General features: G+C 53.4%; 4 protein-coding genes across 6 annotated transcripts; all 4 read right to left on the bottom strand.

Annotated features, from left to right (window-relative positions):
* Positions 1-5,176: 5,176 nt before the first annotated feature.
* Positions 5,177-23,723, bottom strand: LOC142907177 (E3 ubiquitin-protein ligase UBR4-like). Its single transcript, XM_076056430.1, has 6 exons — positions 23,521-23,723; positions 13,210-13,307; positions 12,331-12,434; positions 7,273-7,401; positions 6,452-6,594; positions 5,177-5,431 (listed from the first exon to the last, which is right to left on the bottom strand). Exons 1-4 carry the CDS (start codon positions 23,661-23,663, stop codon positions 7,318-7,320), a joined length of 429 nt encoding a protein of 142 aa, XP_075912545.1. The 5' UTR covers positions 23,664-23,723; the 3' UTR covers positions 5,177-5,431; positions 6,452-6,594; positions 7,273-7,317.
* A 3,912-nt stretch (positions 23,724-27,635) lies between these two features.
* On the bottom strand, positions 27,636-49,982 carry LOC116958319 (uncharacterized). Of its 3 annotated transcripts, XM_076056427.1 has the most exons (8): positions 49,855-49,982; positions 48,025-48,127; positions 47,134-47,291; positions 34,211-34,349; positions 30,450-30,622; positions 29,711-29,771; positions 28,960-29,077; positions 27,636-28,613 (listed from the first exon to the last, which is right to left on the bottom strand). In XM_076056427.1, the coding sequence occupies exons 1-8, from the start codon at positions 49,858-49,860 to the stop codon at positions 27,698-27,700; spliced, it is 1,674 nt and encodes a 557-aa protein (XP_075912542.1). In that variant the 5' UTR covers positions 49,861-49,982; the 3' UTR covers positions 27,636-27,697. The 3 variants fall into 3 exon arrangements, with proteins under 3 accessions (XP_075912542.1, XP_075912543.1, XP_075912544.1); XM_076056428.1 differs by lacking the exons at positions 47,134-47,291; positions 48,025-48,127; positions 49,855-49,982 and adding exons at positions 31,735-31,810; positions 40,110-40,219; XM_076056429.1 differs by lacking the exons at positions 48,025-48,127; positions 49,855-49,982 and having other exon boundaries at positions 47,134-47,296.
* Positions 49,983-89,876: 39,894 nt separating this feature from the next.
* On the bottom strand, positions 89,877-106,270 carry LOC142907206 (dual specificity tyrosine-phosphorylation-regulated kinase 4-like). The gene is made up of 8 exons (XM_076056471.1): positions 106,128-106,270; positions 101,774-101,912; positions 98,998-99,073; positions 97,787-97,959; positions 96,774-96,834; positions 95,772-95,889; positions 94,776-95,383; positions 89,877-90,001 (listed from the first exon to the last, which is right to left on the bottom strand). The coding sequence occupies exons 1-8, from the start codon at positions 106,235-106,237 to the stop codon at positions 89,877-89,879; spliced, it is 1,410 nt and encodes a 469-aa protein (XP_075912586.1). The 5' UTR covers positions 106,238-106,270.
* A 992-nt stretch (positions 106,271-107,262) lies between these two features.
* On the bottom strand, positions 107,263-119,350 carry LOC142907173 (dual specificity tyrosine-phosphorylation-regulated kinase 2-like). Its single transcript, XM_076056424.1, has 5 exons — positions 119,221-119,350; positions 116,238-116,292; positions 113,933-114,035; positions 113,042-113,199; positions 107,263-107,621 (listed from the first exon to the last, which is right to left on the bottom strand). Exons 2-5 carry the CDS (start codon positions 116,241-116,243, stop codon positions 107,481-107,483), a joined length of 408 nt encoding a protein of 135 aa, XP_075912539.1. The 5' UTR covers positions 116,244-116,292; positions 119,221-119,350; the 3' UTR covers positions 107,263-107,480.
* Positions 119,351-123,948: the final 4,598 nt, after the last annotated feature.

The raw sequence follows: 123,948 nt of genomic DNA, 5'->3' as shown, positions 1-123,948 counted from the left end.
TGGTCCACACCAAGGGACGGCTTTCTTTTGAGCCTCGACCCAATTGGTGCTCGACCCAGATGACGCCAAAAGGCATTACACACAGCTCAAAAACAACGCCACTATCAAAGTGATGAGCGCAGCAGCTTCTCTGCACCTCCCGCGCTCACAAAGTACCGCCACCATCCCACACACCACACACACACACCCGTGTAGCCTTAACAGACTGTAAGGGGGCGAGAGACTGCTAATGGTAGTGTTTTTCACCATTTTATTTTTTTGCCTGGCAACAAAACTGAAACCCTTTTACAAGGATTCATGGTTACTGCATTCACCACAATACCTGCAGTCAAAATGCAATGAAAAAACACACTGATAATGTATGATGCATTGTCCTTGACACCAATTGGTCACACACCAAGGGACGGCTTCTTTTGAGCCTCGACCCAATTGGTGCTCGACCAGATGACGCCAAAAGGCGTTACCACACAGCTCAAAGACAACGCCACTATCAAAGTGATGAGGGCTCGGGGTGAGCATCTACATCATTAGACTCCTTTGCCAGTATCAAAGTATAATAATAGGGTTCATTCTCTTTGGTTTTATTCGGTAAAATCACGTAGGAAAAAAGGAATTAAAATAAAATAAAAATTTACAATTAAAACACGACGTTTCGGAGGCAACGCAAGCTTCCGTCTTTACCGAATAAAACCAAAAGAGTATGAATCCTTGCAGTCACGAAAGCTTCAAATCTAGAATATAATAATGGGTTTTTTTCCCCTTTTATAATTGTGGTTAATGCAGTTACATGATTCCTTGTTGGAACAATAAAATAATAAAAAAAACAATAAAATAATTGTAAAACAATAAAATTATTATTCTTGGTTCCTTCGGTAAAGTCACCACCACGTAGATAGGGAAACAATAAAATAATAAAAAAATATATAAACCAATAAAATAATGAAAAAATATAAAACGATAAAATTCTCACGACGTTTCGACTGCAACACAAGCAATCATCATCAGGTGTGAAAACCACACTTTGGTACTACTGGACAAAGGAGGTCTAATGAAGGGGGCAAGTGCTGTTTAGCGAGCACCAGCGCCTATGAAGGCCGGGCACGGCACACGAAGGGCGGGTGGCCAGAACCAACGCGCCCGGCCGCCTTTGTCTCTCCCCCAGTGCTGGCGATGTTTTACACATCGCACCGCACCGGGTACTCCTCATTTGAGGCCGGGTCGACCTAGGGGAGGCCCAGGTGCCAGTTCGGAAAATCGTCACCGGCGTTTCCCGTGAGCGGGAACGGACCCGGGTCGCCACACACCACACAAACACCGCACCACACCACCTCAGACTAACCACACAGAGACCCACAGACTCACACAGAGACCAACAGAGACCCACAGACTCACCACACAGACACCCACAGACTCAGCACACAGAGACCCACAGACACGCCACACAGAGACCTACAGACTCACCACACAGAGACCCACAGACTCACCACACAGAGACCCACAGACTCACCACACAGAGACCCACAGACTCAGCATACAGAGACCCACAGACTCACCACACAAAGACACCCACAGACTCACCACACAAAGACACCCACAGACTCACCACACAAAGACACCCACAGACTCACCACACAGAGACCCACAGACTCACCACACAGAGACCCACAGAATCACCACACAGAGACCCACAGACTCACCACACAGAGACCCACAGACTCAGCACACAGAGACCCACAGACTCAGCACACAGAGACCCACAGACTCGGCACACAGAGACCCACAGACTCACCACACAGACACCCACAGACTCAGCACACAGAGACCCACAGACTCACCACACAGACACCCACAGACTCACCACACAGAGACCCACAGACTCACCACACAGAGACCCACAGACTCACCACGCAGAGACCCACAGACTCACCACGCAGAGACCCACAGACTCACCACGCAGAGACCCACAGACTCACCACACAAAGACACTCACAGACTCACCACACAAAGACACCCACAGACTCACCACACAGAGACCCACAGACTCACCACACAGAGACCCACAGACTCACCACACAGAGACCCACAGACTCACCACACAGAGACCCACAGACTCACCACATAGAGACCCACAGACTCACCAGGCAGAGACCCACAGACTCACCACACAGAGACCCACAGACTCACCACGCAGAGACCCATAGACTCACCAAACAGAGACCCATCGACTCACCACATAGAGACCCACAGACTCACCAAACAGAGACCCACAGACTCACCACGCAGAGACCCACAGACTCACCACGCAGAGACCCACAGACTCACCACACAGAGACCCACAGACTCACCACACAGACCCCCACAGACTCACCACAGAGACCCACAGACTCACCACACAGAGACCCACAGACTCAGCACACAGAGACCCACAGACTCAGCACACAGAGACCCACAGACTCAGCACGCAGAGACCCACAGACTCACCACACAAAGACACTCACAGACTCACCACACAAAGACACCCACAGACTCACCACACAGAGACCCACAGACTCACCACACAGAGACCCACAGACTCACCAGGCAGAGACCCACAGACTCACACACAGAGACCCACAGACTCACCACGCAGAGACCCATAGACTCACCAAACAGAGACCCATCGACTCACCACACAGAGACCCACAGACTCACCACACAGAGACCCACAGACTCACCACGCAGAGACCCACAGACTCACCACGCAGAGACCCACAGACTCACCACACAGAGACCCACAGACTCACCACGCAGAGACCCACAGACTCACCACGCAGAGACCCACAGACTCACCACACAGACCCACAGACTCACCACACAGACACCCACAGACTCATCACACAGAGACCCACAGACTCACCACACAGACACCGACAGACTCACCACGCAGAGACCCACAGACTCACCACGCAGAGACCCACAGACTCACCACACAGAGATCCACAGACTCACCACACAGAGGCCCACAGACTCACCACACAGAGACCCACAGACACGCCACACAGAGACCTACAGACTCACCACACAGAGACCCACAGACTCACCACACAGAGACCCACAGACTCACCACACAGAGACCCACAGACTCACCACACAGACACCCACAGACTCACCACACAGAGACCCACAGACTCAGCACACAGAGACCCACAGACTCAGCACACAGAGACCCACAGACTCAGCATACAGAGACCCACAGACTCACCACACAGAGACCCACAGACTCACCACACAAAGACACCCACAGACTCACCACACAAAGACACCCACAGACTCACCACACAGAGACCCACAGACTCACCACACAGAGACCCACAGACTCACCACACAGAGACCCACAGACTCACACACAGAGACCCACAGACTCACCACAAGAGACCCACAGCCTCACCACATAGAGACCTACAGACTCACCAGGCAGAGACCCACAGACTCACCACACAGAGACCCACAGACTCACCACGCAGAGACCCACAGACTCACCACGCAGACCCACAGACTCACCACACAAAGACACCCACAGACTCACCACACAGAGACCCACAGACTCACCACGCAGAGACCCACAGACTCACCACGCAGAGACCCACAGACTCACCACACAGAGACCCACAGACTCACCACACAGAGACCCACAGACTCACCACGCAGAGACCCACAGACTCACCACGCAGAGACCCACAGACTCACCACACAGAGGCCCACAGACTCACCACACAGAGACCCACAGACACGCCACACAGAGACCTACAGACTCACCACACAGAGACCCACAGACTCACCACACAGAGACCCACAGACTCACCACACAGAGACCCACAGACTCACCACACAGACACCCACAGACTCACCACACAGAGACCCACAGACTCACCACACAGAGACCCACAGACTCAGCACACAGAGACCCACAGACTCAGCACACAGAGACCCACAGACTCAGCACACAGAGACCCACAGACTCACCACACAGACACCCACAGACTCACCACACAGAGACCCACAGACTCACCACGCAGAGACCCACAGACTTACCACGCAGAGACCCACAGACTCACCACACAAAGACACCCACAGACTCACCACACAAAGACACCCACAGACTCACCACACAGAGACCCACAGACTCACCACACAGAGACCCACTGACTCACCAGGCAGAGACCCACAGACTCACCACGCAGAGACCCACAGACTCACCACGCAGAGACCCACAGACTCACCAAACAGAGACCCATCGACTCACCACACAGAGACCCACAGACTCACCACGCAGAGACCCACAGACTCACCACGCAGAGACCCACAGACTCACCACGCAGAGACCCACAGACTCACCACGCAGAGACCCACAGACTCACCACACAGATACCCACAGACTCAACACGCAAAGACCCACAGACTCACCACGCAGAGACCCACAGACTCACCACGCAGAGACCCACAGACTCACCACACAGAGATCCACAGACTCACCACACAGAGGCCCACAGACTCACCACACAGAGACCCACAGACACGCCACACAGAGACCTACAGACTCACCACACAGAGACCCACAGACTCACCACACAGAGACCCACAGACTCACCACACAGAGACCCACAGACTCACCACACAGACACCCACAGACTCACCACACAGAGACCCACAGACTCACCACACAGAGACCCACAGACTCAGCACACAGAGACCCACAGACTCAGCATACAGAGACCCACAGACTCACCACACAGACACCCACAGACTCACCACACAGAGACCCACAGACTCACCACGCAGAGACCCACAGACTTACCACGCAGAGACCCACAGACTCACCACACAAAGACACCCACAGACTCACCACACAAAGACACCCACAGACTCACCACACAGAGACCCACAGACTCACCACACAGAGACCCACAGACTCACCACACAGAGACCCACAGACTCACCACACAGAGACCCACAGACTCACCACATAGAGACCCACAGACTCACCAGGCAGAGACCCACAGACTCACCACACAGAGACCCACAGACTCACCACGCAGAGACCCATAGACTCACCAAACAGAGACCCATCGACTCACCACACAGAGACCCACAGACTCACCACACACAGAGACCCACAGACTCACAACACAGAGACCCACAGGACTCACCACATAGGAGACCCACAGACTCACCACACACAGAGACCCACAGACTCACCACACACAGAGACCCACAGACTCACCACACACAGAGACCCACAGACTCACCACACACAGAGACCCACAGACTCACACCCTCTGGCCCCCTCACCTAGCTCCTGTAGGCTCGCCACGTTGAGGGCGGTGAACGCCGCCTTGGCCCGAGCCGCCGCGTAGGGGTCGGATGTCAGGTCGTCGCCCTCTGCCGACCGCTCCTGGGGTAAACCAGAGGTCACGCGCGGGGCAGAGGTCACGTGCCGGGCAGAGGTCACATTAATAATGATGATGGTGGTGGTAATGATGGTGGATGTGGTGATGGTGGTGGTGGTGGTGGTGATGATGTCCCACCTGTGTGCTTATGGAGCTGAGAGCCGGTGAGGCCGAGAGGTCGGGGCTCAGAGTGGAACCCAGCTGATGATGATGATGGTGGTGGTGATAGCGATGATGGTGGTGGTGATGGTGTGGAGGAGGCTCGTGAAGGACGCTACTGGGCATTTGGAGGCAGTCGCCCTCCAGCAACAACGGAGGGCAGAGGAGCGACGCTCACAACAACGAGCGGAGCGCCGGGCGTCTAAAACGCAGTGAGTTGGCCCAATGGGGGGCACAGGTGGTGCATCTGTCAGTCATCTCAGTTCAGCCAACCCATGGCACCTGCTGGGTCTGTCCCGTGACCTCCTCCTCCTGCACCTAGCCTGGCACAGTAGCAGTCAACCCATGGGCACCTGCTGGGTCTGTCCCGTGACCTCCTCCTCCTGCACCTAGCCTGGCACAGCAGTAAACACCCATGGGCACCTGCCGGGTCTGTCACGTGACCTCCTCCTCCTGCACCTAGCCTGGCACAGCAGTCAACCCATGGCACCTGCTGGGTCTGTCCCGTGACCTCCTCCTCCTCCTGCACCTAGCCTGGCACAGTAGCAGTCAACCCATGGGCACCTGCTAGGTCTGTCCCGTGACCTCCTCCTCCTGCACCTAGCCTGGCACAGCAGTCAACCCATGGCACCTGCAGGGTCTGTCACGTGACCTCCTGCACCTAGCCTGGCACAGCAGTACAACCCATGGGCACCTGCAGGGTCTGTCCCGTGAAACTTCTGCCAGCGGGTGTTCGACACTTCACGTGGCCTTAAGTGGCGAATGGCGGTTGTTGTTGTTGTTTGCTGTTGGTGATGATCGTGGTGATGGTGATGATGCTGATGATGATGCTGCTGCTGCTGCTGCTGACGGTAGCGGTGCCTCACCTGCGTGCTTGCGGAGCCGAGGGCGGGCGAGGCCGACACGTCGGGGCTCAGCGGGGAGCCCAGCTGGCGGTAGAAGTTGCTGTGGACCTCTCTCTCGCGAGCCTCCGCGCTCGGGGGAGGGGAGGCCTCCTTCTGCTCCTCCGCTGTGGATGGCGGGGGGGGGAGATTTGGGGGGCGAGGGGGGGGCGATGCAGGGGAAGGTGGGAGAGAGATGCGGGGCGGGGGTAGATTTGTCACGAGGAGAGTGATGCGGGGAGGTGCGTGCAGAGATACGGGGAGAGTGAAGATGCGGGGGAGAGATAAGTCACTGGGAGGGAGTTGAGTGAACTTCTTTCGTACCGTACGTAGCCAAACATGGTCATCGGAGGTGGAGGCTATACGGGGTGGGGGAGGGAGGGGAGGGGGCAGTTACATTGTCTAACCCGTAATAAAAGGTTTTGGGTTAGATCACGCCATTTATAAATGTGTCGTAACCCTCCACCACCCGCAATTCGCATTACCGTCGGGCAATTCGCATCATGTCTCCCGATGGCGAAATCCCCGACGATGCTGGATGTAATTGCCAGCGAAACGTCGTGCTACTCGAACTGTGAATGTTGTGGATTCACTCTTCGACACACCACCGGTTTGTGGGGCTAAAGCAGCGAACTATTTTTGCCTTTCGTCAACGTGACACTTTTTTTTGCCGATTGGCCGTGTCGGGTGGTGGAGGGTCACGACACACATTTATAAATAACGGCGATCTAATCCACAAAAAACCTTGATCGTGAATATTATTGGTCGCGAAAGCCTGCCACGTGTTAAACCGACTCTGGTCTTACCGTCCGAGAGCGTCTTGATGGTGAGCGGGAGGCGAGCAGACTTCATCATCGCGTGAAGGTGATGATCTCGGTGCGGTCCAACTCGCTGCTGCCCGTGCACATCGCCTTGATCAGCAGGATGAGGTGCTTCTGTGGGGGTTGAGGAGGTGTGTGAGGTGGTGGGGGGGGAGACAAGGAGGATCAGGACGATGAGAGAGGAGAGATGGAGGAGGGATGGTGGTGATGGTGAGGGACGAGAGAGGAGAGGAGATGGTGGTGCAGGTGGGAGAGGGAGGGGAGAGGGAAGGGGGAGAGGGAAGGGGGAGAGGGAGGGGAGAGGGAGGGGGGAGAGGGAGGGGAGAGGGAGGGGGAGAGGGAGGGGGAGAGGGAGGGGGAGGGGAGAGGGAAGGAGGGGAGAGGGAAGGGGAGAGGGAAGGGGGAGAGGGAGGGGAGAACAGAGAGGGAAGAGGAAGGAGGGGAGAGGGAGGGGAGAGGGAGGGGGAGAGGGAGGGGAGAGGGAGGAGGGGGAGAGGGAAGGAGGGGAGAGGAGGGGGGAGAGTGAGGGGAGAACAGAGAGAGGGAAGGAGGGGAGAGGATGAGAAAGGAGGGATGGAGGAGGAGATGGTGGTGATGGTAGTGATGGTGATGATGATGGTGGTGATGGTGGTGGTGAGCGGAAATAGAAGAGAGGGAGGAGGGACGGGGTGGAGCGCAGGAGAGGGGGATGAGAAATAGCGAAGGCAGGCGAGGGAAAGAGATGGGGGGGGTCGGGGGGGTCGATGTCATTCTCCGTGTGTGGGGTGAGCGGCAGTGTAGCGGTGAGCGCGCTGCACCACCAACCCGGCGGCCCGAGTTTCCTTCACGGCCGACACCGGCGACCGAGCCGGCCTTACGCCTCCCCTCGGGGTAAGACTCGGCCTCAAGCGAGTGCCTGCTACCAGCGGTGCGTGCGGTAAACGTCGCCACTGGGGAGACAAAGGCAGCCGGGAGCGGCGCTCTTCCATCCGCCAGGCTCACACGTGCCGCAGTGCCGGCCCTTCATTAGGGGCTCGCTCGCTACGGGCAGCAGTGTGTCAAAGCTACGTGGGGGAATCTTCCGTCTTTGTGTAGCGCGTGTGTGTGTGTGGTGTATGTGTGTGTGTCCCAGTGCCTGGTGCGGTGTGTAAACATTGCCACTGGGGAGACAAAGGCGGTCGGGCGTGGGGCTGGCCACCCACCACCTCGTGTACCGTTCCGGCCTTCATAGGTGCTCGCTAACAGCACTTGCCCCTACAGTCTGTTAAGGCTATATGGGTGATCTTTGTTGTGTGTCCCAGTGCCTGGTGCGGTGTGTAAACATTGCCACTGGGGAGACAAAGGCGGTCGGGCGTGGGGCTGGCCACCCACCCCCTCGTGTACCGTTCCGGCCTTCATTAGGTGCTCGCTTGTGGGGAGCGGTAGTGTAGCGGTTAGCGCTACGCTGCGCTATGAACCTGGCGACCCCAAGTTCGATTCCCGCTCACGACCAACACCAGTGACGATTATCTGAACCGGTCCCGGGCCTCCCCTAGGTCGACTCAGCCTCAAACGAGTAACCTGGTACGGTGTGTAAACATCGCCACTGGGTAGACAAAGGCGGTCGGGCGTGGGGCTGGCCACCCACCACCTCGTGTACCGTTCCGGCCTTCATAGGTGCTCGCTAACAGCACTTGCCCCTACAGTCTGTTAAGGCTATACGGGGGGATCTTTGTTTTGTCCCAGTGCCTGTAGGGAGAACAGGTGGTGCATCAGCCAGTCGTCTCAGTCATCTCAGTCAGTCGACCCGTGGCACCTGCCGGGTCTGCCCCCGTGACCTCCTGCCAGCGGGCGTTCGACACTTCACGTGATAGCCTCAGGGTGCACATGGCCTGGCACAGGCGTCGTCGTGACGTCACCGCCACTTAGCGGCGAATGGCGGTTGTTGTTGTTGTTGTGTGCCTGTGCGTGTGTGTGTGTGTCTCTCTCTGTCTGTGCGAGCCTCTCTCGGCTTGCGTGTCCGTGAATGTGTGTCTCCGTGTCTATGTTGAGCAATCTTTGGAAGAACGGATGTTGTGTTGGCCGACCGTCTGTGTTGTGTCACGTTCTATTTCCAAGTCTACTACGTTAGTTTTCATATTCGTTCGTACCTGACGATGCTTGCTTGTGCTGCAATCGAAACGTCGCAGTCCATCACTGTTAACTCAATTTCGTTCTACGCGACTTTACCGAAAGAAACCGAAGAGTAATTCCTGCAGTCACGAAATCTTCGAATCGAGTTTGTGCGCGGTGCCGGTCGTCACAGCCAGCGTTGCTGATACGCGCCAATAACAGCACTTGTCCCCTAATCGGCTGTGCGAGCGACACGGGCTTTTGTCTCCGTGCAGTTATTTTTTTTATTTTCACATTGTAAGCCATCTGGCTACCATGAGAGATTCGTTCATGAGGCTATCCACGTATACGAGCGCAGAGACAATTTCAACCGAGAAGATGGATTCTGGCTTAGCAATCATTGGAAAGATTTGATAAACCATTTCGGGACTTAATTGATTGTTCACGCTTACGGTTACCATGAGAGATTCGTTCATGAGGCTATCCACGTATACAAGCGCAGAGACAATTTCAACCGAGAAGATGATTTCTGGGCTTAGCAATCATTGGAAGGATTTGATAAACCATTTCGGGACTTAATTGATTGTTCACGCTTACGGTTACCATGAGAGATTCGTTCATGAGGCTATCCACGTATACAAGCGCAGAGACAATTTCAACCGAGAAGATGGATTCTGGGCTTAGCAATCATTGGAAGGATTTGATAAACCATTTCGGGACTTAATTGATTGTTCACGCTTACGGTTACCATGAGAGATTCGTTCATGAGGCTATCCACGTATACAAACGCAGAGACAATTTCAACCGAGAAGATGGATTCTGGGCTTAGCAATCATTGGAAAGATTTGATCAACCATTTCGGGACTTAATGATTGTTCACGCTTACGGTTACCATGAGAGATTCGGTCATGAGGCTATCCACATATACAAACGCAGAGACAATTTCAACCGAGAAGATGGATTCTGGGCTTAGCAATCATTGGAAAGATTTGATAAACCATTTCAGGTCTTAATTGATTGTTCACGCTTACGGTGGCTTTCAGACAGCATACATAAATTTTTCGTCTCCCCCCTCCTCTTTTCAGAACATAGATGGACTAGTCCTTCTAAATAAACTGCCAAATCGCTGAGTGTGACGCTGACGTTTTATATATATAAATTAATAAATGCACCGTTTAAAAATACATTTATGCAAACCGACACACCTGATGACGACCGTTTGTGTTATGGTCGAAACGTCGTGATAATTTTTATTGTTTTATAAATATTTTATTATTTTATTGTTTCCCTTCAACGTGACTTTACCGAAAGAGCTAAGAATATGAATTACTGCAGTCACGAAAAGCTTTAAATAAAAAATAAAAAATGTCAAATACAGGGACTCTCTACGTACGAACAAGGTAGGTTCCGGAGGTGTCCGTGTTCCTAAGTCGATTTGTCCGTAGGTCCCAACTTTAGTCCTGTCGATAACAAACGTGTTGTACGGCATGTCCGGGGAATGACTTTAAAAGTTGTATAATTTCCTGTAGATGCCACTGGTTCTTCACGTTCTGCAAATGTAGATGCCACTGGTTCTTCGCGTTCTGCAGATGTAGATGCTACTGGTTCTTCGCGTTCTGCAGATGTAGATGCCACTGGTTCTTCGCGTTCTGCAGATGTAGATGCCACTGGTTCTTCGCGTTCTGCAAATGCAGATGCCACTGGTTCTTCACGTTCTGCAGATGTAGATGCCACTGGTTCTTCGCGTTCTGCAGATGTAGATGCCACTGGTTCTTCACGTTCTGTAGATAAAGAAGCCACTGGTTCTTCACGTTCTGCAGATGTAGATACCACTGGTTCTTCACGTCCTGCAGATGTAGATGCCACTGGTTCTTTACGTTCTGCAGGTGCAGATGCCACTGGTTCTTCACGTTCTGCAGATGTAGATGCCACTGGTTCTTCACGTTCTGTAGATGTAGATGTCACTGGTTCTTCACGTTCTGCAGATGTAGATGCCACTGGTTCTTCACGTTCTGCAGATGTAGATGCCACTGGTTCTTCATGTTCTGCAGATGTAGATGCCACTGGTTCTTCACGTACTGCAGATGTAGATGCCACTGGTTCTTCACGTTCTGCAGATGTAGATGCCACTGGTTCTTCATGTTCTGCAGATGTAGATGCCACTGGTTCTTCACGTTCTGTAGATGTAGATGCCACTGGTTCTTCACGTTCTACAGATGTAGATGCCACTGGTTCTTCACGTTCTGCAGATGTAGATGCCACCTTCGAAGCGTCCGCTTTTAAATTTCAACTTTTAAAATAACTCCGCGCTCTTAAGGAGCAAACGGCGAAGGGCATCTTTTAACAAGATTTTCATTTTTAATTTAACAGACCGTCTGTTCGAAACCACCGCACGAAGCTGCTACGTTGACCGCCCGCAAGAGCCAAGAGCGAGCGGGGGTAGCGAGCCAAGGCGGCGTCGCGGGCGGAGAGACTGCGATTGTTGATCTTAGGGTCGAATTCCGCCGGGGGGGGGGGGGGGGGGGGGGGTGTGATTCCATCTTCCTTTAGTTGAATGGCCGAGCGCTGTTACTTGCCGCTCGCCCCCCCCCCCCCCCCCCCCCCGAGAACAGATTATTGCAAGGGCACTTTGTAAATTATTACAGTTACAAACATTACCTACAAAATGACACCTTGCCAATATTAACTATGTTACCTATTTACATTTTTTTTTTTAGATTGTATCTTATAGCCATTTTATATTCGATATTTATTCAATTTTATATACTTTAGCCCCTTGGTGTTAGTTAGACTTTGAACCCTTATTATAGTAAGACTTGTTTACCACTTATTTAAGATTTTAGATTCCTATATGTTGAATGTATGCACCATCCTGCCAAAGTAAATTCCGTGTCTGTGTGAACTTTCATGGCGAGTAAAATCCTTTCCGATTCTGATTTAACCCCGCGTACTAAGCGACCGTGGGGGTCTTACCTGCGACACGGCACAGGCCTCGTCCGGAGCCTCCAGCCGCAGGAGGCAGAACTCCACCAGGATGCGGCAGGCGGCACCCACGCCGGGCAGGGCGGTGGAGGGCACTGCCACACAAAACACAGCAAAGGTACATATACAGAGGCACAGACGCACAACACACACAGATACACACACAGACAAAGATCCCCCGCGTAGCCTTAACATACTGCAGGGGCAAGTGCTGTTAGCGAGCACCTATGAAGGCCGGAACGGTACACGAGGGGGTGGGTGGCCAGCACCACGCCCGACCGCCTTTGTCTCCCCAGTGGCGATGGTTACACACCGCACCGGGTACTCATTTGAGGCTGAGTTGAACTAGGGGAGGCCCAAGACCGGTTCAGATAATCGTCACCGATGTTGGCCGTGAGCGGGAATCGAATCCGGGTTTGCCGGGTTCATAGCGCAGCGTAGCGCTACCCGCTACACTACAGGCACACACGCACAAACACACAGACAGACACAGCCAGACACAAGACAAAGAAACACACGCACAGAGACACATACACACAGACACACGACGAAGACACACATGACAAAGACACACACACACAGAGAGACACACACCACACAGACACATGACGAAGACACACATGACAAAGACACACACACAGACACATGACGAAGACACACATGACAAAGACACACACACAGAGAGACACACACCACACAGACACATGACGAAGACACACATGACAAAGACACACACACACATACAAGACAAAGGACACGCACAGAGACACACACACACAGACATCAGGCAGGACGCTTCCCACCCACGCCAGGCAGGGTGGTGGAGGGCGCTACCGCACACACAAGGGCTAGGCGACGAGGACTACTCACGCTGCGAGCAGACGCTGGCGATGTAGTGGGCCGAGAGGGCCACAAAGGATGAGTAGAATGGCTCGTAGGCCTTGTCATGGTGCAGGATCTGGGCCTCGCTGTGACGGGGACAGAAAGGGAGGAGGTGGTGGTCGTGGTGGTGGTGGTGATGGAGGGGATGGTGGTAGTGGTGGTGCAGGGGGGGGGGGGGGGGTGGTGGTGGTGATGGTATTGGTGCAGGAGGAGATGGTGGTGGTGGTGGTATTGGTGCAGGAGAAGGGGGAGATGGTGGTGATGGTGGTGATGGTATTGGTGCAGGAGGAGATGGTGGTGATGGTGGTGATGGTATTGGTGCAGGAGGAGGGGGAGATGATGGTGGTGATGGTATTGGTGCAGGAGGAGGGGGAGATGATGGTGGTGATGGTATTGGTGCAGGAGGAGGGGGAGATGATGGTGGTGATGGTATTGGTGCAGGAGAAGGGGGAGATGGTGGTGGTGATGGTATTGGTGCAGGAGGAGGAGATGGTGGTGGTGATGGTATTAGTGCAGGAGGAGATGGTGGTGGTGATGGTATTGGTGCAGGAGGAGATGGTGGTGGTGGTGATGGTATTGGTGCAGGAAGAGATGGTGGTGGTGGTGATGGTATTTGTGCAGGAGGAGATGGTGGTGATGGTATTGGTGCAGGAGGAGGGGGGAGATGATGGTGGTGATGGTATTGGTGCAGGAGAAGGGGGAGATGGTGGTGATGGTATTTGTGCAGGAGGAGATGGTGGTGATGGTATTGGTGCAGGAGGAGGGGGAGATGGTGGTGGTGATGGTATTGATGCAGGAGGAGGGGGAGATGGTGGTGGTGATGGTATTGATGCAGGAGGAGGGGGAGATGGTGGTGGTGGTGATGGTATTGATGCAGGAGGGGGAGATGGTGGTGATGGTATTTGTGCGGGAGGAGATGATGGTGATGGTATTGGTGCAGGAGGAGGGGGAGATGGTGGTGGTGGCATTGGTGCAGGAGGGGGAGATGGTGGTGGTGGCATTTGTGCAGGAGGAGGAGATGGTGGTGGTGATGGTATTGGTGCAGGAGAAGATGGTGGTGATGATGGTATTGGTGTAGGAGGAGGCGATGGCGATGGTATTGGTGCAGGAGGTGGTGGTGATGGTATTGGTGCAGGAGGTGGTGGTGATGGTATTGGTGCAGGAGGTGGTGGTGATGGTATTGGTGCAGGAGGTGGTGGTGATGATATTGGTGCAGGAGGAGATGGTGATGGTATTGGTGCAGGAGGAGGTGGTGATGATATTGGTGCAGGAGGAGATGGTGATGGTATTGGTGCAGGAGGAGATGGTGGTGGTGATGGTATTGGTGTAGGAGGTGGTGGTGATGGTATTGGTGCAGGAGGAGATGGTGGTGGTGATGGTATTGGTGTAGGAGGAGGCGATGGTGATGGTATTGGTGTAGGAGGAGGCGATGGTGATGGTATTGGTGCAGGAGGTGGTGATGATGGTATTGGTGCAGGAGGAGGGGGAGATGGTGGTGGTGATGGTATTGATGCAGGAGGGGGAGATGGTGGTGGTGATGGTAATTGTGCAGGAGGAGATGGTGGTGATGGTATTGGTGCAGGAGGAGGGGGAGATGGTGGTGGTGGCATTGGTGCAGGAGGGGGAGATGGTGGTGGTGGCATTGGTGCAGGAGGAGGAGATGGTGGTGGTGATGGTATTGGTGCAGGAGAAGATGGTGGTGATGATGGTATTGGTGTAGGAGGAGGCGATGGTGATGGTATTGGTGCAGGTGGTGGTGATAGTATTTGTGCAGGAGGTGGTGGTGATGGTATTGGTGCAGGAGGTGGTGGTGATGGTATTGGTGCAGGAGGTGGTGGTGATGGTATTGGTGCAGGAGGTGGTGGTGATGGTATTGGTGCAGGAGGTGGTGGTGATGGTATTGGTGCAGGAGGTGGTGGTGATGGTATTGGTGCAGGAGGTGGTGGTGATGGTATTGGTGCAGGAGGTGATGGTGATGGTATTGGTGCAGGAGGAGGTGGTGATGATATTGGTGCAGGAGGAGATGGTGATAGTATTGGTGCAGGAGGAGATGGTGGTGGTGGTGATCGTATTGGTGTAGGAGGTGGTGGTGATGGTATTGGTGCAGGAGGAGATGGTGGTGGTGATGGTATTGGTGTAGGAGGAGGCAATGGTGATGGTATTGGTGTAGGAGGAGGCGATGGTGATGTTATTGGTGCAGGAGGTGGTGATGATGGTATTGGTGCAGGAGGAGGGGGTGATGGTGGTGGTGATGGTATTGGTGCAGGAGGTGGTGATGATGGTATTGGTGCAGGAGGAGGTGGTGATGGTATTTGTGCAGGAGGTGGTGGTGATGGTATTGGTGCAGGAGGTGGTGGTGATGGTATTTGTGCAGGAGGTGGTGATGGTATTGGTGCAGGAGGTGGTGATGGTATTGGTGCAGGAGGTGGTGATGGTATTGGTGCAGGAGGTGGTGGTGATGGTATTGGTGCAGGAGGAGGTGGTGATGGTATTGGTTCAGGAGGAGGTGGTGATGGTATTGGTGCAGGAGGTGGTGGTGATGGTATTGGTGCAGGAGGAGATGGTGATGGTATTGGTGCAGGAGGTGGTGGTGATGGTATTGGTGCAGGAGGTGGTGGTGATGGTATTGGTGCAGGAGGAGGTGGTTATGGTATTGGTGCAGGAGGAGGTGGTGATGGTATTGGTGCAGGAGGAGGTGGCGATGGTATTGGTACAGGAGGAGGTGGTGATGGGATTGGTGCAGGAGGAGATGGTGGTGGTGATGGTATTGGTGTAGGAGGCAATGGTGATGGTATTGGTGCAGGAGGAGATGGTGATGGTATTGGTGCAGGAGGAGGTGGTGATGGTATTGGTGCAGGAGGAGGTGGTGATGGTATTGGTACAGGAGGAGGTGGTGATGATATTGGTGCAGGAGGTGGTGGTGATGGTATTGGTACAGGAGGAGGTGGTGATGATATTGGTGCAGGAGGAGGTGGTGATGATATTGGTGCGGGAGGAGATGGTGATGGTATTGGTGCAGGAGGAGGTGGTGATGATATTGGTGCAGGAGGAGATGGTGATGGTATCGGTGCAGGAGGAGATGGTGGTGGTGGTGATGGTATTGGTGTAGGAGGTGGTGGTGATGGTATTGGTGCAGGAGGAGATGGTGGTGGTGATGGTATTGGTGTAGGAGGAGGCGATGGTGATGGTATTGGTGTAGGAGGAGGCGATGGTGATGGTATTGGTGTAGGAGGAGGCGATGGTGATGGTATTGGTGCAGGAGGTGGTGGTGATGGTATTGGTGCAGGAGGTGGTGGTGATGGTATTGGTGCAGGAGGTGGTGGTGATGGTATTGGTGCAGGAGGTGGTGGTGATGGTATTGGTGCAGGAGGTGGTGGTGATGGTATTGGTGCAGGAGGTGGTGGTGATGGTATTGGTGCAGGAGGTGGTGGTGATGGTATTGGTGCAGGAGGTTGTGGTGATGGTATTGGTGCAGGAGGAGATGGTGATGGTATTTGTGCAGGAGATGGTGATGGTATTTGTGCAGGAGGAGATGGTGATGGTATTTGTGCAGGAGGAGATGGTGATGGTATTGGTGCAGGAGGAGATGGTGATGGTATTGGTGCAGGAGAAGATGGTGATGGTATTGGTGCAGGAGGAGATGGTGATGGTATTGGTGCAGGAGGAGATGGTGATGGTATTGGTGTAGGAGGAGGCGATGGTGATGGTATTGGTGCAGGAGGTGGCGATGGTGATGGTATTGGTGCAGGAGGAGATGGTGATGGTATTGGTGCAGGAGGAGATGGTGATGGTATTGGTGCAGGAGGAGATGGTGATGGTATTGGTGTAGGAGGAGGCGATGGTGATGGTATTGGTGCAGGAGGTGGCGATGGTGATGGTATTGGTGCAGGAGGAGATGGTGATGGTATTGGTGCAGGAGGAGATGGTGATGGTATTGGTGCAGGAGGAGATGGTGATGGTATTGGTGCAGGAGGAGATGGTGATGGTATTGGTGCAGGAGGAGATGGTGGTGGTGGTGGTGATGGATGGTATTGGTGTAGGAGGAGGCGATGGTGATGGTATTGGTGTAGGAGGGAGGAAACACACGGTCAGTCACCCAGCATTGATCATTAATACATTATCACGTTCATGATCATTTATTAATTAATCATTGATACGATTGATGATGATGCTGTTGTAATTAACACCACTGATATTATCATCACCATCAATGTCGTCATCACTTCCAATACCATCACCACCACGATCATCAGTAAGATGATAATCATCACCACCAATACCATCATCGTCACCGCCACCTTAATCATCACCGCCACCTTAATCATCACCAATACCATCATCATTTTCACCAATACCATCATCACCAATACCATCACCACCATCAACAGCAATATCAACATCATCACCAATAACCATCAGCATCACCATCACCATGAAGACGATCATCATCGTGACTACAAAACGCCATGATGATCATCATCACCATCATATCAAAGGCAAAGATCCCCCGGACAGCCTTTAAAAGACTGTTGGGGCAAGTGCTGTTAGCAAGCACCTATGAAGGTCGGCACGGCACACGAGGGGGCGATGTTTTTACACGCCGCACCAGGTACTCATTTTAGGCCCAGTCGACCTAGGGGAGGCCCAGGACCGGTTAAAATATAGAGCAGACGTCAGGATCGGGATGGAACCCACGACCTCCTGTATACCAGGCGAGGTAGTTAACATCTCCTAGCCACCGTGATGATGAGAGACGCAGACTCCAAAAATACAACAGCAGGCAGTGTGAGGGTGGGGATCGAACCCACGACCTCCTGTGTACCAGGCGAGGTAGTCAACATCTCCTAGCCACCATGATGATGAGAGAGAGCCGCAGACTCCACATATACAGCAGCAGCAGGCATCGCCATAATCAGGATCGAACCCACGCCCTCCTGTGTACCAGGCGAGGTAGTCAATATCTCCTAGCCACCATGATGATGATGAAAGACGCAGACTCCAAAAATACAGCAGGCATCGTCAGGGTCAGGATCGAACCCACGACCTCCTGTACACCAGGCGAGGTAGTCAACAACTCTTAGCCACCATGATGATGATGAGAGAGAGAGAGACGCAGACTCAAAATCGAACCCACGACCTCCTGTGTAGCAGGCGAGGTAGTTAACATCTCAGCCACTGTGATGATGAGAGAGACGCAGACTCCAAAAATACAGCAGGCATCGTCAGGGTCAGGATCGAACCCACAACCTCCTGTACACCAGGCGAGGTAGTCAACATCTCTTAGCCACCATGATGATGAGAGACGCAGACTCCAAATATACAGCAGGCATCGTCAGGGTCAGGATCGAACCCACGACCTGTGTACCAGGCGAGGTAGTCAACATTTCTTAGCCACCATGATGATGATGAGAGAAAGACGCAGACTCCAAAAATACAGCAGGCATCGTCAGGGTCAGGATCGAACCCACGACCTCCTGTGCATCAGGCGAGGTAGTCAACATCTCTTAGCCACCGTGATGATGAGAGACGCAGACTCCAAAAATACAGCAGCAGCAGGCAGTGTGGGGGTCGGGATCGAACCCAGGACCTCCTGTGTACCAGGCGAGGTAGTCAACATCTCTTAGCCACCGTAATGATGATGAGAGAGAGACGCAGACTCCAAAAATACAGCAGGCATCGTCAGGGTCTGGATCGAACCCACGACCTCCTGTGTATCAGGCGAGGTAGTCAACATCTCTTAGCCACCGTGATGATGAGAGACGCAGACTCCAAAAATACAGCAGCAGCAGGCAGTGTGGGGGTCGGGATCGAACCCAGGACCTCCTGTGTACCAGGCGAGGTAGTCAACATCTCCTAGCCACCATGATGATGATGAGAGAGACACAGACTCCAAAAATACAGCAGGCTTCGTCAGGGTCAGGATCGAACCCACGACCTCCTGTACACCAGGCGAGGTAGTCAACATCTCTTCGCCACCATGATGATGAAAGCCGCAGACTCCAAAAATACAGTAGCAGGCATTGTGAGGGTCGGGATCGAACCCACGACCTCCTGTACACCAGGCGAGGTAGTTAACATCTCTTAGCCACCATGATGATGATGATGAGAGAGAGACGCAGACTCCAAAAATACAGCAGGCATCGTCAGGGTCAGGATCGAACCCACGACCTCCTGTGTACCAGGCGAGGTAGTCAACATCTCTTAGCCACCATGATGATGATGAGAGAGACGCACTCCAAAAATACAGCAGGCATCGTCAGGGTCAGGATCGAACCCACGACCTCCTGTACACCAGGCGAGGTAGTCAACAACTCTTAGCCACCATGAAAATGATGAGAGAGACGCAGACTCCAAAAATACAGCAGGCATCGTCAGGGTCAGGATCGAACCCACGACCTCCTGTGTACCAGGCGAGGTAGTCTACATCTCTTAGCTACCATGATGATGATGAGAGAGAGACGCAGACTCCACATATACAGCAGCAGGCATCGTCAGAATCAGGATCGAACCCACGACGTCCTGTGTACCAGGCGAGGTAGTTAACATGTCTTAGCCACCGTGATGATGATGAGAGAAAGACGCAGACTCCACATATACAGCAGCAGCAGCAGGCATCGTCAGGGTCGGGATCGAACCCACGACCTCCTGTGTACCATGCGAGGTAGTCAACATCTACATAGCCACTACAATATCTCTACTATATATACTCTAACCCACTCTTATTTCACGTATTACGTGTAAACTTTGTGCCTTTGCGTTTTGTTTATAACCGTACAAGTTTAACCGTTCAGGAGTTTTTAAAACGCCTTCGTTAAAATATCTCGTGTTTTACTTATTTTTAATATACATAACGCATATTATGAAATAAGTTACTTGGTTAGCCTTTACTTCGTTAAAGTTACACTTTTGTAACCATCATCAATTTCGATCTTTGTTTTAAATTCATTTACGTGACTCAGCAATTAGGCCAGGTTAGGCCCGAGGCTTTTTACGTCTTTCCTAGGCCGTCTGTACCGGGTGCCGCGGGGAGTTGGGGGGTGGGGGGGGGCGGTGGAGCAGGGGGGTGGAGGCGGGGTGTGATGTGCTTGGGCTTAATTTGGATGGAATTGAGTCGGCCACATAACTGTGGAATGGGCTCAACTGTCCGCTCAAAGCAGGCCATTTGCTCAGTCATTCTGTCAGCCACTCGGCCATCCACTCGCTCAAGCGTGAATACTCATGCAGTTATTCAGGCAATGTTCACTCATTCGCTTACCCACTCAGTCATTCGCTCAGTCATTCGCTTAACCATTCAGTCACCCAGTCACTCAGTTTTTCCATCAGTCATTCAGCCAGCCAGTCATTCACTCATTTACTGACCCAGTCACTCAGCCATCCACCAAGTCATTCGCTCGGTCATTCACTTAGTCGCTCAGTCATTCACCCTGTCACTCAGTTATTCCATCAGTCATTCAGCCAGTCATTCACTCATTTACTGACCCAGTCACTCAGCCATCCACCAAGTCATTCCCTCGGTCATTCACTCAATTATTCACCGTCATTCACTCAGTCATTCCCACTCACTTATTCGCTCAGTCACCCAACCGAGTCATTCGCTCAGTCATTCACTTAGTCACTCAGTCATTCACTTAGTCACTCAGTCATTCACCCAGTCACTCAGTTATTCCATCGGTCATTCAGCCAGCCAGTCATTCACTCATTTACTGACCCAGTCACTCAGCCATCCACCAAGTCACTCCCTCGGTCATTCACTCAATTATTCACCGTTATTCACTCAGTCATTCCCACTCACTTATTCGCTCAGTCACCCAACCGAGTCATTCGCTCAGTCGCTCAGTCATTCACTTAGTCACTCAGTCATTCGCTCAGTCATTCAGGCAGTCGCTCATGCACACTCGTTCACCCAGTTACTCGGTTATTCGCTCTGTCACTCATTCAGTTTGTCACTCAAAGCAACCCCCCCAAGTCACTCGGTCATTCCCTTAGTCATTCAGTCACTCAGTTATTCAAGAACTCAGGCAGTCACTCACTACCCAGGGGGCCTGGTACGGAGTTGTCACTCTTGCACATCTGAGGCACCTAGCCAGTCAAGCCAGTCACTCGGTTATGAAACCCACTCCACTCACTACTATCCCAAGCCACTCCATCTTCAGACAGTCGCTCACTCATACGCTCGCTCGCTCATTCATTCACTCTCTCACTCATTCACTCTCTCACTCATTCACTCACTCATTCACTCACTCATTCACTCACTCATTCACTCTCACACACTCTCACACACTCTCACACACTCTCACACTCATTCACTCATACACTCTCTCGCTCATACACTCTCACACACACTCACTCATTCTCTCACACACTCACCACACACTCACTCATTCTCTTACACTCACTCTCATTCATACTCTCACTCACCTCACAAACAAACACTCACCTCACTCACCCACCCACACACTCACCTCACTCACACACTCACCTCACTCACACACTCACCTCACTCACCCACACTCACCTCACTCACCCACACACACACCTAACTCACACACCTCACTCACACACACACACACTCACCTCACTCACCCACACACACACCTCACTCACACACCTCACTCACCCACACACTCACCTCACACACTCACCCACCCACACACCCACTGACACCTTCTCACACTCTCTCTGCTACTGATGATGATGCTGATGATGATGAAGATGCTGCTGATGTTGATGTGACGGCGTGAAATCAAGTTAGTCATGGCGGTACACTGAAGACAGTGATGATGGTGCTGCTGTTTCACGATTATTCCGATGTTGCTGCTGATATTATTAGCCTGTTGCTTCTACTGCTCATGATGCTGATGCTGCTGATGCTGCTGCTGATGCTGCTGCTGATGAAGATGCTACTAACAATGACGCCACTGCTGCTGATGACGCTGCTGCTGCTGATGATGATGAAGAAAGAAGCTGCTGATGACGCTCCTGCCGCTGCTGATGAAGATGCTGCTGATGATGCTTCTGATGAAGATCCCGCTGCTGCTGCTGATTCCGCTGGTGATGCTGCTGCTGCTGATGATGCTGCTGATGACGCTGCTGCTGCTGATGATGAAGAAGCTGCTGATGACGCTCCTGCCGCTGCTGATGAAGATGCTGCTGATGATTCCCCTGCTGATGATGCTGCTGCTCATTATGTTGCTGATGACGCTGACGCTGCTCATGATGCTGCTGCTGATGATGCTGCTGATGATGCTGCTGATGTGAATGGTTAGCGTGTCCAACCGATGCCGACTGACACGAGGGTGATAATGAAGCAGTGCAGGATGCCGATGATGACGATGGTTACAGCGTGCGGTGTCAAATTCGTGACGTTGACGAGACGTGATGCCGCGAATGACGAAGCTGCTGATGATGATGTTGATTGCTTCTGCAGCTCATGTAGATATTGCTGCTGCTGCTGATACCACTGCTGATAACAGCTTGTTGACAGTGCTGCTGATTATGATTTTGCTGCTGGTGATGTTGTGGTGATGATGCCGATGATGTAGCTTGCTTCTACAGCTGATATTCATGAAGCTAGTGCTGATGATGGTGGTGCTGCTGATGATTTAGAGTGGTAAGAGCTTATGATGACCGTGCTGATGGTGGTGCTGATGATGATGGTGCTGATGATGATTATGGTGGTGGTGCTGCTGATGATGATGGTGGTGCTGCTGCTGATTTAGAGTGGTAAGAGCGTATGATGACTGTGCTGATGGTGGTGCTGATGATGATGGTGGTGCTGCTGCTGATGGTGCTGCTGATGGTGCTGATGATGATGATGGTGGTGGTGCTGCTGATGATGCTGATGGTGGTGCTGATGATGGTGGTGGTGCTGCTGATGGTGGTGTTGTAGTATTCAGTGACAAGTTGCGAACGGTGACATGGAGAGACGCGGAGAAGGCGGCGGCGACGACTTTACAATGTCACCTCACCACCCTGTTCCCGCCATCTCCCCTCACCCATCCTCACCCCACCACAATCCCCTCACCCGTCGCCAATCCTCACCCATCACCAATCCTCACCTCACCCATCACCAATCCTCACCTCACCCATCACCAATCCACCCCCTCCCACCCGGACCCCCACCAAAACCGGACCTCGGCCAATGCGGCCTACACGAAGGCTTTAACCGCCTTTTCTAACCCGACACCCGGCACCCCCCCCCCGCACAGGTTGGGTGGGTTCCCCGCACGGTCCCCGCCCGGTCCGCCCTTGCCCGTCTCTCTCTCTCTCTCCCTCCTCCCCTCTCCCCCACCCCCCGACCTTTTGACGATGGACGCCACAAGCTGAGGGATGTCCCTGGCGTCGAACGAGGCGTAGGAAGCTGCGAGAAGAGGGCGAACGCTGGACGACCACTCCACGACGGAGCGGCCCGAAGCCGCAACGTCCTCCTCGGCGGTCGCCATTGCGCGCCTTCTGACTAACGTCAACTCACCCCCCCCTCTCCCCTCTATCCCCGCCCGCACTGCCGCGGCTTATGTGAACTGGGGAATGTGGTGGGCGGGTAACGTGGGAGCCTATGGGGGGAGCTTCTGTGGGAGTGGCCGGCGAGGGTGATTGTAATGCGTAGTGCGGATAAGCGTGGTTGCTTAAGCGAACTGGGGAATGTGGAGGGCGGGTAAAGTGGGAGCCTATGGGGGAGCTTCTGTGGGAGTGGCCGGCGAGGGTGATTGTAATACGTAATGCGGATAGGTAAGGGAGGCTTATGTCGTGTAGGGAATGCGGTGGGCGGATACCGTGGGAGCCTATGGGAGCGGCCGGCGAGGGTGATTGTAATGCGTAGTGCGGATAGGTAGGGAGGCTTATGTCGTGTAGGGAATGTGGTGGGCGGGTAAAGTGGGAGCCTATGGGAGCTCTATGGGAGTGGCCGGCGAGGGTGATTGTAATACGTAATGCGGATAGGTAAGGGAGGCTTATGTCATGTAGGGAATGTGGAGGGCGGATAACGTGGGAGCCTATGGGGGGAGCTTCTATGGGAGTGGCCGGCGAGGGTGATTGTAATGTGTAATGCGGATAGGTAAGGGAGGCTTATGTCATGTAGGGAATGTGGAGGGCGGGTAACGTGGGAGCCTATGGGGAAGCTTCTATGGGAGTGGCTGTCGAGCGTGATTGTAATGTGTAATGCGGATAGGTAAGGGAGGCCTTATGTCATGTGGGGAATGTGGAGATAGTGTAACGTTGGAGCATATGGCAGTAGCCGGTGAAGGTGATTGCAGTTTGTAGTGTGGATAAGTAAGGTGCTTATGTCATGTACGAAATGTGGAGTTGGGGTTTTCATGATAAAGAAACCTCCGGGGTAATTCAAAGGTGATTATAATTTGTAGTGTGGATAAGTACGGAGCTTATATCATGTAGGAAATGTGGCAGGAGGGTTGACGTAAAGCCTATAGAAGCCTATGGGAGTAGGCAGCGAAGGTGATTGTAATTTGTAGTGTGGATAGGTTAGGTAAGCTGTCCGTGCAGAACTCATTCATTGCAACTCAGTCACGTGCCCCCTTGTGACGTCACCACAGCGCTTGTGTTGGCAAGGTGCATGCGCTCTGAGGCCACGTGAAGTGTCAAAGGGTCGCTGCTGGCAAAAAGTCACGTGACAGACCCAGCAGGTGCCATGGGTTGACTGCTGCTGTGCCAGGCTAGGTGCAGGAGGAGGTCACGGGACAGACCCAGCAGGTGCCATGGGTTGACTGCTGTGCCAGGCTAGGTGCAGGAGGAGGTCACGGGACAGACCCAGCGGGTGCCATGGGTTGTACTGCTGTGCCAGGCTAGGTGCATCTGACGACACACATCTGGGCAGTTCACCACCATTGGTTCAAGCAGAGCCTGTCTCTTGCATCTGCTGATGAGACACAGAGCTGGGCAGACTTCGAATACAGCAGCAGCAGCAGGCATCGTCAGGGTCGGGATGGAACCCACGACCTCCTGCGTACCAGGCGAGGTAGTTAACATCTCGTCAGGGTCGAGATCGAACCCACGACCTCCTGCGTACCAGGCGAGGTAGTTAACATCTCGTCAGGGTCGGGATCGAACCCACGACCTCCTGCGTACCAGGCGAGGTAGTCAACATCTCGTCAGGGTCGGGATCGAACCCACGACCTCCTGCGTACCAGGCGAGGTAGTTAACATCTCGTCAGGGTCGGGATTGAACACACGACCTCCTGTGTACCAGGCGAGGTAGTTAACATCTCGTCAGGGTCGGGATCGAACCCACGACCTCCTGCGTACCTGGCGAGGTAGTCAACATCTGAACCCAAGTCACCTTAGACCCAGGCAGCAGCAACTCGCCACAACAAACACAATTGCAACGTTATGTTGAGTCCGCTTATTTATTAACAACAATCGATAATCAAACAATGGTCTAGAACTCTAGATATATATGTACACATTATTACATTCCTAACTCTTTACACGCGCGTGGCTAGGCAGGCTGTAGTCCATTGTGTGGTGAGTCTGGTGAGTGTGGGTGGTGAGTGTGGGTGGTGAGTGTGGGTGGTGAGTGTGGTGAGTGTGGGTGGTGAGTGTGGGTGGTGAGTGTGAGTATTGTGTGGGTGGTGAGTGTGGGTGGTGAGTGTAGTGAGTGTGGGTGGTGAGTGTGGTGAGTGTGAGTGTGGTGAGTGTGGTGAGTGAGTGTGGTGAGTGTGAGTGTGGGTGGTGAGTGTGGGTGGTGAGTGTGGGTGGGTGGTGTGGGTGGTGAGTATGGTGAGTCTGGTGAGTGTGGGTGGTGAGTGTGGTGAGTGTGGGTGGTGCGTGTGGGTGGTGAGTGTGAGTTTTATGAGTGTGGGTGGTGAGTGTGGTGAGTCTGGTGAGTGTGGGTGGTAAGTGTGGTGAGTGTGGGTGGTGAGTGTGGTAAGTGTGGTGAGTGTGGGTTGTGAGTGTGGTAAGTGTGGTGAGTGTGGTGAGTGTGGTAAGTGTGGTGAGTGTGGTAAGTGTGGTGAGTGTGGGTGGTGAGTGTGGTAAGTGTGGTGAGTGTGGGTGGTGCGTGTGGGTGGTGAGTGTGAGTTTTATGAGTGTGGGTGGTGAGTGTGGTGAGTCTGGTGAGTGTGGGTGGTAAGTGTGGTGAGTGTGGGTGGTAAGTGTGGTGAGTGTGGGTGGTGAGTGTGGTGAGTGTGGTAAGTGTGGTGAGTGTGGGTTGTGAGTGTGGTAAGTGTGGTGAGTGTGGTGAGTGTGGTAAGTGTGGTGAGTGTGGTAAGTGTGGTGAGTGTGGGTGGTGAGTGTGGTAAGTGTGGTGAGTGTGGGTGGTGAGTGTGGGTGGTGAGTGTGGTAAGTGTGGTGACGGTGGTGAGTGTGGTGTCCAGTCCAATCTCGGTATCAGTTCTGGCGTCCTCTCATCAGGCTTCTGCCACAGCTGGGCCCACGGTGGTGAGCGGTGATGATGACGATGGCGATGATGATGGTGATGATGATGGTGATGATGACGGCGATGGTGATTGGAGCTTCTCCTCCGGCTCCGCTCTGTGGAGAGAGAGGCAGCAGCACCACAGCAGCGCATCATCATCGTCATCATCATCATCGTCATCATCGTCATCATCATCGTCATCATCATCATCGTCATCATCATCATCGTCATCATCATCATCGTCGTCATCGTCATCATCGTCATCATCATCATCGTCATCGTCACCGTGATGATATCGAGCCCACGACTTCCTGCGTACCAGGCAAGGGAGTTAACATCTCCTAGCCACCGTGATGATGATGAGAGAAAGAGAGAGACGCAGACTGCAAATATACAGCAGCAGCAGCCAGGCATCGTCAGTCGGGATCGACCCCACGACCTCCTGTGTACCAGGCGAGGTAGTTAACATCTCATCAGGGTCGGGATTGAACCCACGACCTCCTGTGTACCAGGCGAGGTAGTTAACATCTCATTAGGGTCGGGATTGAACCCACGACCTCCTGCGTACCAGTCGAGGTGGTTAACATCTCATCAGGGTCGGGATCGAACCCACGACCTCCTGCGTACCAGGCGAGGTAGCTAACATCTCATCAGGGTCGGGATCGAACCCACGACCTCCTGCGTACCAGGTGAGGTAGTTAACATCTCATCAGGGTCAGGGTTGAACCCACGACCTCCTGCGTACCAGGCAAGGTACACAGAGAGAGAGGCTCACCGTGGCTCAGCAGCTGCAGAGCCCTGCACAGGAGTGGTGCCGCCGCTGCTGCTGATGGTGGTGGTGGCCCAGCTGGTGGTGTCGGCCCAGCTGGTGGTGGTGGCCCGGATGGTGGTGGTGGTGGTGGCCCAGCTGCTGGTGGTGGCCCAGTTGATGGTGATGGGCCGGATGTAGATGATGATGGGAGTGGTGGTGGCGGTGGTGGGGGAGGCCCTGCTGGTGGTGGCCTCGCTGGTGGTGGGGGTGGCCTCGCTGGCGGTGGGCGTGGCCTGGCAGGTGGTGGGGGTGGCCTCGCTGGTGGTGGGGGTGGCCTCGCTGGCGGTGGGTGTGACCTAGCTGGCGGTGGGGGTGGCCTCGGTGGTGGTGGGGGTGGCCTCGCTGGTGGTGGGCGTGGCCTCGCTGGTAGTGGGGGTGGTCTCGCTGGTGGTGGGGGTGGCCTCGCTGGTGGTGGAGGTGGCCTCGGTGTGGGTGGGGGTGGCCTCGCTGGTGGTGGGGGTGGCCTCAGTGTGGGTGGGGGTGGCCTCGCTGGTGGTGGGGGTGGCCTCGGTGTGGGTGGCACTGCTGGTGGTGTGGGTGGCCCTGCTGGTGGTGGGGGTGGCCCTGCTGGTGGTGGGGGTGGCCCTGCTGGTGGTGGGGGTGGCCCTGCTAGTGGTGGGGGTGGCCCTGCTAGTGGTGGGGGTGGCCCTGCTGGTGGTGTGGGTGGCCCTGCTGGTGGTGGGGGTGGCCCTGCTGGTGGTGGGGGTGGCCCTGCTGGCGGTGGGGGTGGCCTTCCTGGCGGTGGGAGTGGCCCTGCTGGCGGTGGGAGTGGCCCTGCTGGTGGTGGGAGTGGCCCTGCTGGTGGTGGGCGTGGCCCTGCTGGTGGTGGGAGTGGCCCTGCTGGCGGTGGGAGTGGCCCTGCTGGCGGTGGGAGTGGCCCTGCTGGCAGTGGGCGTGGCCCTGCTGGCGGTGGGAGTGGCCCTGCTGGCGGTGGGAGTGGCCCTGCTGGCGGTGGGAGTGGCCCTGCTGGCGGTGGGAGTGGCCCTGCTGGCGGTGGGCGTGGCCTTGCTGGCGGTGGGCGTGGCCTTGCTGGCTGTGGGAGTGGCCTTGCTGGCGGTGGGAGTGGCCTTGCTGGCGGTGGGCGTGGCCTTGCTGGTGGTGGGCGTGGCCCTGCTGGTGGTGGGGGTGCTGCTCGTGGTGGTGGTGATGATGGTTTGGAGCCAGCTGTGAGCCAGCGCCTTCTTAGGCGTCATCCGGAGTTTCGGATCCCATCTGTTGGGAGGGACACGGGGAGGGAGGGAGGGGGGAGGCGCACACGTGGTGAGAGGGGCATGGTGAGATGATTTGACAGTGCAACCGTTTCAATTCGGGCAGCAACAAAAACAAATTCGTGTACATTTGTGTTTGTGTTTCTCCCTTGCGATGGGACTTTGTAGGATGAACGCTGAGATTTATAAGGGGGCACGGGGGGTGACCGATGAGTTCTGAAATTGGGTCTGCAGCGAGGCAGGGCACCGATAAGCTGTTGACAGGTATGGGGTGGTGAGCGGGGGGGTGAGTGAGGGGTGAGCGAGGGGGTGAGCGAGAGGGTGAGCGAGGGGGTGAGCGTGCTTCGTACTGCAGACAGCGGCTGACGAAGTCCACCAGCTGAGGGTGACGGCCCCGCAGGGCGCGGTCCAGGGGGAGACTTCCCGGTAGCCTCTGCTTGGACAGGTTGTCGGGGAGTCCCTCAGAGTCTGCAGAGAGACAGAGAGACGCGCGCAGAGTCACCAACCACCACGTGGCCAACACACCCCGCTCATCCACTTAACCACCCACCTTCCTATCCACCTACACACCCACTCACCCCACTTACATACCCACTCATCCACTTAACCAGCCACCTTCCTATCCACCTACACACCCACTCACCCCACTTACATACCCACTCATCCACTTAACCACCCACCTTCCTATCCACCTACACACCCACTCACCCCACTTACATTACCACTCATCCACTTAACCACCCACCTTCCTATCCACCTACACACCCACTCACCCCACTTACACACCCACCCATCCACTTAACCACCCACCTTCCTATCCACCTACACACCCACTCACCCCACCTACATACCCACTCATCCACTTAACCACCCACCTTCCTATCCACCTACACACCCACTCACCCCACTTACATACCCGCTCATCCACTTAACCACCCACCTTCCTATCCACCTACACACCCACTCACCCCACCTACATACCCTCTCACCCACCCACCCACCCCTATAAGAGCCTCACTGCCACCACCCCCCCCCACCCCACCTAACAAAACGGAATGGGTTACATCGCTAGCGCCGGCCTGCCCGAGCCCTTCAACTCACCAAAGTAATTTTTCCTGTAAGGGGCTTCGTCCACCATCTTCTTCGGGGGCATGCCCAGCATCTGCGCACGATTTCCGACGAAGACAAAAGGAGGAGGAGGCGGGGGGGACAGTTACAGCCGGTGTAGCCTCAGCGGGCCCATTGGGGCAAGTGCCGTCAGTCAGCGGTGAGTAGTGCCGGAGGCAGCTCGTGTGGAGGCCAGCACTGTGTACAAAGACAACAATCCCCTCCTCCACGTATTAGCCTCATCTCATCGCTGGGGCAAGCGCTGCTAGTAGCGAGCGGCACCTATGAAGGCCGGAACGGCACACGAGGGGGTGGGTGCCCAGGGCCACGCCCGGCCACCTTTGTCTCCCCCAGTATAAAATGTTTACTACACACCGCTACGCCAGGTACTCGTTTGAGGCTGACTCAACCTATGATAGGCCCAGGACCAGTTCGGATATTCCTCGCTGGTGTTTGTGGCTGTGGGAGGGATACAACTCTATGAGTATGGTTCTCTGTGGGTCTTTACGGGGTCTCTATGAGTATGGGTCTCTGTGCAGACCCACAGAGACCCATACCCATAGAGACCTGCTCGCCCGCTCACCCACCATACAGACCCACCGTACCCACCGTACCCACCCGCCATACCCACCGTACCCACCCACCATACCCACCGTACCCACCCACCATACCAACCGTACCCACCCACCGTACCCACCCACCATACCCACCGTACCCACCCACCCGCCCGTACCTCGATGCAGCAGTGCAGGTGGTCTTTGTAGGTATGTGAATTGAAGAGCACCTTGCCGGTGGCCAACTCGGCCACGGTGCAGCCCAGGGCCCACATGTCCACGGCGCAGGTGACACGGTAGCCCAGCAGCAGCTCCGGGGCCATGTAGGGCAACGTCCCGCCCACGGTTTGGGCTGAGCAACAACAACAACAACAACAACGACGACAACAACGACGACAACGACGATGACTACAAAGTGGTCCCTCCGTCAACAGCGACGCGGGTGGAACAGTTTTTTCCTTCGGTCGGTTAAACGCGTGGTCGGCTTCTGCGACCGATACGTCACGGCGGATGGCGAGTGTTTTTTTTCGGGTTGGACCGCGTACTCTGGCTGCCCGCCCGCTGATGATGATGACGACGATGATGATGACGATGATGATGACGATGATGATGATGACGATGATGATGATGACGATGATGATGACGATGATGATGACGATGATGATGACGATGATGATGATGCTCGGCTGCAAGCGCTCGAATTGTAAACGTCGTAGCGGGTTTACAACTCCAGCGCACCGGTTAGCGCTGTGCAAGCGACGAATCGATTGGCCGCGTCCCGCCCGCGTGACGCTGAACCTCACCGGCCGGCTGCACTTTAGGTGTTCTGTCGGCTTAATGGACGCGACCTGGCTTGACTTTCTTAATTCCAATTCAAAACAACGTTTGCATTTCTAGATTTAAAGCTTTCGTGACTTGCAAGGATCCATACTCTTTGGTTCTATTCGGTAAAGTCACGTAGTAGGTAAAAAAATAAAACGACGAAAATCACGACGTTTCGGCCACAACACAAGCGGCCTTCATCAGGTGAAGGGATCAGGCTGTCTCGCGCCAACCGGCATGTGCACCCGCATGCACACCACCTCTATGCTAAGTCGGCCAATCAAATGCTAATTTGTTATGCTAATTCCTTTGTCAAGGCACCTTGTTTCCTCGAACACAGCTTAAAGGTCCGCGGTCTGAGCGTGGCTGTGTTTCACTCCAGCGCCGTTCTCCAGACAGCCTGGTCCCTTCACCTGATGAAGGCCGCTTGTGTTGTGGCCGAAACGTCGTGATTTTTGTTGTTTTAATTTTTTTTTACCTACGTGACTTTACCGAATAGAACCAAAGAGTATGGATCCTTGCAGTCACGAAAGCTTCAAGTCTAGAATTACAAACGCAACGATGACGTCGACGCGAGATAACCCCCGAGCAAAAAATATATATATATAAAACTCCACGCACGCAAAAGCCCCACTCGCTCACTTTTATACTTCAGGTAGAAGCTGCACCCGAAGTCGTTGACCCTCACTTTGCCGTCCGCGGTGAGCAGAATGTTGTCCTGGAACAAAGAGCAGAGACGGGGGAAGGGATTCCACGCTCGGAGGTTACGGCAGGAGCGTCCAGCCAGCAGTGGGTCGATCACGCAAGGTGACGCATTTACACCCACACGGGCAGCCCTCCCCGCCCGCCCCACCCCACCCCGACTTGTGACACGGGCCACGTGCCAGAGACCCGTTCGAAGTCAATGAAGAATTAAAGCTTTCGTGACCGTGTAAATCGCTCGTTGTTTTTTTCCGGTAAAGTCACGTGTGTAGGAATACCGTAAAATTATATTGAAATAAATCAATCGCGACGTTTCGACGCACAGCACAAGCGATCCTCATCAGGTGTAAAGTAAAAAACCAAATCACAACAAGAAGATGAGAGACGAGAATTCAACAAACCTAGGAAAAACATTACGTGAAGCACAAACCAGTCAGGCCAACAACACAGTTAGACACTTACCCGACGGATCACGAATTTCAGAAGAGTGTTAAATTTCGTGGTCCGCCAGGTAAGTGTCTAACTGTGTTGTTGGCCTGACTGGTTGTGCTTCTATTTAAAGCTTTCGTGACTGCAAGGATTCATCTTCTTTGGTTCTTTCGGTAAAGTCACCAGGTAGAATGAGAATAAAATAATAAAATAACGCGATAAAATTCTCACGACGTTTCGGCCACAACGCAAGCGGCCGTCTTCAGGTGAAAGGTACGGACCCGTCGGGACGACAGAGCTTCAATAAACGATGTTAAGATTCGTAGCGACTTCTCCCAACCAGCTTAAAAGTCGCTACGAATCTTAACATCGTTGATTGAAGCTCTGTCGTCCCGACGGGTCCGTACCTTTCACCTGAAGACGGCCGCTTGCGTTGTGGCCGAAACGTCGTGAGAATTTTATTGTGTAATTTTATCATTTTATTCTCATTCTACGTGGGGACTTTACCGAAAGAACCAAAGAAGATGGTTGTGCTTTGCGTGATTGTTTTCTGAGCTGTGTTGAATTCTCGTCTCTCATCTTCTCGTCGTATTTACCTCCGTGATTTGTTACTTTTTACACCTAATCAAGATCGCTTGTGTTGCCGTTCGAAGTCGTTTTAAGAAACCACAAAACCTATTTTTATTTCACTACCAGGGTGTAAGGGCCCGGCAGAGCTGCCGTGAAGCTCTTTCATCAGAAACGACCTGGCCATCACGTAATGAGAGCAGCTCAACCAAGTGGCTGATATCATCATGAGCATCATCATCAGCAGCAGCATCATCATCGCATGGACATTTGTCACAGCACCCAAACACTCTAAACACGTGTTTCAACAGGCCCATAGAGACGCATACAGACCCACAGAGACTCATACTCATAGAGACCTATACAGGCCCACAGAGACCCATACCCATAGAGATCTATACAGACCCACAGAGACCCATACTCATAGTGACCCATAGACCCACAGAGACCCATACTCATAGAGACCCATACACACCCAGAGACCCATACTCATAGAGACCCATACTTATAGAGACTCACACAGACCCACAGAGACCCATACTCATAGAGACCCACAGAGACCCATTCTCATAGAGACTCACACAGACCTACAGAGACCCATACTCATAGAGACCCACACAGAGACCCACAGAGACCCATACTCATAGAGACCCATAGAGACCCATACTCATAGAGATCCATACAGACCCAGAGAGACCCGTACCCACAGAGACCCATACTCATAGAGACCTATACAGACCCACAGAGACCCATACTCAGAGACCCATACAGACCCACAGAGACCCATACTCATTGAGACTCATACAGACCCACAGAGACCCTTACTCATAGAGACTCATACAGACCCACAGAGACCCATACTCATAGAGACTCATACAGACCCACAGAGACCCATACTCATAGAGACCCATACAGACCCACAGAGACCCATACTCATAGAGACTCATACAGACCCACAGAGACCCATACTCATAGAGACACATAGAGACCCATAGAGACCCATACAGACCCACAGAGACCCATACTCATAGAGACCTATACACACCCACAGAGACCCATACTCATAGAGACCTATACACACCCACAGAGACCCATACTCATAGAGACCCACAGAGACCCATACTCATAGAGACCCACACAGAGACCCATACTCATAGAGACCCATAGAGACCCATACTCATAGAGACCCACAGAGACCCATACTCATAGAGACTCACAGACCCACAGAGACCCATATTCATAGAGACCCACAGAGACCCATACTCATAGAGACCCACACACAGAGACCCACAGACGGACGGGGCCCACGGTCGACCCCCCCCGCGGGTCGACCGTGGGCCCCGGGGGTGGCCGCCTCCACGCCAGCCGAGCGAGCGCCCCGGCGGGAGGTGGCCACCACCGCGGCCCGCCCCCCGCTCACCGGCTTGATGTCCGCGTGGACGACGCCCCGCCCCTTGGCGTACAGCAGGAAGTCGAGGATGGCCCCGGTGTACTCCCTCAGACGCCTCGGGTAGATCCGCCCGGCGCTCCCTTTTCTCACGACGTCTTTGAGGCTCCTCCTGACGCGACAACGACGACGACAACAACGACGACGTTAAATAAAAACCCCTTTGCCGTTCCGATGACGTCCGCGGGGCGGCCCCAAACGGACTGTACCACTTGGTTAGTTTTGCGGGGGGGTTGGGGGGGGGGTGGTGTAAAGCCTCGTCGCTCCGCAGGTGTTCATCCGCGGCCTCGCCACGCCCCACTGCTTGCGCTGACGGAGCCAACGCCCACAAAACGACGTTGAGTATTTTACGACGGTGATTTCGTTAAATTTCGATTTCAAGCTTTCGTGACTGGCAGTGATTCATATTGTTGGTTCTTTCGGTAAAGTGACGTCGTGAGAGTTTTATTGTTTTACGTGTATATATATTTTTATCGTTTTATTGTTTCCCTTTCAACGTGGTGACTTTACCGAAAGAACCAAGAATCTAATGATTTCATGATTTTATTGTAATTTCAACTATTTTATTATTATTTTGTCACCATCGTTTTATCACTACGATTTCATCGCAATTTAATCAACGCATTATTTTCATTATTGCTTTATTATCCGCGTTTCACGATTTTAATTTCTACGAGCGGTATATTTTTATTTCATCACAATTTCCTCTTTGCTGTTTTACAATTGTTCCGTCATTTTATTACCATCTTATCACGCGTTATTTTTTTGTTGCATCATTACCCACCTATTAATAATGTATAATTTCGTAATTTTCTCACTAACCTTTCATTGGAAATATTTTATTACGATATTATATATATTTAAAAAAACGGAAAAAATTGAACGTGTAATTCGTGGGGAGCGTTTCCGTTGAATCGCGAGGACTTCCTGCGTCCATCTAAACAAACTGTCAAATCGCTCTCCGTGGTGCTAACGTTTAAAAATAAATAAACACAAAGCGCCACTCCTTTCAAATGTTTCTTGCCGTTGGATTTCGCACCTGATGATGACTGCTTGCGTTGCGGTCGAAACGTCGTGATAATTTTATTGTTTTATATTTTATTATTTTTATTGTTTCCCTATCTACGTGGCGGTGACTTTACCGAAAGAACCAAGAATAATAATTTTATTGTTTTACAATAATTTTATTGTTTTATATTTTTTTATTGTTTCCCTATCTACGTGGCGGCGGTGACTTTACCGAAAGAACCAAGAATAATAATTGTATTGTTTTACAATAATTTGATAGTTTTATATTTTTATTATTTTATTGTTTCCCTATCTACGCGGCGGTGACTTTAACCGAAAGAACCAAGAATAATAATTGTATTGTTTTACAATAATTTTATTGTTTTATATTGTTATTATTTTATTGTTTCCCTATCTACGTGGCGGTGACTTTACCGAAAGAACCAAGAATAATAATTTTATTGTTTTACAATAATTTTATTGTTTTATATTTTTATTATTTTATTGTTTCCCTATCTACGTGGCGGTGACTTTACCGAAAGAACCAAGAATATGAATAACTGCAGTCGCGAAAGCTTTAAATCGAAAAATAAAAATGGTTTATAGTTTAGTGATTTTTCGATTTAAAGCTTTCGTGACTGCAGTGATTCATATTCTTGGTTCTTTCGGTAAAGTCACCACGTAGTAGAAGGGAAACAATAAAATAATAACAATATAAAACGATAAAGTTATTGTAAAACAATAAAATTATTATTCTTGGTTCTTTCGGTAAAGTCACCGCCACGTAGTAGAAGGGAAACAACAAAATAACAAAAATATAAAACGATAAAATTCTCACGACGTTTCGACTGCTACACAAGCAATCGTCATCAGGTGTGAAAACCACAGCAAAAAAACGCCACTTTTTCCAAATTTTCTTGCTGTGGTTTTCACACCTGATGATGATTGCTTCTATTGTTGCAGTCGAAACGTCGTGAGAATTTTATTGTTTTATATTTTTATTATTTTACGGTTTCACCTTCTAACGTGGTGGTGACTTTTACCGAAAGAACCAAGAATATGAATAGCTGCAGTCACGAAAGCTTTAAATCGAAAAATAGTTTATAGTTTAGTGATTTTTTATTTAAAGCTTTCGTGACTGCAGGGATTCATATTCTTGGTTCTTTCGGTAAAGTCACCATGTAGTAGAAGGGAAACAATCAAATAATAACAATATAAAACGATAAAGTTATTGTAAAACAATAAAATTATTATTCTTGGTTCTTTCGGTAAAGTCACCACCACGTAGATAGGGAAACAATAAAATAATAAAAATATAAAACAATTAAATTATTGTAAAACAATAAAATTATTATTCTTGGTTCTTTCGGTAAAGTCACCGCCGCGTAGTAGAAGGGAAACAAAATAATAAAAATATAAAACAATAAAATTATTGTAAAACAATAAAATTATTATTCTTGGTTCTTTCGGTAAAGTCACCCCAGCGTAGTAGAAGGAAAACAATAAAATAATAAAAATATAAAACAATAAAATAATAAACAAAAACATGTAACGTACACTACACTATACACTACACTACTATACACTACACTATACACTACACTACACACTACTATACACTACACTATACACTACACTACTATACACTACACTATACACTACACTATACACTACTATACACTACTATACACTACACACTACACTTTACACTACTATACACTACACTATACACTACGCTATACAATACACTACTACACACTACACTTTACACTACACTACACACTACACTATACACTACACACTACACTACACTATACACTACACACTACACTTTACACTACACACTACTATACACTACACTATACACTACACTACTATACACTACACTATACACTACACTCTACACTACTATACACTACACTATACACTACAATATACACTACACTATACACACTACACTTTACACTACACTACGCACTACTATACACTACCCTATACACTACGCTTTACACTACACTACACACTACTATACACTACACTATACACTACTATACACTACACTATACACTACACTACTATACACTACACTATACACTACACTATACACTACACTATACACTACACTATACACTACACTATACACTACACTACTATACACTACACTACTACACACTACACTTTACACTACACTACACACTACTATACACTACACACTACACTACTACACACTACTATACACTACACTGTATACTACACACGACTATACACTACTATACACTACACTACTATACACTACACTATACACTACACTTTACACTACTATACACTACACTATACACTACACTATACACTACACTATACACTACATTACTACACACTACACTTTACACTACACTACGCACTACTATACACTACCCTATACACTACGCTTTACACTACACTACACACTACTATACACTACACTATACACTACACTATACACTACTATACACTACACTACTATACACTACACTATACACTACACTACTATACACTACACTATACACTACACTACTATACACTACACTACTACACACTACACTTTACACTACACTACACACTACTATACACTACACTATACACTACTACACACTACACTTTAAACTACACTATACACTACACTATACACTACACTATACACTACTACACACTACACTTTACACTACACTACGCACTACTATACACTACACACTACACTACTACACACTACTATACACTACACTGTACACTACACACGACTATACACTACTATACACTACACTACTATACACTACACTATACACTACACTTTACACTACACTATACACTACTATACACTACTATACACTACACTACTATACACTACACTATACACTACACTTTACACTACACACTAGTTTCAGTTTCATTTATTTTGGTATAGCCCCGTGAGCCATCCGGCTCTTGAATCGGGTGCAACCGCAACAAGCAAAAACCAAAAACACGACCAAGAAAAACATCTTAAGGTGACTTTGTGTGTTGACTGTGCAAAACAGAAAATCCATGGGGAAAAAACAGCAAAAATATTCCAGAAAAAGCACCGTGCACACCACCAACGCTGCGTGCAAAAATCCCAGTGTGGGATGCAAAGTCAAACAACAACCACAACAACAACCACAAGACAACTTTAGATTAATGCCGTCAGTCTAACGCCGTACTACAACAAAACAAACATGTCCAAACCAAAAAAAAAACGTTTTCGAAATCACCAAAATAAAGCCATAAAAGCAATGTAACAGTGATCATAGAAACTGTGACCGAATTTTTAACAATAAACGACATAACCGACATGTAACACCAAACCCTGTAGGCATAGCTGGCTGCATGAGTCACTCCACAACAGCAGGAGCATCGGTCGGAGTATCACATTTTTAAATGCACCTTTAAGATCAGCGCGCTAAATCAAAATACAGATAATACTTTGCAGCGGTCATCCGGAGCGAAACATTTTATTTTATTTTAGGCCACTGAATAGCAGTGGCAGCTAGGGGTGTACAACTCCTCTAGAGCAGTTTTGAGTTAAGATCTCATAAGCAGTGATTCAAGTTGCAGTTTATTGGCAGGGCCTTTGCATCGATAGCAAAGGCCCTTCCTCCAGTATTTGTACGGCAATAGGGAATGTGAAAGCTGGTAAATGAGCGAAGACCTTAGGTCAAATTTGTTCTTTGAAGCAGAGAGGAGATCCAGCAGGTAGTCTGCGGATTTTTTCGTAAGTACATCGTGAATGAATAATATCTGGTGCACAAGCCGTCGAACATTAAGGGATGTTAAGTTTGACCCAATGTAGAGATCACAGTGGTGAGTCCTATACGGGCAGTTCAATGTAAATCTTAAGGCCGAGTGATAGATGGAATCAAGCTTCTTCAGTACAGTACTTGGGGCTGATTTATACACGATGTCACAGCAGTCAAGTAGAGGCGGTATGGTAGCTTTCATCAATTCCAAACGGAACATTGGCGGGTAGCAGTGCTTGTGTCGATACAGAAAACCAATTTTTATTTTTGTCTTTTTACCAATATAATCAATGTGTTTAACACGTAGGCTTTTGCGACCAATATTATTCATAATAAAGGTTTTTGGGTTAGATCGCGTTATTTATAAATGTGTCGTAACCCTCCACCACCCGACATGGCCAATCAACACTTTTTTTTGCTGATTGGCCGTGTCGGGTGGTGGAGGGTTACGACACATTTATAAATAACGCGATCTAACCCAAAAACCTTTATTATGAATAATCAATGTGACCTTCAAAATCCAGTCTTGAATCCAGGATGACCCCAACGAATTGCCACGTTCTGTCTGCGTGACAACAAGCTGTAAACGTTGTGGGTTCACTCTTCAACACACCAGTGGGCTAAAGCAGTGAACGAATTTGGTCTTTTGTCAACGTGACACTTTATTTTGCCGATTGGCCGTGTCGGGTGGTGGAGGGTTAACGACACGTTTATAAATAACGGCGATCTAATCCACAAAAAACCTTCATCACTGAACCCTTACTAGTTGGCCGTGTCGGGTGGTGGCGGATTTCACGACACGACATTGCTGCATTTACGCGATCCAACCCGCCCCCATAAAAAACCAAAGCTATTAAGGATGATATTGGTCGCGACAGCCCTGCGAGTGAAACTCATTCAAAGTGATAAATCGACGAATCGAGTTGCTTGATTAACCATTAAATCAATATGAATTCCGAAATCAAGAAACCATCGAGCGGAGCAATGGACACGCACGCGGGCGGGTGGGGTGGGTGGGTGGGTGGGTTGGGTGGGGTGGGTGGGTGGGTGGGGGTAAGCGGAGGTTCGCGTACTTCAAGAGCTCGACGACGAGGCAATTGTGCCCGCGGAATTGGAACGTGTCGAGGACCCGGATGACTCCGTAGCGCTCATCGCTGGCCCTGCCCTGCAGCTCCTTGGCCATCTTCAGCTCCCTTCTCTGGCAGGCCGCTATCGAGGGGCTGTGGAGCGGGAGGTGGAAGGTCGCGAAATTGATGACGGTGACTCTGCGTGGGTGACTCTGTGTGGGTGACTCTGTGTGGGTGACTCTGCGTGGGTGACTCTCTGTGTGGGTGTCTCTGTGTGGGTGTCTCTGCGTGGGTGACTCTGTGTGGGTGTCTCTGTGGGTGTCTCTGTGTGGGTCCGGGTGTCTCTGTGGGTCCGGGTGTCTCTGTGGGTCTGGGTGTCTCTGTAGCTCTCTGTGGGTCTCTGTGTGGGTATCTTTGTGTGGGTATCTCTGTGTGGGTCTGGGTGTCTCTGTGGGTGTCTCTGTGTGGGTGTCTCTGTGGGTATCTCTGTGTGGGTGTCTCTGTGGGTCTCCATAGGTCTGTTGGTTACACTTCACGTAGCCTCAAGGTGCACATGGCCTGGCAGAAGCAACGTGGTGACGTCACCACCACCTAGTGGCCAATGGCGATTGTTGTTAGTTTGTAGTTAGCAATAGTGGTACGGCAGTTATTATTCTGTTGGTTAACTTTGATTCACAGCAGTAGTCTTACGGCAGGTTATTATTTAGTGAGTTAGTTGATATTTAGCAGTAAGTTTTACGGCGGTAAAATTTTGTTTGTGAGTTTTATAGTTAGCAGCAGTTTTATGGCAGTTAGTATTTTGTTAGTTTATAGTTAGCAGCAGTTTTATGGCAGTAAGATTTTGTTAGTTTATAGTTAGCAGCAGTTTATGGCAGTTAGTATTTTGTTAGTTCATAGCAGCAGTTTTACAGCAGTTAGTATTTTGTTAGTTCATAGTTAGCAGCAGGTTTACGGCAGTTAGTATTTTATTAGTTTATAGTTAGCAGCAGTTTTACGGCAGTTAGTATTTTGTTAGTTTATAGTTAGCAGCAGTTTTACTGCAGTTTGCATTTTGTTAGTTTATAGTTAGCAGAAGTTTTATGTCAGTTAGTATTTTGTTAGTTTATAGTTAGCAGAAGTTTTTCGGCAGTTAGTATTTTGTTCGTTTATAGTTAGCGGCAGTTTTACGTCAGTTAGTATTTTGTTAGTTTATAGTTAGCAGAAGTTTTACGGCAGTTAGTATTTTGTCGGCGAGTCCACAGTTGGTGGCAGTTTCACGGCGGTGCCTCCGATCATTTGATGATTATTTCCCGAGAATCGCGGGCCACCGCGGAAGGCCCTCCCGGCTCACCGCGAGGCCATCGACAGCATCTTGACGGCCACGAGCGTTTTGGTTTTGTGGTCGAGGCACTGCAGCACCAGGCCCTGGCCTCCCTTGCCGATCTTCTTCTGCACCTCGTAGCGGTACTGGAGCTGTTCCTTGCGGACCTAGGGAGGCGGAGGAGGAGGAGGCGGAGGCCGGTGGTCAGAGCCGTCGCGAACGGAGCGCCTGACGCTCGGTGGTGGCGGCGACGGCGGCAGTCGGGGATTCCACGACCGCCATTCTCCACCACGAAGGTTTGTTTTTGCTCGGGTATCGGATCGCGGAAACGTTTAAATGTTGCGTTAAACTTGCCGAACGCTGCTTGACTTGAAGCTTTCGTGACTGCAGGAATTCACATTCTTGGGTCCGTCGGTAAAGCCACCACGTGGATAGGCTCAAAGGAAATAATCAAAGATAACGGAAAACTCCGACGTTTCCATCGCAACGCAAGCGGTCGTCTTCCCGTTACTTTTATTATTGTCTTTGAACCTATCTACGCGACTTTACCGACGGACCCAAGAAGGCCGAATGATGTTAAAACTTGGGGGGGGTTGTTCGCCTTTTTGCGTTTATCCATCTAACACTGGGTAGTGAGACGCTGGTAGTGAGACACTGGTGGTGAGACACTGGTAGTGAGACGCTGCTAGTGAGACACTGGTAGTGAGACACTGGTGGTGAGACACTGGGTAGTCAGACACTGTAATGAGACACTGGTGGTGAGACACTGGGTAGTGAGACACTGGTGGTGAGACACTGGGTAGTGAGACACTGGTGGTGAGACACTGGGTAGTGAGACACTGGGTAGTGAGCCACAGGTGGTGAGACACAGGTGGTGAGACACTGGATAGTGAGACACTGGGTAGTGAGACACTGGTGGTGAGACACTGGGTAGTGAGACACCGCTAGTGAGACACTGGGTAGTGAGACACTGGGTAGTGAGACACTGGTAGTGAGACACAGGTAGTGAGACACTGGGTAGTGAGACACTGGGTAGCGAGACACAGGGTAGTGAGACACTGGTAGTGAGACACTGGTGGTGAGACACTGGTGGTGAGACACTGGTAATGAGAAACTGGGTAGTGAGACACTGGGAAGTGAGACACTGTGTGGTGAGACACTGGGTAGTGAGACACTGGTGGTGAGACACTGCTGGCGAGACAGGTAGTGAGACACTGGTAGTGAGACACTGGGTAGTGAGACACTGGGTAGTGAGACACTGTGTAATGAGACACTGGTGGTGAGACACTGGTGGTGAGACACTGGGTAGTGAGACACTGTGTAATGAGACACTGGTGGTGAGACACTGGTGGTGAGACACTGGGTAGTGAGACACTGGGTAGTGAGACACAGGTGGTGAGACACAGGTGGTGAGACACTGGGTAGTGAGACACTGGGTAGTGAGACACTGGTGGTGAGACACTGGGTAGTGAGACACCGCTAGTGAGACACAGGTAGTGAGACACTGGGTAGTGAGACACTGGGTAGTGAGACACTGGTAGTGAGACACTGGTGGTGAGACACTGGTAATGAGACACTGGGTAGTGAGACACTGGGTAGTGAGACACTGGGTAGTGAGACACTGGGTAGTGAGACACAGGGTAGTGAGACACTGGTGGTGAGACACTGGTGGTGAGACACTGGTAATGAGACACTGGGTAGTGAGACACTGGGTAGTGAGACACTGTGTGGTGAGACACTGGGTAGTGAGACACTGGTGGTGAGACACTGCTGGCGAGACACTGGTAGTGAGACACTGGGTAGTGAGACACTGGGTAGTGAGACACTGGGTAGTGAGACTGGTGGTGAGACATTGGTAGTGAGACATTGGGTGGTGTGATACTAGTAGTGAGACACTGGGTAGTGAGACACTGGGTAGTGAGACACTGGTAGTGAGCCACTGGGTAGTGAGACACTGGTAGTGAGACACTGGTAGTGAGACAATGGGTAGTGAGACACTGGTAGTGAGACACTGGGTAGTGAGACACTGGTAGTGAGACACTGGTAGTGAGACAATGGGTAGTGAGACACTGGTAGTGAGACACTGGTAGTGAGACATTGCTAGTGAGACACTGGTACTGAGACACTGGTGGTGATACACTGCTAGTGAGACACTGGGTAGTGAGACACTGGTAGTGAGACACGGGTGGTGAGACACTGGTAGTGGGACAGGTTGTGAGACACTGGTAGTGAGACACTGGTGGTGAGACACTGGTGGTGAGACACTGGGTAGTGAGACACTGGTGGTGAGACACTCGGTAGTGAGACACTGTTAGTGAGACACTGGTAGTGAGACACTGGTAGTGAGACACTGGTGGTAAGACACTGCTAGTGAGACACTGGGTAGTGAGACACTGGTAGTGAGACACTGGTGGTGAGACACTGCTAGTGAGACACTGGGTAGTGAGACACTGGGTAGTCAGACACTGCTAGTGAGACACTAGGTAGTGAGACACTGGGTAGTGAGACACTGCTAGTGAGACACAGGTAGTGAGACACTGGGTAGTGAGACACTGGGTAGTGAGACACAGGTAGTGAGACACTGGGTAGTGAGACACTGGGTAGTGAGACACTGGGTAGTGAGACACAGGTAGTGAGACACTGCTAGTGAGACACTGGGTAGTGAGACACTGGGTAGTGAGACACTGGGTAGTGAGACACTGGGTAGTGAGACACTGGGTAGTGAGACACAGGTTGTGAGACTAGGGCCTAAAGATGGACGCTCTCTCTGGTGCAGACCAATTAGTGTCAAAGGCAATGCCACTTATTACCAGAGCCTGTTTTTGTTTGCATGTTCACCACAAGGTTGTGTTTTTATTTACAGAAATGGTACAGCCTATTGTTACGCTGTTAAAGACCCCACCACTTGAACTGCCTATGTAGCTCTTCTATCTCAAAAGCGACCTGGCCATCGCAAACCGTAGCTCAACGAAGTGGCCTCATCATTACCACCGTGTGGCAATGATGAGGCCCGTGGGTTCTAAATGTGCGGTGACATCGTCTCTAAATGTCTCTAAGGAAAAACGACGGAGGGAGGACCCCGGCGGAAAGAAATCCACGCCACCCACGAGGAGAGAGATCGAGACGTAAACTCCGCATATGCAACAGCTAACAGCAGCGGCATCAGCGGGTGTCAGGGCCGGTATCGAACCCACGACCTCCTGCACACCGGGCGAGGGAGCTAACATCTTCTGGCCACCGCGGCCGACGTCCTCGTCGTCGTGAGTGGATTGGCCAAAGTTCGCGACAAAACGGTGCAAAATAACTTTAACGCGATGTGTGGCGGCGCCATAGATGGAGCAAGGGGCATCAAAGGGGACCTCCCCAGGTCGATCTGGACCAGTTGAAGACCGAAAGCCTAAGACCAGCAGCTAGACAGGAAGGCCCAAGCCCAGCTAGATAGGAGACCCCCCTAGCCCCCGCTGCCCTTAGCAGGGCCGGGGGACTTTGTGCGGCTCGGCCGTGAGACTCCGGGAACCCCTGGTCCCCTGACGTCCTCGTGAGGGCCGCGTCCAGTGGGTCAGTGGTCGGAACTCGGAACCGTGGCTAGGGCCGAGTTAGAACGGCCTCCCCCCTAGGCACCCATAGCCGGAGGACCCTGAGTGTAGCCCTGTGTTACAGGGCACGTTAGCCCGGAGGCAGTACCCTCACTAAACAGTGGTGTAGGAGGACCCTGAGTGTAGCCCTGTGTTACAGGGCACGTTAGCCCAGAGGCAGTACCCTCCCTAGACAGTGGTGTAGGAGGACCCTGAGTGTAGTTCTGTGTTATAGGGCACGTTAGCCCGGAGGCAGTACCTCCCTAGAGAGTGGTGTAGGAGGACCCTGAGTGTATCCCTGTGTTATAGGGCACGTTAGCCTGGAGGCAGTACCCTCCCTAGACAGTGGTGTAGGAGGACCCTGAGTGTAGTTCTGTGTTATAGGGCACGTTAGTCCAGAGGCAGTACCCACCCTAGACAGTGGTGTAGGAGGACCCTGAGTGTAGCCCTGTGTTATAGGGCACGTTAGCCCAGAGACAGTACCCTCCCTAGACAGTGGTGTAGGAGTACCCTGAGTGTAGTTCTGTGTTACAGGGCACGTTAGCCCGGAGGCAGTACCCTCCCTAGACAGTGGTGTAGGAGGACCCTGAGTGTAGCCCTGTGTTATAGGGCACGTTAGCCCAGAGGCAGTACCCTCCCTAGACAGTGGTGTAGGAGGACCCTGAGTGTAGCCCTGTGTTATAGGGCACGTTAGCCCGGAGGCAGTACCCTCCCTAGACAGTGGTGTAGGAGTACCCTGAGTGTAGTTCTGTGTTACAGGGCACGTTAGCCCAGAGGCAGTACCCTCCCTAGACAGTGGTGTAGGAGGACCCTGAGTGTAGCCCTGTGTTATAGGGCACGTTAGCCCGGAGGCAGTACCCTCCCTAGACAGTGGTGTAGGAGGACCCTGAGTGTAGTTCTGTGTTATAGGGCACGTTAGCCCAGAGGCAGTACCCTCCCTAGACAGTGGTGTAGGAGGACCCTGAGTGTAGCCCTGTGTTAGGGCACGTTAATCCTAGGTGTAGAGGACAGTAACCCTGAGTGTACTGGGACTGTACTGCCGAGCGAGGTGGTTTAATGAACAGTGTTGCCTCCAAGAACCGACTCCGACGTCTCCTGAATCCACAACACTACACTTGCACAGAGACCCAGATCCCGAGAGACCCACAGGGACCCACAGACACCCAGACCAATCAAGGCTCACACAGATCATTAGAGACCCACAGAGACCCCCAGAAACCCGTAGCACAAAACCTTAACCGACTGTCTGTGTCTGGTGGTGGTGGCAGGTTTAACCATTGCACATTTATACTCGTGCCTTCTAACCCAACAAAAAGCTCTGTGGGTGTCTAATGGTGTTTCTTTGGGTGCCTGAGTGGGTCTCAATGGGAGTGGGTCTCTGTGGGTGTCTCTGTGGGTGTCTCTTTGGGTCTCTGTGGATCTCTGTGGGTGTCTCTGTGGGTGTCTCTGTGGGTGTCTCTGTGGCTGTCTCTTTGGGTCTCTGTGGGTCTCTATGGGTTTCTCTGTGGGTGTCTCTTTGGGTCTCTGTGGGTGTCTCTATGGGTGTCTATGGGTGTCTCTGTGGGTGTCTCTGTGGGTTTCTCTTTGGGTCTCTGTGGGTCTCTATCGATGTCTCTGTGGGTGTCTCTTTGGGTCTCTGTGGGTCTTTGTGGGTCTCTATGGGTGTCTCAATGGGAGTGGGTCTCTGTGGGTGTCTCTGTGGGTGTCTCTGTGGGTGTCTCCGTGGGTGTCTATGGGTGTCTCTGTGGGTCTCTGTGGGTCTCTGTGGGTGTCTCTGGGTGTCTCTGTGGGTCTCTGTGGGTGTCTCTGTGGGTGTCTCTGTGGGTCTCTGGGTGTCTCAATGGGAGTGGCTCTCTGTGGGTGTCTCTGTGGGTGTCTCTGTGGGTGTCTCTGTGGGTGTCTCTGTGGGTGTCTCTGTGGGTGTCTCTTTGGGTGTCTCTTTGGGTCTCTGTGGGTCTCTGTGGGTCTCTGTGGGTCTCTTTGGGTCTCTGTGGGTCTCTGTGGGTGTCTCAATGAGAGTGGGTCGCTGTGGGTGTCTCTGTGGGTGTCTCTGTCGGTCTCTATGGGTGTCTCTGTGGGTCTCTATGGGTGTCTCAATGGGAGTGGGTCTCTGTGGGTATCTCTGTGGGTGTCTCTGTGTCTCTGTGAGCCTCACAGGGATGTAGTTGTTGTTATCGTCGTCGTAGCCGTCGTTGTTGTTGCCGCCCCGGGGTTTGCCGACCTTGTCCAAAGTGAAGAACCAAATTTGTTTCATGGCCGCCAGCTCCAGCTTTTGGCGATGACTCAGCTGAGGTCCAAAGAGTTCCAGGATCGCTAAACACGTGACAACAACAACAACAGCTTAAACTTTGAACTATCTCTGTTTTGTTTACATGCCAGGTAAGGCCCCCATGAAACATGACCATCATGACATCCCTCATGCAACATGGCCACAATGAAGTCCCCCTTGCAAAATGGTCACAATGAAGTCCCCCATGCAACATGGCCACCATGACAACCCCCATGCAACATGGCCATCATGACATCCCTCATGCAACATGGCCGCAATGAAGTCCCCCTTGCAAAATGGCCACAATGAAGTCCCCCATGTAACATGGCCACCATGACAACCCCCATGTAACATGGCCGCTGTGATATCCCCCATGCAACATGGCCATCATGACATCCCTTATGCAACATTACTGCAATGATGTCCCCCTTGCAAAATGGCCACAATGAAGTCCCCCATGCAACATGGCCATCATGACATCCCTCATGCAACATGGCCGCAATGAAGTCCCCCTTGCAAAATGGCCGCAATGAAGTCCACCATGCAACATGGCCACTCTAACGACCCCCATGCATCATGGCCACCGTGAAATCCCCCACGTAACATGGCCATAGTGATGTCCCCCATGCAAAATGGCTGCCGTGACATCCCCCATGCAACGTGGCCATCGTGAAGACCCCTATGCAACATGGCCACCGTGAAGTCCCCCATGCAAAATGGCGGTAGTGACTTCCCCCCCATTCACCGTGGCCACGTTCCGCTCACTGCTGTTCTCACCTCGAGGCGATTTACAGCGGATAGGTCCGGTGCCGGCTGCGGACAGCGCGCTCCACGTGTTGCCACAGACTCCCTCCCTCCTTCGCGCTGCAGCTTGGCTCGTCTACACGCACACACACACACACAAAAACAATATTGCAGTAGGCTCCTCTACACACACAGACTTCACGTGAACAGTAGGCGTTAGTGCCGGGGTCGAACCCACGACCTCCTGTATACAAAGTGAGGTTGTTAACATCTCCTAGCCACCGTGGTGCCACAGAGTAGTGTACGGGCATCACAAACACACTCACTACATCTGGCGGAGGATCGTTCCCAGGTTCGGATCGCGAGTGCGAGTTGCAAGTCGATGTCAAACAAATACATATTTCATGGAAGCTCGTTCGTAAGTGTGGGTGGTGTTCGTAAGTGAGGGTGGTGTTGGTAAGTGTGGGTGGTGTTGGTAAGTGCTGGTGATGTTGGTAAGTGAGGGTGGTGTTGGTAAGTGTGGGTGGTGTTGGTAAGTGAGGGTGGTGTTGGTAAGTGTGGGTGGTGTTGGTAAGTACTGGTGGTGTTGGTAAGTGAGGGTGGTGTTGGTAAGTGTGGGTGGTGTTGGTAAGTATTGGCGGTGTTGGTAAGTGTGTGTGGTGTTGGTAAGTGCGGGTGGTGTTGGTAAGTGTGGGTGGTGTTGGTAAGTGTTGGTGGTGTTGGTAAGTGTGTGTGGTGTTGGTAAGTGAGGGTGGTGTTGGTAAGTGTGGGTGTTGTTGGTAAGTGAGGGTGGTGTTGGTAAGTGAGGGTGGTGTTGGTAAGTGTGGGTGGTGTTGGTAAGTGAGGGTGGTGTTGGTAAGTGAGGGTGGTGTTGGTAAGTGAGGGTGGTGTTGGTAAGTGAGGGTGGTGTTGGTAAGTGTGGGTGGTGTTGGTAAGTGTGGGTGGTGTTGGTAAGTGTGGGTGGTGTTGGTAAGTGTGGGTGGTGTTGGTGATGGTGGTGTTGGTAAGTGAGGGTGGTGTTCGTAAGTGTGGGTGGTGTTGGTAAGTGAGGGTGGTGTTGGTAAGTGAGGGTGGTGTTGGTAAGTGAGGGTGGTGTTGGTAAGGGTGGTTGGTGTTGGTAAGTGAGGGTGGTGTTGGTAAGTGTGGGTGGTGTTGGTAAGTGAGGGTGGTGTTGGAAAGTGCTGGTGGTGTTGGTAAGTGTGGGTGGTGTTGGTAAGTGTGGATGGTGTTGGTAAGTGTGAGTGCTGTTGGTAAGTGTGAGTGCTGTTGGTAAGTGTGAGTGGTGTTGGTAAGTGTGGGTGGTGTTGGTAAGTGTGGGTGGTGTTGGTAAGTGTGGGTGGTGTTGGTAAGTGAGGGTGGTGTTGGTAAGTGAGGGTGGTGTTGGTAAGTGTGGGTGGTGTTGGTAAGTGAGGGTGGTGTTGGTAAGTGCTGGTAGTGTTGGTAAGTGTGAGTGCTGTTGGTAAGTGTGAGTGGTGTTGGTAAGTGTGGGTGGTGTTGGTAAGTGAGGGTGGTGTTGGTGAGGGTGGTGTTGGTAAGTGTGGGTGGTGTTGGTAAGTGTGGGTGTGGTGTTGGTAAGTGTGGGTGGTGATCGTAAGTGAGGGTGGTGTTGGTAAGTGTGGGTGGTGTTGGTAAGTGAGGGTGGTGTTGGTAAGTGTGGGTGGTGTTGGTAAGTGTGAGTGCTGTTGGTAAGTGTGAGTGCTGTTGGTAAGTGTGGGTGGTGTTGGTAAGTGAGGGTGGTGTTGGTAAGTGTGGGTGGTGTTGGTAAGTGTGGGTGGTGTTGGTGAGGGTGGTGTTGGTAAGTGCGGGTGGTGTCGGTATGTGAGGGTGGTGTTGGTAAGTCGAGTGTAGGGGCCCATGCGTTACCTGCATGGTGTTGATGCTCAGAGTGGCTTCGCTCACGCAGCAGTCCCCAAGGTCTCTGTGTGGGTGGGGGGGTGGAGATGATGTAGAGAGTCACAACACGAACTCACATCCTCACCACTGTCCCACATCCCCCCCACCAGGAACCCACCATTCTCACAACGAACCCCCATCCTCACCAGGAACTCCCAATACAGACTCACATCCTCACCACGAACTCACATGGACTCACATCCTCACCACGGACCCAACCTCACCACGAACCCACAACACGAACCCACACACCACGAACCCACAACACTCACCACGAACCCACAACACTCACCACGAACCCACAACACGGACCCACACACTCACCACGATCCCACAACACTCACCACGAACCCACAACACGGATCCACACACTCACCACGAACCCACAACACGGACCCACACACTCACCACGATCCCACAACACTCACCACGAACCCACAACACGGACCCACAACACTCACCACGAACCCACAACACTCACCACGAACCCACAACACGGACCCACACACTCACCACGAACCCACAACACGGACCCACAACACTCACTACGAACCCACAACACGGACCCACACACTCACCACGAACCCACAACACTCACCACGAACCCACAGCACGGACCCAGACACTCACCACGAACCCACAACACTCACCACGAACCCACAAGACTCACCACGAACCCACAACACGGACCTACACACTCACCAAGAACCCACAACACGGACCCACAACACTCACCACGAACCCACAAAACGGACCCACACACTCACCACAGACCCACATCACTCACCACGGACCCACAACACTCACACGAACCAACAACACGGACCCACAACACTCACCACGAACCCACAACACGGACCTACACACTCACCAAGAACCCACAACACGGACCCACAACACTCACCACGAACCCACAACACGGACCCACACACTCACCACGGACCCACAACACTCACCACGGACCCACAACACTCACCACGAACCCACAACACGGACCCACAACACTCACCACGAACCCACAACACGGACCCACACACTCACCACGGACCCACAACACTCACCACGAACCCACAACACGGACCCACACACTCACCACGAACCCACAACACGGACCCACAACACTCACTACGAACCCACAACACGGACCCACACACTCACCACGAACCCACAACACTCACCACGAACCCACAACACGGACCCACAACACTCACCACGAACCCACAACACTCACCACGAACCCACAACACTCACCACGAACCCAAAACACGGACCCACACACACACCACGAACCCACAACACGGACCCACACACTCACCACGAACCCACAACACTCACCACGAACCCACAACAGGGACCCACACACTCACCACGAACCCACAACACTCACCACGAACCCACAGCACGGACCCAGACACTCACCACGAACCCACAACACTCACCACGAACCCACAAGACTCACCACGAACCCACAACACGGACCTACACACTCACCAAGAACCCACAACACGGACCCACAACACTCACCACGAACCCACAAAACGGACCTACACACTCACCACAGACCCACAACACTCACCACGGACCCACAACACTCACACGAACCAACAACACGGACCCACAACACTCACCACGAACCCACAACACGGACCTACACACTCACCAAGAACCCACAACACGGACCCACAACACTCACCACGAACCCACAACACGGACCCACACACTCACCACGGACCCACAACACTCACCACGGACCCACAACACTCACCACGAACCCACAACACGGACCCACAACACTCACCACGAACCCACAACACTCACCACGAACCCACAGCACGGACCCAGACACTCACCACGAACCCACAACACTCACCACGAACCCACAAGACTCACCACGAACCCACAACACGGACCTACACACTCACCAAGAACCCACAACACGGACCCACAACACTCACCACGAACCCACAAAACGGACCCACACACTCACCAAAGACCCACAACACTCACCACGGACCCACAACACTCACACGAACCAACAACACGGACCCACAACACTCACCACGAACCCACAACACGGACCTACACACTCACCAAGAACCCACAACACGGACCCACAACACTCACCACGAACCCACAACACGGACCCACACACTCACCACGGACCCACAACACTCACCACGGACCCACAACACTCACCACGAACCCACAACACGGACCCACAACACTCACCACGAACCCACAACACGGACCCACACACTCACCACGGACCCACAACACTCACCACGAACCCACAACACGGACCCACACACTCACCACGAACCCACAACACGGACCCACAACACTCACTACGAACCCACAACACGGACCCACACACTCACCACGAACCCACAACACTCACCACGAACCCACAACACGGACCCACAACACTCACCACGAACCCACAACACTCACCACGAACCCACAACACTCACCACGAACCCAAAACACGGACCCACACACACACCACGAACCCACAACACGGACCCACACACTCACCACGAACCCACAACACTCACCACGAACCCACAACAGGGACCCACACACTCACCACGAACCCACAACACTCACCACGAACCCACAGCACGGACCCAGACACTCACCACGAACCCACAACACTCACCACGAACCCACAAGACTCACCACGAACCCACAACACGGACCTACACACTCACCAAGAACCCACAACACGGACCCACAACACTCACCACGAACCCACAAAACGGACCTACACACTCACCACAGACCCACAACACTCACCACGGACCCACAACACTCACACGAACCAACAACACGGACCCACAACACTCACCACGAACCCACAACACGGACCTACACACTCACCAAGAACCCACAACACGGACCCACAACACTCACCACGAACCCACAACACGGACCCACACACTCACCACGGACCCACAACACTCACCACGGACCCACAACACTCACCACGAACCCACAACACGGACCCACAACACTCACCACGAACCCACAACACGGACCCACACACTCACCACGGACCCACAACACTCACCACGAACCCACAACACGGACCCACAACACTCACCACGAACCCACAACACTCACCACGAACCCACAACACGGACCCACACACTCACCACGAACCCACAACACGGACCCACAACACTCACTACGAACCCACAACACGGACCCACACACTCACCACGAACCCACAACACTCACCACGAACCCACAACACGGACCCACAACACTCACCACGAACCCACAACACTCACCACGAACCCACAACACTCACCACGAACCCAAAACACGGACCCACACACACACCATGAACCCACAACACGGATCCACACACTCACCACGAACCCACAACACTCACCACGAACCCACAACAGGGACCCACACACTCACCACGAACCCACAACACTCACCACGAACCCACAGCACGGACCCAGACACTCACCACGAACCCACAACACTCACCACGAACCCACAAGACTCACCACGAACCCACAACACGGACCTACACACTCACCAAGAACCCACAACACGGACCCACAACACTCACCACGAACCCACAAAACGGACCCACACACTCACCACAGACCCACAACACTCACCACGGACCCACAACACTCACACGAACCAACAACACGGACCCACAACACTCACCACGAACCCACAACACGGACCTACACACTCACCAAGAACCCACAACACGGACCCACAACACTCACCACGAACCCACAACACGGACCCACACACTCACCACGGACCCACAACACTCACCACGGACCCACAACACTCACCACGAACCCACAACACGGACCCACAACACTCACCACGAACCCACAACACGGACCCACACACTCACCACGGACCCACAACACTCACCACGAACCCACAACACTCACCACGAACCCACAACACGAACCCACAACACTCACCACGGATCCACAACACGGACCCACAACACTCACCACGAACCAACAACACTCACCACGCACCCACAACACTCACCACGATCCCACAACACTCACCACGAACCCACAACACGGACCCACAACACTCACCACGAACCCACAACACTCACCACGAACCCACAACACGGACCCACACACTCACCACGAACCCACAACACGGACCCACAACACTCACTACGAACCCACAACACGGACCCACACACTCACCACGAACCCACAACACTCACCACGAACCCACAACACTCACCACGAACCCACAACACTCACCACGAACCCACAACACTCACCACGAACCCAAAACACGGACCCACACACACACCACGAACCCACAACACGGACCCACACACTCACCACGAACCCACAACACTCACCACGAACCCACAACACGGACCCACAACATTCACCACGAACACACACACTCAGCACGAACCCACAACACTCACCACGAACCCACAACACGGACCCACACACTCACCACGAACCCACAACACTCACCACGAACCCACAGCACGGACCCAGACACTCACCACGAACCCACAACACTCACCACGAACCCACAACACTCACCACGAACCCACAACACGGACCTACACACTCACCAAGAACCCACAACACGGACCCACAACACTCACCACGAACCCACAAAACGGACCCACACACTCACCACAGACCCACAACACTCACCACGGACCCACAACACTCACACGAACCAACAACACGGACCCACAACACTCACCACGAACCCACAACACGGACCTACACACTCACCAAGAACCCACAACACGGACCCACAACACTCACCACGAACCCACAACATTGACCCATACACTCACCACGGACCCACAACACTCACCACGGACCCACAACACTCACCACGAACCCACAACACGGACCCACAACACTCACCACGAACCCACAACACGGACCCACACACTCACCACGGACCCACAACACTCACCACGAACCCACAACACTCACCACGAACCCACAACACGAACCCACAACACTCACCACGGATCCACAACACGGACCCACAACACTCACCACGAACCAACAACACTCACCACGCACCCACAACACTCACCACGAACCCACAACACTCACCACGAACCCACAACACGAACCCACAACACTCACCACGGACCCACAACACGGACCCACACACTCACCACGAACCCACAACACTCACCACGCACCCACAACACTCACCACGAACCCACAACACGGACCCACAACACTCACCACGAACCCACAACACGGACCCACACGCTCACCACGAACCCACAACACTCACCACGAACCCACAACAGGGACCCACACACTAACCACGAACCCACAACACTCACCATGAACTCACAGCACGGACCCAGACACTCACCACGAACCCACAACACTCACCACGAACCCAGAACACTCACCACGAACCCACAACACGGACCTACACACTCACCAAGAACCCACAACACGGACCCACAACACTCACCACGAACCCACAACACGGACCCACACACTCACCACGGACCCACAACACTCACCACGAACCCACAACACTCACCACGAACCCACAACACGAACCCACAACACTCACCACGGACCCACAACACGGACCCACAACACTCACCACAAACCAACAACACTCACCACGCACCCACAACACTCACCACGAACCCACAACACTCACCACGAACCCACAACACGAACCCACAACACTCACCACGGACCCACAACACGGACCCACACACTCACCACGAACCCACAACACTCACCACGCACCCACAACACTCACCACGAACCCACAACACGGACCCACAACACTCACCACGAACCCACAACACGGACCCACACGCTCACCACGAACCCACAACACTCACCACGAACCCACAACAGGGACCCACACACTAACCACGAACCCACAACACTCACCACGAACCCACAGCACGGACCCAGACACTCACCACGAACCCACAACACTCACCACGAACCCACAACACTCACCACGAACCCACAACACGGACCTACACACTCACCAAGAACCCACAACACGGATCCACACACTCACCACGAACCCACAACACTCACTACGAACCCACAACACGGACCCACAACACTCACCACGAACCCACAACACGGACCCACACGCTCACCACTAAACCCACAAAACTCACCTCGTCAAAAGTTTCTCTAGGATGGCTTCAACAGAAGTTGTTTGAAAAACGACGATGATGAAGCTGAGTCAGCTGACGTTTAAGAACCTGCCGACTCCTTCACGCCAGTCTCGTACTGAGGGAGCTCGTGATGATTGCAGCGTCACCGGTGATGTCAGAGTCCGAGTGACGTGACCACGCCCCCTTCAGCCACACCCCTCCGAGTGACGTGGCAATGCGAGACCACGCCCCCGGAAGCCGCCTTCCGCCCCGAGTCTATGGGCGCCCCCCTCCCACCTCCACCCCCAACTTCTACTTCCGCTTTCGGTCGTGGCGAATGGCGGGAAAAATCTGAACCCTGTCTGGGCCTCCTCGTGGTCGAATCAGCCTGAAGATGCCGACACGGGGCTCTGTGTGAGGTGAGTCTGTGGGTCTCTGTGTGTGTCTGTGTGTGGTGAGTTTGTGTGGTGAGTTTGTGTGGTGAGTCTGTGGGTCTCTGTGTGGTGAGTCTGTGGGTCTCTGTGTGGTGAGTCTGTGGGTCTCTGTGTGAGGTGAGTCTGTGGGTGTCTGTGTGGTGAGTCTGTGGGTCTCTGTGTGGTGAGTCTGTGGGTCTCTGTGTGGTGAGTCTGTGGGTCTCTGTGTGGTGAGTCTGTGGGTCTCTGTGTAAGGTGAGTCTGTGGGTCTCTGTGTGAGGTGAGTCTGTGGGTGTCTGTGTGAGGTGAGTTTGTGGGTGTCTGTGTGGTGAGTTTGTGGGTATCTGTGAGGTGAGTCTGTGCGTCTTTGTGTGAGGTGAGTGTAGGTGTCTGTGTGTGGTGAGTCTGTGGGTCTCTGTGTGTGTCTGTGTGAGGTGAGTGTGTGTGTCTGTGTGAGGTGAGGGTGTGTGTCTGTTTGAGGTGAGTCTGTGGGTCTCTGTGTCGTTAGTCTGTGTGAGGTGAGTCTGTGGGTGTCTGTGTGAGGTGAGGGTGTGTGTCTGTGTGAGGTGAGTCTGGGTCTCTGTGTGAGGTGAGTTTGTGGGTCTCTCTGTGTGGTGAGTCTGTGGGTCTCTGTGTGAGGTGAGTCTGTGGGTGTCTGTGTGAGCTGAGTCTGTTGGTGTCTGAGTGAGGTGAGTTTGTGGGTCTCTGTGTGTGGTGAGTCTGTGGGTCTCTGTGTGTGTCTGGGTGAGGTGAGTCTGTGGGTGTCTGTGAGGTCAGTCTGTGGGTGTCTGTGTGAGGTGAGTCTGTGGGTGTCTGTGTGTGTCTGTGTGAGGTGAGTGTGTGTGTCTGTGTGAGGTGAGGGTGTGTGTCTGTGTGAGGTGAGTCTGTGGGTCTCTGTGTCGTTAGTCTGTGTGAGGTGAGTCTGTGGGTGTCTGTGTGAGGTGAGGGTGTGTGTCTGTGTGAGGTGAGTCTGGGTCTCTGTGTGAGGTGAGTTTGTGGGTCTCTCTGTGTGGTGAGTTTGTGGGTCTCTCTGTGTGGTGAGTCTGTGGGTCTCTGTGTGAGGTGAGTCTGTGGGTGTCTGTGTGAGCTGAGTCTGTTGGTGTCTGTGTGAGGTGAGTTTGTGGGTCTCTGTGTGTGGTGAGTCTGTGGGTCTCTGTGTGTGTCTGGGTGAGGTGAGTCTGTGGGTGTCTGTGAGGTCAGTCTGTGGGTGTCTGTGTGAGGTGAGTTTGTGGGTGTCTGTGTGAGCTGAGTCTGTTGGTGTCTGAGTGAGGTGAGTTTGTGGGTCTCCGTGTGTGGTGAGTCTGTGGGTCTCTGTGTGTGTCTGGGTGAGGTGAGTCTGTGGGTGTCTGTGAGGTCAGTCTGTGGGTGTCTGTGTGAGGTGAGTTTGTGGGTCTCTGTGTCGTGAGTCTGTGTGAGGTTAGTCTGTGGGTCTCTGTGTGAGGTGAGTCTGTGGGTGTCTGTGTGTGTCTGTGTGAGGTGAGTGTGTGTGTCTGTGTGAGGTGAGGGTGTGTGTCTGTGTGAGGTGAGTCTGTGGGTCTCTGTGTCGTTAGTCTGTGTGAGGTGAGTCTGTGGGTGTCTGTGTGAGGTGAGGGTGTGTGTCTGTGTGAGGTGAGTCTGGGTCTCTGTGTGAGGTGAGTTTGTGGGTCTCTCTGTGTGGTGAGTTTGTGGGTCTCTCTGTGTGGTGAGTCTGTGGGTCTCTGTGTGAGGTGAGTCTGTGGGTGTCTGTGTGAGCTGAGTCTGTTGGTGTCTGTGTGAGGTGAGTTTGTGAGTCTCTGTGTGTGGTGAGTCTGTGGGTCTCTGTGTGTGTCTGGGTGAGGTGAGTCTGTGGGTGTCTGTGAGGTCAGTCTGTGGGTGTCTGTGTGAGGTGAGTTTGTGGGTCTCTGTGTCGTGAGTCTGTGTGAGGTGAGTCTGTGGGTCTCTGTGTGAGGTGAGTCTGTGGGTGTCTGTGTGAGGTGAGTCTGTGGGTGTCTGTGTGAGGTGAGTTTGTGGGTCTCTGTGTGTGGTGAGTCTGTGGGTCTCTGTGTGTGTCTGTGTGAGGTGAGTTTGTGGGTGTCTGTGAGGTGAGTCTGTGGGTTTCTGTGTGAGGTGAGTTTGTGGGTTTCTGTGTAAGGTGAGTCTGTGGGTCTCTGTGTGAGGTGAGTCTGTTCGTGTCTGTGTGAGGTGATTTTGTGGGTCTCTGTGTGGTGAGTCTGTGTGAGGTGAGTCTGTGGGTGTCTGTGTGAGGGGAGTCTGTGCGTCTCTGTGTGAGGTGAGTCTGTGGGTCTCTGTGTGGTGAGTCTGTGTCAGGTGAGTCTGTGGGTGTCTGTGTGAGGTGAGTGTGTGTGTCTGTGTAAGGTGAGTTTGTGGGTATCTGTGAGGTGAGTTTGTGGGTCTCTGTGTGTGTCTGTGTGAGGTGAGTCTGTTGTTCTCTATGTGGTAAGTCTGTGGGTCTGTGTGCGTGTGAGGTGAGTTTGTGGGTATCTGTGAGGTGAGTCTGTCGGTTTCTGTGTGAGGTGAGTTTGTCGGTTTCTGTGTAAGGTAAGTCTGTGGGTCTCTGTGTGAGGTGAGTCTGTGGGTGTCTGTGTGAGATGAGTTTGTGGGTGTCTGTGTGGTGAGTTTGTGGGTATCTGTGAGGTGAGTCTGTGCGTCTTTGTGTGAGGTGAGTGTAGGTGTCTGTGTGTGGTGAGTCTGGGTCTCTGTGTGTGTCTGTGTGAGGTGAGTGTGTGTGTCTGTGTGAGGTGAGGGTGTGTGTCTGTGAGGTGAGTCTGTGGGTCTCTGTGTGGTGAGTCTGTGTGAGGTGAGTCTGTGGGTGTCTGTGTGAGGTGAGTGTGTGTGTCTGTGTTAGGTGAGTTTGTGGGTATTTGTGAGGTGAGTTTGTGGGTCTCTGTTTGTGGTGAGTCTGTGGGTCTCTGTGTGGTGAGTTTGTGTGTATGTGTGTGGCGAGTGTGTGGGTCTCTGTGTGATGCGTTTGTGGGTGTGTGTGTGAGGTGATTGTGGATCTCTGTGTGAGGTGAGTTTGTGGGTCTCTTTGGCTTCAGCAGAAGTTGTTTGAAAGGCGACGATGATGAAGCTGAAGCAGCTGAAATTTGAGAAGCTGCCGTCTCCTTCACGTCTCGTACTCTGAGGAAGCACGTGGTGATTGCGACGTCACCGGTGATATCACAGTGCGAGGGACGTGACCACGCCCCCTTCAGCCACGCCCCTCCAAGTGACGTGACAGTGCGAGACCACACCCCCGGAAGCCGCCTCCCGCCCCTCCTTTTTGGGTGTCCCCTCCACCTCCACCCCCAGCTTCGACTTGCGCTTCCGGTCGGGGCGAATGGCGGCGATGGCGGGAAAATTCTGAACCCTGTCTGGGGCTCCTCGAGGTCGACTCAGCCTGAAGATGCCGATACGAGGCTCTGTGTGAGGTGAGTTTGTGGGTGTCTGTGTGAGGTGATTCTGTGGGTCTCTGTGTGTGTCTGTGTGAGATGAGTCTGTGTGTATCTGTGTGAGGTGAGTCTGTGCGTGTCTGTGAGGTGATTCTGTGGGTTTCTGTGTGAGTTGAGTCTGTGGGTCTCTGTGTGAGGTGAGTCTGTGGGTGTCTGTGTGAGGTGAGTTTGTGGGTGTCTGTGTGAGGGGAGTCTGTGCGTCTCTGTGTGAGGTGAGTGTGGGTGTCTGTGTGAGGGGAGTCTGTGCGTCTCTGTGTGAGGTGAGTGTGGGTGTCTGTGTGAGGTGAGTCTGTGGTTCTCTATGTGGTGAGTCTGTGGGTCTCTGTGTGAGGTGAGTTTGTGGGTCTCTGTGAGGTGAGTCTGTGGGTGTCTGTGCGAGGTGAGTTTGTGGGTGTCTGTGTGAGGGGAGTCTGTGGGTCTCTGTGTGGTGAGTTTGTGTGTCTGTGTGAGGTGAGTTTGTGGGTTTCTGTGTAAGGTGAATCTGTGTATCTCTGTGTAAGGTGAGTCTGTGTGTGTCTGTGTTAGGTGAGTCTGTGGTTCTCTATGTGGTGAGTCTGTGTGAGGTGAGTCTGTGGGTGTCTGTGTGAGGTGAGTGTGTGTGTCTGTGTGAGGTGAGTGTGTGTGTCTGTGTGAGGTGAATTTGTGGGTCTCTGTGTGTGGTGAGTCTGTTGGTCTCTGTGTGTGTCTGTGTGAGGTGAGTCTGTGGGTGTCTGTGAGGTGAGTCTGTTGGTCTCTGTGAGGTGAGTCTGTGGGTCTCTTTGTGAGGTGAGTTTGTGGGTATCTGTGAGGTGAGTCTGTGCGTCTCTGTGTGAGGTGAGTGTGGGTGTTTTGTGTGAGGTGAGTGTGTGGGTCTCTGTGTGATGAGTCTGTGGGTGTCTGTGTGAGGTGATTGTGGATCTCTGTGTGAGGTGAGTCTGTGGGTCTCTTTGGCTTCAGCAGAAGTTGTTTGAAAGGCGACGATGATGAAGCTGAAGCAGCTGAAGTTTGAGAAGCTGCCGTCTCCTTCACGTCTCGTACTCTGAGGAAGCACGTGGTGATTGCGACGTCACCGGTGATGTCACAGTGCGAGGGACGTGACCACGCCCCCTTCAGCCACGCCCCTCCGAGTGACGTGACAGTGCGAGCCCACACCCCCGGAAGCCGCCTCCCGCCCCTCCTTTTTGGGCGTCCCCCCCACCTCCACCCCCAGCTTCGACTTCCGCTTCCGGTCGGGGCGAATGGCGGCGATGGCGGGAAAATTCTGAACCCTGTCTGGGTCTCTGTGTGTGTCTGTGTGAGGTGAGTGTGTGTGTCTGTGTGAGGTGAGGGTGTGTGTCTGTCAGGTGAGTCTGTGGGTCTCTGTGTCGTGAGTCTGTGTGAGGTGAGTCTGTGGGTGTCTGTGTGAGGTGAGTTTGTGGGTGTCTTTGTGGTGAGGTTGTGGGTATCTGTGAGGTGAGTCTGTGCGTCTTTGTGTGAGGTGAGTGTAGTTGTCTGTGTGTGGTGAGTCTGTGGGTCTCTGTGTCGTTAGTCTGTGTGAGGTGAGTCTGTGGGTGTCTGTGTGAGGTGAGGGTGTGTGTCTGTGTGAGGTGAGTCTGGGTCTCTGTGTGAGGTGAGTTTGTGGGTCTCTCTGTGTGGTGAGTTTGTGGGTCTCTCTGTGTGGTGAGTCTGTGGGTGTTTGTGTGAGCTGAGTCTGTTGGTGTCTGTGTGAGGTGAGTTTGTGGGTCTCTGTGTGTGGTGAGTCTGTGGGTCTCTGTGTGTGTCTGGGTGAGGTGAGTCTGTGGGTGTCTGTGAGGTGAGTCTGTGGGTGTCTGTGTGAGGTGAGTTTGTGGGTCTCTGTGTCGTGAGTCTGTGTGAGGTGAGTCTGTAGGTCTCTGTATGAGGTGAGTCTGTGGGTGTCTGTGTGAGGTGAGTCTGTGGGTGTCTGTGTGAGGTGAGTTTGTGGGTCTCTTTGTGTGGTGAGTCTGTGGGTCTCTGTGTTTGTCTGTGTGAGGTGAGTTTGTGGGTGTCTGTGAGGTGAGTCTGTGGGTTTCTGTGTGAGGTGAGTTTGTGGGTTTCTGTGTAAGGTGAGTCTGTGGGGCTCTGTGTGAGGTGAGTCTGTGGGTGTCTGTGTGAGGTGAGTTTGTGGGTCTCTGTGTGGTGAGTCTGTGTGAGGTGAGTCTGTGGGTGTCGGTGTGAGGGGAGTCTGTGCGTCTCTGTGTGAGGTGAGTCTGTGGGTCTCTGTGTGGTGAGTCTGTGTGAGGTGAGTCTGTGGGTGTCTGTGTGAGGTGAGTATGTGTGTCTGTTAGGTGAGTTTGTGGGTATTTGTGAGGTGAGTTTGTGGGTCTCTGTGTGTGTCTGTGTGAGGTGAGTCTGTTGTTCTCTATGTGGTAAGTCTGTGGGTCTGTATGCATGTGAGGTGAGTTTGTGGGTATCTGTGAGGTGAGTCTGTCGGTTTCTGTGTGAGGTGAGTTTGTCGGTTTCTGTGTAAGGTGAGTCTGTGAGTCTCTGTGTGAGGTGAGTCTGTGGGTGTCTGTGTGAGGTGAGTTTGTGGGTGTCTGTGTGGTGAGTTTGTGGGTATCTGTGAGGTGAGTCTGTGCATCTTTGTGTGAGGTGAGTGTAGGTGTCTGTGTGTGGTGAGTCTGGGTCTCTGTGTGTGTCTGTGTGAGGTGAGTGTGTGTGTCTGTGTGAGGTGAGGGTGTGTGTCTGTGAGGTGAGTCTGTGGGTCTCTGTGTCGTGAGTCTGTGTGAGGTGAGTCTGTGGGTGTCTGTGTGAGGTGAGGGTGTGTGTCTGTGTGAGGTGAGTCTGGGTCTCTGTGTGAGGTGAGTTTGTGGGTCTCTCTGTGTGGTGAGTCTGTGGGTCTCTGTGTGTGTCTGTGTGAGGTGAGTGTGTGTGTCCGTGTGAGGTGAGTCTGGGTCTCTGTGTGACTGAGTTTGTGGGTTTCTGTGTAAGGTGAGTCTGTGGGTGTCTGTGTGAGGTGAGTTTGTGGGTCTCTGTGTCGTGAGTCTGTGTGAGGTGAGTCTGTGGGTCTCTGTGTGAGGTGAGTCTGTGGGTGTCTGTGTGAGGTGAGTCTGTGGGTGTCTGTGTGAGGTGAGTTTGTGGGTCTCTGTGTGTGGTGAGTCTGTGGGTCTCTGTGTGTGTCTGTGTGAGGTGAGTCTGTGGGTCTCTGTGTGAAGTGAGTATGTGGGTTTCTGTGTGAGTTGAGTTTGTGGGTTTTTGTGTAAGGTGAGTCTGTGGGTCTCTGTGTGAGGTGAGTCTGTGGGTGTCTGTGTGAGGTGAGTTTGTGGGTCTCTGTGTGGTGAGTCTGTGTGAGGTGAGTCTGTGGGTGTCTGTGTGAGGGGAGTCTGTGCGTCTCTGTGTGAGGTGAGTGTGGGTGTCTGCGTGAGGTGAGTTTGTGGGTATCTGTGAGGTGAGTTTGTGGGTCTCTGTGTGTGTCTGTGTGAGGTGAGTCTGTTGTTCTCTATGTGGTAAGTATGTGGGTCTGTGTGCATGTGAGGTGAGTTTGTGGGTATCTGTGAGGTGAGTCTGTCGGTTTCTGTGTGAGGTGAGTTTGTGGGTTTCTGTGTAAGGTGAGTCTGTGGGTCTCTGTGTGAGGTGAGTCTGTGGGTGTCTGTGTGAGGTGAGTTTGTGGGTGTCTGTGTGAGGGGAGTCTGTGTCTCTCTGTGTGAGGTGAGTGTGGGTGTCTGTGTGAGGTGAGTTTGTGGGTTTCTGTGTAAGGTGAGTCTGTGGGTCTCTGTGTGAGGTGAATCTGTGGGTCTCTGTGTGGTGAGTCTGTGTGAGGGTGAGTCTGTGGGTGTCTGTGTGAGGTGAGTGTGGGTGTCTGTGTAAGGTGAGTTTGTGGGTATCTGTGAGGTGAGTTTTTGGGTCTCTGTGTGTGTCTGTGTGAGGTAAGTCTGTTGTTCTCTATGTGGTAAGTCTGTGGGTCTGTGTGCGTGTGAGGTGAGTTTGTCGGTTTCTGTGTGAGGTGAGTTTGTGGGTGTCTGTGTGAGGGGAGTCTGTGGGTCTCTGTGTGGTGAGTTTGTGGGTTTCTGTGTGAGGCGAGTCTGTGGATCTCTGTGTGTGTCTGTGTGAGGTGAGTCTGTGGGTCTCTGTGTGTGTCTGTGTGTGGTGAGTCTGTGTGTCTCTGTGTGAGGTGAGTCTGTGGGTGTCTGCGTGAAGTGAGTGTGGGTAAATGTGTGAGGTGTGTTTGTGGGTCTCTGTGTGGTGTGTTTGTGGGTCTCTGTGTGATGAGTGTGTGGGTCTCTGTGTGTGTCTGTGTATGATGAGTCTGTGGGTGTCTGTGTGAGGTGAGTCTGTGGGTCTCTGTGTGAGGTGAGTATGTGGTTCTCTGTGTGAGGTGGGTCTGTGGGTCTCTGTGTTTGTGTGTGTGAGGTGAGTCTGTGGGTCTCTGTGTGTGTCTGTGTGTGGTGAGTCTGTGGGTCTCTGTTTGTGGTGAGTCTGTGGGTCTCTGTGTGGTGAGTTTGTGTGTATGTGTGTGGCGAGTGTGTGGGTCTCTGTGTGATGAGTCTGTGGGTGTGTGTGTGAGGTGATTGTGGATCTCTGTGTGAGGTGAGTTTGTGGGTCTCTTTGGCTTCAGCAGAAGTTGTTTGAAAGGCGACGATGATGAAGCTGAAGCAGCTGAAATTTGAGAAGCTGCCGTCTCCTTCACGTCTCGTACTCTGAGGAAGCACGTGGTGATTGCGACGTCACCGGTGATATCACAGTGCGAGGGACGTGACCACGCCCCCTTCAGCCACGCCCCTCCAAGTGACGTGACAGTGCGAGTCCACACCCCCGGAAGCCGCCTCCCGCCCCTCCTTTTTGGGCGTCCCCTCCACCTCCACCCCCAGCTTCGACTTGCGCTTCCGGTCGGGGCGAATGGCGGCGATGGCGGGAAAATTCTGAACCCTGTCTGGGGCTCCTCGAGGTCGACTCAGCCTGAAGATGCCGATACTAGGCTCTGTGTGAGGTGAGTTTGTGGGTGTCTGTGTGAGGTGATTCTGTGGGTCTCTGTGTGTGTCTGTGTGAGATGAGTCTGTGTGTGTCTGTGTGAGGTGAGTCTGTGCGTGTCTGTGAGGTGAGTCTGTGGGTTTCTGTGTGAGTTGAGTCTGTGGGTCTCTGTGTGAGGTGAGTTTGTGGGTATCTGTGAGGTGAGTTTGTGGGTGTCTGTGTGAGGGGAGTCTGTGCGTCTCTGTGTGAGGTGAGTGTGGGTGTCTGTGTGAGGGGAGTCTGTGCGTCTCTGTGTGAGGTGAGTGTGGGTGTCTGTGTGAGGTGAGTCTGTGGTTCTCTATGTGGTGAGTCTGTGGGTCTCTGTGTGAGGTGAGTTTGTGGGTCTCTGTGAGGTGAGTCTGTCGGTTTCTGTGTGAGGTGAGTTTGTGGGTTTCTGTGTAAGGTGATTCTGTGGGTCTCTGTGTGAGGTGAGTCTGTGGGTGTCTGTGCGAGGTGAGTTTGTGGGTCTCTGTGTAAGGTGAGTCTGTGGGTCTCTGTGTGGTGAGTCTGTGTGAGGTGAGTCTGTGGGTGTCTGTGTGAGGTGAGTGTGTGTGTCTGTGTGAGGTGAGTGTGTGTGTCTGTGTGAGGTGAATTTGTGGGTCTCTGTGTGTGGTGAGTCTGTTGGTCTCTGTGTGTGTCTGTGTGAGGTGAGTCTGTGGGTGTCTGTGAGGTGAGTCTGTGGGTCTCTGTGAGGTGAGTCTGTGGGTCTCTTTGTGAGGTGAGTTTGTCGGTTTCTGTGTAAGGTGAGTCTGTGAGTCTCTGTGTGAGGTGAGTCTGTGGGTGTCTGTGTGAGGTGACTTTGTGGGTGTCTGTGTGGTGAGTTTGTGGGTATCTGTGAGGTGAGTCTGTGCATCTTTGTGTGAGGTGAGTGTAGGTGTCTGTGTGTGGTGAGTCTGGGTCTCTGTGTGTGTCTGTGTGAGGTGAGTGTGTGTGTCTGTGTGAGGTGAGGGTGTGTGTCTGTGAGGTGAGTCTGTGGGTCTCTGTGTCGTGAGTCTGTGTGAGGTGAGTCTGTGGGTGTCTGTGTGAGGTGAGGGTGTGTGTCTGTGTGAGGTGAGTCTGGGTCTCTGTGTGAGGTGAGTTTGTGGGTCTCTCTGTGTGGTGAGTCTGTGGGTCTCTGTGTGTGTCTGTGTGAGGTGAGTGTGTGTGTCTGTGTGAGGTGAGTCTGGGTCTCTGTGTGACTGAGTTTGTGGGTTTCTGTGTAAGGTGAGTCTGTGGGTGTCTGTGTGAGGTGAGTTTGTGGGTCTCTGTGTCGTGAGTCTGTGTGAGGTGAGTCTGTGGGTCTCTGTGTGAGGTGAGTCTGTGGGTGTCTGTGTGAGGTGAGTCTGTGGGTGTCTGTGTGAGGTGAGTTTGTGGGTCTCTGTGTGTGGTGAGTCTGTGGGTCTCTGTGTGTGTCTGTGTGAGGTGAGTCTGTGGGTCTCTGTGTGAAGTGAGTATGTGGGTTTCTGTGTGAGTTGAGTTTGTGGGTTTTTGTGTAAGGTGAGTCTGTGGGTCTCTGTGTGAGGTGAGTCTGTGGGTGTCTGTGTGAGGTGAGTTTGTGGGTCTCTGTGTGGTGAGTCTGTGTGAGGTGAGTCTGTGGGTGTCTGTGTGAGGGGAGTCTGTGCGTCTCTGTGTGAGGTGAGTGTGGGTGTCTGCGTGAGGTGAGTTTGTGAGTCTCTGTGTGTGTCTGTGTGAGGTGAGTCTGTGGGTCTCTGTGTGGTGAGTCTGTGTGAGGTGAGTCTGTGGGTGTCTGTGTGAGGTGAGTGTGGGTGTCTGTGTAAGGTGAGTTTGTGGGTATCTGTGAGGTGAGTTTGTGGGTCTCTGTGTGTGTCTGTGTGAGGTGAGTCTGTTGTTCTCTATGTGGTAAGTATGTGGGTCTGTGTGCATGTGAGGTGAGTTTGTGGGTATCTGTGAGGTGAGTCTGTCGGTTTCTGTGTGAGGTGAGTTTGTGGGTTTCTGTGTAAGGTGAGTCTGTGGGTCTCTGTGTGAGGTGAGTCTGTAGGTGTCTGTGTGAGGTGAGTTTGTGGGTGTCTGTGTGAGGGGAGTCTGTGTCTCTCTGTGTGAGGTGAGTGTGGGTGTCTGTGTGAGGTAAGTTTGTGGGTTTCTGTGTAAGGTGAGTCTGTGGGTCTCTGTGTGAGGTGAATCTGTGGGTCTCTGTGTGGTGAGTCTGTGTGAGGGTGAGTCTGTGGGTGTCTGTGTGAGGTGAGTGTGGGTGTTTGTGTAAGGTGAGTTTGTGGGTATCTGTGAGGTGAGTTTTTGGGTCTCTGTGTGTGTCTGTGTGAGGTAAGTCTGTTGTTCTCTATGTGGTAAGTCTGTGGGTCTGTGTGCGTGTGAGGTGAGTTTGTCGGTTTCTGTGTGAGGTGAGTTTGTGGGTTTCCGTGTAAGGTGAGTCTGTGGGTGTCTGTGTGAGGTGAGTTTGTGGGTGTCTGTGTGAGGGGAGTCTGTGGGTCTCTGTGTGGTGAGTTTGTGGGTCTCTGTGTGAGGCGAGTCTGTGGATCTCTGTGTGTGTCTGTGTGAGGTGAGTCTGTGGGTCTCTGTGTGTGTCTGTGTGTGGTGAGTCTGTGTGTCTCTGTGTGAGGTGAGTCTGTGGGTGTCTGCGTGAAGTGAGTGTGGGTAAATGTGTGAGGTGTGTTTGTGGGTCTCTGTGTGGTGTGTTTGTGGGTCTCTGTGTGATGAGTGTGTGGGTCTCTGTGTGTGTCTGTGTATGATGAGTCTGTGGGTGTCTGTGTGAGGTAAGTCTGTGGGTCTCTGTGTGAGGTGAGTATGTGGTTCTCTGTGTGAGGTGGGTCTGTGGGTCTCTGTGTTTGTGTGTGTGAGGTGAGTCTGTGGGTCTCTGTGTGTGTCTGTGTGTGGTGAGTCTGTGGGTCTCTGTTTGTGGTGAGTCTGTGGGTCTCTGTGTGGTGAGTTTGTGTGTATGTGTGTGGCGAGTGTGTGGGTCTCTGTGTGATGAGTCTGTGGGTGTGTGTGTGAGGTGATTGTGGATCTCTGTGTGAGGTGAGTTTGTGGGTCTCTTTGGCTTCAGCAGAAGTTGTTTGAAAGGCGACGATGATGAAGCTGAAGCAGCTGAAATTTGAGAAGCTGCCGTCTCCTTCACGTCTCGTACTCTGAGGAAGCACGTGGTGATTGCGACGTCACCGGTGATATCACAGTGCGAGGGACGTGACCACGCCTCCTTCAGCCACGCCCCTCCAAGTGACGTGACAATGCGAGTCCACACCCCCGGAAGCCGCCTCCCGCCCCTCCTTTTTGGGCGTCCCCTCCACCTCCACCCCCAGCTTCGACTTGCGCTTCCGGTCGGGGCGAATGGCGGCGATGGCGGGAAAATTCTGAACCCTGTCTGGGGCTCCTCGAGGTCGACTCAGCCTGAAGATGCCGATACGAGGCTCTGTGTGAGGTGAGTTTGTGGGTGTCTGTGTGAGGTGATTCTGTGGGTCTCTGTGTGTGTCTGTGTGAGATGAGTCTGTGTGTGTCTGTGTGAGGTGAGTCTGTGCGTGTCTGTGAGGTGAGTGTGGGTGTCTGTGTGAGGGGAGTCTGTGCGTCTCTGTGTGAGGTGAGTGTGGGTGTCTGTGTGAGGTGAGTCTGTGGTTCTCTATGTGGTGAGTCTGTGGGTCTCTGTGTGAGGTGAGTTTGTGGGTCTCTGTGAGGTGAGTCTGTCGGTTTCTGTGTGAGGTGAGTTTGTGGGTTTCTGTGTAAGGTGATTCTGTGGGTCTCTGTGTGAGGTGAGTCTGTGGGTGTCTGTGCGAGGTGAGTTTGTGGGTCTCTGTGTAAGGTGAGTCTGTGGGTCTCTGTGTGGTGAGTCTGTGTGAGGTGAGTCTGTGGGTGTCTGTGTGAGGTGAGTGTGTGTGTCTGTGTGAGGTGAGTGTGTGTGTCTGTGTGAGGTGAATTTGTGGGTCTCTGTGTGTGGTGAGTCTGTTGGTCTCTGTGTGTGTCTGTGTGAGGTGAGTCTGTGGGTGTCTGTGAGGTGAGTCTGTGGGTCTCTGTGAGGTGAGTCTGTGGGTCTCTTTGTGAGGTGAGTTTGTGGGTATCTGTGAGGTGAGTCTGTGCGTCTCTGTGTGAGGTGAGTGTGGGTGTTTTGTGTGAGGTGAGTGTGTGGGTCTCTGTGTGATGAGTCTGTGGGTGTCTGTGTGAGGTGATTGTGGATCTCTGTGTGAGGTGAGTCTGTGGGTCTTTTTGGCTTCAGCAGAAGTTGTTTGAAAGGCGACGATGATGAAGCTGAAGCAGCTGAAGTTTGAGAAGCTGCCGTCTCCTTCACGTCTCGTACTCTGAGGAAGCACGTAGTGATTGCGACGTCACCGGTGATGTCACAGTGCGAGGGACGTGACCACGCCCCCTTCAGCCACGCCCCTCCGAGTGACGTGACAGTGCGAGCCCACACCCCCGGAAGCCGCCTCCCGCCCCTCCTTTTTGGGCGTCCCCCCCACCTCCACCCCCAGCTTCGAGTTCCGCTTCCGGTCGGGGCGAATGGCGGCGATGGCGGGAAAATTCTGAACCCTGTCTGGGGCTCCTCGAGGTCGACTCAGCCTGAAGATGCCGATACGGGGCTCTGTGTGAGGTGAGTTTGTGGGTGTCTGTGTGAGGTGATTCTGTGGGTCTCTGTGTGTGTCTGTGTGAGATGAGTCTGTGTGTGTCTGTGTGAGGTGAGTCTGTGGGTCTCTGTGTGTGTCTGTGTGAAGTGAGTCTGTGGGTGTCTGTGTGTGGTGAGTCTGGGTCTCTGAGTGTGTCTGTGTGAGGTGAGTCTGTGCGTGTCTGTGTGTGGTGAGTCTGTGGGTTTCTGTGTGAGTTGAGTCTGTGGGTGTCTGTGTGAGGTGAGTTTGTGGGTGTCTGTGTGAAGGGAGTCTGTGGGTGTCTGTGTGAGGTGAGTTTGTGGGTGTCTGTGTGGTGAGTTTGTGGGTATCTGTGAGGTGAGTCTGTGCATCTTTGTGTGAGCTGAGTGTAGGTGTCTGTGTGTGGTGAGTCTGGGTCTCTGTGTGTGTCTGTGTGAGGTGAGTGTGTCTGTGTGAGGTGAGTTTGTGGGTGTCTGTGTGAAGGGAGTCTGTGCGTCTCTGTGTGAGGTGAGTGTGGGTGTCTGTGTGAGGTGAGTGTTGGTGTCAGTATAAGGTGAGTTTGGGGTATCTGTGAGGTGAGTTTGTGGGTCTCTGTGAGGTGAGTCTGTCGGTTTCTGTGTGAGGTGAGTTTGTGGGTTTCTGTGTGAGGTGATTCTGTGGGTCTCTGTGTGAGGTGAGTCTGTGGGTGTCTGTGTGAGGTGAGTTTGTGGGTGTCTGTGTGAGGGGAGTCTGTGGGTCTCTGTGTGGTGAGTTTGTGTGTCTGTGTGAGGTGAGTTTGTGGGTATCTGTGAGGTGAGTCTGTGCGTCTCTGTGTGAGGTGAGTGTGGGTGTCTGTGTGAGGTGAGTTTGTGGGTTTCTGTGTAAGGTGAATCTGTGTATCTCTGTGTGAGGTGAGTCTGTGGTTCTCTATGTGGTGAGTCTGTGGGTCTCTGTGTAAGGTGAGTCTGTGGGTCTCTGTGTGGTGAGTCTGTGTGAGGTGAGTCTGTGGGTGTCTGTGTGAGGTGAGTGTGTGTGTCTGTGTGAGGTGAGTGTGTGTGTCTGTGTGAGGTGAATTTGTGGATCTCTGTGTGTGGTGAGTCTGTTGGTCTCTGTGTGTGTCTTGTGTGAGGTGAGTCTGTGGGTGTCTGTGAGGTGAGTCTGTGGGTCTCTGTGAGGTGAGTCTGTGGGTCTCTTTGTGAGGTGAGTTTGTGGGTATCTGTGAGGTGAGTCTGTGCATCTCTGTGTGAGGTGAGTGTGGGTGTTTTGTGTGAGGTGAGTCTGTCGTTCTCTATGTGGTGAGTCTGTGTGTGATGAGTCTGTGCGTCTCTGTGTGTGGTGAGTCTGTGGTTCTCTGTGTGATTTGAGTGTGGGTGTCTGTGTGTGGTGAGTCTGTGGGTCTCTGTGTGAGGTGAATCTGTGGGTCTCTGTGTTTGTCTGTGTGAAGTGAGTATGTGGTTCTCTGTGTGATGAGTGTGTGGGTCTCTGTGTGTGTGTCTTGTGTATGATGAGTCTGTGGGTGTCTGTGTGAGGTGAGTCTGTGGGTCTCTTTGTGGTGAGTCTGTGGGTCCCTATGTGGTGAGTTTGTGGGTCTGTTTGTGTGTTTGTGAGGTGAGTCTGTTGGTCTCTGTGTGAGGTGAGTGTGGGTGTCTGTGTGAGGTGAGTCTGTGGTTTCGCTATGTGGTGAGTCTGTGGGTCTCTGTGTGAGGTGAGTCTGTGGGTCTCTGTGTGGTGAGTTTGTGGGTCTCTGTGTTTGTCTGTGTGAGGTGAGTCTGTGGGTATCTGTGTGTGTCTGTGTGTGGTGAGTCTGTGGGTCTTTGTGTGTGTCTGTGTGTGGTGAGTCTGTGGGTGTCTGTGTGTTGAGTGTTGGTAAATGTGTGAAGTGTGTTTGTGGGTCTCTGTGTGGTGAGTCTGTGGGTCTCTGTGTGAGGTGAGTCTGTGGATCTCTGTGTGTGTCTTTGTGTGGTGATTCTGTGTGTCTCTGTGCGAGGTGAGTCACTGGGTGTCTGTGTCAAGTGAGTGTGGGTGTCTGTGTGTGGTGAGTCTGTGGGTGTCTGTGTGAGGTGAGTCTGTTGGCCTCTGTGTTTGTTTGGGTGAGGTGCGTCTGTGGGTCTCTGTGTGATGAGTTTGTGGGTCTCTGTGTGATGAGTGTGTGGGTCTCTGTGTGTGTCTGTGTATGATGAGTCTGTGGATGTCTGTGTGAGGTGAGTCTGTGGTTCTCTGTGTGAGGTGGGTCTGTGGGTCTCTGTGTGGTGAGTCTGTGGGTCCCTATGTGGTGAGTTTGTGGGTCTCTGTGTGGTGAGTTTGTGGGTCTCTGTGTGGTGAGTCTGTGTGTGTCTGTGTGTGGTGAGTCTGTGGGTCTTTGTGTGTGTCTGTGTGTGGTGAGTCTGTGGGTGTCTGTGAGTTGAGTTTGGGTAAATGTGTGAAGTGTTTTTGTGGGTCTCTGTGTGGTGAGTCTGTGGGTCTCTGTGTGAGGTGAGTCTGTGGGTCTCAGTGTGATGAGTCTGTGGGTCTCTGTGAGAGGTGGGTCTCTGTGTTTGTCTGTGTGAGGTGGGTCTGTTGGTCTCTGTGTTTGTCTGTGTGAGGTGAGTCTGTGGGTCTCTGTGTGTGTCTGTGTGTGTGTCTGTGTGTGGTGAGTCTGTGCGTCTCTGTGTGAGGTGAGTCTGTGGGTGTCTGTGTGATTTGAGTGTGGGTGTCTGTGTGTGGTGAGTCTGTGGGTCTCTGTGTTTGTCTGTGAGTTGAGTATGTGGTTCTCTGTGTGATGAGTCTGTGGATGTCTGTGTGAGTTGAGTTTGGGTAAATCTGTGAGGCGTGTTTGTGGGTCTCTGTGTGGTGAGTCTGTGGGTCTCTGTGTGAGGTGAGTCTGTGGGTCTCTGTGTGATGAGTTTGTGGGTCCCTGTGTGATGAGTGTGTGGGTCTCTGTGTGTGTCTGTGTATGATGAGTCTGTGGATGTCTGTGTGAGGTGAGTCTGTGGTTCTCTGTGTGAGGTGGGTCTGTGGGTCTCTGTGTTTGTCTGTGTGAGGTGAGTCTGTGGGTCTCTGTGTGTGTCTGTGTGTGTGTCTGTGTGTGGTGAGTCTGTGCGTCTCTGTGTGAGGTGAGTCTGTGGGTGTCTGTGTGATTTGAGTGTGGGTGTCTGTGTGTGGTGAGTCTGTGGGTCTCTGTGTTTGTCTGTGAGTTGAGTATGTGGTTCTCTGTGTGATGAGTCTGTGGATGTCTGTGTGAGTTGAGTTTGGGTAAATCTGTGAGGCGTGTTTGTGGGTCTCTGTGTGGTGAGTCTGTGGGTCTCTGTGTGAGGTGAGTCTGTGGGTCTCTGTGTGATGAGTTTGTGGGTCCCTGTGTGATGAGTGTGTGGGTCTCTGTGTGTGTCTGTGTATGATGAGTCTGTGGATGTCTGTGTGAGGTGAGTCTGTGGTTCTCTGTGTGAGGTGGGTCTGTGGGTCTCTGTGTTTGTCTGTGTGAGGTGAGTCTGTGGGTCTCTGTGTGGTGAGTCTGTGGGTCTCTGTGTGAGGTTAGTCAGTGGGTCTCTGTGTGAGTTGAGTTTGTGGGTCTCTGTGTGTCTGTGTGAGGTGAGTTTGTGGGTCTCTTTGTGTGTCTGTGTGAGGTGAGTCTGTGGGTCTCTGTGTGAGGTGAGTCTGTGGGTCTCTGTGTTTGTCTGTGTGTGGTGAGTCTGTGGGTCTCTGTTTGTGGTGAGTCTCTGGGTGTCTGTGTGAGGTAAGTGTGGGTGTCTGTGTGTGGTGAGTCTGTGGGTCTCTGTGTGAGGTGAGTCTGTGGGTCTCTGTGTGTGTCTGTGTGAGGTGAGTCTGTGGGTATCTTTGTGTGGTGAGTCTGTGGGTGTCTGTGTGTTCTGAGTCTGTGGGTGTCTGTGTGTGGTGAGTCTGTGTGTCTCTCTGTGAGGTGAATCTGTGGGTCTCTGTGTGAGGTGAGTCTGTGGATCTCTGTGTGTGTCTTTGTGTGGTGATTCTGTGTCTCTGTGCGAGGTGAGTCACTGGGTGTCTGTGTCAAGTGAGTGTGGGTGTCTGTGTGTGGTGAGTCTGTGGGTGTCTGTGTGAGTTGAGTTTGGGTAAATGTTTGAGGTGTGTTTGTGGGTCTCCGTGTGGTGAGTCTGTGGGTCTCTGTGTGAGGTGAGTCTGTGGGTCTCTGTGTGTGTCTGTGTGAGGTGAGTCTGTGGGTCTCTGTGTGAGGTGGGTCTGTGGGTCTCTGTGTGGTGAGTCTGTGGGTCCCTATGTGGTGAGTTTGTGGGTCTCTGTGTGGTGAGTTTGTGGGTCTCTGTGTGGTGAGTCTGTGTGTGTCTGTGTGTGGTGAGTCTGTGGGTCTTTGTGTGTGTCTGTGTGTGGTGAGTCTGTGGGTGTCTGTGAGTTGAGTTTGGGTAAATGTGTGAAGTGTTTTTGTGGGTCTCTGTGTGGTGAGTCTGTGGGTCTCTGTGTGAGGTGAGTCTGTGGGTCTCAGTGTGATGAGTCTGTGGGTCTCTGTGAGAGGTGGGTCTCTGTGTTTGTCTGTGTGAGGTGGGTCTGTTGGTCTCTGTGTTTGTCTGTGTGAGGTGAGTCTGTGGGTCTCTGTGTGTGTCTGTGTGTGTGTCTGTGTGTGGTGAGTCTGTGCGTCTCTGTGTGAGGTGAGTCTGTGGGTGTCTGTGTGATTTGAGTGTGGGTGTCTGTGTGTGGTGAGTCTGTGGGTCTCTGTGTTTGTCTGTGAGTTGAGTATGTGGTTCTCTGTGTGATGAGTCTGTGGATGTCTGTGTGAGTTGAGTTTGGGTAAATCTGTGAGGCGTGTTTGTGGGTCTCTGTGTGGTGAGTCTGTGGGTCTCTGTGTGAGGTGAGTCTGTGGGTCTCTGTGTGATGAGTTTGTGGGTCCCTGTGTGATGAGTGTGTGGGTCTCTGTGTGTGTCTGTGTATGATGAGTCTGTGGATGTCTGTGTGAGGTGAGTCTGTGGTTCTCTGTGTGAGGTGGGTCTGTGGGTCTCTGTGTTTGTCTGTGTGAGGTGAGTCTGTGGGTCTCTGTGTGGTGAGTCTGTGGGTCTCTGTGTGAGGTTAGTCAGTGGGTCTCTGTGTGAGTTGAGTTTGTGGGTCTCTGTGTGTCTGTGTGAGGTGAGTTTGTGGGTCTCTTTGTGTGTCTGTGTGAGGTGAGTCTGTGGGTCTCTGTGTGAGGTGAGTCTGTGGGTCTCTGTGTTTGTCTGTGTGTGGTGAGTCTGTGGGTCTCTGTTTGTGGTGAGTCTCTGGGTGTCTGTGTGAGGTAAGTGTGGGTGTCTGTGTGTGGTGAGTCTGTGGGTCTCTGTGTGAGGTGAGTCTGTGGGTCTCTGTGTGTGTCTGTGTGAGGTGAGTCTGTGGGTATCTTTGTGTGGTGAGTCTGTGGGTGTCTGTGTGTTCTGAGTCTGTGGGTGTCTGTGTGTGGTGAGTCTGTGTGTCTCTCTGTGAGGTGAATCTGTGGGTCTCTGTGTGAGGTGAGTCTGTGGATCTCTGTGTGTGTCTTTGTGTGGTGATTCTGTGTCTCTGTGCGAGGTGAGTCACTGGGTGTCTGTGTCAAGTGAGTGTGGGTGTCTGTGTGTGGTGAGTCTGTGGGTGTCTGTGTGAGTTGAGTTTGGGTAAATGTTTGAGGTGTGTTTGTGGGTCTCCGTGTGGTGAGTCTGTGGGTCTCTGTGTGAGGTGAGTCTGTGGGTCTCTGTGTGTGTCTGTGTGAGGTGAGTCTGTGGGTCTCTGTGTGAGGTGTGTATGTGGTTCTCTGTTTGAGGTGGGTCTGTTGGTCTCTGTGTGTGCTGAGTCTGTGGGTCTCTGTGTGATGAGTCTGTGGGTCTCTGTGTGGTGAGTCTGTGGGTCTCTGTGTGTGTATGTGTGTGGTGATTCTGTGGGTGTCTGTGTGAAGTGAGTGTGTGTGTATGTGTGTGGTGAGTCTGTGGGTGTCTGTTTGAGTTGAGTTTGGGTAAATGTGTGAGGTGTGTTTGTGGGTCTCTGTGTGGTGAGTCTGTGAGTCTCTGTGTAAGGTGAGTCTGTGGGTCTCTGTGTGAGGTGAGTCTGTGGGTCTCTGTGTGAGATGAGTATGTGGCTCTCTGTGTGAGGTGGGTCTGTTGGTCTCTGTTTGTCTGTGTGAGGTGAGTCGGTGGGTCTCTGTGTGGTGAGTCTGTGCGTCTCTGTGTGAGGTGAGTCTGTGGGTGTCTGTGAGTTGAGTTTGGGTAAATGTGTGAGGTGTGTTTGTGGGTCTCTGTGTGAGGTGTGTATGTGGTTCTCTGTGTGAGGTGGGTCTGTTGGCCTCTGTGTTTGTTCGTGTGAGGTGAGTATGTGGGTCTCTGTGTGTGTCTGTGTGTGGTGAGTCTGTGGGTCTCTGTGTGTGTATGTGTGTGGTGAGTCTGTGGGTGTCTGTGTGAGTTGAGTTTGGGTAAATGTGTGAGGTGTGTTTGTGGGTCTCTGTGTGGTGAGTCTGTGGGTCTCTGTGTGAGGTGAGTCTGTGGGTCTCTGTGTGTGTCTGTGTATGATGAGTCTGGCTGTCTGTGTGAGTTGAGTCTGTGGGTCTCTGTGTGTGTCTGTGTGTGTCTGTGTGTGGTGAGTCTGTCCGGCAAAACAACCCCCTACCTCCTCGCGGTGCCGGACGGGCAACTCTGTCGTGGACAGCGCTGTGGGGGGAGATCCAATTTTGATTGGCTCCTCCCCTCATGGCATATGTATCCACCACAGGGGCTAAACGGGGGCTCTGGACGGGTGCGAGGGGCTGGTAACCCCTCCACCTTCAATTAATTACCACGAAACTACGAATTAAACTTAAATATGTAACAACTAAGCTTGTGCCGGAGGCCCCGGGGGGCCAGGCGTCTATGACGTCTCCTGGCCAAACCCCAATTGGCGGAGCCAGGAGATTGAATACCTACCCTCGGGGCTACTCCAGAAACAACGAAAAGCCACTACGGTTGGCCACGTGGAATGTTCGAACGCTCACTGCCGAGGAGAGGCTGCCACTCCTCTGTCGGGAGCTGGACCGGTACCGCCTGGATCTATGCGGCATTCAGGAGGTCCGGTGGACCGGCTCTGGCTCCTGCCACCATGAGGGGTGGACAGTCCTCTACTCGGGGCAGCAGACTGCCAAACAACAGGGTGTGGGTCTTCTTTTGAACAAAAGAATGAAGGGGGCGTGGGAGCGTGGCGGTGAGGTGTGGGAAGCTGTAAGCCCCAGGCTACTTTGGGCTCGCCTTCCCATCAACAGGAGGCGAGGAATGGTGGTCGTGGTTACTTATGCCCCCACCGAAGATGAACATCCGTGGAGGGATGCAGGCAAAGCCGATGAGTCAGATGCCTTCTATGACCTCCTGTCACAGGTGCTGGCTAAAGTGGCCCCTCGGGATAGAGTCATCATGTTGGGTGACTTCAATGCCCGAGTTGGTCATGATACTGGCACCTGGCCTGGAGTGATTGGAGGGCATGGGCCAGATCAGCTCAATAACAACGGTAGGAGGCTGCTAGATTTTTGTGCAGCCCATGGGCTTGTAATTACCAACACGCTGTTCCGGCATCGGCGCATCCACACAACATCATGGATGCATGCCGGGTCCAAGCAAGAACATCTGCTGGACTACATAGTGACGGACCAGCGAATGCGAGCCCATGTCCTTGACACCAGGACCTACCGTGGAGCTGATCTGCCCTCTGACCATCGACTAGTCATCTGTAAGATGCGCCTGCCATTCTTCCACTCCGGTGGTGGGTGTACACCCAGGACCCCATTCCAACCTAAAGTGGCCTGGTCTCAGTTATCTGATGAAAGTTGCAAGCGAGAATTTCATCATCGCTTGCGGCTGGGATTGGCATCGTCCCCGACTCCTCCTGATGTCGAGGGTAAATGGGCGAGGTTTAGGACTGTGACTCATGCAGCTGCAATGGCTGCTTTGGGTACGCGGTCCAGACCTCCCCAGACACCCTGGATGACAGAGGAGTTGTTCACGATGGTTGAGAAAAAGCGACAGGCCCACTGTCATCGGCTACAGAGTCCCACGTCAGAGAATGAGGAGGCTTACCGCAGCCTTCGCTCGGAGGTTCGGAGAGCCGTGAGGCGCTGCAAGGATGGGTGGTGGTCGCGGGTTGCTGAGGAGATGGAGTCTGCCTCAGTGGCCCGTGATCACAAATCTCTATTTAACTCCATCAAAAAAGTAACCTGCAGCGCCACACCTATTACCATCATTAGGGGAAAAAACGGCGATCCAATTTCCGACCCCCAGGAACAGGTTCGCAGATTTGCTGAGCATTTCTGTGAGGTCCTGGGGGAGGGAAAATCCCTCAGCCAGGAAAACATCGTGGCACAAAGTGAGGATGACCATGCTGAGGCTGCGGTGCCTCAAATATTGGATGAAGTCACCCCCTGTGAGTGGCTGGCTGAGGTGCCATCTGCTGAGGAAGTATTGAAGGCGATTCGGAGTCTGAGACCAGGAAAGGCAGCGGGCAGAGATGATCTTCCAAGCGAAATGCTGAGGGAGGGTGGCGTTTGTGCACAGACTGCCCTATATGACATCATAACAACAGTCTGGACCACTGGACGGGTTCCGCAGGATTGGAAGGATGCCCTGGTGGTCCCCCTTTTTAAGAAGGGGGACCGCACAGACTGTAACAACTACAGGGGCATCTCACTCCTCAGTGTGCCGGGAAAGGTCCTGGCAAGGATTATTCAGCATCGCCTTGCCAGGCACGCTGAGGAGAGGCTTGCGGAGCCCCAATGCGGTTTCAGGAAAGGGCGGTCCTGCACAGATGCCATATTTTCTGTCCGTCTGCTACAGCAGAGGTGTAGGGAATTCCAACAAGACCTACATCTCTGCTTTATTGACCTGGTCAAGGCCTATGATACCATCAGTAGGCCTGGGCTCTGGGTCGTTCTTCGTGCTTTTGGAGTACCTGACCCTCTGCTCACGATCATTAAGGACCTTCATGATGGTGAGCGGGCCCGGGTAAAACTACGTGGCCGGGAGTCAGAGCCATTCCCTGTACACCTTGGGGTGCGACAGGGATGTCCTCTGGCTCCCACATTATTTAACATCTATTTTGACCACGTAGTTCGTGAAGCCTTCAATAGCTGTACCGGGGGAATCTCCATATGGTACAGATATAATGGGAGGCTAATCGATGCCCGGGTGCGGTCAAGGGATGGCTCCCTATTGCTCAACCACGTTATGTATGCTGATGACTTGGTAATAGCTGCTCAGTCAGAGGAGGAGTTGGAGACGCTGCTGCTGAGACTGGAGCGTGCCACTAAGAGGTGGGGCCTTACCATCAGCCCCACCAAAACCAAGCACCTGCCTGGGTATTTTGTACCATCGGACACTCCACCCCCACAACTCCCAATCGGTGATGGGGCAGTTGTGGAGAGAGTGGAGAGTTTCCCATACCTGGGCAGTGTGCTTATGACTGGCACCAGTTTAACAGCAGAGGTTTCACTCCGAATCAGTCGAGCGGCAATATCTTTTCATCGGTTGCGTAACGCTGTGTGGAAGCTACCTGGTCTGTCGCTCCGCACTAAGCTTCAGGTCTTCTCGGCCACGGTCATTCCCTCCCTTCTCTACGCTTGCGAAACGTGGACCCCCCTAATGGAACATCTTCGCCGGTTAGAAACATTTAGGCTGGCCTGCCTACGATCCATCCTGGGTTTAACCAGACTGGATTGTGTGAGGAGCTCACAAATCCTTGAAAGATCTGGGCAGGGTCCCATCGGTGAGCTCCTCCGGCAGGCAAGGCTGCGATGGCTGGGTCATGTAGCCCGCATGCCCAGCCACCGCATGCCGAAACAGCTTTTGTTTGGCCGGATTGAGGGGGCTAAGCGGGCGCGGCACGGGCTAGAGAAGAGATGGAGTGATGTGGTACAGGAGGACGTGGAGCTGAGTGGACTTGCCGATGACTGGTACCAGCGGTGTCAAGATCGGCCTCTGTGGAGGAGGCTCGTGAAGGATGCTACTGGGCAGTTGGAGGCAGTCGCCCTCCAACAACAACGGAGGGCGGAGGAGCGACGCTCACAACAGCGAGCGGAGCGCCGGGTGGCTAAAGCACAGCAGGTTGGCACAGTAGGGGGCACAGGTGGTGCATCAGCCAGTCATCTCAGTCAGTCGACCCGTGGCACCTGGGTCTGCCCCGTGACCTCCTGCCAGCGGGCGTTCGACACTTCACGTGGCCTCAGGGTGCACATAGCCTGGCACAAGCGTCGTGGTGACGTCACCGCCACTTAGTGGCGAATGGCGGTTGTTGTTGTTGTTGTTGTGGTGAGTCTGTACGTCTCTGTGTGAGGTGAGTCTGTGGGTGTCTGTGTGAGTTCAGTTTGGGTAAATGTCTGAGGTGTGTTTGTGGGTCTCTGTGTGAGGTGAGTCTGTTGGCCTCTGTGTTTGTTTGGGTGAGGTGCGTCTGTGGGTCTCTGTGTGTGGCGAGTCTGTGGGTCTCTGTGTGTGTATGTGTGTGTTGAGTCTGTGGGTGTCTGTGTGAGTTGAGTTTGGGTAAATGTGTAAGGTGTGTTTGTGGGTCTCTGTGAGGTGAGTTTGTGTGTCTCTGTGTGGTGAGTCTGTGTGTGTCTGTATGTGATGAGTTTGTGTGTGTCTGTGTGTGATGAGTTTGTGGGTCTCTGTGTGTGATGAGTTTGTGGGTCTCTGTGTGAGGTGAGTCTGTGGGTCTCTGTGTGTGTCTCTCTGTGTGTCTCTGGATCTCTGTGTGTCTCTATGGGTCTCTGTCTATCGCTATGGGTCTCTGTATGTCTCTATGGGTCTCTATAGGTCTCTGTCTATCTCTATGGGTCTCTGCGTGTGGGGCTCACGATCATCATCATCATCCAAAATATTCTCTTGCAGTCTATCACGAAGCTATGTGTGTCGGTGTTGTTGTGTGTGTCACAGTAGGGGGCACAGGTGGTGCATCGGCCAGTCAGTCGACCCGTAGCACCTGCTGGGTCTGCCCCGTGACCTCCTCCTCATGCACCTAGCCTGGCACAGCAGTCAACCCACGGCACCTGCTGGGTCTGCCTCGTGACCTTCAAGTGCACCTAGCCTGGCACAGCAGTGAACCCATGGCACCTGCTGGGTATGTCCCGTGGCTATCGCACACGCACACACACGCATGGATATCACACACACACACGCGCGCCGGTGGTGTTGGCTACGTTGTTTATTGAGTTTCGCTACAGACACGGACAGAGAGACACCAACGCGGTCATAGCGACAGACACAGCAGCAGTGGTGCAGCAGCCTGCAATCATCTCAGGCACCATCATCAGCATTACCACCACCACCATCATCATTACCGCCACATGGCAGTAGCAGCAGATGGCTCATGCACAGGGGCAGCTGCCACTGGGGGTGCCCCGAGGCTATAGGACCCACACAGCAGCTGACTCACACACAGGGACAGCTGCCTCTGGGGGTGCCCCCTAGGCTACAGCACCACACAGCAGCCTCGCACACAGGGACAGCTGCTACTTGGAGTGCCCCTAGGCTATAGGCACCACACAGCAGCAGACTCACACACAGGGACAGCTGTCACTGGGGGTGCCCCCTAGGCTACGGCACCACACAGCAGCAGCAGCAGACTCGCACACAGGGACAGTTGTCACTGGGGGTGCCCCCTAGGCTACAGCACCACACAGCAGCAGCAGACTCACACACAGGGACAGCTGCTGCTGGGGGTGCCCCCTAGGCTATAGGACCCACACAGCAGCAGCAGCAGACTCACAGGGACAGCTGCCACTGGGCGTGCCACAAGACCACACAGCAGCAGCTGACTCACAACACAGGGGCAGCTGCCGCTGGGGGTGCCCCCTATGCTACAGGACCACACAGCAGCAGCAGCAGACTCACACACAGGGACAGCTGCCCCCTCCCCGTGTGGCAGAGGAGGGGAACGCTGGAAAATTAAAGTGCAGTCCTCTCTAGTCACGTACACGCGCGCACACACACACCTGAGTTAAATTCCCGCTCGCCAGTATGGGTGGGAATCCAACGCGGGTCAGTGCCAGGTTCGTAGTAGTACGGGCACAGCGCAAACCACTACAGCACTCATGGAGACAGACACACACACAGAGATACACAGACACACACAACAACCGCCATTCGCCACTGGAGTGGAAAATATGGCATCTGTGCAGGACCGCCCTTTCCTGAAACCGCATTGGGGCTCCGCAAGCCTCTCCTCAGCGTGCCTGGCAAGGCGATGTTGAATAATCCTTGCCAGGACCTTTCCCGGCACACTGAGGAGTGAGATGCCCCTGTAGTTGTTACAGTCTGTGCGGTCCCCCTTCTTAAAGAGGGGGACCACCAGGGCATCATTCCAATCCTGCGGAACCCGTCCAGTGGTCCAGACTGTTGTTATGATGTCATATAGGGCAGTCTGTGCACAAACGCCACCCTCCCTCAGCATTTTGCTTGGGAGATCATCTCTGCCGGCTGCCTTTCCTGGTCTCAGACTCCGGATCGCCTTCAGTACTTCCTCAACAGATGGCACCTCAGCCAGCCACTCACAGGGGGGGACTTCTTCCAATATTTGAGGCACCGCAGCCTCAGCAGGGTCATCCTCACTTTGTGCCACGATGTTTTCCTGGCTGAGGGATTTTCCCTCCCCCAGGACCTCAGAAATGCTCAGCAAATCTGCAAACCTGTTTCTGGGGGTCAGAGATTGGTTCACCGTTTTTCCCCTAATGATGGTAATAGGTGTGGCGCTGCAGGTTACTTTTTGGATGGAGTTAAATAGAGATTTGTGATCACGGGCCACTGAGGCAGACTCCATCTCCTCAGCAACCCGCGACCACCACCCATCCTTGCAGCGCCTCACGGCTCTCCGAACCTCCGAGCGAAGGCTGCGGTAAGCCTCCTCATTTTCTGACTTTGGATACTGTAGACAATTAGAATGGGCCTGTCGCTTTGTCTCAACTATCCTGAACACCTCCTCTGTCAGCCAGGGTCTCTGGGGAGGTCTGGACCGCACTCAAAGCAGCCATTGCAGCTGCATGAGTCACAGTCCTAAACCTCGCCCATTTACCCTCGACATCTGGAGGATTGGGGGACGATGCCAAGCCCAGCCGCAAGCGATGACGAAATTCTCGATTGCAACTTTCATCAGATAACTGAGACCAGGCCACTTTAGGTTGGAATGGGGTCCTGGGTGTACACCCACCACCGGAGTGGAAGAATGGCAGGAGCATCTTACAGATGACTAGTCGATGGTCAGAGGGCAGATCAGCTCCACGGTAGGTCCTGGTGTCAAGGACATGGGCTCGCATCTGCTGGTCCGTCACTATGTAGTCCAGCAGATGTTCTTGCTTGGACCCGGCATGCATCCATGATGTTGTGTGGATGCGCCGATGCCGAAACAGCGTGTTTGTAATTACAAGCCCATGGGCTGCACAAAAATATACCAGCCTCCTACCGAGACACACAGAGATACACAGACTCACTCCCCACAGAGACACACAGACATGCAGAAACAGACACATAAAACTCGCTCCCCACAGAGACACAGACACATAGACACACACAAAACTCGCTTCCCACAGACACACACAGACTTGCTCCCCACAGAGAGAGACAGACACACACAGAGACACACAAGATTCGCTCCCCATAGAGACACAGAGACTCGCTCCCCACAGACACAGACTCGCTCCCCACAGAGACACACGGAGACTTGCTCCGCACAGAGACACACACACAGAGAGACACACAGAGACTCGCTCCCCACAGAGACACACACACAGAGAGACACAGACACACACAGAGACTCGCTCCCCACAGAGACACACGAAGACTTGCTCCGCACAGACACACGGAGACTTGCTCCGCACAGATACACAGACTTGCTTCCCACAGAGAGACACACACACAAGACTCGCTCCCCACAGAGACACACAGACACACACACAGAGAGACACAGACACACAGAGACACACAGGCACACACACAGAGACTCGCTCCTCACAGAGACACACACACACACAGACACACACAGAGACTCGCTCCCCACAGAGACACACAGACATACACACAGATAGACACAGACACACACACAGACACACACAGAGAGACACAGACACACAGAGACTCGCTCTCCACAGAGACACACACACACAGAGACACAGGCACTCGCTCCCCACAGAGAGACACACACACACAGAGACTCGCTCCCCACAGAGAGACACACACAGAGACTCGCTCCCCAGAGAGAGGCACACACACAGACACACACACAGACACGCACAGAGACTCGCTCCCCACAGAGAGAGACACACAGAGACTCGCTCCCCATAGAGACACACACAGACACACACAGAGACACACACAGAGACTCGCTCCCCACAGAGAGACACACACATAGACACTTTCTGCTGCTCCCACTTAAGAAGCCATCACAATCAAATAAATAACCCTCCCACCCACCCGCCCGATGCCCCGTCACACTACGTCAAGTATACTACCACTACTCACACCTCCCCCCGAAGCTACGAGACTACATCACGTCACCATCCCTACTCAACTCACCAGCTACCCCGACCCACCGACGCACACCACCACATCAAGTATACACCGGCCACACGCATCTTGTGGGGAGGGGTGGCGACGTGGATAATATTTACAAGTGGCAGGCGGGAATTGAGGAATCTGTGCGGCGTTTGAGAGGCGAGGGAGTTTCCGCCGCTTTGGGGTGATGTTCCAGGACGAGTGGGGGTGGTGGTGATGATGGCGATTGTGGTGATTGATGGTGGTGACGATGATGTTGATGGTGGTGATTGTGGTGACGATGGTGGTGATTATGATGGTGGTGATTGTGATGATGATGATGATGGTGATGATGATGATGGTGGTGATGATGGTGATGATGGTGGTGATGATGGTGGTGATGGGTTCAAATGGAACAGGCCCTGGCTAGCTCAGCTGATGCTCGTTAACCCCGAGACTCCCATATCGTGCAGGGGGCGGGGTCTAACAGTATAGGGGCGGGGCTAGCAGTTTAAGGGCGGACCTAAAGTTTGTGGGGGCGTGACTAGGATAGTTAGGGGGGTGGGGCTACTGTTTAGGGGAGGGGCTAGGGGAGTTGAGGGTGGGGCTAGTGTTTCAGGGAAGGGCCAGGGGAGTTGAGGGTGGGGTTAGGAGAGGGGCTCTGGGAGTTGAGGGTGGAGTCAGTGTTTGGGGGAGGGGCCGGGGGAGTTGAGGGCGGGGTTAGTGTTTGAGGGAGGGGCCAGGGGAGTCGAGGGCGGGGTTGGTGTTTGGGGGAGGAGCCATCGGGGTTAAGGGCGGGGTTAAGGGCAGGGTTAGTGTTTGGAAGCAGGGCCAGGGGAGTCTAGGGCGGGGTTAGTGTTTGGGGGAGGGGCCATCGGGGTTAAGGGCAGGGTTAGTGTTTGGAGGCAGGGCCAGGGGAGTCTAGGGCGGGGTTAGTGTTTGGGGGAGGGGCCATCGGGGTTAAGGGCGGGGTTAGTGTTTGGAGGCGGGGCCAGGGGAGTCTAGGGCGGGGTTAGTGTTTGGGGGAGTGGCCATCGGGGTTAAGGGCGGGGTTAGTGTTTGGAGGCGGGGCCAGGGGAGTCTAGGGCGGGGTTAGTGTTTGGGGGAGTGGCCATCGGGGTTAAGGGCGGGGTTAGTGTTTGGAGGCGGGGCCAGGGGAGTCTAGGGCGGGGTTAGTGTTTGGGGGCGGGGTTAGGGGGGTTGGGGGAGGGGCCGCCTCAGGTGGAGAAGTCGCTGGAGCGACGGCGGCTGCCCATCTTGGACCTGGGGTGGGTGGGGGGGGGTCACAGAGAGAGTTCAGAGGGGGCTAGACCACAGCGTGTCTCGTCACTGTTCTGGCGTGAGTCCACCCCCGTGAGTCTCTCACCGTTAGTCTCTCACCGTGAGTCTCTCACCGTGAGTCCACCCCCGTGAGTCTCCCCCCGTGAGTCCACCCCCGTGAGTCCACCCCCGTGAGTCTCTCACCGTGAGTCTCTCACCGTGAGTCTCCCCCCGTGAGTCTCTCACCGTGAGTCTCTCCCCTGTGAGTCCACTCCCGTGAGTCTCCCACCGTGAGTCTCTCACCGTGAGTCTCTCACCGTGAGTCTCTCACCGTGAGTCTCTCACCGTGAGTCTCCCCCCGTGAGTCTCTCACCGTGAGTCTCTCACCGTGAGTCTCTCACCGTGAGTCCACCCCCGTGAGTCCACCCCCGTGAGTCTCTCCCCGTGAGTCTCTTACCGTGAGTCTCTCCCCGTGAGTCTCTCACCGTGAGTCACTCACCGTGAGTCTCCCCCCGTGAGTCTCTCACCGTGAGGCTCTCACCGTGAGACTCTCACTGTGAGTCTCTCACCGTGAGTCTCTCACCGTGAGTCTCTCACCGTGAGTCTCTCCCCTGTGAGTCCACCCCCGTGAGTCTCTCACCGTGAGTCACTCACCGTGAGTCTCTCACCGTGAGTCTCTCCCCTGTGAGTCCACCCCCGTGAGTCTCTCACCGTGAGTCTCTCACCGTGAGTCTCTCCCCTGTGAGTCCACCCCCGTGAGTCTCTCACCGTGAGCCTCTCACCGTGAGTCTCTCCCCTGTGAGTCCACTCCCGTGAGTCTCCCACCGTGAGTCTCTCACCGTGAGTCTCTCACCGTGAGTCTCTCACCGTGAGTCTCTCACCGTGAGTCTCCCCCCGTGAGTCTCTCACCGTGAGTCTCTCACCGTGAGTCCACCCCCGTGAGTCCACCCCCGTGAGTCTCTCACCGTGAGCCTCCCCCCGTGAGTCTCTCACCGTGAGTCACTCACCGTGAGTCTTTCACCGTGAGCCTCTCACCGTGAGTCTCTCACCGTGAGTCTCCCCCCGTGAGTCTCTCACCGTGAGTCTCTCACCGTGAGACTCTCACCGTGAGTCTCTCACCGTGAGTCTCTCACCGTGAGTCTCTCACCGTGAGTCTCTCACCGTGAGTCTCTCACCGTGAGTCTCTCCCCTGTGAGTCCACCCCCGTGAGTCTCTCACCGTGAGTCTCTCACCGTGAGTCTCTCACCGTGAGTCTCTCCCCTGTGAGTCCACCCCCGTGAGTCTCTCACCGTGAGTCTCTCACCGTGAGTCTCTCCCCTGTGAGTCCACCCCCGTGAGTCCCTCACCGTGAGTCTCTCACCGTGAGTCTCCCCCCGTGAGTCTCCCCCCGTGAGTCCCTCACCGTGAGTCTCTCACCGTGAGTCTCCCCCCGTGAGTCTCTCACCGTGAGGCTCTCACCGTGAGTCCACCCCCGTGAGTCTCTCACCGTGAGTCTCTCACCGTGAGTCTCTCACCGTGAGTCCACCCCCGTGAGTCTCCCCCCGTGAGCTCTCACCGTGAGTCTCTCACCGTGAGTCCACCCCCGTGAGTCTCTCACCGTGAGTCCACCCCTGTGAGTCTCTCACCGTGAGTCTCCCCCCGTGAGTCTCTCACCGTGAGTCTCTCACCGTGAGTCCACCCCCGTGAGTCTCTCACCGTGAGTCTCCCCCCGTGAGTCTCTCACCGTGAGACTCCCACCGTGAGTCTCTCACCGTGAGACTCTCACTGTGAGTCTCCCACCGTGAGTCTCTCACCGTGAGTCTCTCACTGTGAGTCTCTCACCGTGAGTCCACCCCCGTGAGTCCACCCCCGTGAGTCTCTCACCGTGAGTCTCCCCCCGTGAGACTCTCACCGTGAGTCTCCCCCCCCGTGAGTCTCTCACCGTGAGTCTCTCACCGTGAGTCCACCCCCGTGAGTCTCTCACCGTGAGTCTCTCACCGTGAGTCTCTCACCGTGAGTCTCTCACCGTGAGTCTCTCACCGTGAGTCTCCCCCCGTGAGTCCCTCACCGTGAGTCTCTCACCGTGAGTCTCCCCCCGTGAGTCTCTCACCGTGAGTCTCTCACCGTGAGTCCACCCCCGTGAGTCTCTCACCGTGAGTCTCTCACCGTGAGTCTCTCACCGTGAGTCCACCCCCGTGAGTCTCCCCCCGTGAGCTCTCACCGTGAGACTCTCACCGTGAGTCCACCCCCGTGAGTCTCTCACCGTGAGTCCACCCCTGTGAGACTCTCACCGTGAGTCTCCCCCCGTGAGTCTCTCACCGTGAGTCTCTCACCGTGAGACTCTCACTGTGAGTCTCCCACCGTGAGTCTCTCACCGTGAGACTCTCACTGTTAGTCTCTCACCGTGAGTCCACCCCCGTGAGTCCACCCCCGTGAGTCTCTCACCGTGAGTCCCCCCCCCCGTGAGTCTCTCACCGTGAGTCTCTCACCGTGAGTCCACCCCCGTGAGTCTCTCACCGTGAGTCTCTCACCGTGAGTCTCTCACCGTGAGTCTCTCCCCTGTGAGTCCACCCCCGTGAGTCTCTCACCGTGAGTCTCTCACCGTGAGTCTCTCCCCTGTGAGTCCACCCCCGTGAGTCTCTCACCGTGAGTCTCTCACCGTGAGTCTCCCCCCGTGAGTCCCTCACCGTGAGTCTCTCACCGTGAGTCTCCCCCCGTGAGTCTCTCACCGTGAGGCTCTCACCGTGAGTCCACCCCCGTGAGTCTCTCACCGTGAGTCTCTCACCGTGAGTCTCTCACCGTGAGTCCACCCCCGTGAGTCTCCCCCCGTGAGCTCTCACCGTGAGTCTCTCACCGTGAGTCCACCCCCGTGAGTCTCTCACCGTGAGTCCACCCCTGTGAGTCTCTCACCGTGAGTCTCCCCCCGTGAGTCTCTCACCGTGAGTCTCTCACCGTGAGTCCACCCCCGTGAGTCTCTCACCGTGAGTCTCCCCCCGTGAGTCTCTCACCGTGAGACTCCCACCGTGAGTCTCTCACCGTGAGACTCTCACTGTGAGTCTCCCACCGTGAGTCTCTCACCGTGAGACTCTCACTGTGAGTCTCTCACCGTGAGTCCACCCCCGTGAGTCCACCCCCGTGAGTCTCTCACCGTGAGTCTCCCCCCGTGAGACTCTCACCGTGAGTCTCCCCCCCCGTGAGTCTCTCACCGTGAGTCTCTCACCGTGAGTCCACCCCCGTGAGTCTCTCACCGTGAGTCTCTCACCGTGAGTCTCTCACCGTGAGTCTCTCACCGTGAGTCTCTCACCGTGAGTCTCCCCCCGTGAGTCCCTCACCGTGAGTCTCTCACCGTGAGTCTCCCCCCGTGAGTCTCTCACCGTGAGTCTCTCACCGTGAGTCCACCCCCGTGAGTCTCTCACCGTGAGTCTCTCACCGTGAGTCTCTCACCGTGAGTCCACCCCCGTGAGTCTCCCCCCGTGAGCTCTCACCGTGAGTCTCTCACCGTGAGTCCACCCCTGTGAGACTCTCACCGTGAGTCTCCCCCCGTGAGTCTCTCACCGTGAGTCTCTCACCGTGAGACTCTCACTGTGAGTCTCCCACCGTGAGTCTCTCACCGTGAGACTCTCACTGTTAGTCTCTCACCGTGAGTCCACCCCCGTGAGTCCACCCCCGTGAGTCTCTCACCGTGAGTCTCCCCCCGTGAGTCTCTCACCGTGAGTCCCCCCCCCCGTGAGTCTCTCACCGTGAGTCTCTCACCGTGAGTCCACCCCCGTGAGTCTCTCACCGTGAGTCTCTCACCGTGAGTCTCTCACCGTGAGGCTCTCACCGTGAGTCTCTCACCGTGAGTCTCTCACCGTGAGTCTCTCACCGTGAGTCTCTCACCGTGAGTCTCTCACCGTGAGTCTCCCCCCGTGAGTCTCTCACCGTGAGTCTCTCACCGTGAGTCTCCCCCCGTGAGTCCCTCACCGTGAGTCTCTCACCGTGAGTCTCCCCCCGTGAGTCTCTCACCGTGAGTCTCTCACCGTGAGTCCACCCCCGTGAGTCTCTCACCGTGAGTCTCTCACCGTGAGTCTCTCACCGTGAGTCCACCCCCGTGAGTCTCCCCCCGTGAGCTCTCACCGTGAGTCTCTCACCGTGAGTCCACCCCCGTGAGTCTCTCACCGTGAGTCCACCCCTGTGAGTCTCTCACCGTGAGTCTCCCCCCGTGAGTCTCTCACCGTGAGTCTCTCACCGTGAGTCCACCCCCGTGAGTCTCTCACCGTGAGTCTCCCCCCGTGAGTCTCTCACCGTGAGTCTCCCCCCGTGAGTCCACCCCCATGAGTCTCTCACCGTGAGACCCTCACCGTGAGTCTCTCCCCCGTGAGTCTCCCCCCGTGAGACTCTCCCCGTGAGTCTCTCCCCGTGAGTCCACCCCCGTGAGTCTCTCCCCGTGAGTCTCTCACCGTTAGTCCACCCCCCCCGTGAGTCCACCCCCGTGAGTCCACCCCCGTGAGTCCACCTGTAAGTCCCCCCGTGAGTCCACCCCCGTGAGTCCACCCCCGTGAGTCCACCTGTAAGTCCCCCCGTGATTCCACCCCCGTGAGTCCACCTGTAAGTCCCCCCGTGAGTCCACCCCCATGAGTCCACCCCCTTGAGTCCACCCCCCCCGTGAGTCCACCCCCGTGAGTTCACCCCCGTGAGGAGTCCACCTGTAAGTCCCCGCGGCCAGGGGGTTGAATGTGTAGAGCCAATCCTGCAGGTCGCGGGAGCTGGAGGCCTGCAGCAGCAGCAGCCCGCGGTGCTGTGTGCAGAGCACAAACGTGAACGGGGTCTGGGTGGGGGGGGGTGAGGGGGGGTGAGGGGGGTGAGGGGGGGGGTGAGGGGGGGGTGAGAAAACCATTACACTCCATCTTTCGCCAATCTCCCCCCCTCACCTCTCTCTCCCCCTCCCCTCTCCCCCTCAACTCTCACCCCTCCCCCCACCGTGCAGCCCGGAGGTCCAGGGCCCCACGCTCACAGCGGTCGCTCTCCGCGTTGGTGAGGAGCTCAAACGGCCACCGCACGCACAGCCAGCGGCGGGTCCAGACGCCCGCTGGGGACTCGTTCAGGGAGCCGCTCTTGGTCACCACGGTGGGTGGGTGGTGGGTGGGTGGTGGGGAGAGAGAGGTTCAGGGAGCCGCTCTTGGTCACCACGGTGGGTGGGTGGTGGGTGGGTGGTGGGGAGAGAGAGGTTCAGGTAGCCGCTCTTGGTCACCACGGTGGGTGGGTGGTGGGTGGGTGGTGGGGAGAGGTTCAGGTAGCCGCTCTTGGTCACCACGGTGGGTGGGTGGTGGGTGGGTGGTGGGGAGAGAGAGGTTCAGGTAGCCGCTCTTGGTCACCACGGTGGGTGGGTGGTGGGTGGGTGGTGGGGAGAGGTTCAGGTAGCCGCTCTTGGTCACCACGGTGGGTGGGTGGTGGGTGGGTGGTGGGGAGAGAGAGGTTCAGGTAGCCGCTCTTGGTCACCACGGTGGGTGGGTGGTGGGTGGGTGGTGGGGAGAGGTTCAGGTAGCCGCTCTTGGTCACCACGGTGGGTGGGTGGTGGGTGGGTGGTGGGGAGAGAGAGGTTCAGGTAGCCGCTCTTGGTCACCACGGTGGGTGGGTGGTGGGTGGGTGGTGGGGAGAGGTTCAGGTAGCCGCTCTTGGTCACCACGGTGGGTGGGTGGTGGGTGGGTGGTGGGGAGAGAGAGGTTCAGGTAGCCGCTCTTGGTCACCACGGTGGGTGGGTGGTGGGTGGGTGGTGGGGAGAGGTTCAGGTAGCCGCTCTTGGTCACCACGGTGGGTGGTGGGTGGGTAGGCGGGTGGTGGGGAGAGAGAGGTTCAGGTAGCCGCTCTTGGTCACCATGGTGGGTGGGTGGTGGGTGGGTGGTGGGGAGAGAGAGGTTCAGGTAGCCGCTCTTGGTCACCACGGTGGGTGGGTGGTGGGTGGGTGGTGGGGAGAGAGAGGTCCAGGTAGCCGCTCTTGGTCACCACGGGGCTGTGTGGATAAGTAAAGGTGCTTATGTCATGTAGGAAATGTGGCGGAAAGGCTGACGTAAATCCTATAGAAGTCTATGGGAGTAGCCAGTGAATGATTGCAATTTGTAGTGTGGATAGGTTAGGTAAGCCGTCCGTGCAGAACTCATTCAATGCAACTCAGTGACGTGCCCCCCTTGTGACGTCACCACGGCGCTTTGTATTGGCTAGGTGCATGCACTCTGAGGCCACGTGAAGTGTCAAAGGGTCGCTGCTGGCAGGTCACGTGACAGACCCAGCAGGTGCCATGGGTTGACTGCTGTGCCAGGCTAGGTGCAGGAGGAGGTCACGGGACAGACGCAGCGGGTGCCATGGGTTGTACTGCTGTGCCAGGCTAGGTGCATCTGACGACAAACACCTGGGCAGTTCACCACCATTGGTTCAAGCAGAGCCTGTCTCTTGCTTCTGCTGATGAGACACAGAGCTGGGCAGACTTCGAATACAGCAGCAGCAGCAGGCATCGTCAGGGTCGGGATGGAACCCACGACCTCCTCTGTACCAGGCGAGGTAGTTAACATCTCGTCAGGGTCGGGATCGAACCCACGACCTCCTGCGTACCAGGCGAGGTAGTCAACATCTCGTCAGGGTCGGGATCGAACCCACGACCTCCTGCGTACCAGGCGAGGTAGTCAACATCTGAACCCAAGTCACCTTAGACCCAGGCAGCAGCAACTCGCCACAACAAACACAATTGCAACGTTATGTTGAGTCCGCTTATTTATTAACAACAATCGATAATCAAACAAATGTCTAGATATATATGTACACATGATTACATTATAACTTATTTATAATATCTCTATCCTAACTCTTCACACGCGCGCGTGGCTAGGCAAGCTGTAGTCCATTGTGTGGTGAGTGTGGGTGGTGAGTGTGAGTGTTGTGTGGGTGGTGAGTGTGGGTGGTGAGTGTGGGTAGTGAGTGTGGGTGGTGAGTGTGGGTGGTGAGTGTGGTGAGTGTGAGTGTGGTGGGTGGTGAGTGTGGTGAGTGTGAGTGTGGGTGGTGAGTGTGGGTGGTGAGTGTGGGTGGTGAGTGTGGGTGGTGAGTGTGGGTGGTGAGTGTGGTGAGTGTGGGTGGTGAGTGTGGGTGGTGAGTGTGGGTGGTGAGTGTGAGTGTTGTGTGGGTGGTGAGTGTGGGTGGTGAGTGTGGGTGGTGAGTGTGGGTGGTGAGTGTGGGTGGTGAGTGTGGTGAGTGTGAGTGTGGTGGGTGTGGTGAGTGTGGGTGGTGAGTGTGGTGAGTGTGGGTGGTGAGTGTGGGTGGTGTGGGTGGTGAGTATGGTGAGTGTGGGTGGTGAGTGTGGTGAGTGTGGGTGGTGCGTGTGGGTGGTGCGTGTGGGTGGTGAGTGTGGTGAGTGTGGGTGGTGAGTGTGGGTGGTGAGTGTGGTGAGTGTGGGTGGTGAGTGTGGGTGGTGAGTGTGGGTGGTGAGTGTGGTGAGTGTGAGTGTTGTGTGGGTGGTGAGTGTGGGTGGTGAGTGTGGGTGGTGAGTGTAGTGAGTGTGGGTGGTGAGTGTGGGTGGTGTGGGTGGTGAGTGTGGTGAGTCTGGTGAGTGTGGGTGGTAAGTATGGTGAGTGTGGGTGGTGAGTGTGGTAAGTGTGGTGAGTGTGGGTGGTGAGTGTGGTAAGTGTGGTGAGTGTGGGTGGTGAGTGTGGGTGGTGAGTGTGGTAAGTGTGGTGACGGTGGTGAGTGTGGGTGGTGAGTGTGGGTGGTGAGTGTGGTAAGTGTGGTGACGGTGGTGAGTGTGGGTGGTGAGTGTGGTAAGTGTGGTGACGGTGGTGAGTGTGGGTGGTGAGTGTGGTAAGTGTGGTGAGTGTGGGTGGTGAGTGTGGGTGGTGAGTGTGGTAAGTGTGGTGACGGTGGTGAGTGTGGTGTCCAGTCCAATCTCGGTATCAGTTCTGGCGTCCTCTCATCAGGCTTCTGCCACAGCTGGGCCCACGGTGGTGAGCGGTGATGATGACGATGGCGATGATGATGATGGTGATGACGGCGATGATGACGGCGATGGTGATTGGAGCTTCTCCTCCGGCTCCGCTCTGTGGAGAGAAGCAGCAGCACCACAGCAGCGCATCATCATCGTCATCATCGTCATCACCATCATCATCATCATCGTCATCATCGTCGTCATCGTCGTCATCATCGTCATCATCACCGTGATGATATCGAGCCCACGACTTCCTGCGTACCAGGCAAGGGAGTTAACATCTCCTAGCCACCGTGATGATGATGAGAGAAAGAGAGAGACGCAGACTGCAAATATACAGCAGCAGCAGCAGCCAGGCATCGTCAGTCGGGATCGACCCCACGACCTCCTGCGTACCAGGCGAGGTAGTTAACATCTCATCAGGGTCAGGATTGAACCCACGACCTCCTGTGTACCAGGCGAGGTAGTTAACATCTCATCAGGGTCGGGATTGAACCCACAACCTCCTGCGTACCAGGCAAGGTACACAGAGAGAGAGGCTCACTGTGGCTCAGCAGCTGCAGAGCCCTGCACAGGAGTGGTGCCGCCACTGCTGCTGATGGTGGTGGTGGCCCAGCTGGTGGTGTCGGCCCAGCTGGTGGTGGTGGCCCGGATGGTGGTGGTGGTGGCCCAGCTGCTGGTGGTGGCCCAGTTGATGGTGATGGGCCGGATGTAGATGATGATGGGAGTGGTGGTGGCGGTGGTGGGGGAGGCCCTGCTGGTGGTGGCCTCGCTGGTGGTGGGGGTGGCCTCGCTGGCGGTGGGCGTGGCCTCGCTGGCGGTGGGTGTGGCCTCGCTGGCGGTGGGGGTGGCCTCGGTGTTGGTGGGGGTGGCCTCGCTGGTGGTGGGCGTGGCCTCGCTGGTAGTGGGGGTGGTCTCGATGGTGGTGGGGGTGGCCTCGTTGGTGGTGGGGGTGGACTCGGTGTGGGTGGGGGTGGCCTCGCTGGTGGTGGGGGTGGCCTCGGTGTGGGTGGCCTCGCTTGTGGTGGGGGTGGCCTCGGTGTGGGTGGGGGTGGCCTCGCTGGTGGTGGGGGTGGCCTAGGTGTGGGTGGCCCTACTGGTGGTGTGGGTGGCCCTGCTGGTGGTGAGGGTGGCCCTACTGGTGGTGGGGGGTTGCCCTGCTGGTGGTGGGGGTGGCCCTGCTGGTGGTGTGGGTGGCCCTGCTGGTGGTGGGGGTGGCCCTGCTGGCGGTGGGAGTGGCCCTGCTGGTGGTGGGCGTGGCCTTGCTGGCGGTGGGAGTGGCCTTGCTGGCGGTGGGAGTGGCCCTGCTGGTGGTGGGAGTGGCCCTGCTGGCAGTGGGCGTGGCCCTGCTGGTGGTGGGGGTGGCCTTGCTAGCGGTGGGAGTGGCCTTGCTGGCGGTGGGCGTGGCCTTGCTGGCGGTGGGAGTGGCCCTGCTGGTGGTGGGCGTGGCCTTGCTGGCGGTGGGAGTGGCCTCGGTGTGGGTGGGGGTGGCCTCGGTGTGGGTGGGGGTGGCCTCGGTGGTGGTGGGGGTGGCCCTGCTGGCGGTGGGAGTGGCCTCGGTGTGGGTGGGGGTGGCCTCGGTGTGGGTGGGGGTGGCCTCGGTGTGGGTGGGGGTGGCCTCGGTGTGGGTGGGGGTGGCCTCGGTGTGGGTGGGGGTGGCCTCGGTGGTGGTGGGGGTGGCCTCGCTGGTGGTGGGGGTGGCCTCGCTGGTGGTGGGGGTGGCCTCGCTGGTGGTGGGGGTGGCCTCGCTGGTGGGTGGGGGTGGCCTCGGTGTGGGTGGGGGTGGCCTCGGTGTGGGTGGGGGTGGCCTCGGTGTGGGTGGGGGTGGCCCTGCTGGTGGTGGGCGTGGCCCTGCTGGTGGTGGGAGTGGCCCTGCTGGTGGTAGGGGTGGCCCTGCTGGTGGTGGGCGTGGCCCTACTGGTGGTGGACGTGGCCCTGCTGGTGGTGGGCGTGGCCCTGCTGGTGGTGGGGGTGGCCTTGCTGGCGGTGGGAGTGGCCTTGCTGGCGGTGGGAGTGGCCTTGCTGTCGGTGGGAGTGGCCCTGCTGGTGGTGGGCGTGGCCCTGCTGGCGGTGGGCGTGGCCCTGCTGGCGGTGGGCGTGGCCTTGTTGGCGGTGGGGGTGGCCCTGCTGGCGGTGGGGGTGGCCCTGCTGGTTGTGGGGGTGGCCCTGCTGGCGGTGGGAGTGGCCTGGCTGGCGTTGGGAGTGGCCTTGCTGGCGTTGGGAGTGGCCTTGCTGGCGGTGGGAGTGGCCCTGCTGGCGGTGGGCGTGGCCTTGCTGGCGGTGGGAGTGGCCTTGCTGGCGTTGGGAGTGGCCTTGCTGGCGGTGGGAGTGGCCCTGCTGGCGGTGGGAGTGGCCTTGCTGGCGGTGGGAGTGGCCTTGCTGGTGGTGGGCGTGGCCCTGCTGGTGGTGGGGGTGCTGCTCGTGGTGGTGGTGGTGGTGATGATGGTTTGGAGCCAGCTGTGAGCCAGCGCCTTCTTAGGCGTCATCCGGAGTTTCGGATCCCATCTGTTGGGAGGGACACGGGGAGGGAAGGAGGGAGGGAAGGAGGGAGGGAAGGAGGGAGGGGGGAGGCGCACACGTGGTGAGAGGGGCATGGTGAGATGATTTGACAGTGCAACCGTTTCAATTCGGGCAGCAACAACAAAAAAATTCGTGTCCATTTGTGTTTGTGTTTCTCCCTTGCGATGGGACTTTGTAGGATGAACGCTGAGATTTATAAGGGGGCACGGGGGGTGACCGATGAGTTCTGAAATTGGGTCTGCAGCGAGGCAGGGCACCGATAAGCTGTTGACAGGTATGGGGTGGTGAGCGGGGGGGTGAGCGAGAGGGTGAGCGAGAGGGTGAGCGAGAGGGTGAGCGAGAGGGTGAGCGAGAGGGTGAGCGTGCTTCGTACTGCAGACAGCGGCTGACGAAGTCCACCAGCTGAGGGTGACGGCCCCACAGAACGCGGTGCAGGGGGATACTTCCCGGTGGCCTCAGCTTGGACAGGTTGTCGGGGAGTCCCTCAGAGTCTCCAGAGAGACAGAGAGACAGAGAGACGCGCGCAGAGTCACCAACCACCACGTGGCCCACAGACCCCGCTCACCCACTTAACCACCCACCTTCCTATCCACCTACACACCCACTCACCCCACTTACACACCCCACTCATCCACTTAACCACCCACCTTCCTATCCACCTACACACCCACTCACCCACTTACGTACCCACTCACCCACTCACCCACTCACATACCCACTCACCCACTCACCCACAACCACCCACCTTCCTATCCACCTACACACCCACTCACCCACTTACATACCCACTCATCCACTTAACCACCCACCTTCCTATCCACCTACATACCCACTCACCCCACTTACATACCCGCTCATCCACTTAACCACCCACCTTCCTATCCACCTACACACCCACTCACCCCACTTACATACCCACTCACCCACTTAACCACCCACCTTCCTATCCACCTACACACCCACTCACCCACTTACATACCCACTCATCCACTTTATCCACTCACCTTCCTATCCACCTACACACCCACTCACCCCACTTACATACCCACTCACCCACTTAACCACCCACCTTCCTATCCACCTACACACCCACTCACCCCACTTACACACCCCGCTCATCCACTTAACCACCCACCTTCCTATCCACCTACACACCCACTCACCCACTTACATACCCACTCATCCACTTAACCACCCACCTTCCTATCCACCTACACACCCACTCACCCCACCTACATACACACTCACCCACCCTCTCACTCACCCACCCACCCACCCCTATAAGAGCCTCACTGCCACCACCCCCCCCACCCCACCTAACAAAACGGAATGGGTTACATCGCTAGCGTCAGCCTGCCCGAGCCCTTCAACTCACCAAAGTAATTTTTCCTGTAAGGGGCTTCGTCCACCATCTTATTCGGGGGCATGCCCAGCATCTGCGCACGATTTCCGACGAAGACAAAAAGAGGAGGAGGTAGAGGAGGAGGAGGAGGAGGCGGGGGGGACAGTTACAGCCGGTGTAGCCTCAGCGGGCCCATTGGGGCAAGTGCCGTCAGTCAGCGGTGAGTAGTGGCGGAGGCAGCTCGTGTGGAGGCCAGCACTGTGGCCAAAGAACAGGTCCCTGCAGGGTGGGCTGGTAGGAACATTGGAATTTTGCGCAATTTTATTTTACACCCCAACAGCACGAGATTTCACTTTGTTAAAGTATTGAAAGGGGACGGACGGACGGACACATTAATCTATTGCAGGCTGGTACACTCAGTTTACAACTTCGTTCCTACCAGTATAACAATCCCCTCCCTCCTAGTCTTAGCCTTCTCTGATTGCTTGGGGAAAGTGCTGTTAGCAGCGAGCAGCACCTATGAAGGCCGGCACTGTGTACAAAGAGACATCAATTCCCCCGCTCCACGTATTAGCCTCATCTCATCGCTGGGGCAAGCGCTGCTAGTAGCGAGCGGCACCTATGAAGGCCGGAACGGCACACGAGGGGGTGGGTGCCCAGGGCCACGCCCGGCCACCTTTGTCTCCCCCAGTATAAAATGTTTACTACACACCGCTACGCCAGGTACTCGTTTGAGGCTGACTCAACCTATGATAGGCCCAGGACCAGTTCGGATATTCCTCGCTGGTGTTTGTGGCTATGGGAGGGAATACAACTCTATGGGTCTTTACGGGGTCTCTATGAGGATGGGTCTCTGTGCAGACCCACAGAGACCCATACCCATAGAGACCTGCCCGCCCGCTCACCCACCATACAGACCCACCGTACCCACCGTACCCACCCGCCATACCCACCGTACCCACCCACCCACCATACCCACCGTACCCACCCACCATACCCACCGTACCAACCCACCATACCCACCGTACCCACCCACCCGCCCGTACCTCGATGCAGCGGTGCAGGTGGTCTTTGTAGGTCTGTGAATTGAAGAGCACCTTGCCGGTGGCCAACTCGGCCACGGTGCAGCCCAGGGCCCACATGTCCACGGCGCAGGTGACACGGTAGCCCAGCAGCAGCTCCGGGGCCATGTAGGGCAACGTCCCGCCCACGGTTTGGGCTGAGCAACAACAACAACAACGACAACAACAACAACAACGACGATGACTACAAAGTGGTCCCTCCGTCAACAGCGACACGGGTGGAACAGTTTTTTCTCTCGGTCGGTTAAACGCGTGGTCGGCTTCTGCGACCGATACGTCACGGCGGATGGCGAGTGTTTTTATTTCGGGTTGGACCGCGTACTCTGGCTGCCCGCCCGATGATGATGATGATGACGATGATGATGACGATGATGATGACGACGATGATGATGCTCGGCTGCAAGCGCTCGAATTGTAAACGTCGTAGCGGGTTCACAACTCCAGCGCACCGGTTACCGCTGTGCAAGCGACGAATCGATTGGCCGCGTCCTGCCCACGTGACGCTGAACCTCACCAGCTGGCTGCACTTTAGGTGTTCTGTTGGCTTAAAGGACGCGACCTGGCTTGACTTTCTTAATTCCAATTCAAAACAACGTTTGCATTTCTAGATTTAAAGCTTTCGTGACTTGCAAGGATCCGTACTCTTTGGTTCTGTTCGGTAAAGTCACGTAGTAGGTAAAAAAATAAAACGACGAAAATCACGACGTTTCGGCCACAACACAAGCGGCCTTCATCAGGTGAAGGGATCAGGCTGTCTCGCGCCAACCGGTATGTGCACCCGCACGTACACCACCTCTATGCTAAGTCGGCCAATCAAATGCTAATTTGTTATGCTAATTCCTTTGTCAAGGCACCTTGTTTCCTCGCACACAGCTTAAAGGTCCGTGGTCTGAGCGTGGCTGTGTTCCACTCCAGCGCTGTCCTCCAGACAGCCTGGTCCCTTCACCTGATGAAGGCCGCTTGTGTTGTGGCCGAAACGTCGTGATTTTTGTTGTTTTATTTATTTTACCTACGTGACTTTACCGAATAGAACCAAAGAGTATGGATCCTTGCAGTCACGAAAGCTTCAAGTCTAGAATTACAAACGCAACGATGACGTCGACGCGAGATAACCTCCGAGCAAAAAATATATATATATAAAAAACTCCACGCACGCAAAAGCCCCACTCGCTCACTTTTATACTTCAGGTAGAAGCTGCATCCGAAGTCGTTGACCCTCACTTTGCCGTCCGCGGTGAGCAGAATGTTGTCCTGGAACAAAGAGCAGAGACGGGGGAAGGGATTCCACGCTCGGAGGTTACGGCAGGAGCGTCCAGCCAGCAGTGGGTCGATCACGCGAGGTGACGCATTTACACCCACACGGGCAGCCCTCCCCGCCCGCCACACCCCACCCCCCACCCCGACTTGTGACACGGGCCACGTGCCTGAGACCCGTTCGAAGTCAATGAAGAATTAAAGCTTTCGTGACCGTGTAAATCGCTCGTTGTTTGTTTCCGGTAAAGTCACGTGTGTAGGAATACCGTAAAATTATATTGAAATAAATCAATCGCGACGTTTCGACGCACAGCACAAGCGATCCTCATCAGGTGTAAAGTAAAAAACCAAATCACAACAAGAAGATGAGAGACGAGAATTCAACAAACCTAGGAAAAACATTACGTGAAGCACAAACCAGTCAGGCCAACAACACAGTTAGACACTTACCCGACGGATCACGAATTTCAGAAGAGTGTTAAATTTCGTGGTCCGCCAGGTAAGTGTCTAACTGTGTTGTTGGCCTGACTGGTTGTGCTTCTATTTAAAGCTTTCGTGACTGCAAGGATTCATCTTCTTTGGTTCTTTCGGTAAAGTCACCAGGTAGAATGAGAATAAAATAATAAAATAACGCGATAAAATTCTCACGACGTTTCGGCCACAACGCAAGCGGCCGTCTTCAGGTGAAAGGTACGGACCCGTCGGGACGACAGAGCTTCAATAAACGATGTTAAGATTCGTAGCGACTTCTCCCAACCAGCTTAAAAGTCGCTACGAATCTTAACATCGTTGATTGAAGCTCTGTCGTCCCGACGGGTCCGTACCTTTCACCTGAAGACGGCCGCTTGCGTTGTGGCCGAAACGTCGTGAGAATTTTATTGTGTAATTTTATCATTTTATTCTCATTCTACGTGGGGACTTTACCGAAAGAACCAAAGAAGATGGTTGTGCTTTGCGTGATTGTTTTCTGAGCTGTGTTGAATTCTCGTCTCTCATCTTCTCGTCGTATTTACCTCCGTGATTTGTTACTTTTTACACCTAATCAAGATCGCTTGTGTTGCCGTTCGAAGTCGTTTTAAGAAACCACAAAACCTATTTTTATTTCACTACCAGGGTGTAAGGGCCCGGCAGAGCTGCCGTGAAGCTCTTTCATCAGAAACGACCTGGCCATCACGTAATGAGAGCAGCTCAACCAAGTGGCTGATATCATCATGAGCATCATCATCAGCAGCAGCATCATCATCATCATCGCATGGACATTTGTCACAGCACCCAAACACTCTAAACACGTGTTTCAACAGGCCCATAGAGACGCATACAGACCCACAGAGACTCATACTCATAGAGACCTATACAGGCCCACAGAGACCCATACCCATAGAGACCTATACAGACCCACAGAGACCCATACCCATAGTGACCCATAGACCCACAGAGACCCATACTCATAGAGACCCATACACACCCAGAGACCCATACTCATAGAGACCCATACTTATAGAGACTCACACAGACCCACAGAGACCCATACTCATAGAGACCCACAGAGACCCATTCTCATAGAGACTCACACAGACCTACAGAGACCCATACTCATAGAGACCCACACAGAGACCCACAGAGACCCATACTCATAGAGACCCATAGAGACCCATACTCATAGAGATCCATACAGACCCAGAGAGACCCGTACCCACAGAGACCCATACTCATAGAGACCTATACAGACCCACAGAGACCCATACTCAGAGACCCATACAGACCCACAGAGACCCATACTCATTGAGACTCATACAGACCCACAGAGACCCTTACTCATAGAGACTCATACAGACCCACAGAGACCCATACTCATAGAGACTCATACAGACCCACAGAGACCCATACTCATAGAGACCCATACAGACCCACAGAGACCCATACTCATAGAGACTCATACAGACCCACAGAGACCCATACTCATAGAGACACATAGAGACCCATAGAGACCCATACAGACCCACAGAGACCCATACTCATAGAGACCTATACACACCCACAGAGACCCATACTCATAGAGACCTATACACACCCACAGAGACCCATACTCATAGAGACCCACAGAGACCCACAGAGACCCATACTCATAGAGACCCACACAGAGACCCATACTCATAGAGACCCATAGAGACCCATACTCATAGAGACCCACAGAGACCCATACTCATAGAGACTCACAGACCCACAGAGACCCATATTCATAGAGACCCACAGAGACCCATACTCATAGAGACCCATAGAGACCCATACTCATAGAGACCCACAGACCCACAGAGACCCATACTCATAGAGACACATACAGACACACAGAGACCCATACTCATAGAGACCCATACACACCCAGAGACCCATACTCATAGAGACCCATACAGACCTACAGAGACCCATACTCATAGAGACCCATAGACCCACAGATACCCATACTCATAGAGACACATACAGAGACCCATACTCATAGAGACCCACAGAGACCCATATTCATAGAGACTCACACAGAGACCCATACTCATCGAGACCCACAGAGACCCACAGACGGACGGGGCCCACGGTCGACCCCCCCGCGGGTCGACCGTGGGCCCCGGGGGTGGCCGCCTCCGCGCCAGCCGAGCGAGCGCCCCGGCGGGAGGTGGCCACCACCGCGGCCCGCCCCCCGCTCACCGGCTTGATGTCCGCGTGGACGACGCCCCGCCCCTTGGCGTACAGCAGGAAGTCGAGGATGGCCCCGGTGTACTCCCTCAGACGCCTCGGGTAGATCCGCCCGGCGCTCCCTTTTCTCACGACGTCTTTGAGGCTCCTCCTGAGGCCACAACGACAACAACGACGACGTTAAATAAAAACCCCTTTGCCGTTCCGATGACGTCCGCAGGGCCCCAAACCCAAACGGACTGTACCACTTGGTTAGTTTTGCGGGGGGGTTGGGAGGGAGTGGTGTAAAGCCTCGTCGCTCCGCCGGTGTTCATCCGCGGCCTCGCCACGCCCCACTGCTTGCGCTGACGGAGCCAACGCCCACAAAACGACGTTGAGTATTTTACGACGGTGATTTCGTTAAATTTCTATTTGAAGCTTTCGTGACTGGCAGTGATTCATATTGTTGGTTCTTTCGGTAAAGTGACGTCGTGAGAGTTTTATTGTTTTACGTGTATATATATTTTTATAGTTTTTATTGTTTCCCTTTCAACGTGGTGACTTTACCGAAAGAACCAAGAATATAATGATTTAATGATTTTATTGTAATTTCAACTATTTTATAATTTTTTTTATTTAAAGCTTTCATGACTGCAGTAATTCATATTCTTAGTTCTTTCGGTAAAGTCACGTTGAAGGGAAACAATAAAATAATAAAATATATATAACAATTAAAAAAAAAATTTATACAATTATTTTTATACAATATTTTTTATTGTTTTATGTATATTTTATTATTTTATTGTTTCCCTTCAACGTGACTTTACCGAAAGAACTAAGAATAATTTATTATTTTGTCACCATCGTTTTATCGCTACGATTTCATCGCAATTTAATCAACGCATTATTTTCATTATTGCTTTATTATCAGCGTTTCACGATTTTGATTTCTACGAGCGGTATATTTTTATTTCATCACAATATCCTCGTTGCTGTTTTACAATTGTTCCGTCATTTTATTACCATCTTATCACGCGTTATTTTTTTGTGTTGCATCATTACCCACCTATTAATAATGTATCATTTCATAATTTTCTCACTAACCTTTCAGTGGAAATATTTTATTACTATATTATATATATTTAAAAAAAAAATTTGAACGTGTAATTCGTGGGGAGCGTTTCCGTTGAATCGCGAGGACTTCCTGCGTCCATCTAAACAAACTGTCAAATCGCTCTCCGTGGTGCTAACGTTTAAAAATAAATAAACACAAAGCGCCACTCCTTTAAAATGTTTCTTGCCGTTGGATTTTGCACCTGATGATGACTGCTTGCGTTGCGGTCGAAACGTCGTGGGAATTTTATTGTTTATATATATTTGATTATTTTCATTGTTTCCCTATGTAATTATTATTCTTGGTTCTTTCGGTTAAAGTCACCGCCACGTAGATACGTAAATACATGGTGGTGACTTTAACCGAAAGAACCAAGAATAATAATTTTATTGTTTTACAATAATTTTATTGTTTTACAATAATTTTATTGTTTTATATATTTTATATATTTTATTATTCCCCTATCTACGTGGCGGTGACTTTACCGAAAGAACCAAGAATAATAATTTAATTGTTTTACAATAATTTTATTGTTTTATATTTTTATTATTTTATTGTTTCCCTATCTACGTGACGGCGGTGGCTTTACCGAAAGAACCAAGAATAATAATTTTATTGTTTTATATTTTTATTATTTTTTTGTTTCCCCTATCTACGTGGCGGTGACTTTACCGAAACAACCAATAATATTAATAGCTGCAGTCGCGAAAGCTTTAAATAGAAAAATAAAAATAGTTTATAGTTTAGTGATTTTTCGATTTAAAGCTTTCGTGACTGCAGGGATTCATATTCTTGGTTCTTTTGGTAAAGTCACCACGTAGTAGAAGGGAAACAATAAAATAATAAAAATATAAACCAATAAAATTATTGTAAAACAATAAAATTATTATTCTTGGTTCTTTCGGTAAAGTCACCACCACGTAGATAGGGAAACAATAAAATAATAAAAATATAAAACAATTAAATTATTGTAAAACAATAAAATTATTATTCTTGGTTCTTTTGGTAAAGTCACCCCCGCGTAGTAGAAGGAAAACAATAAAATAATAAAAATATAAAACAATAAAATAATAAACAAAAACATGTAACGTACACTACACTATACACTACACTATACACTACACTACTACACACTACACTTTACACTACACACTACTATACACTACACTATACACTACACTCTACACTACTATACACTACACTACACTATACACTACACTATACACTACACTATACACTACTATACACTACACTACTACACACTACACTTTACACTACACTACACACTACTATACACTACACTGTACACTACACTATACACTACTACACACTACACTACTACACACTACACTTTACACTACACTACACTGTACACTACACTATACACTACACTACACACTACACTATACACTACACACTACACTATACACTACAGACTACTATACACTACACTATACACTACACACTACACTACACACTACACTATACACACTACACTTTACACTACACTATACACTACACTTTACACTACACACTAGTTTCAGTTTCATTTATTTTGGTATAGCCCCGTGAGCCATCCGGGTCTTGAATCGGGTGCAACCGCAACAAACAAAAACCAAAAACACGACCAAGAAAAACATCTTAAGGTGACTTTGTGTGTGTTGACTGTGCAAAACAGAAAATCCATGGGGAAAAAAACAGCAAAAATATTCCAGAAAAAGCACCGTGCACACCACCAACGCTGCGTGCAAAAATCCCAGTGTGGGATGCAAAGTCAAACAACAACCACAAGACAACTTTAGATTAAGGCCGTCAGTCTAACGCCGTACTACAACAAAACAAACATGTCCAAACCAAAAAAAAACGTTTACAAAATCACCAAAATAAAGTCATAAAAGCAATGTAACAGTGATCATAGAAACTGTGACCGAATTTTTTTACAATAAACTACATAAACAACATGTACCACCAAACCCTAGAGCCATAGCTGGCTGCATGAGTCACTCCACAATAGCAGGAGCATCGGTCGGAGTATCACATTTTAAAATGCACCTTTAAGATCAGCACGCTAAATCAAAATACAGATAATACTTTGCAGCGGTTATCCGGAGCGAAACATTTTATTTTATTTTAGGCCACTGAATAGCAGTGGCAGCTAGGGGTGTACAACTCCTCTAGAGCAGTTTTGAGTGAAGATCTCATAAGCAGTGATTTAAGTTGCAGTTTATTGGCAGGGCCTTTGCATCGATAGCAAAGGCCCTTCCTCCAGTATTTGCACGGCAATAGGGAATGTGAAAGCTGGTAAATGAGCGAAGACCTTAGGTCAAATTTGTTCTTTGAAGCAGAGAGGAGATCCAGCAGGTAGTCTGCGGATTTTTTCGTAAGTACATCGTGAATGAATAATATCTGGTGCACAATCCGTCGAACATTAAGAGATGTTCAGTTTGACCCAATGTAGAGATCACAGCGGTGAGTCCTATACGGGCAGTTCAATGTCAATCTTAAGGCCGAGTGATAGATGGAATCAAGCTTCTTCAGTACAGTACTTGGGGCTGATTTATACACGATGTCACAGTAGTCAAGTAGAGGCGGTATGGTAGCTTTCATCAATTCCAAACGGAACATTGGCGGGTAAGCAGTGCCTGTGTCGATACAGAAAACCAATCTTTTATTTTTGTCTTTTTACCAATATAATCAATGTGCCCTTCAAAATTCAGTCTTGAATCCAGGATGACCCCAACGAATTGCCACGTTCTGTCTGCGTGACAACAAGCTGTAAACGTTGTGGGTTCACTCTTCAACACACCGGTGGGCTAAAGCAGTGAACGAATTTTGCCTTTTGTCAACGTGACACTTTATTTTTGCCGATTGGCCGTGTCGGGTGGTGGAGGGTTAACGACACGTTTATAAATAACGGCGATCTAATCCACAAAAAAACCTTCATCACTGAACCCTTACTAGTCGGCCGTGTCGGGTGGTGGCGGATTTCACGACACGACATTGATGCATTTACGCGATCCAACCCCCCCCAAAAAACAAACCAAACCTATTAAGGATGACATTGGTCGCGACAGCCCTGCGAGTGAAACTCATTCAAAGTGATAAATCGACGAATTGAGTTGCTTGATTAACCGTTAAATCAATATTAATTCCGAAATAAAGAAACCATCGAGCGGAGCAATGGACACGCACGTGGGTGGGCGGGGTGGGTGGGTGGGTGGGTGGGTGGGGTGGGTGGGGTGGGTGGGTGGGGGTAAGCGGAGGTTCGCGTACTTCAAGAGCTCGACGACGAGGCAATTGTGCCCGCGGAATTGGAACGTGTCGAGGACCCGGATGACTCCGTAGCGCTCATCGCTGGCCCTGCCCTGCAGCTCCTTGGCCATCTTCAGCTCCCTTCTCTGGCAGGCCGCTATCGAGGGGCTGTGGAGCGGGAGGTGGAAGGTCGCGAAATCGATGACGGTGACTCTGTGTGGGTGACTCTGTGTGGGTGACTCTGTGTGGGTGACTCTGTGTGGGTGACTCTGTGTGGGTGACTCTCTGTGTGGGTGTCTCTCTGTGTGGGTGTCTCTGTGTGGGTGTCTCTGCGTGGGTGACTCTGTGTGGGTGTCTCTGTGGGTGTCTCTGTGTGGGTCCGGGTGTCTCTGTGGGTCCGGGTGTCTCTGTGGGTCTGGGTGTCTCTGTAGCTCTCTGTGGGTCTCTGTGTGGGTATCTTTGTGTGGGTATCTCTGTGTGGGTCTGGGTGTCTCTGTGGGTGTCTCTGTGTGGGTGTCTCTGTGGGTATCTCTGTGTGGGTGTCTCTGTGGGTCTCCATAGGTCTGTTGGTTACACTTCACGTAGCCTCAAGGTGCACATGGCCTGGCAGAAGCAACGTGGTGACGTCACCGCCACCTAGTGGCCAATGGCGATTGTTGTTGTTAGTTTGTAGTTGGCAATAGTGGTACGGCAGTTATTATTCTGTTGGTTAACTTTGATTCACAGCAGTAGTCTTACGGCAGGTTATTATTTAGTGAGTTAGTTGATATTTAGCAGTAAGTTTTACGGCGGTAAAATTTTGTTTGTGAGTTTTATAGTTAGCAGCAGTTTTATGGCAGTTAGTATTTTGTTAGTTTATAGTTAGCAGCAGTTTTATGGCAGTAAGATTTTGTTAGTTTATAGTTAGCAGCAGTTTATGGCAGTTAGTATTTTGTTAGTTCATAGCAGCAGTTTTACAGCAGTTAGTATTTTGTTAGTTCATAGTTAGCAGCAGGTTTACGGCAGTTAGTATTTTATTAGTTTATAGTTAGCAGCAGTTTTACGGCAGTTAGTATTTTGTTAGTTTATAGTTAGCAGCAGTTTTACTGCAGTTTGCATTTTGTTAGTTTATAGTTAGCAGAAGTTTTATGTCAGTTAGTATTTTGTTAGTTTATAGTTAGCAGAAGTTTTTCGGCAGTTAGTATTTTGTTCGTTTATAGTTAGCGGCAGTTTTACGTCAGTTAGTATTTTGTTAGTTTATAGTTAGCAGAAGTTTTACGGCAGTTAGTATTTTGTCGGCGAGTCCACAGTTGGTGGCAGTTTCACGGCGGTGCCTCCGATCATTTGATGATTATTTCCCGAGAATCGCGGGCCACCGCGGAAGGCCCTCCCGGCTCACCGCGAGGCCATCGACAGCATCTTGACGGCCACGAGCGTTTTGGTTTTGTGGTCGAGGCACTGCAGCACCAGCCCCTGGCCTCCCTTGCCGATCTTCTTCTGCACCTCGTAGCGGTACTGGAGCTGTTCCTTGCGGACCTAGGGAGGCGGAGGAGGAGGAGGCGGAGGCCGGTGGTCAGAGCCGTCGCGAACGGAGCGCCTGACGCTCGGTGGTGGCGGCGACGGCGGCAGTCGGGGATTCCACGACCGCCATTCTCCACCACGAAGGTTTGTTTTTGCTCGGGTATCGGATCGCGGAAACGTTTAAATGTTGCGTTAAACTTGCCGAACGCTGCTTGACTTGAAGCTTTCGTGACTGCAGGAATTCACATTCTTGGGTCCGTCGGTAAAGCCACCACGTGGATAGGCTCAAAGGAAATAATCAAAGATAACGGAAAACTCCGACGTTTCCATCGCAACGCAAGCGGTCGTCTTCCCGTTACTTTTATTATTGTCTTTGAACCTATCTACGCGACTTTACCGACGGACCCAAGAAGGCCGAATGATGTTAAAACTTGGGGGGGGTTGTTCGCCTTTTTGCGTTTATCCATCTAACACTGGGTAGTGAGAAGCTGGTAGTGAGACACTGGTAGTGAGACACTGGTAGTGAGACGCTGCTAGTGAGACACTGGTAGTGAGACACTGGTGGTGAGACACTGGGTAGTCAGACACTGTGTAATGAGACACTGGTGGTGAGACACTGGGTAGTGAGACACTGGTGGTGAGACACTGGGTAGTGAGACACTGGTGGTGAGACACTGGGTAGTGAGACACTGGGTAGTGAGCCACAGGTGGTGAGACACAGGTGGTGAGACACTGGATAGTGAGACACTGGGTAGTGAGACACTGGTGGTGAGACACTGGGTAGTGAGACACCGCTAGTGAGACACTGGGTAGTGAGACACTGGGTAGTGAGACACTGGTAGTGAGACACAGGTAGTGAGACACTGGGTAGTGAGACACTGGGTAGTGAGACAGGGTAGTGAGACACTGGTAGTGAGACACTGGTGGTGAGACACTGGTGGTGAGACACTGGTAATGAGACACTGGGTAGTGAGACACTGGGAAGTGAGACACTGTGTGGTGAGACACTGGGTAGTGAGACACTGGTGGTGAGACACTGCTGGCGAGACAGGTAGTGAGACACTGGTAGTGAGACACTGGGTAGTGAGACACTGGGTAGTGAGACACTGTGTAATGAGACACTGGTGGTGAGACACTGGTGGTGAGACACTGGGTAGTGAGACACTGTGTAATGAGACACTGGTGGTGAGACACTGGTGGTGAGACACTGGGTAGTGAGACACTGGGTAGTGAGACACAGGTGGTGAGACACAGGTGATGAGACACTGGGTAGTGAGACACTGGGTAGTGAGACACTGGTGGTGAGACACTGGGTAGTGAGACACCGCTAGTGAGACACAGGTAGTGAGACACTGGGTAGTGAGACACTGGGTAGTGAGACACTGGTAGTGAGACACTGGGTAGTGAGACACTGGGTAGTGAGACACTGGGTAGTGAGACACAGGGTAGTGAGACACTGGTGGTGAGACACTGGTGGTGAGACACTGGTAATGAGACACTGGGTAGTGAGACACTGGGTAGTGAGACACTGTGTGGTGAGACACTGGGTAGTGAGACACTGGTGGTGAGACACTGCTGGCGCGACACTGGTAGTGAGACACTGGGTAGTGAGACACTGGGTAGTGAGACACTGGGTAGTGAGACTGGTGGTGAGACATTGGTAGTGAGACATTGGGTGGTGTGATACTGGTAGTGAGACACTGGGTAGTGAGACACTGGGTAGTGAGACACTGGTAGTGAGCCACTGGGTAGTGAGACACTGGTAGTGAGACACTGGTAGTGAGACAATGGGTAGTGAGACACTGGTAGTGAGACACTGGGTAGTGAGACACTGGTAGTGAGACACTGGTAGTGAGACAATGGGTAGTGAGACACTGGTAGTGAGACACTGGTAGTGAGACATTGCTAGTGAGACACTGGTACTGAGACACTGGTGGTGATACACTGCTAGTGAGACACTGGGTAGTGAGACACTGGTAGTGAGACATTGCTAGTGAGACACTGGGTAGTGAGACACTGGTAGTGAGACACTGGGTAGTGAGATACTGGTAGTGAGACACTGGGTAGTGAGACACTGGTAGTGAGACAATGGGTAGTGAGACACTGGGTAGTGAGACACTGCTAGTGAGACACGGGTGGTGAGACACTGGTAGTGGGACAGGTTGTGAGACACTGGTAGTGAGACACTGGTGGTGAGACACTGGTGGTGAGACACTGGGTAGTGAGACACTGGTGGTGAGACACTCGGTAGTGAGACACTGTTAGTGAGACACTGGTAGTGAGACACTGGTAGTGAGACACTGGTGGTAAGACACTGCTAGTGAGACACTGGGTAGTGAGACACTGGTAGTGAGACACTGGTGGTGAGACACTGCTAGTGAGACACTAGGTAGTGAGACACTGGGTAGTGAGACACTGCTAGTGAGACACAGGTAGTGAGACACTGGGTAGTGAGACACTGGGTAGTGAGACACAGGTAGTGAGACACTGGGTAGTGAGACACTGGGTAGTGAGACACTGGGTAGTGAGACACAGGTAGTGAGACACTGCTAGTGAGACACTGGGTAGTGAGACACTGGGTAGTGAGACACAGGTTGTGAGACTAGGGCCTAAAGAAGGACGCTCTCTCTGGTGCAGACCAATTAGTGTCAAAGGCAATGCCACTTATTACCAGAGCCTGTTTTTGTTTGCATGTTCACCACAAGGTTGTGTTCTTATTTACAGAAATGGTACAGCCTATTGTTACGCTGTTAAAGACCCCACCACTTGAACTGCCTATGTAGCTCTTCTATCTCAAAAGCGACCTGGCCATCGCAAACCGTAGCTCAACGAAGTGGCCTCATCATTACCACCGTGTGGCAATGATGAGGCCCGTGGGTTCTAAATGTGCGGTGACATCGTCTCTAAATGTCTCTAAGGAAAAACGACGGAGGGAGGACCCCGGCGGAAAGAAATCCACGCCACCCACGAGGAGAGAGATCGAGACGTAAACTCCGCATATGCAACAGCTAACAGCAGCGGCATCAGCGGGTGTCAGGGCCGGTATCGAACCCACGACCTCCTGCACACCGGGCGAGGGAGCTAACATCTTCTGGCCACCGCGGCCGACGTCCTCGTCGTCGTGAGTGGATTGGCCAAAGTTCGCGACAAAACGGTGCAAAATAACTTTAACGCGATGTGTGGCGGCGCCATAGATGGAGCAAGGGGCATCAAAGGGGACCTCCCCAGGTCGATCTGGACCAGTTGAAGACCGAAAGCCTAAGACCAGCAGCTAGACAGGAAGGCCCAAGCCCAGCTAGATAGGAGACCCCCCTAGCCCCCGCTGCCCTTAGCAGGGCCGGGGGACTTTGTGCGGCTCGGCCGTGAGACTCCGGGAACCCCTGGTCCCCTGACGTCCTCGTGAGGGCCGCGTCCAGTGGGTCAGTGGTCGGAACTCGGAACCGTGGCTAGGGCCGAGTTAGAACGGCCTCCCCCCTAGGCACCCATAGCCGGAGGACCCTGAGTGTAGCCCTGTGTTACAGGGCACGTTAGCCCAGAGGCAGTACCCTCCCTAGACAGTGGTGTAGGAGGACCCTGAGTGTAGCCCTGTGTTACAGGGCACGTTAGCCCAGAGGCAGTACCCTCCCTAGACAGTGGTGTAGGAGGACCCTGAGTGTAGTTCTGTGTTATAGGGCACGTTAGTCCAGAGGCAGTACCCACCCTAGACAGTGGTGTAGGAGGACCCTGAGTGTAGCCCTGTGTTATAGGGCACGTTAGCCCAGAGGCAGTACCCTCCCTAGACAGTGGTGTAGGAGTACCCTGAGTGTAGTTCTGTGTTATAGGGCACGTTAGCCCGGAGGCAGTACCCTCCCTAGACAGTGGTGTAGGAGGACCCTGAGTGTAGCCCTGTGTTATAGGGCACGTTAGCCCAGAGGCAGTACCCTCCCTAGACAGTGGTGTAGGAGTACCCTGAGTGTAGTTCTGTGTTATAGGGCACGTTAGCCCAGAGGCAGTACCCTCCCTAGACAGTGGTGTAGGAGGACCCTGAGTGTAGCCCTGTGTTATAGGGCACGTTAGCCCGGAGGCAGTACCCTCCCTAGACAGTGGTGTAGGAGGACCCTGAGTGTAGTTCTGTGTTATAGGGCACGTTAGCCCAGAGGCAGTACCCTCCCTAGACAGTGGTGTAGGAGGACCCTGAGTGTAGCCCTGTGTTAGGGCACGTTAACCCTAGGTGTAGAGGACAGTAACCCTGAGTGTACTGGGACTGTACTGCCGAGCGAGGTGGTTTAATGAACAGTGTTGCCTCCAAGAACCGACTCCGACGTCTCCTGAATCCACAACACTACACGTGCACAGAGACCCAGATCCCGAGAGACCCACAGAGACCCACAGACACCCAGACCAATCAAGGCTCACACAGATCATTAGAGACCCACAGAGACCCCCAGAAACCCGTAGCACAAAACCTTAACCGACTGTCTGTGTCTGGTGGTGGTGGCAGGTTTAACCATTGCACATTTATACTCGTGCCTTCTAACCCAACAAAAAGCTCTGTGGGTGTCTAATGGTGTCTCTTTGGGTGCCTGAGTGGGTCTCAATGGGAGTGGGTCTCTGTGGGTGTCTCTGTGGGTGTCTCTTTGGGTCTCTGTGGATCTCTGTGGGTGTCTCTGTGGGTGTCTCTGTGGGTGTCTCTGTGGCTGTCTCTTTGGGTCTCTGTGGGTCTCTATGGGTTTCTCTGTGGGTGTCTCTTTGGGTCTCTGTGGGTGTCTCTATGGGTGTCTATGGGTGTCTCTGTGGGTGTCTCTGTGGGTTTCTCTTTGGGTCTCTGTGGGTCTCTATCGATGTCTCTGTGGGTGTCTCTTTGGGTCTCTGTGGGTCTTTGTGGGTCTCTATGGGTGTCTCAATGGGAGTGGGTCTCTGTGGGTGTCTCTGTGGGTGTCTCTGTGGGTGTCTCCGTGGGTGTCTATGGGTGTCTCTGTGGGTCTCTGTGGGTGTCTCTGGGTGTCTCTGTGGGTGTCTCTGTGGGTCTCTGGGTGTCTCAATGGGAGTGGCTCTCTGTGGGTGTCTTTGTGGGTGTCTCTGTGGGTGTCTCTTTGGGTCTCTGTGGGTTTCTATGGGTCTCTATTGGTGTCTCTGTGGGTGTCTCTGTGGGTCTCTATGGGTGTCTCTGTGGGTGTCTCTGTGGGTGTCTCTGTGGGTGTCTCTTTGGGTGTCTCTTTGGGTCTCTGTGGGTCTCTGTGGGTCTCTGTGGGTCTCTGTGGGTGTCTCTTTGGGTCTCTGTGGGTCTCTGTGGGTGTCTCAATGAGAGTGGGTCGCTGTGGGTGTCTCTGTGGGTGTCTCTGTCGGTCTCTATGGGTGTCTCTGTGGGTCTCTATGGGTGTCTCAATGGGAGTGGGTCTCTGTGGGTGTCTCTGTGGGTATCTCTGTGGGTGTCTCTGTGTCTCTGTGAGCCTCACAGGGATGTAGTTGTTGTTATCGTCGTCGTAGCCGTCGTTGTTGTTGCCGCCCCGGGGTTTGCCGACCTTGTCCAAAGTGAAGAACCAAATTTGTTTCATGGCCGCCAGCTCCAGCTTTTGGCGATGACTCAGCTGAGGTCCAAAGAGTTCCAGGATCGCTAAACACGTGACAACAACAACAACAGCTTAAACTTTGAACTATCTCTGTTTTGTTTACATGCCAGGTAAGGCCCCCATGAAACATGACCATCATGACATCCCTCATGCAACATGGCCACAATGAAGTCCCCCTTGCAAAATGGTCACAATGAAGTCCCCCATGCAACATGGCCACCATGACAACCCCCATGCAACATGGCCATCATGACATCCCTCATGCAACATGGCCGCAATGAAGTCCCCCTTGCAAAATGGCCACAATGAAGTCCCCCATGTAACATGGCCACCATGACGACCCCCATGTAACATGGCCGCTGTGATATCCCCCATGCAACATGGCCATCATGACATCCCTTATGCAACATTACTGCAATGATGTCCCCCTTGCAAAATGGCCACAATGAAGTCCCCCATGCAACATGGCCATCATGACATCCCTCATGCAACATGGCCGCAATGAAGTCCCCCTTGCAAAATGGCCGCAATGAAGTCCACCATGCAACATGGCCACTCTAACGACACCCATGCATCATGGCCACCGTGAAATCCCCCACGTAACATGGCCATAGTGATGTCCCCCATGCAAAATGGCTGCCGTGACATCCCCCATGCAACGTGGCCATCGTGAAGACCCCTATGCAACATGGCCACCGTGAAGTCCCCCATGCAAAATGGCGGTAGTGACTTCCCCCCCATTCACCGTGGCCACGTTCCGCTCACTGCTGTTCTCACCTCGAGGCGATTTACAGCGGATAGGTCCGGTGCCGGCTGCGGACAGCGCGCTCCACGTGTTGCCACAGACTCCCTCCCTCCTTCTCGCTGCAGCTTGGCTCGTCTACACGCACACACACACACAAAAACAATATTGCAGTAGGCTCCTCTACACACACAGACTTCACGTGAACAGTAGGCGTTAGTGCCGGGGTCGAACCCACGACCTCCTGTATACAAAGTGAGGTTGTTAACATCTCCTAGCCACCGTGGTGCCACAGAGTAGTGTACGGGCATCACAAACACACTCACTACATCTGGCGGAGGATCGTTCCCAGGTTCGGATCGCGAGTGCGAGTTGCAAGTCGATGTCAAACAAATACATATTTCATGGAAGCTCGTTCGTAAGTGTGGGTGGTGTTCGTAAGTGAGGGTGGTGTTGGTAAGTGATGGTGGTGTTGGTAAGTGAGGGTGGTGTTGGTAAGTGATGGTGGTGTTGGTAAGTGTGGGTGGTGTTGGTAAGTGTGGGTGGTGTTGGTAAGTGAGGGTGGTGTTGGTAAGTGTGGGTGGTGTTGGTAAGTGCTGGTGATGTTGGTAAGTGAGGGTGGTGTTGGTAAGTGCGGGTGGTGTTGGTAAGTGAGGGTGGTGTTGGTAAGTGTGGGTGGTGTTGGTAAGTACTGGTGGTGTTGGTAAGTGAGGGTGGTGTTGGTAAGTGTGGGTGGTGTTGGTAAGTATTGGCGGTGTTGGTAAGTGTGTGTGGTGTTGGTAAGTGCGGGTGGTGTTGGTAAGTGTGGGTGGTGTTGGTAAGTGTGGGTGGTGTTGGTAAGTGTGTGTGGTGTTGGTAAGTGAGGGTGGTGTTGGTAAGTGTGGGTGTTGTTGGTAAGTGAGGGTGGTGTTGGTAAGTGAGGGTGGTGTTGGTAAGTGTGGGTGGTGTTGGTAAGTGAGGGTGGTGTTGGTAAGTGAGGGTGGTGTTGGTAAGTGAGGGTGGTGTTGGTAAGTGAGGGTGGTGTTGGTAAGTGTGGGTGGTGTTGGTAAGTGTGGGTGGTGTTGGTAAGTGTGGGTGGTGATCGTAAGTGAGGGTGGTGTTGGTAAGTGTGGGTGGTGTTGGTAAGTGAGGGTGGTGTTGGTAAGTGTGGGTGGTGGTCGTAAGTGAGGGTGGTGTTGGTAAGTGTGGGTGGTGTTGGTAAGTGTGAGTGCTGTTGGTAAGTGTGAGTGCTGTTGGTAAGTGTGGGTGGTGTTGGTAAGTGAGGGTGGTGATCGTAAGTGTGGGTGGTGTTGGTAAGTGAGGGTGGTGTTGGTAAGTGAGGGTGGTGTTGGTAAGTGTGGGTGGTGTTGGTAAGTGTGGGTGGTGTTGGTAAGTGAGGGTGGTGTTGGTAAGTGAGGGTGGTGTTGGTAAGTGTGGGTGGTGTTGGTGAGGGTGGTGTTGGTAAGTGCGGGTGGTGTCGGTATGTGAGGGTGGTGTTGGTAAGTGTGGGTGGTGTTGGTAAGTGCTGGTGATGTTGGTAAGTGAGGGTGGTGTTGGTAAGTGTGGGTGGTGTTGGTAAGTGAGGGTGGTGTTGGTAAGTGTGGGTGGTGTTGGTAAGTACTGGTGGTGTTGGTAAGTGAGGGTGGTGTTGGTAAGTGTGGGTGGTGTTGGTAAGTATTGGCGGTGTTGGTAAGTGTGTGTGGTGTTGGTAAGTGCGGGTGGTGTTGGTAAGTGTGGGTGGTGTTGGTAAGTGTGGGTGGTGTTGGTAAGTGTGTGTGGTGTTGGTAAGTGAGGGTGGTGTTGGTAAGTGTGGGTGTTGTTGGTAAGTGAGGGTGGTGTTGGTAAGTGAGGGTGGTGTTGGTAAGTGTGGGTGGTGTTGGTAAGTGTGGGTGGTGTTGGTAAGTGTGGGTGGTGTTGGTAAGTGTGGGTGGTGATCGTAAGTGAGGGTGGTGTTGGTAAGTGTGAGTGGTGTTGGTAAGTGAGGGTGGTGTTGGTAAGTGTGGGTGGTGGTCGTAAGTGAGGGTGGTGTTGGTAAGTGTGGGTGGTGTTGGTAAGTGTGAGTGCTGTTGGTAAGTGTGAGTGCTGTTGGTAAGTGTGGGTGGTGTTGGTAAGTGAGGGTGGTGATCGTAAGTGTGGGTGGTGTTGGTAAGTGAGGGTGGTGTTGGTAAGTGAGGGTGGTGTTGGTAAGTGTGGGTGGTGTTGGTAAGTGTGGGTGGTGTTGGTAAGTGAGGGTGGTGTTGGTAAGTGAGGGTGGTGTTGGTAAGTGTGGGTGGTGTTGGTGAGGGTGGTGTTGGTAAGTGCGGGTGGTGTCGGTATGTGAGGGTGGTGTTGGTAAGTCGAGTGTAGGGGCCCATGCGTTACCTGCATGGTGTTGATGCTCAGAGTGGCTTCGCTCACGCAGCAGTCCCCAAGGTCTCTGTGTGGGTGGGGGGGTGGAGATGATGTAGAGAGTCACAACACGAACTCACATCCTCACCACTGTCCCACATTCCCCCCACCAGGAACCCACCATTCTCACAACGAACCCCCATCCTCACCAGGAACTCCCAATACAGACTCACATCCTCACCACGAACTCACATGGACTCACATCCTCACCACGAACCCACAACACGAACCCACACACCACGAACCCACAACACTCACCACGAACCCACAACACTCACCACGAACCCACAACACGGACCCACACACCACGATCCCACAACACTCACCACGAACCCACAACACGGATCCACACACTCACCACGAACCCACAACACGGACCCACACACTCACCAAGATCCCACAACACTCACCACGAACCCACAACACGGACCCACAACACTCACCACGAACCCACAACACTCACCACGAACCCACAACACGGACCCACACACTCACCACGAACCCACAACACGGACCCACAACACTCACTACGAACCCACAACACGGACCCACACACTCACCACGAACCCACAACACTCACCACGAACCCACAACACGGACCCACAACACTCACCACGAACCCACAACACTCACCACGAACCCACAACACGGACCCACACACACACCACGAACCCACAACACGGACCCACACACTCACCACGAACCCACAACACTCACCACGAACCCACAACACGGACCCACAACACTCACCACGAACCCACACACTCAGCACGAACCCACAACACTCACCACGAACCCACAACACGGACCCACACACTCACCACGAACCCACAACACTCACCACGCACCCACAACACTCACCACGAACCCACAACACGGACCCACACACTCACCACGAACCCAAAACACTCACCACGAACCCACAACAGGGACCCACACACTCACCACGAACCCACAACACTCACCACGAACCCACAACACGGACCCACACACTCACCACAGACCCACAACACTCACCACGGACCCACAACACTCACACGAACGAACAACACGGACCCACAACACTCACCACGAACCCACAACACGGACCTACACACTCACCAAGAACCCACAACACGGACCCACACACTCACCACGGACCCACAACACTCACCACGGACCCACAACACTCACCACGAACCCACAACACGGACCCACAACACTCACCACGAACCCACAACACGGACCCACACACTCACCACGGACCCACAACACTCACCACGAACCCACAACACTCACCACGAACCCACAACACGAACCCACAACACTCACCACGGACCCACAACACGGACCCACAACACTCACCACGAACCAACAACACTCACCACGCACCCACAACACTCACCACGAACCCACAACACGGACCCACAACACTCACCACGAACCCACAACACGGACCCACACACTCACCACGGACCCACAACACTCACCACGGACCCACAACACTCACCACGAACCCACAACACGGACCCACAACACTCACCACGAACCCACAACACGGACCCACACACTCACCACGGACCCACAACACTCACCACGAACCCACAACACTCACCACGAACCCACAACACGAACCCACAACACTCACCACGGACCCACAACACGGACCCACAACACTCACCACGAACCAACAACACTCACCACGCACCCACAACACTCACCACGAACCCACAACACGGACCCACAACACTCACCACGAACCCACAACACTCACCACGAACCCACAACACGGACCCACACACACACCACGAACCCACAACACGGACCCACACACTCACCACGAACCCACAACACTCACCACGAACCCACAACACTCACCACGAACCCACAACACGGACCCACAACACTCACCACGAACCCACAACACTCACCACGAACCCACAACACGGACCCACAACACTCACCACGAACCCACACACTCAGCACGAACCCACAACACTCACCACGAACCCACAATACGGACCCACACACTCACCACGAACCCACAACACTCACCACGCACCCACAACACTCACCACGAACCCACAACACGGACCCACACACTCACCACGAACCCACAACACTCACCACGAACCCACAACAGGGACCCACACACTCACCACGAACCCACAACACTCACCACGAACCCACAACACGGACCCACACACTCACCACAGACCCACAACACTCACAACGGACCCACAACACTCACACGAACCAACAACACGGACCCACAACACTCACCACGAACCCACAACACGAACCCACAACACTCACCACGAACCCACAACACGAACCCACAACACTCACCACGGACCCACAACACGGACCCACAACACTCACCACGAACCAACAACACTCACCACGCACCCACAACACTCACCACGAACCCACAACACTCACCACGAACCCACAACACGAACCCACAACACTCACCACGGACCCACAACACGGACCCACACACTCACCACGAACCCACAACACTCACCACGCACCCACAACACTCACCACGAACCCACAACACGGACCCACACGCTCACCACGAACCCACAACACTCACCACGAACCCACAACAGGGACCCACACACTAACCACGAACCCACAACACTCACCACGAACCCACAGCACGGACCCAGACACTCACCACGAACCCACAACACTCACCACGAACCCACAACACTCACCACGAACCCACAACACGGACCTACACACTCACCAAGAACCCACAACACGGACCCACACACTCACCACGAACCCACAACACTCACAACGAACCCACAACACGGACCTACACACTCACCAAGAACCCACAACACGGATCCACACACTCACCACGAACCCACAACACTCACTACGAACCCACAACACGGACCCACAACACTCACCACGAACCCACAACACGGACCCACACGCTCACCACTAAACCCACAAAACTCACCTCGTCAAAAGTTTCTCTAGGATGGCTTCAACAGAAGTTGTTTGAAAAACGACGATGATGAAGCTGAGTCAGCTGACGTTTAAGAACCTGCCGACTCCTTCACGCCAGTCTCGTACCGAGGGAGCTCGTGATGATTGCAGCGTCACCGGTGATGTCAGAGTCCGAGTGACGTGACCACGCCCCCTTCAGCCACACCCCTCCGAGTGACGTGGCAATGCGAGACCACGCCCCCGGAAGCCGCCTACCGCCCCGAGTCTATGGGCGCCCCCCCCCACCTCCACCCCCAACTTCTACTTCCGCTTCCGGTCGTGGCGAATTGCGGCGATGGCGGGAAAAATCTGAACCCTGACTGGGCCTCCTCGTGGTCGACTCAGCCTGAAGATGCCGACACGGGGCTCTGTGTGAGGTGAGTCTGTGGGTCTCTGTGTGTGGTGAGTTTGTGTGGTGAGTTTGTGTGGTGAGTCTGTGGGTCTCTGTGTGGTGAGTCTGTGGGTCTCTGTGTGGTGAGTCTGTGGGTCTCTGTGTGAGGTGAGTCTGTGGATGTCTGTGTGAGGTGAGTCTGTGGGTCTCTGTGTGGTGAGTCTGTGGGTCTCTGTGTGGTGAGTCTGTGGGTCTCTGTGTGGTGAGTCTGTGGGTCTCTGTGTAAGGTGAGTCTGTGGGTCTCTGTGTGAAGTGAGTCTGTGGGTGTCTGTGTGAGGTGAGTTTGTGGGTGTCTGTGTGGTGAGTTTGTATTTATCTGTGAGGTGAGTCTGTGCGTCTTTGTGTGAGGTGAGTGTAGGTGTCTGTGTGTGGTGAGTCTGTGGGTCTCTGTGTGTGTCTGTGTGAGGTGAGTGTGTGTGTCTGTGTGAGGTGAGGGTGTGTGTCTGTGTGAGGTGAGTCTGTGGGTCTCTGTGTCGTTAGTCTGTGTGAGGTGAGTCTGTGGGTGTCTGTGTGAGGTGAGGGTGTGTGTCTGTGTGAGGTGAGTCTGGGTCTCTGTGTGAGGTGAGTTTGTGGGTCTCTCTGTGTGGTGAGTTTGTGGGTCTCTCTGTGTGGTGAGTCTGTGGGTCTCTGTGTGAGGTGAGTCTGTGGGTGTCTGTGTGAGCTGAGTCTGTTGGTGTCTGTGTGAGGTGAGTTTGTGGGTCTCTGTGTGTGGTGAGTCTGTGGGTCTCTGTGTGTGTCTGGGTGAGGTGAGTCTGTGGGTGTCTGTGAGGTCAGTCTGTGGGTGTCTGTGTGAGGTGAGTTTGTGGGTCTCTGTGTCGTGAGTCTGTGTGAGGTGAGTCTGTGGGTCTCTGTGTGAGGTGAGTCTGTGGGTGTCTGTGTGAGGTGAGTCTGTGGGTGTCTGTGTGAGGTGAGTTTGTGGGTCTCTGTGTGTAGTGAGTCTGTGGGTCTCTGTGTGTGTCTGTGTGAGGTGAGTTTGTGGGTGTCTGTGAGGTGAGTCTGTGGGTTTCTGTGTGAGGTGAGTTTGTGGGTTTCTGTGTAAGGTGAGTCTGTGGGTCTCTGTGTGAGGTGAGTCTGTTCGTGTCTGTGTGAGGTGAGTTTGTGGGTCTCTGTGTGGTGAGTCTGTGTGAGGTGAGTCTGTGGGTGTCTGTGTGAGGGGAGTCTGTGCGTCTCTGTGTGAGGTGAGTCTGTGGGTCTCTGTGTGGTGAGTCTGTGTGAGGTGAGTCTGTGGGTGTCTGTGTGAGGTGAGTGTGTGTGTCTGTGTAAGGTGAGTTTGTGGGTATCTGTGAGGTGAGTTTGTGGGTCTCTGTGTGTGTCTGTGTGAGGTGAGTCTGTTGTTCTCTATGTGGTAAGTCTGTGGGTCTGTGTGCGTGTGAGGTGAGTTTGTGGGTATCTGTGAGGTGAGTCTGTCGGTTTCTGTGTGAGGTGAGTTTGTCGGTTTCTGTGTAAGGTAAGTCTGTGGGTCTCTGTGTGAGGTGAGTCTGTGGGTGTCTGTGTGAGGTGAGTTTGTGGGTGTCTGTGTGGTGAGTTTGTGGGTATCTGTGAGGTGAGTCTGTGCGTCTTTGTGTGAGGTGAGTGTAGGTGTCTGTGTGGTGAGTCTGGGTCTCTGTGTGTGTCTGTGTGAGGTGAGTGTGTGTGTCTGTGTGAGGTGAGGGTGTGTGTCTGTGAGGTGAGTCTGTGGGTCTCTGTGTCGTTAGTCTGTGTGAGGTGAGTCTGTGGGTGTCTGTGTGAGGTGAGGGTGTGTGTCTGTGTGAGGTGAGTCTGGGTCTCTGTGTGTGGTGAGTCTGTGGGTCTCTGTGTGTGTCTGGGTGAGGTGAGTCTGTGGGTGTCTGTGAGGTGAGTCTGTGAGTGTCTGTGTGAGGTGAATTTGTGGGTCTCTGTGTCGTGAGTCTGTGTGAGGTGAGTCTGTGGGTCTCTGTGTGAGGTGAGTCTGTGGGTGTCTGTGTGAGGTGAGTCTGTGGGTGTCTGTGTGAGGTGAGTTTGTGGGTCTCTGTGTGTGGTGAGTCTGTGGGTCTCTGTGTGTGTCTGTGTGAGGTGAGTTTGTGGGTGTCTGTGAGGTGAGTCTGTGGGTTTCTGTGTGAGGTGAGTTTGTGGGTTTCTGTGTAAGGTGAGTCTGTGGGTCTCTGTGTGAGGTGAGTCTGTGGGTGTCTGTGTGAGGTGAGTTTGTGGGTCTCTGTGTGGTGAGTCTGTGTGAGGTGAGTCTGTGGGTGTCTGTGTGAGGGGAGTCTGTGCGTCTCTGTGTGAGGTGAGTCTGTGGGTCTCTGTGTGGTGAGTCTGTGTGAGGTGAGTCTGTGGGTGTCTGTGTGAGGTGAGTGTGTGTGTCTGTGTAAGGTGAGTTTGTGGGTATTTGTGAGGTGAGTTTGTTGGTCTCTGTGTGTGTCTGTGTGAGGTGAGTCTGTTGTTCTCTATGTGGTAAGTCTGTGGGTCTGTGTGCATGTGAGGTGAGTTTGTGGGTATCTGTGAGGTGAGTCTGTCGGTTTCTGTGTGAGGTGAGTTTGTCGGTTTCTGTGTAAGGTGAGTCTGTGAGCCTCTGTGTGAGGTGAGTCTGTGGGTGTCTGTGTGAGGTGAGTTTGTGGGTGTCTGTGTGGTGAGTTTGTGGGTATCTGTGAGGTGAGTCTGTGCATCTTTGTGTGAGGTGAGTGTAGGTGTCTGTGTGTGGTGAGTCTGGGTCTCTGTGTGTGTCTGTGTGAGGTGAGTGTGTGTGTCTGTGTGAGGTGAGGGTGTGTGTCTGTGTGAGGTGAGTCTGGGTCTCTGTGTGAGGTGAGTTTGTGGGTCTCTCTGTGTGGTGAGTCTGTGGGTCTCTGTGTGTGTCTGTGTGAGGTGAGTCTGGGTCTCTGTGTGACTGAGTTTGTGGGTTTCTGTGTAAGGTGAGTCTGTGGGTCTCTGTGTGAGGTGAGTGTGGGTGTCTGTGTGAGGTGAGTTTGTGGGTCTCTGTGTCGTGAGTCTGTGTGAGGTGAGTCTGTGGGTCTCTGTGTGAGGTGAGTCTGTGGGTGTCTGTGTGAGGTGAGTTTGTGGGTCTCTGTGTGGTGAGTCTGTGTGAGGTGAGTCTGTGGGTGTCTGCGTGAGGTGAGTTTGTGAGTCTCTGTGTGTGTCTGTGTGAGGTAAGTCTGTGGGTCTCTGTGTGGTGAGTCTGTGTGAGGTGAGTCTGTGGGTGTCTGTGTGAGTTGAGTGTGGGTGTATGTGTAAGGTGAGTTTGTGGGTATCTGTGAGGTGAGTTTGTGGGTCTCTGTGTGTGTCTGTGTGAGGTGAGTCTGTTGTTCTCTATGTGGTAAGTATGTGGGTCTGTGTGCATGTGAGGTGAGATTGTGGGTCTCTGTGTGTGTCTGTGTGAGGTGAGTCTGTTGTTCTCTATGTGGTAAGTATGTGGGTCTGTGTGCATGTGAGGTGAGTTTGTGGGTATCTGTGAGGTGAGTCTGTCGGTTTCTGTGTGAGGTGAGTTTGTGGGTTTCTGTGTAAGGTGAGTCTGTGGGTCTCTGTGTGAGGTGAGTCTGTGGGTGTCTGTGTGAGGTGAGTTTGTGGGTGTCTGTGTGAAGGGAGTCTGTGTCTCTCTGTGTGAGGTGAGTGTGGGTGTCTGTGTGAGGTGAGTTTGTGGGTTTCTGTGTAAGGTGAGTCTGTGGGTCTCTGTGTGAGGTGAATCTGTGGGTCTCTGTGTGGTGAGTCTGTGTGAGGGTGAGTCTGTGGGTGTCTGTGTGAGGTGAGTGTGGGTGTCTGTGTAAGGTGAGTTTGTGGGTATCTGTGAGGTGAGTTTTTGGGTCTCTGTGTGTGTCTGTGTGAGGTAAGTCTGTTGTTCTCTATGTGGTAAGTCTGTGGGTCTGTGTGCGTGTGACGTGAGTTTGTCGGTTTCTGTGTGAGGTGAGTTTGTGGGTGTCTGTGTGAGGGGAGTCTTTGGGTCTCTGTGTGGTGAGTTTGTGGGTCTCTGTGTGAGGCGAGTCTGTGGATCTCTGTGTGTGTCTGTGTGAGGTGAGTCTGTGGGTCTCTGTGTGTGTCTGTGTGTGGTGAGTCTGTGTGTCTCTGTGTGAGGTGAGTCTGTGGGTGTCTGCGTGAAGTGAGTGTGGGTAAATGTGTGAGGTGTGTTTGTGGGTCTCTGTGTGGTGTGTTTGTGGGTCTCTGTGTGATGAGTGTGTGGGTCTCTGTGTGTGTCTGTGTATGATGAGTCTGTGGGTGTCTGTGTGAGGTGAGTCTGTGGGTCTCTGTGTGAGGTGAGTATGTGGTTCTCTGTGTGAGGTGGGTCTGTGGGTCTCTGTGTTTGTGTGTGTGAGGTGAGTCTGTGGGTCTCTGTGTGTGTCTGTGTGTGGTGAATCTGTGGGTCTC

This window comes from Petromyzon marinus, chromosome 75 (genome assembly GCF_048934315.1).
Source record: "Petromyzon marinus isolate PM22_M1 ecotype Great Lakes invasive population chromosome 75, UKy_Petmar_22M1.pri1.0, whole genome shotgun sequence".
Lineage (NCBI taxonomy): Eukaryota > Metazoa > Chordata > Hyperoartia > Petromyzontiformes > Petromyzontidae > Petromyzon > Petromyzon marinus.
The sequence above is the reverse complement of the archived record's forward strand: the minus strand, read 5'-3'. Positions and strand labels throughout refer to the sequence as shown.

Bases quoted from the DNA above. Each gene is read 5' to 3' on its own strand.
- LOC142907177 (XM_076056430.1), bottom strand. From the start codon at position 23,663: ATGGCGACCGCCGAGGAGGACGTTGCGGCTTCGGGCCGCTCCGTCGTG. The intron at 13,308-23,520 runs GTCGGGGGGTGG...TCCCCGTCACAG, and splicing joins GTGGCGTCCATCGTCAAAAG to CGAGGCCCAGATCCTGCACC. The intron at 12,435-13,209 runs GTGAGTAGTCCT...TTTGTGTGGCAG, and splicing joins CGCCAGCGTCTGCTCGCAGC to TGCCCTCCACCGCCCTGCCC.
- LOC116958319 (XM_076056427.1), bottom strand. The intron at 30,623-34,210 runs GTGAGCGGGGGG...GTTGTTGCTCAG, and splicing joins TCCACGCGGACATCAAGCCG to CCCAAACCGTGGGCGGGACG. The intron at 29,078-29,710 runs GTGAGTTGAAGG...GTCTCTCTGCAG, and splicing joins TTACAGGAAAAATTACTTTG to ACTCTGAGGGACTCCCCGAC.
- LOC142907173 (XM_076056424.1), bottom strand. The intron at 113,200-113,932 runs GTGAGAACAGCA...TCACGTGTTTAG, and splicing joins CCGCTGTAAATCGCCTCGAG to CGATCCTGGAACTCTTTGGA. The intron at 107,622-113,041 runs GTGAGGCTCACA...CCGCCTCCCTAG, and splicing joins ATAACAACAACTACATCCCT to GTCCGCAAGGAACAGCTCCA.
- LOC142907206 (XM_076056471.1), bottom strand. From the start codon at position 106,237: ATGGCCAAGGAGCTGCAGGGCAGGGCCAGCGATGAGCGCTACGGAGTC. The intron at 95,890-96,773 runs GTGAGTTGAAGG...GTCTCTCTGGAG, and splicing joins TTACAGGAAAAATTACTTTG to ACTCTGAGGGACTCCCCGAC. The intron at 90,002-94,775 runs GCAGGGCCACCC...ACGAGTCCCCAG, and splicing joins TAGGGCCACGCCCACCACCA to CGGGCGTCTGGACCCGCCGC.